Raw genomic sequence first — 138,289 nt, 5'->3', positions numbered from 1 at the left:
CGGTCCTGGGCTGTGCACCCCCCAACCCCCCATCTTTTAATCTTTTTCTAGTACTTTCGGCCAATCTCTGGGCTTCACTTTCCTAACATATGGAATTCAAGAATCTGCAAGCAATTCAACTTCTGGGAATGGATCCAAAAAAAAAAAAGCATTAGGAACTTATGCCAGTATCTAGCTGCACGAATGTTCATTACAACACTGTTATTAATAGAGAAAAAAGTTGGAATAACCTGTGTTCGGTGACAGGGGACTGGTTAAATAAACTTAGTCCTTCAGGTGATAGGAGAGGATGCAGGCATTTAAATGATGCTGAGAAACGTGTCTACAGCCACAGAAAATGTTAGGTAAAAGGGGGAAAATCACAAAAACAGTATAAACAGGATAATCCCATTTTTGATTGAAAAAGGTACATTTGTGTGTGTATAATATATATGTATATCATGTATAATTGTATATTATATTATATATAATAACCTATATACACATGTATTGACTGAGGAGGGCATTCTGATTGCATAACATGGTGGTAAGAATATAAAATGAGATACAAATTGTAAAAGAAAAATGTCTGCATTTATCGAGGGGGGCACTTTCATGACCTAACCCAGTGTTACTGCTGACTTTTCAGGTAGGTGAGATTGTGGGCATTTTGCCATTTCTTCTTTTCACTTGTCTGTGTTTTTTAATTTTTCTCTAATGAGCAGTTGGTGCTTTTTTGAAAGAAAGCAATGAAAGGAACTTAATTTTGATGAAAAGGGTGGCTGACGAAGATCACTGAAGGTCAGTCCCACTCGGGAATTCCGTAAGGAGGACACACTCCCTACACGGCAGGAGGCCCCGCCTGGGGCGAGGGCTGGGGAGGCAGCCGCCTCCGTGACTGTGGCCTGTGCGCCCCAGATCAGCGTCCTCGCCGCCCAGCTCGGGCTCCATCCTGGGCTTACTCATCCCTTGCCCTCTGGCCTTACTTTGACTCCCTCTTCAGACTTCATTTAAAAGGAATTTCTGTTTAACCACAGTGCCCACATGCAGAATCCTACTAAAACTGCTTTTGGACCAGGTCCCCGCAGAGGTGTGACTCAAATGAGTTGCATGGGCCTCAGAGGAAGCCCCCAGATCCCCAGCTGCCGGAGCAGTTGTTACTGGTGGGCCTGACGCGCAGGCAGGCAAACTCCATCACGCACGCACGCACGCACGCACATGCATGCACAAGCCCCAGCATCAGTGGGCCACACGTGTCCTCCTCTGCTTGGACTCCCGGGGCTGGCTCCCGGGGTGCCCCGTCCCTGCTCTGGCGGCTGGAAGGAAGCCCCTGCAGCACCGGGGACACGTGCGGACTTGGACCCAGTGTGACTGATGCGGGGGTGCCTGCTCCATCTCACCCGGCGCCCTGACGTTTCCACTGCGTTGGCGGTGGCCTCCTCTCTCTCCTCCTCGCGTCTGGATGCTGATGTTCCTGCCTGTGTCCTCCTCAGGCCCACCCAGGGGAAGCCCTCCCATCCCGCTCAGCCCTTTGAGAAATGCGTGTGGGCTTCCGCGTTTACACGGCAGTCCCCTGGGAATGCCCTGATGCGCTGTTGTTTTTCCTTTGATGCTTAAGGTCCCGTGAGGCCCGCTTGACCCTGTGGGCCAGTTACACTCGGCTCAGGCCTGGATGGTGCAGCAGGGCAGGGCTGGCAGGGAGTGCGGGTGGAGGCTTTTCCACGTCTGTGAAGACGATATGATGACATCATGTGTAAGTAAGACCAGGGTGGAAATGTGCCGAGGAGGCCAGACTGCGAGGCACGTGGAGAAGGGCAGCTCCCGCCGGCCTGCCCACCCGCGCTGGGAACCGCTGTCCCCAGCCCCGCCACGAGGCAGGCTCCGGCCCGCTTAGCTCTTGGCCACCCCTCGGCCTGTGACGACGAAGGGCTCCCTGGCATTTCTTAAGCGTCCCAGGGCTCCACTCGGCACCTCCAGTCTTTCCAGCAGGGTGTCTCTGCTTAACCCCGTGACAGCGCAGAGGCTCACCTCGGCCCTCCTCCCCTCACTCCCAACAGCATCTCTGCCCGGAGCGCGGTCATTCCCAGCCCGGCCCCCCTGCCGGCGGCACACGCCCTCTTGCTGACATCTGGGCCCTCCTCTCCCCGGCCCCACGTCTCTTCACTCTATCCCTGGACAGGCAGGTTGTCCCTTCCCAGCACAGGCCTGCCGCTGCTTCCGCAGCCAGCACCCCGGTCCTCTCCCTTTTAGCTCTCGCTCAGCTGTGAACACTCCCCATTTGTCAAGCAGACGGCTCCTCCCCCAGCATCAGTTCAGAGGTGAAGGTTCGCGTCGCCCTTCCCATCCCCCTCCAAGTCCGAGCCCCCCTGGGGAGCACTTGGTACAGGCTGCTTCTTTACAGGTAGCACTTTGAGTCACAACTAGGTCTCCCTCCTCTGTCTGAACACTGAGCCGGGTGAGTGTGAGCGCTGGGTCTTTTCTGTCTATGTGCCCAGCTCTGCTTATTACCTATTTCTCTAACATGCATTTGAACAGACATTGAATGACATTGAACAGACACTGGAGGCCAGACTGAGTAATGCCTCACTGCAGGCTGGACTGCCCACTGTGCCTGCCCACCAAGAGGAGAGCCAGAGCACGGCAGAGGAGAACTGGTCTGGGGTAAGTGGGCTTTGGGTGTGGTGGGGCAGGGGACACCGGTGACACTGTACGTCTGCTCAAACGGGGGAGCCCCTGGGAGTCTCCCGGGCTGCTTGATGACACCTACCCCGTCTCACACTTGCCATTCATTCAGCACCATTTATCAAGCATCTGACATATGCCAGGTCCTATCTCAAGGCTGAATGGGGAAACTGAGGCACAAATCAGCTCCCGGCCCAAGGTCCTCCGGCTAGTTAGTAGAAGAGCTGGAAAACAAACGGGACTCCCACCGCAGAGCCCTCACTCTCGGCCTCGATGCCAGAGGAGGGGCAGAACTCCTGGGTGTTTCCTGGGTTTCGTCCGGCCGGAACCTGCCGGGAATCCATCTCCGGGCAGCCAGTGTCTGCCAGTCTTCGCGGCCGCGGAGGGAGGGGCGGAGCACACTCCAGTGTCTCCTGTGGGGCCGCCGGTCCCGCTGGCAGCGGGTCCCGACCGAGTCTGGCTGACACACAGCCGGGCGCTCGTGGGGCCGGAGCCCACCTCCAGTCCTTGGGATGCACAGGCAGCAGTGGCAGGCCCGACGTTTGCAAGTGTTGCCTCCATCCAGCGCCACACCCAGACTTAGGTTTCCCAGACTCGCTAAGCGGCCACCCCCTTGGGTCTTCATCCTTCCTGCCTGCCCTTCCGGCCACCTGCAGTCTAAATTTAGACACTAGCACCGCAGAGCACCTTCCGGACGGGGTCACTCTGGCAGGCCACTGAGCTGCTGAGTCTGTCACGACCATCTCATCAGGGCCACCGGGGCTGGCAGGTTGGCGGGAGCCCCGTGATAGTCATCCTGGCAGGGCCTCCTCACCATGGCTTCTCTAGTTTTTTCTTTGATTATATAGATAACATAATTTGGAAAATGCAGAAAAGCATAAAGAAGAAAGTAACAGCTGTATTTCCTTCATTAAGGGATTTCATTGTTAATATTTTGTCCAGGTTTGCTTCTTTATATTTGAATCATATTTTTATTCTGATAATAGTAACAGCTTATTGATAAAAAAAATAGATGAATATGAGCAAGAAAGAATCCCAGCCTCCATAAGCACCACTGCTAATGTTTTGATATATTTCTTTTCTATCTTTTTAAATTCCTTTTTTGTTTACAGCATTGAAATCATACCATACAATCAGGTTTGTCTCTTGCTGTCTCCACTTAACATTTTGCAAGATAAGCAGGCTCCAGGTTTTTATTTCAAACTCTCTAAGACCATTTGCCAACACAGCATCACATTGTTTCCATAAGCTGCGACTTACTTAACCATTCCCCTGTTCTGAGGTTGCCTCTGACATTTTGCAACGATAAATTACACAACTTGATGATGTTTCTTCATGCCTGGATCTTCAGTGATGTTAGAGTTACTTCCTTAAGATTGATATCCGCAGACAGGATTATAAAATAAAAGGCTACGAGTATTTTTCGAGCACTCTCTTCATTCGTGCCAAAATGTTTTTCAAAAGACCTGGGTCATCTTACAAGATTTGCTCCCAGCAGTGAACAGGCAGAATTTGGTGTGAGTGAAGCCAAATTCGAAGAAAGAAAGAAAGTGAATTCACTGACAAATTTTAGCCTAAAGGCAAAGGTCAGAAAGTGAGAGAGCGAAGTGTCACCTCTTGCAGAGAGAACAACTTTTAAGGTAGGGTTACAGGAATGAGGGCCCATCAGGACTGTTTCCAGATCGGCTGGGGAAGTCACGCGCTTTTCCTGGGCAGCTCCCTTGCCCGCGTCTCCTGAAACGGGGCTGAGCAGTGGCGCCAGCCAGCTCCCCTGGCGACAGGTGCCCTTCCCACCGCAGCCACCGTCCAAAGGGCAGAGCGCGCCAACAGGAAGGGACTTTAAAGATTCTTTAAAGAGACTTCTTAGAGAGACTTTAAACACTCAACCCCTCACTTTGTAGAACAGACCAAGTTCTAGGAAAATGGTATGACTTGCCCAAGAAGTGATTCACAGCTGGCTTGCTGGCCAATCTTGGACAAATCCCCATGTCTCCATCCCCTTGCAATGACAAGTCGAAGCCGCTGCACTCCAGCACAGTCCTTGTAAGCACGATTCCGTGCACACGTTGCCCTCACTACATTCCCAGGGTGTGGCATAGTGGTCTACGGTTCTCGCAAGGCACACTTATAGAAATCTGGGAAAAAAAGTTTGCGTTTCCTGACCGGTACGTATTAGTGGGGTGAAGGATTCACATGTCTTTGCTAACCTTCTGGATGCTCTTAAAGAAAGTTTATTCACCTGCGGTCTGCATCCCCCTGTGCTCTAGCTCGTCTGTGCACCTTCTGCTCTTGAAGGATCGTGACTGTCGTGGAGGAAGTGGTAGCCTGTTCCTGTGAGTCTTGTGGCTTTTCTCCTTTCATGTGCATTGGGGCACCTGGGACGTGCTGAACCTCACACAGGGCCTCGCTGTTGGAAACTTCATCATTATACAAAAATCTACATAGCACTTTTTCAGTTATGTCCCACTTTCCCTCAATTATCATATCCGACTTTTTCTCATTACTCTTCTTTTTGTGTTTCGGTCGAGGTGTGGTCAGTCTACAGTGTTGATTTCTGGTGTGCAGCATGCTGATTCGTGTGAGTGTGTGTGTGTGTGTGTGTGTGTTCCTTTTCATATTCTTTTTCATGGTAAGCCGTTGCAGATTACTGAATATAGTTCTTTGTGCTATACAAAAATCCCCAAGAAACAAACAAAAACTTTAATCACTACTCAAGGCTGAATTCAAATCCCATCTTTTTCAGGAAAAAAAAAATCCTTTGCCCGCCCAGGCTGACACGTTCTTTCCTGGATTTTAGCTGTCTGTGCCGGTCGTTTGTACAGCCCCGGTTAGGTGTGATAATCTCTCTCTTTTAACTTCAGAAAAATGCTTGTATAACCCACGTGACAGTAATTGTTCTTTTAGCACCTGTTTCAAAATTTCATGATGACTGAAGAATAGCTTGGAATCCTAGGCTCTTAAGTGGCTATGCGTTTTGTCAATCACAGCACACACTTGGAAGGTACAGATATGCACATTCTGAGACACCTGAGTCAGCTTATCTGTTGATAGAAAGATTTCTGATGCTTGGGACAATTCATAGACTACAGGAGATCCGAGGCCCCAAGTTGGGAACCACTGGCTATCGCGTGTATGCACAGCGAGTCACAGGCCAAGGGGTTTGCTTGTATTGTCACTTAGCTCTTCAGTTGGACTATATCCCTCGTTTATACTGAATCCTTCCTGGGAACAAGAGCTCCCTCTTACAAGCCTTTGAACACCCACGATGCTCACTGGCCAATCAGTGAAGGATCGTTAATTGAGCAGTAATCGCGAGCAGGACGCTGCACTCGACTCTGTGGGAGACACAAAGTGTCAGACCCACTTCCTGCCCTTGAGGGCTCACAGTCTAGTTGCAGAGACACGGCAGATGTGCCCATAAACGGATTAATGAGTCGGTGAATTAAGGCTCTGAGAGTAAGGCTTGAGAAGTGGAGTAATTGGTAACTCTACAGATTACAGGGTTAATTATGAAATGAGTTGAACCGGCACTAAATGCTGTGAGTACAGAAAAGGAGGAGAGGGAGCCAGTGAGCAGGAGGGCCTCGCAGAGGGGAGGTCTGAGTGTGAACCTGAGAGATGACTAGGATGTGGCTGCTTCCTTCAGCCCCTGAAGGTGCTCAGAGAGTAACTGAGTGAATGAATGAATGAATGAATGCACACAAAAGCACTTTGGGTCATTTGATTCTAGATAAAGGCAAAGTGAAACCGTCATTCTCTTAAAGAATGCCATTCACTCCGAAACACACAGTAGTCAGCTTCTCGAAGGGAGCAGCGGACGAAGAGGAAAGCTGCTCTCCTGTCTCCGTCCGGGAGCCTCGGAGTCCCACGCTCTCGATATTGTTGCTGGGTCCCAGAGGCCACTGGTCAGCCTTTCACGGGTGACAGCGCTGAGCCCCAGAGGCAGAGCGACTCGCCCAGGACCACACAGGCTGTTAGCAGCGGAGCTGGGGCTTGACGTCTGGGAGCTGGACTTCAAGGTGCATGTGCTTCCCCTTCTATCTTGCTGCTCCTGAATTCCCTCCCTTTTACTGAACTTGTCAAAACAACTTGTCTAAAATAAGTTTGCCCGAGGCTAACCCTTCCCACCACCTCTCATTCTAATCACAGTGCTAGACTGGCCTTTCTTCTCTCGCAGGCATCCAAACATGCCCTGATTAGAAATTAGAAGCATCTCCTGGGCCCCGGCCAGCGCTTCAAAGAGACTGGGTGTTGGCGCCCACACTGCCAAAACCATCTTGTAAAAGAGAAACTGTTAATTACAAAACCCAGACCACTGCTTTGTGGATCGTGGGGATCTCGTGAGTGTGGGCGGGAGCGGGGGTAGTTCCGGGGGCCCTTCCCCACTGCCGTTTCTTTTTCACCCACAACACAGAGCTGCCTCCTCTAGGGTACCACAAACCGGTTAGGCTGGGCCCCTGCCAGGGACGTGGCCACCATCTGAGAAATATTCAGGCAGCCTGGGTGGTCTGAAAAGACAGTGGGTGGGCACTGGGACACACAGACGTGACTTTTGGGAAGCCCAGGAACCTGGAGGACAAATGCTCTTAAATCATCTCCAAATCCTCTGTCCATCTGTGGCCTGAGGTCAAGCTATTGGTTTTGCCTGTTCCATTGTGCAGTAACTAGCAGATTCTTTGCTCAGAGTTCTTGGCCTCTCCCTGCTGTGTTTCCCTGATAACTTTCCTCATCACTACCAAGACTTCTGGGCCTTCATACTTTGTCTCTCCTGATCTGCCCCAACAAAGCCTCGCTCTCAGATCCTTAGTTCATGAGTCCATTCTCTCAGCGTGTCCCTGTTGTGCTGGGTTAGGACAGCCACTGCTCAGAGGCCCGTTGGGCGATGTGACTTCCACCTCTGGTCCCGCGACTCCCTGGCTGTGTGACTGGGGCAAAGCGTTTACTTTCCTGGTCCCTCTGGGTTAATCTCCTCACCGATAGAGTGAGGGAGTCTCGTGAAATGACCTGCTCTGATTCTGTCTTTGTCATTTAGGTTAGGAGACAGAAACCACATGGTGCTTGGAACAGGGGAAGTTTAATACGAAGAATTACTGACTAATAACAGAGAACTAGCTCCTCAGAGGTAAAGCAAACTTTGAAGAATGCAGGAAGAGCAGACGGAGGGAGCAGCCCAGGCCCTCCCCCTGCCCCCAGCTGAGGCCGAGCCCCCGCTCCCAAGGCCTAGATAAAGACCTTGCAGCTGTAACCCGGTGAACGGCGCAGACGCTCACTGAGGGACCGCAGGCGGGGGCCACGGGTGGGGAGCTGCCCCCGGGAGCGTCGTGGGGCTCACCGGAGGGCCGGCGAGGGCGCCGGTGGACCCGCACAGGAGGGTGAAGGTTGTGGGGTGCCACCGAAACTTGCCTGAGGTGAGCTTGCCCGCCACCCCCCCCCACGCCTTGTCTGCTGCCACAGGAGGAGGGAGAAAGGAAAGCACAGCAGGACCAGGAAGAGAAGCCCGTCTCTCCTGCAGGGATCCGTCCAGAACCCTCTGCGGACAGAGCCTGACATCATGCCATCGGGTGGAGGGGAACGTTTACAGGGCCGGCTGGCTGGGCGGGGAGGGGTAGGTCCAGAGATGAGCGGGAGTAGATCAGTAACTGGCACATCGTCACGATATAATATATGAGTCTGTGGTCTGTTCAACTTTACCATTACGACGTAGGAGACAAGTGAGTCGGTTGTGCTGCACCTGGCCTAGACGAGCTCAGCTTAATTTTTCTGTGCCTTCCTTACCTCTGTTCCTCAATAATTAATGAACAGCTTCAGACTGAAACCAGTCCTGAGTAGGGTGACCTTGGACTTTGACGCTATGAACATGCGGCAGTCGGGCGTATGTACGCTTGAAAGTATCTGTGTTGTGTGTATGATCGGTAAGTAGTCACTGTAACACCTACGCCCAGGACAGAGGTGGATCTGAGCTCCGGGGAGTGGACACAAATGTCGAGGCTTTCAACGTCCTTCCTAATGACAGCAGGTAACTCAGAGGAGAGATGAGATCAAGACTGAAGTTAATCTCAAACCAGGTATCATGGAGAACCAGGTGAACAGCAGAAACCGGGATGAGAGCTCCTGGGAAGGAGAAGGATCCATGGGCTGAAACGGTCAAGGGCAGATTTGTGACGGCGGGCAGACCTGAGCAGGACGCCGAGCCACGGGCGGAGGTTGTCCATGAAGTGCAGAGGGAGCCGGCCAAGATGTGGCCACAGACGAGACACAGACTAACTGTCCCTTCACCCCAGGTTTGCAGCCCTCAGGTTTGACCTGAGCCAGTCCGTCGCCAAAAGATGTGTAACGCACACCGGGCAGATGCCAGGGAGGTCAGCGTGCAGGACCTCTGAGAGCCACTGGATCCCACAGGGCCTCTTTGAGGAAACACCTTCGCGCAGACCTTCCTGCAGGTAACCCGCACTGCTGGTGCCGATGGCTGAGCCCTTGCTGGCGCAGGGGGTTGCTGCCGTGACCACCAGCTTCTGCTCTGTGCACGGTTGAACTGAAATATTGAGATACCATGAAGGAAGAGCAAATAAATGTCCCAAGTAATTGTGATGGGGCGTGCAAACACAGCCCCGCTGCGGCGGGCACTCAGGGTTCTTTGCTCGCTGCTGAGTGCAGGCTGGGCAGAGGCGTGGCTCAGACGTGTCCTGAGCGTTTGACCAGCCGAGCTCTGCGTGAGGGTGAAGGTGGCTGTTGACTTCTGTCTACATCACTTGCACTTGGCGTTTGCTGACATTTGGCCTCTGTGACCCTGGAGCGCTGGCTCGTGTTTCTCCACCCATCCTCGAAAGGCCCCTTCCTTCGGCTCTGTCCCAGGCTCGGCTCGCTCTACACACTTCCTGGGCTGTCTCATCTGTTCCTCTGGCTCCAGTTCCCATTCACATACGCTGACGGCGGCTGAGGCTGGTCTTCAGCTCCGCACCCCGGGGGAGCGCCGCGCTGCTGGCTGCGGGGGCACCGTGGGCACCTCCAGCGCGTCGCAGCCCGAGCCGCGCAGCCCGTCTCTCCCGCAGGCTCACTGCCGCTCTTGCCCCCCCCCCCCCGTAAGAGGCAGTGTCCTCTCACCCAGGGGTGCACAAGAAAGGGCAGGAAGCCGTCCTGCAGTTCTCACTCTGCTCCCCACGCTGATGCGGGTCGGCTGTCCACGCCTGTCTGCTCTCTCCCCGAAGCCCCCTCGGTCTGCCTCCCAGCTTCCACCAGGGGCCGGCCCACCGCAGCCTCTGGTTTCTAACCATGCAAACGCTTTATTTATTAAGAAAAACTGTGCTGAAATGAATCCTCGGTTGAGGGGCTTCCTTCTCAGTTGGCTTTGGTTTCTTTCTGCCAGGGGTGTTCAGTAGCTTAAGGACGACTTCTAGCGCCAGTTTCCTGGCTTCACAGAGCCTCGTCCAGGCTGTGGGTACAGCTCCATGGCCCTCAGTGATGTGGTCCATGTGGCTAGACATCCTGAGTGGAGGCTCCCGCCCCCACCCCCCCAGGACCAGGCTGAGCCCGGCACACTCCCCAGCATCTCTTTGCTGGTGGGCAGATGCTTTCCAGGGTGCCCTTTCTTGACCCAGTTTAGGACGATTTTTTGGCTCCCAGCCTTTTGCTTTTTTCCAAAAATATTTGCTAGGTAGCATAGTGCTTATGGTGACTTGTCATCATTGACAAAGCTCACAAAATTGGAAACATCTGTAATTTTGTAACATCAAGTGCAGCCTCATGTTGTGGTTGGATTTCGGACTCCTTCCTCATCGCGCCTTGCCTCAGTACTCGGCACTGTAAAGGTTCTACTGTTTAAAGGTCTTGCTTTTATAAAAAGGAGTCAGACGATGATATCTTGAATCACATAAGTTGCAGTATGTGAAAACACGCTGCAATCAAACGGGAGGCAGGGCCACTGCCATCGACCACTCTGCCCTCGTCCGCTGTCCCCCAGGACCCAGCACTCGCTGGGCACGACAGACAGAACACAGAGGAAGGCCCCTGGGTCGGTCCACATTTTAAATATTGGTAAAGCTTAGTTTCTTTTTTTTTTTTTTTTAAGAAAAAAATTAAGTCAAAGTAGAACTTTTAATATTTTCTTCCCTTTCCTCAAAGGACTGTCCTGCGCAGCCTGAAGGGGTCTCAGCCCCCTTTGTAGACCACTGTTTTATAGGGAGGTGTTATGCGTTGAGCTGTGTCCTCCAAAAAGTGTGGGTCCCAGGCCTGACTCCCGGTGCCTGCCAAGGCAAGCTTGTTAGGGAACAGGGTCATTGCGGAAGTCATTCACTACGGTGAGGTCATACTGGTGTCGGGTGGGTCCTTACTCCAACGTGACCAGTGCCCTTATAAGATGCTCAGAGTAAAGATGGCGAGACACACAGGGAGATGGCCGTGTGACGCGGGAAGCAAGGACTGCAGTTGCGCCTCTGTGAGGCGAGGGAGACAAACAGCACAAGCCGGAAGAGGCAAGGGAGGAGTCTCCCTTGCAGGCTTCAGAGGCAGCAGGCCTTTGCCAACACTTGATTTTGAACTTCTGGGCTCCTGAACTGTGAGACAATAGATACATTTCTGTGGTTTTCGGCCACGAAGCTTGTGGTACTTACTACAGCAGCTGCAGGAGACTAAGACAGAGGAGGACCCAGAGAATGGTCGGAGAGCGTTCAGAGAGGTGGCAGGAGTGCCGGGAGGGCCAGGTGACCCAGAAACCCGGGCGCGTGGGAGCTCAGGAGGCGGGGTGTGGGCGGTGTCTGCTGAGCCCGAAGGAGAGGTTTTTCCTGAAGCAGCGGCTCACGTGGAAGAGCAGGTTCGCTCAATTGCTGATTCACTCGGTCGCTAACAGCTGTTAACTAGGCTCCTGTCTCATGACCTGTGCCGCATGCTGGAAACGCAGTGAAGAACCAGGTGAGACACTCTCTGCTCTCACAGAGGTTCCAGGCCTGTGCGGCACAGCAGGATAAACGTCGAGAGGAAATATGCGTAAAGTTCGTGTTCCAAGTGTTTGTCTACACGTCAGTCACTGGGCGTGTCAGAACAATGACCATGAAAGGCGTCCACATCTTCGTCCCAGAACCTGTGGAGGTGTTACCTTACGCAGCGACAGGTCGACGTGCTTACATTGGGGACCTTGAGGTGGAGACGTTATCCTGGACGTTCTGGGTGGGCTCACCCTAACCACAGGCCTCCTTAAAGTTGGAGGACCTTCCCCAGTTGATTTCAGGGTCAGAGAGAGATGTGACTAAGGAAGAAGGATCAGATCAAAGAGATGCAGTGGTGTTGGCCTTGAAGACGGAGGAAGGGGCCACGAGCCAAGGAAGGCAGGCAGCCCCTAGAAGCTGGAAAAAGCAGAGAAACAAACACTCTGCTGACACCTTGATGTGAGCCCGGTGAGACCTCTGTCAGACTTCTGACTTGTAGAGCCAAGCTGTTTGAAGCCACTGAAATGTGGTCATTTGTTACAGCAGCAATCGAGAACTGACACACTCGGTTAGCCTGCGGGCGTGTGAAGCTGAATAAAGCAAGGTCCCTGTTCTCAAAAAGCTCACGGCATACTGAGGGAGACAGACGTGCAAACCGAGCGGTTTAAGTGCTAACACCGGCGTGTGTGCGAGCAGCCATGTGTGTGTGTATCTCGTTTATCTGGACACATCCTGTTAATCTCTGCCGTCTTAGAAAAACCTCTCTTGCTCTCACTTTCTCTACCAGCTGGGGCCCCATTTTCTACTCCCCTTCGCACCACGACTCCTCGGAGGAATGGCCTATGATGGTGCTTTCCGGTTCTTCTCCTCCCATTTCCTCTGGGAGCCCTGCAGTCGGGGCTTTGTGCCCACTACCCTGGCAAGCGGGTGCCTGTGGTCCAGGTCACCAGTGACCTCCATGATGCTGTATCCGGTGGTAACTTCTGGTCCTCACGGGCACGAGTGATGAGCAGTGCTGACAGCTTCGCCTGCTCCTCCTTCAATACTTCCTCCGTTTGGTTTCCAGGCCTCCGCACTTCTGATTTTCCCTGGGTGGCGCTTCTCCACCTCCCTTGCAGGTGCCTTGTCTTCTCCCAACCTGCTAGTGCTGGAGTGCCCCAAGCTCTGTCCTTGGTCCTCTTCCCTTTACCGGTATTTCCTCCTTTGGTGACCTCATACGGTCTCACTCCGGCTGTAGGCCGGTGATCCCCCGGTTTCTCTCTCCATCCCAGACCCCTCTCCCGGACTCCAGATTGGTATATCCAGCCTCCTACTTGTCACCTCCACCTGGACATGTGATAGACATCTCATATGAGATATGTCCAGTGCTGACTTCCCCAGCCCTCCCCGCAACCTGCCCCACCCAGCCTTCCTCATCCCAGAGGCGACAACTTTTGGGTGCTCCGATTCCTAATTGGCGCTCACATTTCATATCAATTCATCAGAAGTGTTTATTGGCTCAACCTGCAAGGTGTATCAGATTCTGATCAGTTCTTGCTGCTTCTCCCCTGGTCGGCTCACCATCGCCTCTCACCTGCTTCACTGCCAAAGCCTGGCGTGGTTTCTCATGTCCCTCAGAGGAGAGCCGAGCCCTGGCAGTACCCTCCCAGGCAGGACGGAGGGGGCGCTCTCCCCCTTCCGCCCCTTGGCCCACAACCACCTGTTGCCCTTTTTCATTCTCTTCCGGCCACACGGGCATTGCCCGCTTTCCGATCTTTAACCTTCAAGAACGGTGACTAATCTCGAGCTTTCTCACCAGCGCCTGGCACTTAGTAGGTACTCAGTAAACGCTGAATGAATGAGTGAATTTTCTCAATCACAGACTCTCATGTTGTTTAACTTTTCCTGTTTTTAATAATGCAGTTTGCTGGGTTTGTTTTTTTTGAGATATTTATTTAGAATCTCAGTCTTGGACAGCATGACTAGATCTTTGTTGAAAGTGGGAAAAGAATGCAGTGCTGCTACAATACCAGGAACACTGGCGAAAAAAGCAGAAACATCTAGGGAACACGCCTGGAAGAAAATCCGACCCCACCCTGGAGTGTTGTTTCCAGCCTGGGCTCCGCGCCACGCTCGTTCAGACACGAATCAGGAATGAAACCGGGTAGACACACTTGAAAGTTCACCTAGCAGCCACCCGTGGCTTTATGAACGCCCCGCCTTCGTGAGGATTCATCTTAAGCCTGAAACTAGAAGTTCAGTGAGTCCTTTGTTGAAGATGACAGTAAGCTAAATCTCTCTGTGTGAATAGTCTTCACACAGAGAACTCCGTCAGTTACGTTATCCAACACGGCAACACCGACTTCTCGGCACTTACTGAGGACGTCATGTACCTACTGCTTAAGAACATAGGCCTGGAGTGACACAGGCGTGTCGGAACATGGACAGTAACCGCTCTGAACCTCTACGTGGGCTTGTATCTCATTCACTTAATCATTTCGATAGTTTGGTGAAAGAGGGAAACAAAATGCAGGACAGGAGCAGGGTGGTGCGTTGCACCTGCTCCTAACCCGTGTCAGAAACACGTTAGAGTCGGCATGCTTCGTGGCGAGAGTGCCTTTTTATTTCATTCGCTTGGCCCGTGGGACAGGGGCTATAATCTCAGACCACCTGAAACTCTGAGATCTCAGAACTATGCTTGCCAGACACACCCAAGGTTCACGCCGTCTGCGGCGCCAGGCCTCGTCCCAGCTGTTTGCAGGGCTGCGCCGGGGCCAGCGCCCGAGTGCTGACCAGTACGCTGGAAGGAGCTCTTGCCAGCAGGCTGGCGCTCGCGTTGGCCACGCTGCTAACTCGAACTCCACATGGGATTATTTTCACCATGGAAATCAGCAGTAACTGCAAATCAGCGTTCTTCCTACCAAAAAAAAAAAAAAAAAAAGAAAAGCCAGCTGTTAACCATTGTACCAACACTGCCACTGGGCGAGTCCGCTCTTCAGCAGGTGCTGGATGGGCGCTTTCTGGCCGTGAGGGCTCACGTGGAAGTGTGAGCGGCTTGTGTTGCTGTCAGGGATGTGCCGTGACTCACATCTGGGGACTCTCCGAGGTTGCTTTAATCAGGGTGTACTCGCCCAGTCAGCGCCCAGCCCTCCGGTGTTAGGGTTGTCAGGCTTACTTGCATTTGTTGCCTTGACGGGTGTCACTTCAGAGTTATGAGCCGCAAAGTCGATGCATCTTGAGAGTTTGCTGCTCTCAGAGCTCCATGTCTCCGGAGTGGAAGAGAGGCGCATTTTACCTCAGCCTTAAAAGGCTCTGCCTTGGTCTTAGGTGAATTCGTGAACTACGTCCTCCGTAGGTACAAGGAGCCGTTTTTCATTGCCGTGTAGGTCTAGGGATGGTTTTGAAGTTTATGGAGCATAGCGTATGATGCTTCTCCCTAGCATTACAAAATCAAAATGGAACTCCTTTGAGTCCAGAATGTGCTGGTATTTTAGTTGATTAGTTATTTTATATGTTTTGCTTGTAGCAGGACTTTCACAAAGAGCAACAAGGAAAGCGTACGCTGAGCCGTCAGAATGGATGTCTTGATGCTTGTGCTAAACCGACACCGGCGGGGTGAGGAACACACACATAGTTAATTCAGGCGGTCATGAGGATGGACCAACCTCTCTGAATAGTTCAAGTCTGCTTTTAAAATGGCCTTCGTGGCTTATACGCAGTGTGGAATAATGCCATTACCTACAAGAATTATACCTTAATTTAAAATTTTGTCTCAAATAAGCATTGTAGTTATTACTTAGAAACTTGATACAAAATTAAATTTTAATTTTTGATGGTAATTTAAACATTGGTGCAAGTAGTTTTGAAGAAGGAGCATGGAGGAAACTTTTTATGTAAACTCTTCTTTTCCAGGAAGCAAAAGTCTAATTTTGGTAATGAATTCCAAACATCTATACCTGCATTCGTACATAAATCCTATATGATGTTGTGCCAGGAACTGATAATTTTAAGATTAAGCTTTTGAAATACAAATTTACCCACACTTTTTTGGGTTCAATTTTTTTATATAAAAATTAAGACTTGCATGAAAATTTATTAATTTGTAAAGATATTTTATGAAAGAATATTACTTAAAATAGTATAATATATAATCTTGTATAATTTAAAATATAGTAATATGGTATCTAATATACATAATAAATCGTGTTTATGTAACTATTAGAACATCTGTTCTTCCAATATTTTGCTTGTCACCTGCCTCTCAGCGTCACTCAAACCACTACAGTCAACAGTAAGTTTTATTGAAGTGTCTGTAAGATCCTCGTCAAACGTGTACCATGACGTCTCAGGCACTTACCAAGCACGCTTGAATGTGGGATCTACCTTGACTTACTCTGTCTGGAATGTCCTCTCATTAGGATTTGCAGCAAAGATCAGCCTAGAGTAACTGACGGTGTTGCAGTCACATGATTTACTAGTAATTATTCCAACAAGAGTGAGTACTGATACTGCGCCAGGACTTTAAAAGGCCCCTGGAGATCTGGAAGGGAAAAATTTTAAGGAGGATACATAAAGCTATCACTTAAAATCTGTAGAGGGAGTCTTTATTTGCCATATTTTCAGTTCAAAAGCAAGACATTTTTCTATTCAACCCCGGCAGGGCTGAAGTCTTGGAAGCCCTTTAGCTCATTGTATGTGCATATCCTGGCATGCTGGCCAAGATAAGAAAGCTCCAAGGTCCGGAATCTAGGGAAGTTTACTGGAGAAGGCAGATGGTTATTGATTCCTGAGCAAAACACCGTGCATGTATCTGGGCTCCAGGATGAGGCGTCTGTTTTAGAACAGCTTCCTGCAGGCCCACTGGGGCCATCAACCTCGTAAAATGAGGCCAGTGGTATTTCTGGAGCTTCGTGTGGTCAAAACTTGATAACAGAGGTCAATTTCCACCAAAGGAAATGAGTTGGAGTTTTTGGACATTAAACCTGAATTCAAAGAAGTAGCTGTGGGTGTCTTGCCTGCTCTTGGGTGGAAGCTCAGTGGTGCTGGGGAGGTCGTTTTGCTCCTGGCCGTGCCCTTCCCTGCTGTTTCGCTCCCTCCTTCAGTATTGAAACAATGACACACTTGCTGCATCATAGGCGAATGACAGGCTGTAAATGTCCAGCAGGACAGTTAGATGGAAAGCAGCCCTCTTCAGGATGGAATTAGTAGGCTCAGCATTACGCTAGCAGAGCACAAAACACCCCTTGGCAGGGGAGATGAAAGCAGTTTCTGTAAGAGGGAACTGGCAACCCTAAAAGTTTTAGTGTTGAATAACCAAGAAGACACTCACAGGTGTCCTTGGTTCTGTGGGTCTGTGGAGCAGAAGCTGTCTATGTGCTCTTCCCTCTTTCCTCCTTCCCACTCCAGTTTTCTAGGATGTAGTCGCTGGAGAGCTTACTAGAAATGCAGATGGTTTTAAAACTAGTGCCAAAGATGAACTATTTATTTTTTTAAAGCTCTCTTATGCAACATGTTTTAGTTTTGACTGGGGCGAGAGAAAAGGGTGTGAGAACCGCCTCAGGTCCTTCATTCCTGGGGCTGCCACGTGAGTCGTGCGTGCGGTGCCTTTACTCGTGACCCCATGGCCACACATGGTTCTGCCATCTATCTGCTCTGGCATCTGAGCTGGGAAAGGATGACTGATATCCCAGGCTCCTCCATGGAATTACTGACTGCCTTTATTGGCTGGGCTCCCCGGGGCTGCCAGGAGTGGCAGGAAGCTCTGTAAATGAAGAGGGCAAGTCATTGGACATAAAATTCATGACTTAAGATTGGAAGGAGAGCTTCTTGTTTGAAAAGGGATCGTTTTATGTGTAAATTTCTGGTTCTGTGTGTTTAATTCGTCTTTGTCACGTGGTTGCCATTGTCATCACGCCGTTTTCGGTGAGCATCTCCCTCCTCTGCTGTCATATCTACCTGGCTCTTCCCCTAAGAATCCTTTGCCTCCTTGGTGTCCCTTTTCAGTGCACTCAGTGAAACCCCACCCCTGTCCTCCAATCCTCGGGTACTTTCCCATCAAGCAAACTCATTTCCTGAACTTTCCTTCCCCAAACACCACCCACATCTGCGATCCTACGATGCCGTTCAGTGGGGAGTTGTTCTCCAGCTGAACTATCTATGTTATCCTTGGTCTCCAGTCTAGAACACAAGTTTCTTGATAGCCAGGGCTGAGGGTAGAGGTGGTCAGGAGACTAACTTTTCCCCTTCTGTATTATTTGAGACATCTTTACATTGTGCATGTAAAACCTATTAACATACTTAAAAAATGCCTTTCCCTTCCAGGTTTCATATATTATAAAACATAAGCAAAACAAACCAAAAATTCATATGGATTCAGTATGGTACCAAATAAACTCCATAAATTCCATTCCATAAATTTCATAAGTGCCTTTTCCTCCAAAGGGAAGATAAAAAGAAGTAATAGTGATAATAATTTAAAAAAACAAAACCTATCTGGCTGAATGCTAATCGTAGTGACCTTACTTCATGTAGGGAGCTTCCAGATCAATATAAAAAAGACTCACTGCACATTCAGACCAGCGATGTTTACTTAGCTGCTCTCAAATGGGAATGAGCAGACATCGGCTATCAGGTTTCCAGCCTGGAAAAATCCACAAAGGCCCCTGGACACAGACACCATGGGGACACCATGCAGACAGCGCATAAAAATAGCTTGCCCAGCATTTTTGGAAACTGATGCAAGATGTACTTGTGGCTTTGCGTGCTTCCTTTGCTTTATCCAGTAACAACGGAAAAGAGGCCAATTACCAGGGCCATGAGAACTTGGATGCTCCAGGAGACACCCAGTATTCACAGCAGGGTGGGTACCAACCCTGTGTGACATGACCACACACAACAACAACTATAATTCACTCTAATAACCAAAAAGAATGCATCCATCTGTTCAGAAATATTTATTGAGCACCTAGTACATGCTAAGCATTCTGGGGAATTCAGACATGTATCGGTTATTCCCTGGTTTTAAGGAGTTTGAAGTCTAGTAGTGAAATAGAACTTGTTCAGAACGTATGTATTAGTATCATCTGAGAGGTACAATCATTCTGAGAATGGAGAGATCACTTCAGTTGAGTGATCAGAGAAGGCTCTGTTAGGGGGGAGGGCACATGGAATGGATGTACGATTAATTAAAGTATAACACACATATACATATAAAGACTACAGGCTAACTGAATTTTCACAAGCTGAGCACATTATATAACCCGCACACGCGTTAATATAATCAGTTAGAACAGTACAGTACTCCAGAAGCTCCCTTGTGCCCTCGTCCAATCACACTTGGAGGGAGCAGGATTTTGTTAAATGAATGTAGATAGAAAATTACTGGAAGAGGGATCAGCATGCATAGAGATGTGGACATTAAAAGGCAAGACCTACGTTTGAGGAATGGGCTGAAGAGTTCTTTGCTTGGAGTGTCAGCTGGAGAACAGGCTTGTGTTCATGTTGTAGAGCCTTAAATGCCAAGTAAAGGAGTTAAATTTTATTCATTCATTAGCTGCTGACAGTTTTTGAGCAAGAGAGGAATATTTTCTATGATTTTTTTCAAAATAACTTTTTATTGAAGTATAGTTGATTTACAATGTTCTGGTAGTTTTAGGTGTACAATAAAGTGACTCAGTTATATATAAATTCTTTTTCAGATTCTTTTCCATTATAGGTTATTACAAGATATTGAATATAGTTTTGTAAGAATTTTGATGACGGTTGGTAGTTTATTGGTAATGGGAGAGGTGAGACTGGAGGTCAGGTGACTAGTTGGAAAGCTTCTGTAATATCCAGGTGTGAGGTAATTTTGGCTCTGCAGGGGCAGGTAAGGACAGAGAGTAGCTAGCCATCACAGACACTATTAAAGAGCCAGCAAAACTGAATGGCTGTGGATCCTGAGGAAGGAAGAGGAGTCAAAGAAAATTTCCTTCCACAGAACTAATCGAGAGAAAATTTAGTGATTTTCTCAGGTAGTTCATTGTTACTGTTTTGTTAAGGGTTAACATGATCTTTAAACGCTGTCTCTCCAAGAGACTTTTGAAAACTTTCTTTACACTATTTAAATAAAACTTTTGAGTTATTACAAGGAAACTGCAAAGAAGCAACTGATCTTCCAGACAAAATGAATCCTTTGTTAGTCAGCAATGTGGAGTGTTTGTCTTTTCAAATGGGCGAATGCTAGAATAAACATTTTGCTGGGAAAAACTGACTCCTAGAAAGACTTGAAGATGTCACCATAATAGCTAATTATTGGGTGTTGCTCGCCTGCCTGTCTATCCGTCCTTCCCGTAAACGATTCTCATTAATACAGATTTCTGGGTAGGATGAATTAATTGCATGGTATACTTTTGCCCGTAATTTGTTTCTACAGGAAACAAAAAACCTTTTTTTGGAAGAAAGGACGTAATTTTTTTTTCTTTGACAGCGTTTTATATCACTTTGGCTATGTGGGTCGTTTTTTATTAAAGCTCCCCCTCCTCCCCAACGTCTCCTTCCCCCCAAAGCCGTGGGTTCTGAACTGAACAAATAATCACTGAGCACCTGACACGTGCTATGATGTTCTGCAGCGTCTTTCAAACTCTGTCCAACCAGCACCTTATTCCTTAGAAGCTGTGTCTTTCTGGAGCTTATGACGCACGTGGTGTCCCCGGACACTGGGATCTGCGCAGTGAAAGCTCAGCAGACAGAAGGGAAGTTGTTCTTGAAAGCCCGAGTGTGCGGGGGCCCAGGAGTCCTTTCTGGGACCAGATGGGAGGAGGGGAGAGTTTCTTGGGAAAGAACACGGGGTGGGAAGACGAGGGGAGTCGGGCGTGACTTGGTTTCAGGCACGACCCCGTGCGCTCTCCAGACCCGAGGCACCATCCCCCGGGAGAGACGCCCGTCCGCGCCGCCGCCCAGCCGGAGAGCCCAACTTTCCCTCCGCAGGGAGAGGAAGGGAGTTATTAAGTTTGAAAGGGAAGTCCCTCCCCCTTCCCGGAATCCTATTGGTCGGGGCCGGCCCCACCCTCGCCAGGACGGCGGCGGATTGGCTGCGGGAGCGGGGCCCCGCCGCCGGCCGGGAGCCAACGGCGGCCGGGCCCCAGGTGGCAGGTGGGCCGGGGCCGCCCGCGCGCCGCCTCCTCCACCTCCTTCGTCTCCGCGCGGCCGCAACCCGCAGACTTCGAGGTTCGCGCGCGGCCGGTGGAGCGGGACTGCCCGGACGCGGCCATGAAGAGCCTCAAGTCCCGCCTGAGGAGGCAGGACGCGCCCGGCCCCGCGCCGCCCGGCGCCGCCGCCGCCGCTGCCGCCAGCGCGGTGAGTCCCGCGGCCCGCGCGCAGCGGCCCCCGGCGCTGCCCTCCTCCGCCCGGCTGCCCCTGGGCGCGCCCGCCTCGCCGGCCCCGAGCCCCGGGGACCCTCCCCGCCGCCTCCGCGGCCTCCCCCAACTCCTTTCCCGTCTCCGGGTTCCCGGCTCTTGGCCGACGGCCGCGGGCTGCCCCTCCTCGAGCCGGGCGTTCTGGGTGTCCCCCCACCTCCGGCCTTCCCCCGCGACCCCGGCCCGCCCTCCCCCGCCGGCGCGGTGACCCCGCGCGCTCTGTCCCTGGCCGCCTCCGCGGGCCGGGCGGGCTCCCTCAGTCCGGGCGGGCAGGGCCGCGGGCCGGCGCCGCCCCGTCCGGACTCCGGACTCGCGGCGTTGAGTGCTGGTCGCTGTCGGTGTCACTGGGAAAGCGACTTAAGGGGAGGCAGAGGGACTGGGGTGTCGTTGTAAAGACAGTGCCTCAGAGACGTGGTGACACTGGGAAGGTGGCGACCCGGGAGTGGAGGTGACACTGGGAAGGTGGTGACGCTGGGAAGGTGGCGACCCGGGAGTGGAGGTGACACTGGGAAGCTGCTGACCTGGGAGTGGTGGTGACAGTGGGAAGCTGGTGACCCGGGAGTGGTGGTGACACTGGGAAGCTGGTGACCCGGGAGTGGTGGTGACATCGGGGAGGTGGCTGTCCTCTGCGGCCGGGCAGTCTCACCTGCGGGGCAGCCCCGTGCAGCCCGGCCTTAGTGCTCTCGGAGTCCTCAGGGCCTCTCTTGACTGTCAGGAGAACAGAAATCTGAGAAAATGTGACTGCAGATGTTGGAATTTAGGTAATTTGGCAAGTTAGAAGGATGGCCTTATCATCAACGTTCTGTATTCTTAGAATAAACATTATTTGAAAAGTCTTGAAGAGTCAGAAACGTAGAGGGGATGTAATGCACAAACTGCCAGGTTGCCCGCTTGGAGCAGTTAAAACGGACTTCAGTGATTTTGCACGGGTTTTACCGAAATGACTGTGTGGTGCTTTTTATGAGAATACTAATTCATCTGCTTTGGCTTTTGAGTGAATTCAGAATTATGCCTTTCTCTCCACCTGACTGCTTCTAGAATGATTTTTACTTGGATTTAAAGGAAATTGTGGCAAAACTAGGCTGTTCAATTCCCAATGAAAAAAAATGGGGGGATGGCTTCAGGTGGCATATTTGATGATTTGAAAACATTAAATTGTTTTATTAGCGCATAGAAGAAGCGATTACGTCCTCATTTTTTAAGATGATGGTCAGAAACGTCATTTAGTGTTACCAGAGGTCAATGTCGTTAAAGATTCAACTTCTTTGTAGTGCAGATTGTGTTTTCAGCTTTAAAGACACACTTTGCTAGGTTTATTCGCTATATTTTACCCCATTTGGTTTGCACTAAGGATTCACACCCACTTGGAGGTTTAGACACCTTAATTTTATCCTGTTTTCTCTTCTAGAAATGCAGAGTATTTAGTTGTAACTGGTATTATCAGCATGCCAATTTGCATTTTGCACATTTGGAAGGTGAGGTGCATCTCTCTGAGCTTAAATCTTTAGCAATCGCTACACTGAGAATTCTGTTATTTTTCTTAAAGTAATGACATAAAAATAAAGAAAAATCCATTAAAAAAAAAAAAGAACCTGCCCACTTAAAAAGAGTGAGCATCTCTCAGTTTTAGTTAATTATTCAAATAATTTTTGTAAAATATTTAAATGAAAATAAATGAATCTGATGACTCATAAAGCCAAGTGTAGTATTGATAGAGTATAAAAAATGCACAGGACAAACAGATTCCTTCTGCTTTTCACTCTGTAAACCATAATCCCTAATGTTAGATTTGGTCACGTGTGTACGTATTATCATGATTGAGCATCTTTTTTATTTTCTTCAAAAATATTTAAAATTTTATTTATTTGCTTTTGAGCAGATAATATAGCACATGGCTTAATATTTAAAAGGAACAGAAATATTTACAGCAAAAAGTCCCTCTCCCACCTGTCCATCAGCGACCTTGCTCCCCCAGTTCCTCAGAGGCCACTGGTGTCACCAATTGCTTGCATATCCCTCCAGAGAGAGTTTAGCATATACAGGCAAATATTAATATAAATGTTTACCCTTTGTTGAAATGGTAGCACTTGGTACTCGATGTTCCATATATTTTTTTAAACTAATATCCTAGGCCCTTTCAGAACATCCCATTCAAATCTTTTGCTATAATATACAGTGCTATGATGAATAAGCCTGTATATATTTCGTGTGTGTGTGTGTGTGTGTGCTTGTACACTTACAGGATCAATTCCTGAAAGTGGAATTGCTGGGTTAAAGGATACGTGCATTTATAATTATGAAGCTTGTTAAATTTCCTTCTGTGCATCTTGTATTCCGTGTGTGAGAAATTATTTTTTCCCATGCTTTTATTTGAAGTCTGTCCAGATGTTCAATTTTTGCCAGCCTGACAGATAAATGTGGTATCTGAGGATCGTCTGAATTTGTATTTCTTTGGTTGTGCATGAAGTTGAGCATCTTTTCATAGTCTTAAGTAGTCGGTACGTGTTCTTTTCCGTGAACAGTTTTCCCTTTCCATTTTTCTATTGCGTTGTTAATTTCTTTCCTACAAATTTGCATGTACTTTTTATCAGGGAAATTAGCCTTTTAAATATGAATATTTTTCTTAATTGGTTGTTTGTCTTATGACTTTGTTTATGGTGGCTTTTTCTATACAGAAAGTGGTTTTTACGCAATTGAATTTATCAACCTTTTATTTTGTGACTTCTTAGGTTTATGTTATGTCTTTGCCTTTCCACTCTGCAATATTAAGCAAAAAAGGAAAAAGCCTCCTGTTTTCTTCAGTTTTTTGTTTGCTTCATTTTTCACGTTTAACCCTGTGATCTATTAGAAGTTATTTTGGTGGACGTTCAGAGGTATACGTCTTGCTTTCTTTTTTCTCCCCTACTCCCCTCTCATGGATACAGAAGTTGAATCTTAAGTCATTCATTTAATCATCACGGGAATGATCCCATTTTGCACTACTTGGATTTGAAGAAACAATTTAAAAATGCGTACTTCATAAATAGTTTTCCTCATGTATTTAAACTTATTTATCTGGAGACACATTAGAAATGGACTGAAGTATGTAAATATCTTACGATATAGTATGTGAAATATAGTATATTAACTTAACACGTTAAATTATAATTATATGTAGATTATATGGAGGAAAAAAAGCATTTCAAATATTCTGAATAATACCCTGGTTGTAAATATGTCGGTGGGTTTAGAGTTCACTAAACGGAGTTGTGTTTATACACATATAAATAAATATTGTTCACAATTATAAATTGTGCATGAAATACATGTGAGAGGACTTTACTAGTGAAATCTGGAGATAACTGCATCTTTTAATCATCAAATAAGACAATTTTTGTTGTTACATTTATTTTTAGTTACTAAACTGGAGCTTCAGATTTCTGAAATGGATAATTAAATGATTGTGAATGTTATTTCAGATCTAGTTAATTATATGTGTAATTATGTGTACAATTATATGTACAATGAGAATAGGCTTGTTCCATTATTTATGTAGTTCAGATTAGGAAATTTGAGTAGTAATTAAAATTAAGGGACTGTAATGCCAGAGCTATTGCAAACCAGTGCTGCAAGCAGATGTTCTGGAAGAGGGTCTCACTGTGAGTTATACCTGTGCTAGTCACCTCTAACCTCGAAGCGTCTGCAGTGATTATTTTTGCTGCCCTTTCTTTAGGCTGCTTTTAAAATAGGGCGATAAATTTTATAAATCAGCATCCAGATATGTTCTAAAGCATCTTCTTAATGTCTCAGTACCCTGAAAAAATATTGGTATTTCTAAAAGAATTTAGAGTTACAAATATAGCAACAGAAAAAAATCTTCAAAAAACCTCTTTTGGTTCCCACCAAGAGTAGAAGTTTGAGATGTTTACAAAGCATAAAGGATTAAATATGATTATGTTTTAGCTGTGATTTTGAGAATAAGGTATTTGTGTTTTCCACTCAGGGATATGGGTATGTTTGAAAAGATGTTAATGCTATTATTATATTGATGATTTGGGAGTAACGTAAATAATCACAAATTGTTATGTTTAGCTTAAACTCATGGTACTTAATTGAGCACTGTTTACTCATTTTCATTAAAGATGCCAACCTTTAATTAAACATGCCTACCTTAATTAAAGCTTTATTCAGACAGTTTCCTAGGGTTATCCCTGTGTTGTATTTCTTGTGGTTCTTGAAGGAAGATCACATTAAAGAAGCCTTCTTTTTATACTTTTGGATTTCAACCCAGCAGCAGTTTTGCTCAGGTTATCATGCTGATTTTAATTGCTGAATTTTATCATAATAGCAAAGCAGGAGTGTTGAGATGCTTTGGTGTGTATTTTGGTAGATGACGAGTCCAAGAACTTGAGTGTTGAGTAGTTAAGTATTTTAATTACTTGTTTTAATAAGAGTGGAGTGATGATTGTGCATTTATTTACTGTGCATCATACACATTTTTCAAATTTAAAATCATTAGTTTAAAAATAATAAGGCAATTGCCTTATTTAGTTTGGGAAACATTTATGAAACATGTAAGTTAGGCTGAAGACTGAATTAATAATTAGGTCCTCTTTGAAGAAATGGAGAATACCAAGTTGGGAGCAGAAAATTTGCAGGATGAGTGTGGCATCCTTTGTCCCACTAGAAGGCAAGGAAGTTACCAAGGATTAGGACTCAGGAGGGAACCAACTTGAAGAGGCTCCCACGGGACCAATGATGGGGACAGTTTGATCATCAGTAAGAATGAAGTGGCAGTGGACTGAAATCTGCAAATCCATGAATTCATAATAATGATTACCAAGAAAAAAAGAAATGTGTCTCTTTTGTTGGATGCTAGGGAACTGATGTATTCTTTTAAGATCCAGAAAATAAGGAGAAAGAATGAAACTGTGGTGCTCAACAAGGGAAAGCTTCTTTTTTATAAAAGGTGTTTTACCCCAGCTAATGTGTGGAGAAGGGATGATTGAATAAGTGTGTCACAGTTCTACAGCTCCTCATGAATTAATGGCTATAAAATCCAGACAGTGATTTATCAGTGGCTACCAATGTCTCAGAAGGAAGGGCAGTCAGACATAATGCACTTCCTGCTGGAAATATTCATTGCTACTAATTAACAGTCACCAAAAAACCAAACCTGAGTATGATAGGCTTTTAGGTCTAACCAGCATTTTACAGAAAATACAGGGGACAGAGGAATGTGGGGATGCAATGAGCAAAATTCTAATTGTGGGAAATTTCAGAACAAACGGCCTAGTTTCTTCAAAAATACATTATAAGAGGAAAAAAGTGGACGAGAAGTCTAGAGAATAAAAGAAATTTAGGACACATATTAACTAATCGTAATGGTAGACTTCACTGATTAAATAATTGTAAAAAATAAAAGTTTATGAGAATTGAGGAGATGTAAATACCAACTGGATACATGTTGATATGATGGAATTATTATTTTAAAGGACTTAAATGTGACAATGGTTGTAATGGGGTTAAGTTTATAAAGAGGCTCTGTCTTTCAGAGAAACGTTTAAAAGTATACTATTTCTAGATGAAATGATGTGAAGTCTGGGGTTGCTCCGGAATAATCGAGGTGGATGGGAGGAACGCGTGGAGGGTAGACTTGACATAGGACTGGTTGTGAGTAATTGTTGTCATTGGTTGGGTCGTGACACTACTGTATTTACTTTTGTGATACTATTGTATTTTATGTATATTCTAAAATTTCGATGCTAAGAAAGATCCAGTCATAGCCTTCATGAGTTTTGAGAGAGTTATACATAAAATAGCAGTACCGCAGGATAGTAAGAGCCATACCGTAGGTGTGTGTATGTTGCTGTGGGATGTGTAGGGTGGGGTCAGGGAAAGGCAGGAGGGGGAAACTAGAACCTGGGCCAGGCAGACGGGTGGCCGGCCCCGCGGGCGGGAGAGCAGCGAGACCAGGGTGCGGAGCAGTGGACGCAGATGGCCCGCTGTGGGGGCTGCAGGTGGGAAGACAGGCTTTCGTGTTAGAGCTGGGATGGTGCAGAGGAAGGAAGGAGTTAGAGGGTGGCTGCTTGGGAGAGACAGTCAAAGGAAGGTTTTCCTTTTTTTTTTTTTTTTTTAACTTGAATTAAAATTTTGAATTCCTTGACAAGTTTAAACTGTTGTTTAGAGAGATCTCTGACCAGAGTCGGTAAAGTTTCATCTTCAGAAGTTACCCCGTTGATGACTTAAGTTCATCCTCCCTCTTACCCAGTCCCCTCTAGAATGAGTGAATGGCCAGCAAAATTTTGTTCTCCTCAGCCCTGTTTAGCTTATGGCTGTACCCTTAGTGAAGGAATCTAGACCCCGACACGTGCTCTCTGCCTCACCTGTCATGTGGAAGCCTTTACTGCCCTGCTGGAGACCGTGCAGACATCTGTCTGTCCCCACGTAAGGGATGTGGCGGATCACTGAAAGTTTCCACCTGCTTGCGCTTGTCTGTGCCAGAGAAGTCAAACTGATTTCTGTAGAGAATTTGCCTGAAAATAGATGTTGACATGCACTTCCTGAAATTATAAGCAGATGAAAGGCTAATATATGCATACTGCCTTTCCCTAAGTCAAAGCAATTAAAAGCTTTATGTAGCCTTTATACAGTTAGAAAGAGTAATACCTTTTCCCAGTTTAAAAATACAGCACAAAACTACTAGAATAAGCTCACCTGTCCGTAGTCACAAAACCAGTTTTGTCTGTTGGACTTTTTTTGTTTTCAGGAATCCTGAATCTTACTGATGTGGACTAATTTATTTCCCAATGGTATAGTCTGTAGTTTCCGAAATGAAGTGTAAAATATGAACCGATTCAGTTGAGTGACCAAAACCCCTGACTGAGGATGGGATTTCATGAGCTGTGTTTTTATAATCGGGTCAGACTGGCAGGTGCCCTCGAGAGAGAGATATATGACTGAACCAGTGAGGAGAAATGGCTGCCCGTTGTCTTAAAATATCTTTTTCCCCATAAAAGTCATACATACTCATAGAAAACAAAATCTAGCTGGTGATGAAGAATGACACAAGTCACTTACAATGCAGTTCACCGGGTTTTAGTGCCTCTTTGTTACTCAGTCAGCATTAATGCCGCAGTCAAGATATATATATGTGTGTGTGTGTGTGTATGTGTGTTTTAATCATTTGATTCTAATAAACTTGTACTTAAAATTGTTAAGTAACTTGAAACGATTTGAGCAGATACAAATGCCTCATTAGGAGAAATCAGTGAATAAACGCTAGTGAATTACTTAAAAAGAAATCACTTATAAGAAATCCGAGTGCTGACGGCTAGTAGCTATTGAGCGCGTCTGTCCCGGGCATTGTTCTGAGTGCTGTACGCGAGCTCGCTTAATCCCCACGACCCTACCGGGTGGGCACTGCTGTCCACCATTTTACAGGTGCAAGTTCTTTCTTTCTTCTTTGGCTGGATTTGTGTGGCGGGCACGGGGACTGTCTTACAGCAAAGTCAGCTGGCTGACCCCCTCCCAAGAGGCCCTGCCAGCCTGACCCCAGGCTTGTGTCCTCGGTTTTCCTCAACGACCTTGGGAGGAGTGGCCTGTCTATGAGCTAGGTTCTCATTGGTGCCTCTACCTCCTCTGCTTCTTATACCAAGATTCAAACTGGAGTTTTGTTCAGTAGAAATTGTCACTGGGTTCAGAGGAAAATTCTTTGCTTCTGGCACTAACCTTCATTTCTACATTCATGCTTCATCTTTTTGGTGTAACTAGAAAATTGGCCCCCAAGGTGACAATTTTGCAAAAGCATTTCTTACGTGTCTTTTTTTTTGCAACTAGGAGAAAGTTCAGCTCCCTTTTGATTTAATTAATTTTAAAATTCATCTAATTTTTTTTGTTTTAAAATAACCTTACCCTTTATTTCTTTAATGTGTTTAATTTTTTTATTTTTAACATTTTAGGATTGGAAAGGACCTTAACGTTTTCTAGCCTAGTGGCTAAATGACCTTTAAGTTTTTCAACTATAATCTACAGTTAGAAATAACATTTTCTGTTGTGACAGAGATGTGGTAGGAAGAATTCTAAAAATGGCCTTCCCTGCTTTCCCACCCTAATCCCCCAGGGCTTCGAGTTTGATGAGCTAATATGCCCATGATCATTATGTTACATGGCAAATGAGATTTTGCAGATATAATGTAAGGTATAAGATGTAATCATTGGACTTTGAACTAGACAAAAGGGAGATTATCCAGGTGGGCATAGTCTAATCACGTGAGACTTTAAAACCAGATGTTTCTCTGCCTCACAGCAGAGAGATTTGAAGGACAAGAGGGACTTGTTGCTGGCTTGAGGGTGGACTGACCGTGTGAGAAGGAATATGAAAAGCCGTGAGGAGCTGAGAGAGAGGCTCAGGGCTGAGAGCCACCAAGGAAACAGGGACCTCAGTGCTACAGCCACAGGGAGCGGAATCTGGCCAATAACCTGAATGAGCCTGGAAGCAGATTCTGCCCAGATGAGAACCCAGCCTGGCTGGCACCTTGATTTTGGCCTCGAGAGATTCTAAGCAAAAAACCCAGTCAACCCCACCTGGACTTTTTATAGAACCATGAACTCATAAATAAGTGTTGTTTTTAAGCCTCTAAGTTTGTAGCAATTTTTTATACAGCAGTAGAAAATGCAAGGCTGTTTTGCAACTATGTGAAGAAATTCTATGGAAGAAATGGAAATCTTATAATGAAAAAAGTCAGAATTAAAAGATACAGATACAACCTGATAACAGTCATATAAAAATTTATATGGAAAAAGACCAGCAGGGGATATACAAAGATGCTCATGGTTCTAGGTTAGGAAGTTTTTATTTTCCATTTCTTTGTTATGATGTTACTTTTTATAATTAAAATAAACTTATATTAATATATAATTTTTAATAAACTTACTTATGTAAAACTAAGAACTTAATTTCATTTGGGAATTTATTACTGGAAACTTGCAAATTCACAGGCCTGAAGGACTCTTGCTGGCACGTGTTACACGTGAAAAGCTTGTTGGTAGCTGGAAGCGGCAGGTAATAAACTAAAACCTCTATGTTCCCTGGCATTCCCCGCATCACTGGTTTGCTGAGGAAGCAGCTTTTGCTGTCCTGTGTTGTTGAGGGGAATACACCGGCCTGCACACTTTTGGAAAGAGATTCTGTGGGGAGGTCGAGATGTGGCCGTTGGAAGGGTAGGTTAGGGTTGCGTGTGTTTGGCCTTTAAAGTAAAGCTGTGAGAGGCCCTGTGCCAGCTATTACTTGTCTTCAAGCCACTTGAGGTGATTTAGCCTCAGTAAGGGGCTCTGTTGCAGGGTCGTGTAGGCTAAGCTGTGTTATCAGAGCTTTTCCTGTGCACAGTTGAGGAAGCGGGACAGCAGCCTTCCTAACTGCCCGGTCTGACTGCGTCCCTGCTGCTGAGCTGCTGTGATCGCGCGGGAAAGGGTGAGTCACACGGGAGGAAGGAACTGCACTCAGGACCTTGACAAACACTCTGGGTGCGGCGGTGTGCTGGGTGTACGCCTCAGACAGGTGGAGCGTCTCCTTGAATGCAGTGAGGTGCCACGTGCCACGGTTGTTGCTGTTGTTGGTTCTAACCTGCAGGCTTCCTGTGTCTGTTGCTCAGGAGTGCTGAAGGCTCTTCTTAAAGAGGACTCTCAGCGGGGAAAGGATAGTACTGCCTTGTGAAGGGGAAACCCTGGCCTGTAGTTAGTTTTTGTATGAAACTGATTTATTAAAACTAACATTGCTAACCGCAAGGTATACTGTTGATTTACAGTGTTTCTGGGTGATAACATTGATTCAGTTAAACAGCCATAAGATTGGAAAAAATGTCAAAAATGATAAATTTCCATCGAAAGTATGAGTGCACATGAAACTACGTTCAAACATAAGGGCAACTTTGTAAAGGCCAGAGTTTTGGAGTTCCTGGAATGCCCCTTTTCCCAACCTTCATAATGTCAAGGCTTAAGTGTTCCAGTTGTGTATGTGTGGGTGACTCTTTCTGCTGGGTTCCCTGGGTCCTTGTTGGGTAGCATCAGACTAGCCGGTTAGGCAGGCCCTGTGGTTCTTGGAGGAGTCACAGAGATGACGAGGAAGGTGTAAGGGCCAAGGCTTAGTACAGGACAGCCCTTGGGTGGGGATGTGGAAGTCAGAGTGCAGTTTCCTGACGTTAAGTGCAGTTCCTGCTGGACAGCAGGTGCTTGCCTCATATGTTGGCTCACTGCCCTCCCAGAGAGTGAGCCCTTCCTTAAATTTGGTGCCCCCAGCCCTTCACTCCCCCTTAGCCTGGTCCCAGCCCTGCTCATGGATGTACCATTGGGTTAGCAAGTTACCCCATTTTCTCTTCTTTTCTCTGAAGGAGAAACTATTATTTTTTGCCCTGAGAATCCAGAAAGAGGGTCTTTAAGTTGGTTCTTGTATGTAAGACTTCACTTGGCCAGTGCTATCACAGATTTGTACGTGAGTACAAGTTAGAAAATACTTAGTTGATGCATTTGAAGCTGTTTGGTTTATATGTATAATTTTAGGAACGTAGGCATTGTGAGAACAGTTTAGATCAATAAATACATATACCGTGACTGTGACTGCGAGGTTTTCCAGTATGCCCAGGGGATATTCTGATTTGTTATCTTCCTGCTTCTTTTATTAAGACTTTCTAATCCTGTAATTCACCCCCTGCTTTCTGTGGTGTGTTTCACGTCTGTGATTGGTGTTAGGGTGAGAGGTGGCCATGGGAGGTATATTACCACTGTCTTGAAATGGGAAGAGGGGAGAATTGGACATCAGCTGTAGCTTTGAGACAGCATTTTATATTTGCAGGTTGGGAGAGACCACGATTTCTTGGTATTTATTTGTTATAAAAATGTACGTAATAGGCCAATCCGGGTTTTACATATGCACCACACCAAATCCTGGAGCCAGGGCTGTTGGCTCAGTTTAACTTCTGACAATGGTCTACATTCATACTGACTTCAGAAGTATGGTAATTTATATTAGCAGGAATCTAAGTATTGTCAGTGAAGCTTTGGGCATTTTTTTATATGTAAACTGTTAAGAATTTGGTATACATCTCACCTATCTATAATTAAAGCTTGCATTTTAGAATCATTTGAATGGCCTTTTAAAGTAAAATTACTTTATATTGGTAGGTATAAGACCGAGTTGTCTTTACCTTAATTCATTCCTTTGTAGCAGCGATTCTCAACCATAAGTGATTCTTGTTTTTAGGGGACATTTGGCAACGTCTGGAGACATTTTTGGTTATTACAACTTGAGGACGTACTACTGGCGTCCAGTGGGTAGAGGCCAGGGGTGCTGCTTAACATCCTAGGATGCCCTCTCCGACAAAGACTTACCTGGCCCCGGATTTCAGTAGTGCCAAGGTTGAGAAACCATGCTCTATAGGCTTTATAACAAAGTATGGTTTCTATCCTCCTTTGTGTTTTTCATTCCCTCTGCCGTCTCCTAGTCTCAGATGAACCAGCATGGCAAGTGTTCTTGGCGTGGTATGTGGTGGACTGATCGCAGACGGCCCCGTTCGCTGCCCTTCCCTGTGCGCATCGTCTTTGCAGGGCGACTTTCCTGTTTCCCTGCTTCCTGGTTGTGAGTTGTACCTGTGCCTCGCTTTGGACAATAGAGTATATTGGAAATGATTTTGAGACCAGGTATTAAAAGGTCTTTCATACTTCTCTCTTGTGCACAAGCCCATGCTTGCCTGGCTTGCCTGCTGGTTACCAGTTGCCTCTGTTGTCCCGTTGACACCTCGTTAGTCACCAGACGTGGGCCGTGGGAAAGAGGCCATCCTGGAGCAGCCAGCCTGCAGCCAGCGTGGCCATTTGACTGCAGACACACGCATGGCCGAGATGCTCAGTCTTGCCCAGCACAGCAGAACTGCTCAGATGACCTGTAGACTCAGGAGCAATAATAAATGGCAGGTATTTTGAATAACTGGGTTTGGTTTCGTAGCAACAGAAAACTGATGCATTTATGATACAGTAAGCCTTTTGGAGGGAGTGGACATACCTGCATTCTCCTCTAGTTATTAATAATTCTAAGCAGTTGTTAAAAAGTCTTGAGATGGGATTGTATTTGTCTTCATAATTTAAAAACAGGGAAGCCATTAAGATTGGAGTGAAGAGAGCAAAGGGGAGGAAGTTTTAACAGTGATCTCTTGCGGGGTCTGGATCCTGTATGAGTAAGGATTTTGGATTGTTTGAATCCCAATCTAAGGAGTCCAGTAGACCAGTTTTTTGGTTTTTTGTTCGTTGTTTTTTTTTTTTTTTTTTTTTACAGAACATCCCACAATTTGGGTTTAATTGCCTCCTAATTATTACTTTTAGGTTAAATATTTATGGCAAGAATACTAACTACTAGGGGGTTTTAAGCAAAGGAGTGACATGATCTGACTTATGTTTTAAATATTCTGACTGCTGTGTGGAGAATAACTGCAGTGGGGGGACAAGGGGAGAAGTGAGGAGGCCAACTGCTAGATTATTGTAATAGTCCAGGATGCAGAAATTTAAAAAACTGTATAAACTCTAATAGTTCTTCTTATTGCCATTAATTAATATAAATTAATTTTATTATAGGCTATTTTAAAAAAAAGCTTTCTTTTGCATTTTCCATATACCATCACTTGAGAAATAATGAAGTGTTTAAAAAATGGTCTTTTAAAATAATATACTTACAGGTCTATTTAAAAACTCATCTTCCCCCAAAACATTAAGGATAACTCCAGGGGAGAGCAGGTCACAGAATGCGTGGGGCTGTTACATCTGTGCTGCTGGAGAAGTCTCAGCAAGTTGCCCGCTGGCAGGAGCGGCCCTCCGAGTGTGGCTGGATTTCTGTTCAAGGACTGTGGCTGGTGTGGTTCCCGATAAATCCGAGCGGCAAGCAAGTAGATTTAGCAGGTGTTTTTAAATAAAGGAAAATGCTATCCAAATTTAAAACTGAATACAACTTATTAGAAAGAATCTAACATAAGATTTAAGGTTTTGCCCTCAAGAGAAACATGGCAGAATTTTTTCTCTTTGATATATATATTTATAAGACTCTGGATGAAATATCCTGCTCCTCTTAACTTGCTCACAATAGGGGAGTGGTTCCCAAACAGGGCACTGCTGCACTCAAAGGGGACAGAAAACCTCCCAGGACCCTCGCACACTCCAAGCCCGGACAGGCACCTGTTCAGACTCGCCTGCCAGCTCAGAAGGGTAATGACTGTGCAGCGCGTCAGCTGCTCTGGGCCTCAGACCTGCTGGTCACGTTCCGCAGCCTTGAGATCCAGAAAAATAAGACGATGGATATGCGCCTCCTCACACCTCTCCCCACGCCTGAGAGCATCACTAGGTAACACGTGCAAACCAGCGAGCTGAACCTCTTAGCACACACGGTGCCGAGCCCTGCCATTAGCAAAGGCAGGGCCTCTGTCACCGTCAGCCAGGAGGTTAAAAGCATAAGCATTTATTAACTCCAGTTAGAATAATCACAATGCAAATTACTGCAATCCTGTTAAGATGGTAATAAAGATACGAAACTTTAAGCTCCGTGTTTTTCAAGTACAGAAAGTATAATTTGAAAGCATGTTGAATATGCCAGCATTTTATTAAAATCAATACAAAATATTTAAATTCCAATTGTATAGTGAAATGTAATTTTAAAATAGTTTGCTATAATAGGAATTTGACTGTAAAAACAATACTTAAAGCACAGTAATTAATATGAAAACTCCTTGCTTCATGCCAGATTCAAGCTAGACTTCATATACAGCTACTTGACTGGCATGAAATACGTGAAAAATTCAAAATTGCTTTTAAGAGTTATTAAATATTTCTAAAATGTGAAAACTGAAATTAAACTAATTAACCAATTTAGAAATCTATCAGTTAATTTTCAACCCCATCCAAGGGTATTTTCCATAAAGGTGTCTGTCATACAATATTAATATTATAATTCCCAACATTAAATTCTAAAACCAGTTTAAAATATTCAAAATAACAAAAATAGCAAAACTGAATCACTCGTTATTCATTACTTTTTAAAAAACTTTGTTTTCTCTGTTTATAGAAAATATAAGTCTTTAGACATTATCATGTAGATTGTGAAAATCTCCATATTTACATAAATGTGACACGTCAGGATGTCCAGGATATATTTATTATGTGAAAGAAGGGATGTGGAGGACAGCCTATTAATATAATCCCAATTTAGTTAGTGAAGAATTTTTTTCAATTGGAAAAATATACACCAAATTCTTTATTAAACTCTTAAAAACAGTTTGTTGAAGGGGTGTGGGAAAATGGGGCTCTCAAACATGTTCCTGAAGCACACTTTAAGGGGCCGATTTGAAAGACTTCCGGCGGCGTCAGCCTGCAGGTTGAGTGAAAACGCTCACCAGGACCCCTCGACGTAGACGGTTTGCCTGCTGCACGCTGGCTGCGCTGCCCTGCGAAGGGTCTCAGGTGGCACGGGGACGAAGGAAGATACAGCCAGTAAAGTGACCCTGCCTTCAAAGAGAAACCCCTCTTTGTTTATTTCAGGGCCTCTCTGAGGAAAATTTATGAAATTACAAAGATTTGAAGCCAGCGTCTGAGATAGCTACCCATGTCAAGTAGACATTCGAGGACAGTTTGCAGGTGCTCAGTGATTAAGATCTTAAACAGCACTGCCTGACGTATATTTGGAATTTTTAGTTTTTGAGAACATCTCAGTTATTTTCATTTTCGCCAACTTAACCTGAGCGTGACAAATGAAAAGTGTATTAGAAATTAAAATATTCCTACCATGATGAAGCATTTCAAATAATTTACGAATAGGTTGCCAATATAAATTTATCTGCTTTGTGGACAGTCAAGTTCAGAAAAAATACCTGTTTAAAATAGAACCAATCAGTTTTATAATGTTTCTTATTATTTATATACGATATGATATCAGATAATTTTGTTTTGATTATGTGCATTTTCAGTTGTTACACAATAATTGTTTATATAATACAGTGAGGAAATATTTTATAGATGTTGTGCTTTGTTAAGTAATATTTTTATGATTTTTAGAAACATAAATGTCAGTTTTCCTTTTGTAGATTACTCCCTCCCCCTTCCCCACCACCCTTCAAAAAAAGTGCCAGGGAAGAGGAGGGAGACTTTCCCTTTTTATATACCCTTCTCTAGACTGTTGGCTCTTTCTAAAAACCATCTGTGTATATTCAATCTGTAATCTAAAAAAGTACAGTTCAATCCTTAAGCAAAAGTTGTCTGTTTTCCTCACCTTCTTGTACCTCGACCACAGCCTTACGCTTAAAATGAAGGAAATTTGGAGTTTAAGGTGGAAGTAAAGAAGGATATTCATGGCGGCTGATGAGAGTGGAAAGACCCACATGGACCGGAGTCGAGCAACACGTGTGACAGAGCGATGTGTGTGGACAGGGCAGCTCCACGTGTGCTGTCTTTGGGGTTCCTGGAACGGAATCGATGCCAGGTTCACCCGTAGCTCCAGACTGTGTAGGACTCAGCTCAGCTGTGGTTTTCCGTGAGATTTCTCTTGCAGCTCGTTGTATGTCTTTCAATAAATCCTGTTTTTCTTAAGGCAACTGAATGGATATTTGTTTCTTGCAAGTAAAGAAGCTTAAATAGAACAATGCTCATTGTAGAAAATTCAGAAAATACACAAAATGTGAAGAATTCAGGGCTTCTCTAATCCCACACTCCATAGCTGTTAACCCTTTGGTTGGTTCCTTCTATTATTTTTCTGATTGTTTATTCCTTAAAATTGTGATCTTAACAATCTTGATTAATGTTTGCATGCCTTTTCAATATACTGAGCTCTGTGATCTTATTTCTAGTTTGGAGGAAAATTAAAGCCATGGGAAATGAGTATAACTGAAGAAACTATTAAGTGAATATGTACTTTTAACACCTGAATTTTGGAGAAATTTTCATTATGAAAAGAACAGCAAAGAGTATGTGTCTAAGCTACTGGGAAAATCAATACTGTTTACAGTTTTTACAGTTTCCTCTGTGCTGCTCATCATAAATGCCCTATAAAGGTTTGAAGTAAAATTTTGTTAGGGGAGACCCAATTTCCTGTTGCCAACGGAAGCCTTTTGTCCCTTGATAAATTCATGTTAGGTTTATTTAAGCAGAAACTCAATCTTGATTGGATTTGAAGATGCTGAGTTACTCTGAAAGTTCATTGAGATTAAATGTCATCCTATTCATGTATAATGGGAACTAAGTAGCTGACTAGGGGGCTGGATCCTTCCATCCAGTCTCTCCCTTTAGGGAGGCAAGTTTGTCAGAAGCTTGCTTGGTGAAGGTGGCCTCGGAACAGTGGGAATGAATGACACCATTCAGATGTCTAAAGCCAGGGCGTTTTGATGTGTCCCCGTCGTCATCCTGGATTGTGCCTGCATGGTCAATACCTGGATTTCTTTCTTTTAAAAACAAATGTATATATATTTATAAATATACTTATAAATATATATTACTTATATACTTATATATATAATATATATACTATATATATACACTATATATAATATAATATATACTTATAAATATACTTGTATAAATATATATTTATATATAATATATGTATTAGCGTATGTGTGTGTGTGTGTGTATATCTCTTACAACTTCTTTATCCGTTCTTCTGTTGATGGACACGTAGGCGGCTTCCATGTCTCGGCTATTGTTAATAGTGCTGCTGTGAACATTGGGTGCATGTGTCTTTTTGAATTAGAGTTCCCTCCAGATAAATGCCCAGGAGTGGGACTGCTGGTCATGGGGTAAGTCTGTTTTTAGTTTTTTGAGGACTCTCCATCCTGTTTTCCATAATGGCTGCACTAGCAGTGTAGGAAGGTTCCCTTTTCTCCGCACCCTGTCCAGTATTCATCGTCTGTGGACTTTGTGATGGTTGCCGTTCTGACTGGGAGGTGGTACCTCATCGCAGCTTTGATTCCGTTTCTCTGATAACTAGTGATACTGTGCAACAGCCTGAGTTTCTGAAAACCTCTCTCAGTGCACCGCTGCTCTCACTCCGGCACGTTCACAGGTACTTCGGTTGTGCCTCTACCGGTTTTTCCTATCTTTTTGGTTAAATGACAACATAGGAAATACGCTGTTGAGTCAGACCACGGCCCACCCACCTCCGCGGAGACTGTGGCAAATGACGAGGTCTGTCCCCAGAGGTCCTCCTTGAGGTTGGAAGGACCTTGAGAAGGCAGAAAGACATCCTTTTCAAGCACAGAGGAGGGATTTTCAGCAGAAGTTGTTGGCCACCTCCTTGCACAGCCAGTACCAGCGAATGTTCCCCGTGACCACGAAAAACGCCGTGCTTGTCTCAGGGAGCAGGGAAGGCTGTGGACATTCTTGGAAAAGGTTGCCAAGATTGATTTATCCACATTCACTGCTGGAGTGGCCACTTTAAGTGCTCAGTCTTTCCCATTCCTGGACTGGATGACCCCCAAGGGCTTGATTTTATTACATATACGAGATACATTTTAAAATCTAATTTTTACGTTTTCTATGCATCATAGTGCAGCTTGTGGGGAAAAGATAACAATTGCTGTTTGGAGTCATAGGATTTGCTAAAATCATCAAAGACAAAACCTATCAAATAAATCCATCAAGTGACTCTATCAAACAAGATCTGAACCTAAGAGACGTGCTGCAAGCTTTGTTGCGTCTTTTGGCCGGAGCTGTCCAGATAGCCTGTTCTCTGGTGTGAATGAACGGAGGAAAGGCCATTTGGGGCCAAAACCTGCTGTGTGCTTGGGAGTGCTTACTGTGTAAGGAAGGAGTTAGACCTGTGAAAAGTTCACATTCTTTAAGGTAATTGGAGGTTTGTGTTGGTTAAAAATAGTGAAGGGTTCATACTTCTGAAAGAAACTATGAAACACACCTCTTAGCCGGTTTTTGCTTGGCTCTACTAATTTGCTAACCTCACGTTTCCTTGAAAAGTAAAACTCTGTAGAATGGTGTAAAACACTCAGTTTCAGACAGATTTTCAGTTGAATGTCTGTTACAAAAGCACATTAAATTTAAAAATTTAATTACACACATTAAACTTTTTAAAAATATATATCAGAAGTGTTAAAGGAATGTCATGTATTTAGGTTTCTGTACTCTTAAAAATTCTCCCGTTTAAAGGGCACAGCTTTTTCTGTGAGTGTATATGTTAAAGATGTTTCTGTGTGTTACTGTCTGTCGGACTTCACGAGTACCAGCCTGCCTGAGACGCAGCACAAAGCAAAATATTTATGTTATCTTACATGTATATGGCCACTTTTTTATCTGGAGTCACGTTTAGAAAGAATTCTTTAATTTCAGTATTTGTTAATTTGCGTTTACTCAGCCACTCGGCAGGTACTTAAGCGCCCGCCCTGCCGTCCCCGGGCTGGGCTGCGAGGGCGCTGTGCGCCACCCTGCCCTCAGGGGGGCCCGTGCACAGCCCAGTGGGGAGACCGCGCTCCGGCGCTCGTGTGTCTAAGTACAAAGCCACAGCTCTGTGACCCGCTGTGTGGAGGAGAGGTGTGCCAGAGCGCGCGACAGGGAGGGCCTGACCGGGTCTGGAGAGTCAGAGAGAGTGTCTGCAGAAGTTGAGCTGAGATCTAAACAAATGAGCTAATCGTTAAGTAGCACAGAGGAAGGAAGTGCTGTTCTCAGGTGCCCTGTTGGAGGGCTTCGCTGTGAAAGGAGATTGGAGGGCTGCGGAGAGTGTCCAGCTGCAGGCGTCTAAGATGCGCGTCAGAGGCCAGCAGGGGACAGACCGCGACGAGGCTCAGTGGTCACGTTAAGGGTTTTGATCTTGAGAGCAATAAATTTGCTCTAATGAAGAAAGTTGTTAACAGAGTGTAAGTACAGCAGGTTTGCAAAACAGAGTGTAAGTACAGCAGGTTTGCATTTTAAAAGTTAATCTATTTGAATGTGATAGTTGTACGGTAAGTCTTGAACGGCTGTGCTGTCTAACCACAGCTCAGCACCTGGGTAGTGGTGGTCCTAGTAGTAACAGTAATGCTTAACTGCCATTTATTTTGCCCTTACTCTGTTAATTCTAATTCTTATAACTAATGAGGTAGTTGGTATTAGCTTCATTTTACAGATTAGGAAACTGAAAGTCAAAAGGAGCAGATAATCTGATCAAGGTTGGTAGCAAATAAGTAATCAAGCTGGGAGCTCACTGGAAACTCAGACTAGGATTTTCTGATGCCAAATCCCTGTTGACTAATAGGAATGTACTCAAAAATTGTCCATTGTACGCTTTCTGGCCAACTTGTATGCTCTTAAAGATGTTTTTAATAATTATAAATTAGTGCTTCTCTGAGTTTGAGCTTTCAAACCAAATTAATAATAATAAAAAGCTTCTCTTAGTGTCCAGCAGAGGGAGCCAGAAAGATTGGTATTTGAATACACTTTGGAATTCTCCAAGTTAGAAATACTCATTCATCAAGTCTGTTGAACTCATATTAAGAATAATTATTTAAATGAAATGTATGTATTTTGACTTAAAAGTAAGTGTGTGTCTAGGTGTTGAAAAGAAGTCTGGCAGGCCGTGTAACAAAATATGGTTATTGTTATCCCTTAATGATGGTTTTGGTGGGTTTTCTTTTCTGCTTTTTTTGAATATGTATTAGTCTTACCTAGTTTTTCTACCATGAATATATGTTACATAATAAAAAAAAACCTCTTACTTGTTTTTATATGGGTGGTGTAAGGGCTATTAAATGGTTTATAAAATGTTTGAAATGTTTGTTCTTTTAATCTAAAATGCATCACTGATCGTTTTAATCCATGATTAGTTTGCTTGGGAAAGCTTTTCATATTGACAAGGTAAATTTAGGCCATCACTTATCTGAATCTTCAAAATTCTGAATTATTATAATCTAAATTTAAGAAAATGTATTGCATAGAAATAAAAGATGTATTGTTATGTATTGTTTTAGATTCTTGGTTGTCACATTAATAAGAATATTTTAGAGAATAAAATAAAAAATTCATTATGAATAATATATTTAATAGGATTTAAACTTATTACCAAACTCATGGTATCAACTTTCTCTTACATCCGTTTTATAAAATTGGTTAATAGTGTAAACAAATTCTCCCTTTTATGGACGATTCCTAAATAATCTGTACGTTTTTTGAGTATAGAAAATGGTATAGAAAAAATTGAAGTTTAGAATTAGTCTTGAATTTGAATTTTCACTCTGTCAGTTGGTAGCTGTTTAATGCTGGCAAGTTACGGAACTTCTCTGTTTCTTTCTCTTTATATGGAAAATGAAGATGTCAACACAAGTCTTTTTTGGTTATAGTTGAGGACTATATGAAGTGTGTGTGAAGTGCTCATTAACACAATAGATGCTAATTTATCAGGCTGCAACCTTAGTTTTGTTTTTGCCACAACCTCACTTCCAGCAACTAAACTGACCTGACTCATCCTCTGTAGAACCTCTGTTTACCAGCACCCCTCGCTGCTGTAGTAATGCAGATCCCTTACTGACTGTGCTCTCTGTGACCACAGGCACCTCGCACTATATTCAGTTAACAACATAGTAGTTATGCATCACAGAATTCCTCCCGCTTTTACCTTTTGTTTCGTTTGATTTCTGTCTTCATCAGCTTTGCTGCAGAAACAAATAACCCCACATCTTGGTGGCTTATACCCACATGACGTTAAGCGTAGACTTTGAGCTGCCCGTGCAGAGTCGTTCTGCTCCATAAGTTTTCATTCTAAGACCCAGACTGAAGGAGCAACCTCTGTCTGGACCTGCTGTCTGCATGGTACTGAGAGCCAGGGGCTGGCTGAAACTTGCGATGCCTCTTAGAGTTTCTCTTCAGGTGTGGCATGCTTATGACTGCCAAAGCCTGTCCCACAGCTAGGCTCAGAGTCGGTGAGGCACGGGGACAAATACCCTTCCCGTTGGAGGTACAGGCAGGTCTTACATCACTGAGCCTCCTCCAAGGATGCACATAGCAAATCGTGAACAATAATATATTCTACCACATCTTGATCACAAATAGTGACTTTCTTCCCTTCTGCATATGAGATTTACTTACCTCTTCCTCAAGGACGTCCTTCAATCATGTTAAAGTCTTGAACCACATTAGAATTTCTACATCATTTCTGTATGTAGATTTTCTTGATTCAGAGACCAGTTATCTTCTGCCTGCATCCTTCTACCACACAGCGATGAAAACAACTAGGATATCCGCAGTGAGCCTTCCTGTTGAGACGGGGGATGGAGGTGCACAGCGACCACCAGCCCCGCAGCAGTAAGAACACTGTTGGGTAAACGGGGGTGGGGGCACACAGCGATCGCTGGTCCCCGCAGCGGTAAGAACACTGTGGGTAGACGGAATGAGCGCTCCATTTCTGAGGGCTAGGGGTGTTCCTTGATCAGGCCTTGGGTTTGCCCGTGTGTAGCTCCTAGTCCATTGTTGCCCGAAGCTGTTGGCTGTGCCCTGGGCGAGCTGTTCCCTTTAGTACATCCTCCTTTGTATTTGAGTACAGTGTTGAGGGTGTACCCTTCTGGCCGGAGAATGTGGTAAGTGTTGAGCAGCTTTCCCAGCCTGCTTCTTGCCTCTAGAAATCTGGGGACCCAAAGATGATCTAGAAGGGAACGGACCCTTCACTCAGCCTGGAGGTGGTTCTGGAAGTTGTCTTTTGTCTTTTTATCTGTTTGATTTTAGTCAGATCCGTGTGCTAATTGCCAGAGGTTTGGTTCTATGAGACGTACGTTTTCTTCTAGACAGTAATAGAGCTATCTTGAGTTTATGAGGCTTCTGAGGGACCACATCCTTAGTCTCTTCCTGTGGGGAGTTCCCCTGCAAGCCGTTTTGTTCCAGTGAAAGGGTTTACTGGGTGAAAGGAAAGCATTTGTCTCCTTTACTCACAACTCACTGAATACCTTTGTACTCCCCAGTGCGTGTGTGGTTTTCTACACCAAGCAATTCTCCAGTTCTCTGTGGGCACTGACTGGTATCCTACCACGTAACTCAGTTCTGACACTACCCAGAATTAGCTCAGACCTTTAAGGCTGCCCCTCTCCCACTTCAGACACCAATCCCAAGTCCAGTCTTTTCACCAAGTTGTCTAATTTTTTACACTAACAGATTTATTTACCGCTGCGTTATACGGTTTGCCGTTTTTCCAATCTCCAGTAACAGTTTCCCTGCTGTCTGCCGCCTGGCTTCAGTGCCTGCACCACGCGTTGTTGTTACTTGGGTGGTGGTGGTGGAGAAGGCAGCACCGTGCTCCTGGTGCCGTTTCTGCAGTGTTCTGCTGTGCTGTGGTCGTTACCTCTGAATTTCAGCGGTTTCTCAAAATAGCAAAGCTTATATTTCCTACTGACTTTGCGTTGTGGACGGTGGGTCATCTCTGTGGAGAAGACCCGTGACTCCCCTCCGGGACCAGGCTGAAGGAGCAGCTCCCATCTGAAACACGGCAGCCCCCTGGCAGCACTGACGCCAGGAGGCTGGCGCACATTCGGGCTGCTGCTTCCAGATCTTCCTTAGATGTGATGTGCGTCGTGTCTGTCCACATTCTGTCGGCCAGAACACGGCATGGGCACTCCCCAAGTCAGTAACGCGAGGACGTCTGTCCTTTCCCTGCGAGCTCAGCGCAGCCACACGTCTGCGCCTGGGTAGGTCCTTGTGTATCGTCTTGCAAGGAGGTAGGGGATTGACTGGATGATCTCAAGAGGTAACACAGTCTGCTGCAGCTTCTCACACAGTTGTGGGCAAAGCACAGGAGTCAGAGTCTCTCCTCTTTAAAGTCTGGGATTGTGTGACCTTAGTACCTTGTATCAGTCAGAGTTCTCCAGAGAAGTAGAACTAACAGGAGACAGCTATAAATCCATCTCACAGACAGTTACGTGTCTAAGAGAGAGGCGTCTATTTAAGGAATTTAGTAATTACGGGGGCTGAAAAATCTCAAATGTGTAAGGCAGGCGGGCAGGCAGGCTAGGAACTCAGGCAGGATTTGTGTGTTACGGTCGTGAGGCAGGACTGCTTCTCTGGGGATTTTCGGGTTTGCTTGGATGAGGCCCACCCACACTATCAGTGACCTCCTTTACTTAAGGTCAGCTGATTGCAGGTGTTAATACACCTACAAATACCGTCACAGCAACATTCAGACTCATGTTTGACCAAACAGCTGGGCGCCACAGCCGAGCCAAGTTGTCACGTGCAGTTCACCATCACACGCGCCCAGCGCTATTTTACAGAGAGCAGGACATGAACGAAGAGTGCTTTCTAGTAGGTCTCGTGATGAGTCAGCACACACATCAGTCAGCCTGACCGCAGCTAACAAACCAGATGCACTTTGACTGAAGAGATTTGAGCATCTAAAACGGGCTGGCAAACTCTGGTCCACGGCCTGTTTTTATAAAGAAAGCTTTATTAGAACACAGCCCTGCTTATTTTGTATATTGTCTATGGCTGTTTTCATTCTACAGTGTCAGGGGTGCATAGTTACAGCAAAGACTGCCTGGCTTGCAAATCCTAAAATATTTACCCCCTGACAACCCTTTACAGAAAATTCTTGCCGACCCTTAAAGCATACGTAGAGAACGTGCTTGTTCTTGCTGTCGTGGTCCACTCCTCATTCAGTGTTTCCGTTCAAGTATGGACGTGTACTGTTTAAATACTACAGTAGCAATGCTTTTTGTTGAAAGCCACAAGATTCATAAAAATTAATCATTTATTTTTTTTTAATTGCATGGCAGCCATTCAGGTTTTCTTTTAGATCACATGCCGAGTTCAGTTTTTGTGGATAAACTATATATGGGGTGCTGTTAGTTCTTAAATGAATTCTTGTGTGTCCTTGGGAACAAAGAGAAAGTACTCTTTCTATAAAATTTTATCAGTTTTATATTGTTACATTGCAGAATTCATTGTGTATATCTATTTCCGTTCTTTAAAGATGGTAAAAAGGTGTATTTCTGTGCCCAGCGCATCCTTTTTTCAGATAATGGCTTAAAAAAATAAACTATTATTTTTCAATTTGACTTCTCTTGTATCTATAAAACTGAATTAGACTACAAGATGTATTTGTTTCCAAACCAAACAGTAGATCGCAGCGTGAGTTAGCAGAGAGGCTAGGCCCTGGATTCAGACGCATCTGGGTTTAACGTTGCTCAGCGCTGCTGCTGGCTCCAGGGGTCGGCCTGTGGGCTGGCTCTGCTGCGCGGCTGCTCCTTCCGTCTCGTCTGGGGCTGCTCCCGGGGCTGCTGCCGTCCCCTGGTGGGGCCTGTCGGGCTGGTGGCCTGGTGCTCTGGGTCTGGCTCGAGGAGGCTCACTTGTTTCCCGTGTGTCAGGAGACTTAGAGTCAGAGTTCTACAGGGTCACTTCTGCCACATCCTGTTTGCCAAAATAAGATTCGAGCCCAGCCCAGATGTAAGGGATGAGGAATCACGGCAAAGCCCCATTGCAAGGGTGGGCTTACGGGGGGAAGGAATTACTGGTGGTCGCACGACCCAGCACTGCAGACGGCCTCGTTTCTTTATGCCTCGTTTAGAAAGTAGAAATAACAGAATGACTTAGGGAGCTCTTCTTGTAGTTAACAGTTACGTGCATGGTGCACTTAGAAGTGTTAAATAATTTTGAAAATGAACCTGTATTTTAAATGCTGTATTTTTCGTTATGTACCTAAATATCATGAGAGTGTACATTCCTTCTCATTAGTAAGACTGTGCTGTTCTGAGACACCTGCATCAGACGCTGGAGAGAAGTTTGCTGACACTCACCAGCGCTGGTCCTCTGTTCACTGGGGTGTGTCGGTGGGTGGGAGGCGTAACGGACCCTTCTTGGTTTTTATCTTTGTATTTTAAAACTTTCACTCATCGTGTTTAGGCATTTAAAGAGCTCTAATTTGAATACATTTGTCTCTAGAATTTTCTAGGGAGGATGTTTATGTTTATTTCTCCTGAATAACCAGTTGCTTGGCATTTTAAAGGGGCTCCTAATCAGAATCCTCTTGTCCGCCCTGAGCACTCCCTTCTGTACGATGCACGCTCATAGCTGGCTGTGTTTAAGATCTATGCACATGTTTACTCTAGAGTTTAACGCTGCTTCTGGTGAGGGAGGGTGAAGTAAGTAGCATTATGAAGCAAACGATACTTACTCAGGCTGGAGAGGCAGTTTCCTGTCTGTATTTTAAATAAGCTCTTTTGGGCGCCTAGACAGTTCCAACAAGGGAGCAGGTGCCTGCAGTGGGAGGGGGTGCAGTCTGGGGTTTGTACGACGGACCAGAATCGAATCAGACCGGTGCTCGGGAAATCTTAGCAGAGCAGGCCTGAGTCTCCTTGACTCCAGTTGTTTAAAGTTTCTTCGGATTTCGTAGCACCTTCAGTCCTTAAGCTGTTGGATTTTTTGTTTAGATAATAATACAATAAATAGCACTAGTGATGGTTATTGTTCCTGTCATTTTGTCCTTGACGTTCTTAGGTAGACGGGTCCTCAGCAGGGTAAAGCCCGTTGTCGTCTCGCTCAGAAGCGTTGTCACTGGGATGTGATTTCCCCTCCCCTGTTGAGTCCTGACTGCACGGTGCTTTCGGATCCCACGGGGGCGGCTTGAGAGGACAGGAGAGGTGGCGGAGCCTGGTTTAATAAGGATAAGGACACATCCGAAGGGAACGGGGTCAGAGGTCTGGGAGGAGGACGCTGCATGTGCAGCTTGTGTTTTCCTGGTTTATTTAAACATTCTCTCCTCCCTTTTCCTATTGTGTAAGCTCTGATTTGCTGTTACATAAGAGACAGCAATAAACACCCTTTGGACTGAATGGAGTGGGGAGACACGTCTGTCAGCAGCCCGGTGACCCGGGGAGCCTGGTCGTCAGGGACGCGTGTGCCCGGCCAGCTCTGCCTCCTGCCGCCTCGCTGCTCCACCCCGCAGCACGTGTCCGGCTGCGGGGACGGGGTGGCCGCGGCCCCTGCGGGCCTGGGGCCCTTTGTCTCAGGTAGTTGGGGGATTTGCCCGTGTGTACATGTTGTTAAGTTTTTGTTTAGGACTTTTTCCCTCTTGGAGAAGACTGTATTTAGTTGCCCTGTGTTCTTTTTCTTGAAGAGCCTTGTCTTGAGGATGTGATTGTGAAATTCTGGTTTGGGGGCGCTGTTTTTCTTTTATGGTTGATTTTTCAGTGTGGTTCGTTGCAAAGTTTATTTAGGTTTCTGGGTCTGAGGTAGGGGAGGTAGATTATCCTATTTATTAAGATAATTGATTAATCTTATAAACATTTCAAGGCAAATTAAAATTTAGCTGGTAATCATTCAATATAAATGCTTGGAAGTGAAAAAAAAATAGTACTTTAGGACAAATTATTTTTTTAGACTTGATTCTAAAGTGGCCAAAAGATCCTTAAGAAAAAGAGTTGCCTTAGTCCCTGAATGAGTCCCTTTCAAAAAATTCTGATGACAAGACTGGAGAAGGCCCCGTTTCAGCTCTGGCGGTGCCGGCCCCTCCTGGGCCCTCCCCGCGTCCCGTGAGCCCTCTTACTCACTAGGCTTCAGCTAAGCTGGCCTTTCAGACTAGCCAGGCTCCTGCACTGCCAGCTCTCTTTCTGGAATGTGAGTTCTCCCAGGCTGGCTCTTCCTTTTCGCTCGGATTCCATCAGCAGCATCGCCTTCTCAGAGCTTTCTGGGTCGCCTGACCTAACAGTCTATCCCTGGCATGCCATGGCGTCTCCTTCCCCTCTCACCCCACAGTTTTTGTTTCCCTTAAGTTGTTTAACCCTATCTTTACCCTTTAGAGCATCAGATTCCGTTAGAAAAGAGACTTGGCTGTGTTTATGGCCTTCATGGTGGTGATGGTTTCACTGGTACCTGCTTATTCTCAAGCTCGTTGACTGTGCACATTAAATATGTCCTGCTTTTTACATGTCAATTATATTTTACTAAAGTGGTTTAAAAAAGAGACTTAGGCTCCCTTATGCACTTCTGTATCGCCAGTGCCAGGCATGGCATGTAGTAGGTGCTTCATTAAAGGTTGCATATGCAAATGTGGTAGTTTTTATCCTTTTTTTTTTTTGACTATAAAGGACACCTAAGTTTTTGATGTTTTAGTTTTTTAAAGATACTTGCACTTTTATATCAAAGATTTATTTTCAGGTGATTTGAGAAATGGAAATAGCTTTATTAGTAGAGAGCACTGGACAATAAGTCGTAACAATTGGATTCTCTAATCATTCTGCAACCAACTGCACTTGCCTTGTGCAAAACCCTACAATCTCTTGGTGACTCAGTTTCTGCATATGTAACATGAGAAGCACTGCTAATGTTTCCTGTGGTGAGGCTGAGAGGTGGCAGGGTCACACTGTCTGGGGGTTTGTCACGAGGGACTTTGCCTTTCTCCTACAGGAACAGAAGAAACTGAGGTGGGACAGAGTGTGTGAAGGGAGTGCTGTAGTGGTGGTGGTGCAGTTAGGTTTCCATCTGAAAGTCCCTCGGCTGCAGTGTAGGGAATGCAAGGGAAGGGTCTGGGACGAACGTGGCAGACCGTGCAGGAGATGAATGCGTGCGTCCTGGTGCGGGATGGCGCTGACTCGTAGGGCAGTGCTGATGGACGTGGAGATGCGTGGGTGGATTTGAGCCATAACAGGGAGATAAAGTCGCTGGGACTTGGTGATGGAGGACCAAGGAGTCAGGTGTCAAGACTCATTTCCCGGTTTCTGTCTTGTACAACTGGATGGGTCATGGCATCGTTTGCTGTGTTAGTGAAATTTGGAATAGGATCAGATTTCAGCTTTTAGTTTGAGGCATGGGGGTACTTTTCAGACACTGAAGAAGAATTGTCAGTAAGATATATGAATACATGGGCCTGGAGCTTAGAGAAGCCTGGGTTGCAGATGTGTATGTGAGTCATTTGCGGATAGATTTTAATTAATGCATCATGTGAGGCTGTGCAGTGCTTTGTAAACCACAGAGGGCCCAGGTTGTGTTTGATTTCCTGACTTGCGGTGCTGTCTGACACCTAGTGGCTTTTCTGCTTACCCTCCGGTGGACGGTTCAGTCGTTTCTTTCTACAACACTTTTCTGGTTTTCCCTCTTTTGAGCTACTTCTGTACCTTGCGTGTAATTATTGTGGTGTCGTAGCGGTGGATTGTGACTTGTGCGTGTTTACACACATCTCTGCCTTTTTCACATTGTGAGATCCGCTGAAGAAAGTGGATTTTATTCCTGTGCATTGCCTGAGGCAGGTCTCATGCGTGTCTGTCCCCTGTGGTGTGTCCAGCACTAACACGGGACGGAACACAGAGCAAATGATCATATGTATTTGAACGTTGAGTCAAGTATTTATATCCCTTTACACACAGGTGCTCAGTAAGTTTTTACTGAACAAATGCATTATCCCATCTTCTGGCAATTTTTCAGTATTTATTTTATAAACACATAAAAGACAAAACTCTTTTGCTGCTTCCCCTTGTATTGGGGGTTTTTGATCTTGAGACCCGGGGGCCCCATATTTATAGAGAGAGGATCAATGAACCCCCTGAAAATACATCTGAATTTTTCTGATTATGTGCTTATATGTAAATTTTAAAAGAGGACCCACTGCTTTCATCATATTCTTAGAGGTTGATGACACTGAAGTGGTGGAGGTCTGTGGCTTAGGTACTTCTGTTCAGCATGACTCCTCTTGGTTCTAAGCAGCTTTCTGTGAGAGTTTTATGATCAGCCTGTGTGTCTCTTTTGGATAATGTATCAAAAACTGCAGTTAGGCTAAAACTGATCACCAAATAATTTCAGCTGTGGTCTGTTGAGTCCACCTGTTAAATATGTAAGTACTTTATATGGATTTGCATATAGTTTAAAGTCTGCTTGTTTATTTGCACCTATAAAGTTCTTCTTAGGAGACCTTCTATCCTAATATTGAATAAACAAAGCAGCTCTTGGACTCATTTTTGTTTAATCTTGATTAGACCTTTTAACAGAAAGGAAATTAGAGGTCAATATACAGAATTTTTAATGATTTTTTTTTCATGGTGGGATTATAGGTCACCTCAATTTCCATGTATAAAATTAAATGTATTACAGATTTTCTACATTGAAGATACATTACTAAATTTTTTTTTTTTAAATTTCATATCATTTCTGAAGAAGTTAAGAATTTGCAGTTGATGCTAACATGAGGGAGTCACTGTCAGAATTTTTAAATGATTTCCTTTATGGTGCTTTAGAGTTTAAAGGTATCCTCCACTTAGGTCTACCTAGCGAAATAACTGCTTTGTGTTAGAATGTTATATTTATTCTCTAGAAACAGCTGTATTTTGACTTTCACCATAGATTTGTTGGCTTGCTGCATTATGAGTTTGATAAATACCTTCTTTTCAAGCCAAAGCAGCACCCAAGTATAGAAATATATTTATTATAATATGTGGCAAACATAAATGTCCCTCAAAAACTTAGTGCTTCTTTTTAGAATGCTTTCATTTGATGGCACAGGGCTCATCTGTCAGTACGTGGCTGTGGGCTCACTGAGATGGGCTAACGTGTTAATAGTGTCACTGTCATCCAGAGAGGACTGAGTGGAAAGGATGTGCTGCGTTTCCTGCCATATGAATGAATCAGTGGAAGGCCTTGGTAATAAGCATGTAATAAAGTTTAAAACCTTATGCATCAGCCAGACGCACCGGGCCGTGTATCAGAAGAGCATGAAACATGTAGAAGCTGAGAGAATAGTTCAGCGTGATGAGCCCTGATGAACCAGTGACTCAGTTTTAACAGTTACTAACCTGTGGCCAGTCTCGCTTCATCTGCACACTTACCCTCTTGATTTTGTTTTTAAAAAGATTGTTCATTAATACGAATCATGCTAATGATATTGTGAGACATTGCACTTCTTTTATTTTATAATTTTTATTTTTAATTGTGATAAAAAGAATTTCGCCATCTTAGCCACTTCTAGGTGTGCCTTTCGGCGTGTTGAGTACAGTCACCGTGCTGTGCAGATTATCACCAGGAGTTTTTCACCCTGCAGATGTGAAGTGCTGGATCCATTAAACAGCAGCCCATTTCCCTCCTCCGCAGCCCTTGGTAGCCATCATTTTGCATTTTGTTGCTATGAATTTGACTGCTTTAGATCCCTCATATCAGTGGAATCATACAGCATTTGTCTTTTGGGGACTGGGGTGTGTCTCACTTAACATAATGTCCACGGGATCATCCAGGTGTAGCATGTGACAGAATCTCCTTCCTCTTTCTGGGGGAGTCGTATTCCGCTGTGTGTATACACCGCAGCTTGCTTATCCATTCATCCGTCAGTGGACATTTGGGTTGCTTCCACCTCTTGGCTATTGTGAATAATGCTGCAGTGAACATGGGTGTGCAAATACCTCTTTGATACCCTGCTTTCATCTAAGTCAGATATATACCTGGAAGAGGGGTTGCTGGATTGTATGGTAGGCCCAGTTTTAATTTTTCGAGAAAACTCCATCCTGTTTTCCGTAGGGGTGCACCGTCTTTCATTCCCACCAGCAGTGCACAAGGGTTCCGCTTTCCCCTCATCCTTGTCGACACTTCGTATTTTCTGCTTTTGTTGATAGGAACCATCCTAGTGAATGTGAAGCGGTATCTCATTATGATTTTGATTTGCATTTCTCTAATGATTAATGGTGCTGGGCAGCTTTTTGTATGTTCATTGGTCATTTGTATATCATCTTTGGGGAAATGTCTTTTCAGTTCCTTTGCTCATTTTTAATTAGGTTATCTATTTCTTCCTAATTGAGTGACAGTTCTTTATATACTCTGCATATTAACCCTTTATCAGATACATAATTTGGAAACATTTTCTCTTTCTTTAGGTTAGCTTTTCACTCTGTTGTTTGTTTCCTTTGATCTTCAGAAGGTTTTAAGTTTGATACAGTCCCATTTGTCTATTTTTGCTTTTACTGCCTATGCTTTTGGTGTCATAAAGCTGAGAAATCATTGTTAGATCCAAAGTCACGAACCTTTTCCTCTGTGTTTTCTTTTAAGAGTTTCATAGTTGGACGTTAAATTTAGGTCTTTAATCATTTTGAATTAATTGTTGTCTCTGTTGTAAGGAAGGGGCCCGTCTTCATTCTTTTGCACTTGGATATCCAGCTTCCTCGGCACTATTTGTTGAGGAGACTGTCATTTCCCCACTGAGTGGCTGTAGCGCTTTTGTTGAAGATTACTAGGCCATCTATGTGAGAGTTTATTTCTGGGTGCTTTGTTGTGTTCCATTGAGCTGCATGTCTGTCTTTACGCCAGTGCCGTGCTGCTTTGATCGCTGTAGCTTCAGTGTTTTGAAATCAGGAGTGTGAGACTTCCAGGTTTGTTTCTCTTTTTCAAGATTATTTGGCTATTTGGGTTCCCTTGAAATTCAGTATGAATTTTAGGATGAATTTTTCTGTTTCTGCAAAAAATGCCTCTGGAATTTTGATAGAGATTGGGTTGAATCTGCAGATTGCTGTGAGTGTAGCATTGACATTTACCAATAGTAAGTCTTCCAATCTGTGGTTTCCATTTGTATGTGTCTTTGATTTCTTTCAGCAATGTTTTACAATTTTTGGTGTACGAGTCTCTTACTTTCTTGGTTAGGTTTATTCCTAACTATTGTATTATTTTTAATGCTATTGTAAGTGGAATTGTTTTCTTAATTTCGTTTCTGGATTGTTCATTTTTATGTGTATAGAAGCACAATTGATTATTGTGTGTTGATTTTTGTGTCCTGTAACTGTGCTAAACTAATTTATTAGCTCTAACAGGTTTTTTTTCTTGTGGAATTTTTAGAGTCTTTTACATATAAGATCATGTCATCTGCAAACAGATACCTTTACTTCTTCCTTTCCGTTTTGTATGCCTTTTATTTGTTTTCTTGTCTGATTGTTCTGGCTAAGACTCTGTGTTGAGTAGAAGTGATGAGAGTGGGCATCCTTGTCTTGCTCCTGATCTTAGAGGCAGAGTTTCACCATTGGATATGAGGTTAGCTATGTGCTTTTCGTGTATGACCATTATTATGTTGAGGTAATGCCTTCTGTTTCCAGTTTATTGAGTGTTTTTATCATAAAAGATTTTAAATCTTATCTAACTTTTTTTTACATCATTTGAAATGATCATGTGATTTTTGTCCTTAATTGTGTAGTGCAGTATATTGATCGATTTTCATCCTTGCATTCCAGTAATAAACCCTATTTGGTCATGGTGTATAATCTTGTTAAGGTGCTCTGGGATTCAGTCTGCCCATCTGATTGTTTTAAAGTGAACACCAGGCACAAGCAGGAAGCTAATCCACAGGGAAACATGTGATATAATGGCAGATACTGATACGCATTACGAAGAACAGCAGAACCTGGCAGCGAGGTAAAGAGTGGCAGGGATAGGACGGGGCTGGTGCTGTTGAGATACAGAGGTTTGAGAAGCCCTCTGGGGAAGTGATAGTTAAGAAGAACCAAATGGAGGTGAGGGAAGGCCTCACAGGGGACGGCAGAGGCGGGAATTTGCTTAGAGTTCTTGGGAAGTAACTGGGAAGGAGGGAGTGAGAGTGGGAACCAGAGACCAAGTCACAGAGGCTGGGGAGGCTCAGGATATCCGCGTACAGGAGGGCATGGAAGAGCCCGAGTTAGCAGACAGCTCCATATATGGCTTTTATTACTCACTGCAGATTTCCCCCTTTCTTTTTACTTCCTTTGCCTTTGCTGTCCTATTTCTAGAAAGAATGTGCTTGCTTTGTTAACCAAAGGGCAGGGCCTGAGTTCTATTCCACGCTTCCTCTGAGGAAGGGTTAAATGGAGTGGGCGGAGTTTCTGGGCCCAGCCAGGAGTCCATTGTGATATCTAATGTGATTTGGGGGGAAAAATCATTGTTTCTAAAAATAATACATTATGGTACATGGTCTCATATATTTTAAAGTTAGAATATGTGCCCAATATTTTAAATTTAAATAGTAGGAAGTGGGTTCCTTGATGGAATTCGTAGCAGAGTGTTTAACTGGCAGCAGGATGTACTGTATAGCAGTTGCCTCCATCCTGTAAACACTTGTGTTGGGAGGTCTTGCATCCCATGAAACAATTCTCCAGAATCTTTTTTTTTTTTCCTGAGGGAATGTGAATTACTCTCATGCTGCTGTGGGAGCTAGAAGGTAAAAAAACAGCCTGGAGCTTGCAGACATTTGTCACTGTCCTTGATAACGTAAGAGTGTTTGTTCAAGCACATTAAACATCATGGAGAATATGGAGAGGTTGTCAGCTTTGTCCCCAAATGGAGTTTTACTTACAGTCAGCCTCAGTGATTAATATGTATTTGTGTCCTTTAGTATTAAATCAATTTATTTGTTTTTGTTTAAATCCCTGAATTCAGGTAACTTGATTTTCCATTGATAAAATATTTGCTTGTCGTATCAGGCAGGGTGCTAAACTTGGAAATTAAGAGTACTGAGTTAAATTTAAAGTTTGCTGAGAAGTGTTCATCACGATGCAGTCTATTTAACGTCTTGGCAGTGCCTCTGGCTCTTCTCATTTAGCATGTGAGGAGACAGGCTGGCAGCAGTTGTAAACTGAAACCTTGTTGTATGCAGAGACTGACGGGGGTACAAGGAAAACAGAGAAAATTTGGAAGTGTTACTCTGTGTGTATGTTTCCTTAAATTAAGTGTGACACATTTGCTTAAAATAGAATTTTATATTCTCTTTATCAAGGTTATTATAATTTCATGATAGACGATCCTAGGACTGAAACTGGTTTTAAACATTGCTTTGTGAAATAACCACATTTGTCTGTTAATACTGTCGCGAGGTCAGGCGAGCTGCTTTGATCTAATGAGCATGTTTGACAGCACGTTGGAGCCACCTTTCCCTAGCCGGCCTGACGTTCATTACTCAGAGGAGAGGCACGCGTTCGCAGTGTATTCTTAGCTGCTCCTCCCCACCCGTCACTCAGCTGTCAGGCCCTATGGAATCCGAAATAGACCCGGCGGGGGGCGCGGCCCCGCGCTGCTGAGGGCGGCCGGGGGGCCGGGGGGCCGGGAGGCCGGCGGCGGGCGGCCGGCCGGGCGCAGACGCGGGGCTGCGTCGCGGGCTTGCGGGGCAGGGCGCGGGGAGCCGTTCGGGCTTCCGGCGGGGTCCCCGAGGAGGGACGGCTCTGAGAGGCGGCTAGCTTGTAGAGTAACGGATAGGAGGAGCTCCGGCCCTGGTTCGGGGCTGCTCGCACTCCGGCCGCGCAGCGAGGAGGGTCAGTTGCGAGCGTTATGCGGGCGCAGAAGGGTCCCGAAGACGAAGGAAACCCGGTTGGCGCCGAGAGCCAAGAGTAGGCCGGCATGGGGCCGGGGGCGCGGGCAGCGCCGCCCCGGGGGCGCGCTGTGTGAGCCCCGGGCCCGAGCCCGAAGCCGCCTGCTGTCCGCGCCCAGAGGCCAAGCCCTGCCCATGATGAGCTGCTGGTTGTCGTGCGCTCCTCGGAACAGAGTAGGTGCCCTGCGGCCGCGGCGCGGGGGTCTCGCCGGCTCTGAGCTGTGTGCCTTTAGGGTGACTGCCGCTCTGCTGATGCTGGTGTCTTTGCCGTGTCCCGGCCTCTCTGCTTTACACGATTAGCGCATTGGGGTTAGTGTTGGAAAACAAAAGTTCTTGTTTCTTCTTCTGGGTTTAAAACGCACATAATAGAATCTTAGTAATTGAGCAGTGTTTCTGTTAACTGACAGTGGACCAAAATGGAAAACGGTGCTTGGTGGAGTAGAACTGAAAATCACAGGACAATATGAGACTTTAATCTCACTTAATTATCTTTTGAAGAGCCTAACTTTGGGGTTTTACAATTGTTTTAGTGTTTTAAATAGCTCCTTTCTCCACCAGTGAGTTTACTTGGAAGTAGAGCTGAGATTGTTCTGACTACAAGGGTAAACCAATCAATTTAGAGCAAATATTTGTGTGCTAAACATGACTTAATCCCTTAGGCATTTGAAAACACAAAGCCTAGTCTCCCAGCACTCCCTGGCTTAGAGACAGTGAACTAATTGTTCTGCTTTAAAGCTGAAGAAAGAGGATGCCTCAAATGCGTTTTAGACTTAGAGCCAATAAGCTGGGCTAGTCACTACTCATAGTTGGTAGTTTAAACTTTTAAAGTTAGGAGGAAGTGGGTTCATTTCCAAATTTGAGTAGAGACAACAATCCTGAAGACAGGGTAGGTACTTGAACCAGATTCCATTGAAATGTGACACTCAGGGGTGGGTTAAAATTTTAATGCATTTATCTTTTTCCATATTCAGTTTTCATGTTTTTCGCTTCAGGTATTTAATGAATACATTATTTATTTAGGTAGAAAATTGTCTGCTCTTTCTTTTTTTTGGCTTGCAGGAGATAGTAAATATAAAATAATCACACTGACCAAACGTTTAGACTAACAAACATTGACCCAGGTGATTCGTCTCTCCTGCTGGAGATTTGTTACAGTATTTGTGGACGTAGGAATTGCTTTGTAAGTTAAGTGAAAAATACGTACATCTTTTTAGTTCTAGAAATAATACTGTTCTCATCGCAGAATTCAGCAATAAATTTACTGTGTGGTGTTTTAAAAGGCTAAAACCTTATGTTGTTTAAATAATGGATATTTTAGTTCTGGCTTCTACATTTCTACTTACTAAGAGAAGGTTGAATTTACTGGCTTCAGGGTGTCTTGAATATTTTTTCTCCAATCAAAGCTAAAGAGAACCTTGATACAATTAGAATATATATCACTTGATACACCCTCCTATTTTAAAAAATTGCTTTGAATATAAGGAAGAAAGAAAATGAAAGTCACCTGTAATCCTATAGTTTTCGGATTTTGAAGTAGTTAATACTTCAGTCTTTTTGTTTGTTTGTTTTCTTCAGTAGGAGTTTCTTGTTATTTTAAACCATAAGCATAATGGATTGCTTTTTCTGTTGAGCGTATGTGTATGTAATTTGCCTCTGTAGTTATATTTCCAACAGTACCTTTTAAACAAGTGGTAGAGGTTCTTAAAACGTATACAGAATTCCTTTGCATCTAAAGGTCTTGGGAGATAGATAACCAGAGCCAGACCTGAAAACGTGAGTTAGGGAACAGGAGAACAGCACACTGATTGCAGAGGTCATGATCGGGCCGCTCAAGTCATTTAATGTCCCTTGAGCCTTGACTTTCCTCATCTGTTAAATGGGGATGATCATTCTAGTTTATTAGGGTTGTTTGAGTAATTTATGCCTGACACAGGGTAGGTGTTCAACACTTACTAATTTCCATTCTTTGCTCTGAAGGCAAAGAAAACAGGGGAGAACGTGAGAAACATCCTTTTTCTCTAAAGTGTAATTTAAATTACTTCTTACGTATCATGTGTTTTGGAAAGATTCTTTTTGTGAAGTTAGCACAGCAGGAGGAAGGAATTTGGGATGTTGCTGGAGCCTGAGTGATGAGTTATGCAGTGCAGCTTTCCCTTCCGTCTCCCTTTTCCTTCTTTAGAAAGTCTTACTAATACAGTGTGCATAGTATGCCATGCTTACTTGTTTTCCTTTTTGTAGCAGGCGGCAGATTGGAACAAGTATGATGACCGATTGATGAAAGCAGCAGAAAGAGGAGATGTAGAAAAGGTGTCCTCAATCCTGGCTAAAAAGGGCGTCAGTCCGGGCAAACTAGACGTGGAAGGCAGGTCTGCGTAAGTATTACTGCTGGTAGTTCCCTGCAGGGAGTTTGGGTCGACCCTTGGGGTACAAGTGAACTTTGTGAATTGTGGTTGTCAACGTTCAATTTAAAAAGTCTTTATCAAAACCCACACGATAAAATCTTTCAAACATGGCCTTCAGACATTTTGGACTATTAATTGTTCTCAGTCTGAAAGATTTCCAAGTGCGAGAGAGACTATTGAAATACTACCCAGGGGCCTAGCTGTTTGGGCCCGTGGCGATCTGTCCACGGTTATCTGGTGCATTTAATCTGGCACACTTTTCGTTTATCAGCTGTTTTACGCTCCTTTCACGTTTGGTCCTCCCAGTGGCTGTTTAACGGAAGCAGGGGAAAGTTCACAGAGGTGCAACAACGTGGTGCTGCCCCATTAAAAGCCACGGAGCTGGAATGTGAACCCAAGCTTTCCGTCTTGGAAGAGTTCTGTAAATTACACTGCCTTTTCCTCTTGACCCCCAGTCCACTTTTAGAATTGGGTAATTAATTTCAGTGAGAACATCTGAGGCATTAGGGAGGCAGAATGACCAGTGTGGCTGGGGAGACATGGGTGGGGACCCTGCCCTCTGGCCACTGTGTTCCTGGGGAGGACGCCTGGCCTGTCCGTGTTCTTGTGAACCGGGTGTCCTTCCTCCCACGCCTCCCCAGTCTTCGTTTTCCTTCCTGTTGAGGATGGGGAGCCGCTGGGTTAGAGGGTGCATCTAGATGCTGTTACGGCTCTCTGCGAGCACAGCAGGGAAAGCCTTACCTGGGAAGCCTTCCCAAGTCAGGGGAGAGAAGTCTCATTTCCTAAAATTCCTCAGTTTTACACTTATGTGAATTTTTTTTTTTTAGAATATTATAACTGGAAACTGGATACTAAATATAGAAATGAATGTTAGGAAGTGAACAGTTAACATTCGATGCAGGTCACTGCCTTCGAACGCTTAGATGTTTAAGGGCAGCGAAAGCAGCCCGGCGTGACCTGAAGCCCTGGTGTCCACGAGAGCGGTAAAGCTGGCGGCGCCCCGGTTCTTAGCACTCTTTCAGGTCTGTCAGGCGGGCGGTTTGACAGCCCCAGGGACGTTGGCTGTTTTGAGTCTTGCTTCTATTTTTACTAAATTTCAAGCTGTTTGTAGGACTTATAGTAGAAGTAGTGAAACGTAACTGTTTTTCTTATTTCTTTTTCCCTAAACACCAAGATATTAAAAGGTGAAGGATCTTCTCTGGGATGAGAATCTTCAGTGAAACCTTATTTCTTCAGTTCTGGCCATCGTGCTTTGTGTGTTTTGAATGAACGTTTGCTTGAGTTTTTGTTGAGATTTTTCTGATCTAAGATTCAGTTTTGAGTGAGATTGTGTTAATGGTCAGAGTTAGGAAAATCTGGTGTAATCTGAGGAACTGTGAACTGCCTGAGCAGCGTGAGCCTTTGAGGTTCTCTCTGGAGGACGCAGAGTTCCTTGTGGGAGTCGTAGGGACGTTTTCCTTTTGTTACTTGAGTTACTTATGTTACTCACACAAGCTGTATTTCTTCACTAAAGCATTTTATATTTAGTCAAATATAGGACATATCACAAGTATGTTCTCTGTAATTATAAAAATAGTTTTATTTTGAATGACTTTTTTTAGTTTTTAATTTTGAAATGTAAGACAGAAGTAACCCGTGCTTCTTGAACCCTTACCTAGCTTCAAAAACGAAGTGTTTGAGGCCCGGCCGTGGTCCCTGCAAGGACCCGTTTTCTTCCTGCTGGCCTCTCCTGGGGTGTGGCCCTTTGCCGCTGCAAAGTGGGGCAGAGTCGCTGCCTCTTGGAGAGCCAGGGGCCCACTGCCTGCCTGCCCCTCCCCTCGGGCGCAGGAGCACCGTCAGCCTCGTCACTGCCTTCTCTAGGGTCGTAGCTCACTGACACCTTTCTGTTTGTTTAGCTTTCATGTTGTGGCCTCAAAGGGAAATCTCGAGTGTCTGAATGCCATCCTCATTCATGGAGTTGACATCACAACCAGCGACACCGCAGGTATGCTCGCCTCCGCATCAGCACAGAGCAGAGGGGGCAGGCGTGGTCCCCGGCTGGTGCTCTTAATCAGACCTGATTGGTGAGGGGGAGTCCTTTGTGAGCACCATTGTAGGGGAGACGGCAAGCACAGGGTTGCAGGAGAAAAGACGCCTGAACCGGTGGGCAGTGGGGCCCTGAAGTCCAGGCTGGTCTCCACGGTGTTTCCAAACCCGAGAAGCTCAGATGTTGGAGAACCTTCAGGGGCCATTTGCACCCTACACTCTTCAGTGTATGCGTCCTCGCTGTCACGAGGTCACTCAGCCTTTGCTTGGACGTGTTTTGTGATGGGGAGCTCACTGCCTCGTACCAACAACAGTATCCCCCACAGTGACCCGAACGAGAACCACTGCCCCTTGTGGAACACGCGTGTCGCTGCTCTGCCGAGCGCTGTACCCGTCCTGACTCACTGCATCCTCCCGCCCAGCCATGAGGCTGCTGGGCGCTGAGCTGCTCAGTACCTTGCCCGGGTCCTTCGGTGCCCGAGTCGCAGTCAGTCAGTGTGCCCGGGGGAGACCTGTTCTGTGACTGGCTAGCAGTACTGATAAAAAACGACTTCTGACACAGTTTGAGTCTGTCTCTGACGACCAGACCTTCTGCTTAGGCTTAGTCATCCCCACCCCTGCCTTCTAATGTCTTGCAGCACAAGCTTGCACCTCACAAGGCCGACTTTTCAGTATTTGAAGACAGCCTTTGCGCTTCTTCCGGGAACGCGCCAGTTTCCTGTCCCTCTGGGTGGTCCTCAGTTCTCTGGGGCTCTCGGCAGCTCATCTCTCTGCATTTCTCCTTTCTTCATCAGTCAAGTGTGGGAGCTGAGCTAGAGCAGAGGATTTCCTTAACGACTTTAATGGTTTATTCTGTGACTTCACGTATGGACAAATAAATACATTACTGGTTAATCAGCATTGTGTTTAGAAGTGGAAGGGCAGGAGAGGGAGGCAGATGACAAAAGAGTTAGTGAGGGAAATCTTTACCTAAAGGTGTGTCAGATTCTTGACTGAAGACCAGACTCAATTTATCTGCCACCTTTGAATGAACAAAAAGCTGTTTATTACATATATATATATATGTGTGTGTGTGTGTGTTTTCCATTGATGTAGAATAATATTTATTTTTAGAAATTTTGGACTAACCATGCCCTTTCGGAACTCATAAGACTTATTTATTGTGCTGATTCCAGTTCAAACAAGTGTCTTCCTCATTTTTGTCTGTTTTCTTCTGCGCTGGACAGCCTTGCCTAGTGGCCAATCTGAGTGACTGTTGACCCCCCTCCTTTAGTGCATCTGAAGCTCAGACGCTTCCCCAGCTCAGCAGGCATCACTTCGTACCCTGCGCTCCCACACACCTGCTTCACATCTTGTCTTTTGTTTTGCTGTTTAGTCATATTTTTATTTGATTTGTTTAATTATGTTAGTTGTTTGAGTCCCTTTCCTAAGGACAAGGACCATGTCTCATTCGCTGTTACATTGTCTGTTATAATCCAGATGTGAGTATCTGATAAAAATTTGATTAACAAATCTTTACATATTTTATCTTAACTTCTTTCCTTGCTAGCAATACCAAAGTGAATTGAAAACAGCCAAATTTCAAACTAATGCAGTTTTGAGATATTCGTGACCCAGGTCTTGCCAAGTATGCACCTTCGGTGTAATTCACGGGGACATGCTTTAGATGTGACGTTTCCATGATTTCATGCTGCTCTGTCTCAGATGGCTGGGTTTGGTGTGTCCTTAGCCCTCGCCTGACATTTTTCTGTGACCAAGTTTCTGCGGCACTTTGGTGAACACCAGGGACTGTCACCACTGTGTCCCCACCACCCACTCAGTGGTCCCTCTCACTTCCACGTTAGTGCCCGTCATTCTAGTCACTTTTCACGATGTGAAGTGTTTCTAGGACGTTTGCCCATGAGCGGCAGCAGAGTGAAATTTGAAATCATTACGTCTGACTTGTTTGTGATTAGAGGACGTTCAGGGAGGGCTGAGCATGCTGTGTCTGTATCTGTTCGAAGGTCTGGAGTCACTGCTTTTTGTTCTAGAGCCTGTTTGCTGCACAGAAGTGATTAGCCTCAGGAAAACTGATTCACATATCTAAACACATGTAAAACCGAATGAGGGTTGAAAGTCAATTTATTTCTTCATCCAGGATGAACAGAACATCAGTTACTTCTTTTCTAGCAGAAGGGTCTAATTGTGGAGTCCAATTACATTTTAAGAAGTTTATGAAGTTAGAGGGAAATTGAGAGCATTAAAGACTAGAAGCTGGAATAGTCTGGAGAAACCCTAATATTTTTCACCACCCAGGGGACGTGTATGCATGCAGAAGTGCGATTAGGAGCCATAGCGTTTGGAGCAGAACGTTCTGTGCACGTCACCTTTGTCGCTGTTCAGAGTTAACCTTTTGGATTATCTGGTAACCTGTTCTCTGCCGTCCTCGGCATTTCCTTTAAATTTGCACATTTTATTTAGTACACGTATTTGAACAAGTCGTCTGGTTTTCAGAGACAGAATCTCTTAGTAAACTTTGAATTTTAGTTGAAGCATAAAAATCACTTGGAGAATACCCTTTCTTTGACTCACCCCTCTGACCTTTCTCCGTCTTAGTAGCCACACTGCCTATTTGGAAATGTTATGTGAAATCTAGCTGTCTTTCTCTCCCTCCCACCCCCATTCCTTTCTTTTCTTTCTCTTCCCCTCCCTCCTTTCATATGCTGGTGTTTAATTACTTATTCTGTCTCAGACACTGTTCCAGGTGTTGGAGACTCAGTGGTAAATAAGAGAATTCTTGCTCTTTTGTGAGCTTGTACGTTTAATTTTTCTTTCCACCCTCATTGTTTTGGTGTGTGTATTATCTCCAATAAAAATCTGAAACTAGGTGAACTATCTTAGAAACTTAGAGCATGCCTACAAATGAAGTGTTCTGTCAACTCATTTTGGAAAAATGAGTCGTACTTTCGTGGGAAGTTCAGTTGTGAAGAAAACGCCCCTCATCCCACGGTGAAAATGGTTTCTTTTACAGGGAGGAACGCTCTCCACCTGGCTGCAAAGTACGGGCACGCGTTGTGTCTGCAGAAACTTCTGCAGGTAACGAAAGTGGTTAATACCGCAGCTTTGTTATTTTGACTGAAAATAAGAGATGTGTTTTCAATGTGTTTTTGGAACTGGAGATGAACGACAATAGTAGACTCGCTTTGATTGTCAGCTTAGATGATACTTTTTCCATCACTTCTGAAAGAATGTGAACAATAAAGAGCAAAAACTCTGAGGGAAGTGAATTGCATAACTCAGTGTATTAAAAATAAACAGCAAGCACTTGACCTTCCTGTTGACCCTGGCTGGAGATTGGAACTTTCTGCTGTCTGGTGTATGACTTGAGATGAAGTGATGCAGCATAGGATCTGTATATTTCTATATAAACATCAGTAATTTAGGGTACATAATCCCAGCATTAGTCAAACTTGTAATCAGGCAAACAGAATTCTATGAGCTAGTGGGCTAAATTAAGTTTTCCAGAACTGCAGAGGACTGCAGTGTGTGTGTGTGTGTGTGTGTGTGTGTGTGTGCGCGCGTGCGCATCCATCTGGGGAGAAGGGCAAAACTAACTTTCCTGTCCCTTCCAAACACTTTGTTTCTGTTGATGTGCCTTCTGTCTGCCACAGTCGAGTTCTTTCCTAATACTAAGAAAGTGGTAGAAGCTGCCATCTGCTGTATTATTAAGTCCCTATTACTACTTGGCCCTTTAATCTTAAATGTTTTCCAGTAACTATGTCTGAACAGACCTAACAGATACCATACAATTACATTGTATTCTCAAATATTTACAGAAGCAAATTAAAATGTTCTTCTAAAAGTCAGCCTGGAAATAATGTTGTTTATGTAACTATTTGGATTAGAATCTTGGGAGTCATTCTTCTCTTAAATTGAAAAATACAAATAAAAGTGAATTAAAAACCTAAAAAAAAGTTTTCAGTTAAAGGACCTGTCACACACTTCATTGAGCATGTTTGCCACCGAGTTTCACAATAGAGCTCGTTTGTTTTTTTCTGATGCAATTGTTCAAACTTGAACTCTTGCTGGAAAAAAAAAAAACCCAAACAATAACATAGTTCCTCTACCCCGCACTATTGTAGTGTGCCATGTGTCTTCCTGTTTGGTGGAATACTGTTAAATTTACAGGATAGCGTTGTTATGTTTGTTGCGTGTCAAAATATTCATGACTTGTCTAGTAGTCTTTAGTGTCTTTGATAAATGGAATATTTTAAGATTAAATAATAGCTGTTCATTAGAGTCTCAGTATTTAATTTGAAAATGAACCTTTCCTACATCACTAAATTCCCACGTTTTAACAGTACAATTGCCCCACCGAACGCGTTGACCTGCAAGGAAGAACCGCACTTCATGACGCAGGTGAGCCAAGGGTTCACTTGGGCATAGACGAGCCTCTGTTAAAATGGCTAGGCATTTAAATTATGTCAGAGTTTTAACATGCATAGATTTGTATAATTCATGGAGAGACAAAATGTTTTGAACTCTTTGTTTACTCAGATTTGAAATTTGTTAGATTGTACAGCTTAGAAAGATTCATTCAGCCATTATTTCAGGCCAGTTTGCTAGATACTGAAAATCCAGAGGTGCGAAAGCCGTGATCCTGCTCTCAGGGAGCTGTGAGTGCCATGTGTTTGGGAACTGCTGGGAGAGACGGGAAGGAGAAAGACTTTTCCTTGAAAACTGTATTGACCTCTTTAACACGTCTGAGCCTCGTTTTCCCAGATGCAGGATGGAGTTAACGCTGTGGCGGGGGTGGTGGTAACTAATCACGGACAGCTCCTGGCGTGTAGTGGCTTCTTAACTCAAGGTGGCAAGGCTTTTTTGATCTAGAGGCATCAGTGCGGAATTGCATATCACTGTGGTGTGCTCTGTTTTAAAAGAGATTTGTACTAGTATTTTTGTGGACTTTATTAATCATACTGTCCATCAGAATGTATCTGCATTATTCTTTAGGTGTCTCAAAGAAAACGCTTAGAAAAAAATTAGATAGTTAAGGATTTTTGCAACATAAGATAGTCTGGCCCCTGGCCAGACTCTTCTAAGGCTCAAATTCCTAGTTAACTAGAAATTCAAAGAAAAGGAAAAAACATTACCCTTTCCTTTCCTGTATGTAGACTATCTGTCGTAGTGTTAGAGGGGTCTCTGTTAGAAATGTGTTGCACTTCACATTTCCTTCAGACTTTTATTCCTTGATTTTCTTCCAATTTCATGTACTTTTATAGTAGTTTAGTCACTCACACAATGTGTTTTTCCTTGTATTTTTGTATAGAGTGGTATTATTTGCAAAGCATTTTTACATACATTATCATTTGAGCCTCACAGTGATCCCTGTGACTTTCCTATAGTTTTACTTTTATTTTATATTTTAATGATAATTTTGTATTGCTACTTAAATAATTAGAAACATATTAATTACATGATTAAAAAATAAAAACATAAACCCAGATTCATATATAATACACGTATCAAGCTTGTATAGTTAAGGAATCATCGAAACAAAGTTTCAAATTAAATTTAAAATCGTAAAAAATACAGTTCATTTCTGTAGCACTAATTTATTGTGCTTGATGGACGTTTAAAAATGATTTTGCTGCTTGATGAAGCATGAATACAGGTCATGATATTTCTGTTGTACCACCATTTCGTAGTTGTCTTTTTAATTAATCCAACCTTATTAGTAATTGCTTTAAAATTATTTAAAATTTTTATGATGGAAAATTTAAAGCAAAATTAGCGTATTATATTAAAACACCTTGTGCCGTTCACCCAGAGTGTCAACATATGATAAGCTGTGGTTCGTCTGTGCCTCCCCCCCTTCTCCTCTGCTGGCATATTTTAAACCTGATCCAGGACATCATCTAATTTTGTCCATGAACAGTTCAGTTTGTATCTCTGAAAGATAATGATTCTATTTTGTAACCTAAGTGCAATCCGTTATTACATCTAATGCATTTGAAAATGTTTACCTAGTCAGTGTTCAGCTTTCTCCAGTTATTTTTCCTTTTATTTTTTATGCTTATTGAGATACAATTATTATACAAAAATTATTAGACAAAAAAATTATACAAAAATTATTATACAAAAAATATATATATGTAATTATTGTTTAATATAATATAAATGTCTTGCACACAATTAACGATATGGTATTATGTACTTTAAAATATATTAAGAGTATATATTATATATGTACTTTAAAATATATTAAGTATATATATATACTTACTTTGGTAAGTATTCTTACCAAAAAAAACACAAGAAACAAAAAACAAATCCCAAACAAAACACACATACACACAAAAAAGCACAAGGAAATTTGTGCAAGTGATGTGTGTATTTAGAACCTTGATTGTGGTGATGGCATTACAGTGTCTGCATATGTCAGTTTCATCAAAATGCTACATCGAGTATGTGTAATTTTCTGTATAGTATAGGTTTTATCCCTGTTTTTAAAACTGGTACAGCCTAACCCATTGAAATCTTAGATCTGTTTAGTAGGTGTGCAGGGGAGGTTAAAGTGAAGACCGAGTTGATGTGATAAAGAGCTCAAGTGTCAGCTGCTTGTTGTTGACTGGTATAGGCTGGCATGCGGCTTGGGGTCATTCGTGAGCTGGACTCTTCCCATCTCACAGGACGCCTTGTAAACCAGCACAAATGGCAGATCTGTTAAATGCTTTCCCACAGCATGAGAAGCATCACAAGGTTTCTAGCCTGGAATGTGCTTACTCATCACCAGCCACTAAACCAGTGCCGTGTAATTTAGGTGTCTGTTACAGTGGCACCCGGCTCCTCTGATGGCAGCTTTTGTCTTGTTTAAGGATAAGGCCAAAATAAAATGACACTGGCTTTAAAAAAAAAAACACCCACACCCAGAATGTATTTCTTTCATGTCATAGTCCTGACGATCCAGTTGCCTTGTGCCTCCACTCTGTACGGTGACTCAGGGACCCAGACTTTTTCCATCTTGCAGTCCTTTCATTGCCTGGGTGTCCTCATCTCTAAGGCTAAAGCAGACAGCAGGCACCTGTTCTGTTGCTAACAGGAAGGGGAAAGATTACGGAGGAAGGTATAACCACCTTTTAAAGCTCCAGGCTCAGAAGGTAGCACGCATCCCTCCTTCAGATTCCACTGGCGTGATCTAGCTCATGTGGCCACGCCTGCAAGCAGAGGTGGCTGGGACTGTGGCCTCTGCGAGCCGCCCTGTGCCCAGGGCCGTTTCGTTGCCACGGGAGGAAGGGTGAACCCTTGGCACTGTCCATCATAGCACCTTTAGTGCTGACTTTGCTTGTTCAACTTGCATGACTCTGGAATTTGTTATGCTTTACATTTTTTATTCTTATTTTTAATTGGGCCTGAATTGTTGTTAATTTTATAATTCCTAAACTAATGTATTCAGTTTCAGTTTATCTTTTTTTATGATTGTTTATGTATTTTATATAAAAGACTTGCTGGATTAAAGACATTAGAACTGAAAAATTTACATAATTTTTTAATATGTGTTTGGTTTTATTGTATTGAATTTCGTAAAAAAAGAACACTGACTTAGTACTTTTTGTGCAGATAATCTATCAACTCATAAAACTCATATAATTTATCAACTCATAAAACTTAGAAAAAAATTCATGGGGTGTATAAACACAATCCTATTTTATGATTTTAACAATTTTTCCTGATACAAATATGAATCTAGGAGGTCAGAGAAGAAGCATTATGTAATTTTATAATGTTATTTTTAGCAAAATGACCGTGCTTTTTGTGTCATTTAAGGAAGACCCTGCAGTCTCTGCTTTGAAAAGTAAATACGAATTGTATGAGTCATACTCTATTTACTGTGGCTCTTTTGTTAAAAAAATTTTGATTCTTTAAAAAAAACTGAGCTAACACGTCAAGGATCCAGTCAGTCATAGCCATATCTAAAAATATACTATAAATAGGAAATTTAAGTTTCATTTCCATTACCATGTTTACCCTTAGAACAGCAGTATATTCTTGTCTTCTGCAAGGATGACAGTATTCCTTGGTCCTAATAAATCATATAAAATTTACAAAATATTCTTGTCTAATCCATTTCCAGATAGAAAGTCGATCCTTATGATGCTAAGCTGAGAGTGAAGAATGTGAAGCTTGGTACTTAGGGCCTGGAGAATTCAGGTCTTAATGGATCTAGCGAGACCCCACGTGTTGCCAGCAGGTGCTCACTGTTTGTCGCTCTCCTTTGTCCCTCCAAGCTATGGCGGACTGCCCTTCCAGCATACAGCTGCTGTGCGACCACGGGGCCTCGGTGCATGCCAAAGACGTGGTACGTCAGCTCGTGTCTGCTCTTATTTCCACCGGGTTTCTGACTGTCATGTTTGGGAGCTTTGCTGTCCTAACGCCGTCTTACTGTTCTTGTTGCTTAGGATGGGCGGACACCACTTGTTCTGGCTACTCAGATGTGCAGGCCAACCATATGTCAGCTGCTGATCGACAGAGGGGCGGATGTGAATTCCAGGGACAAACAGAACAGGTAATTCTTTCCTCGCAGCCTCCCAGACACCTGCGGGATGCACGGTGACCCTGAAGCTCTGCTGCTGTGACCTGGCCTTTCCGTCCCCCGTGGCTCCCCCTCCCTTGGCATTATTACCCACTTCTTACTTCTCTTCAGCGTCTGCTGAAGAAGGAAGGAGAGGGAGGCAGGGGGACGATGCCAGGGTCCCCTTGGGATACAGACAGTGGTTAGGGCCTGTGCTCAGATCAGAGAACTGCAGGGCGAGGAATTATGTCCTAATTGTTTTAAGCTTTACAGAAAAATCTCTAATGAAATGGTCTCAAATAAGGGAGAAGGATGAAAACTCAGGTCCACAGCCTGCTTCTCCATTAGTGAATCTTTTGAGAGTAAAGCAGTCCTTGGGTGCCCGGAGCTTGATGTGTTTCAGTGTAGACTTTCTCAGAGTGTTTCCTCTCCTTTCTGTCCGGGCGCTGTGCCAGCTCCTTCCCTGGAACTGAGTTCATTTCTGGACCCCAGTACAGATTCCTTTCATTTATTTCTGCGTCTGTACTTGACATCACTTTAGTTGACATGCCGTCTCTCTCTGTGACTCCCTGTCTTCTTCCCTGGGTCTGGTGTATCACCGCTGTTCGCAGGCTGACAGCAGAGCATCTGAAATACATCCCTGCCACCAGTGGAAGCATCACAATAATTTATGACAGGTTTCTGAGATTTTACAGATGATTGCTGGTAAATTGTTGGTTTCTTTTGACTTAATTTTATTCCCCTAAACATGTATTCTATTGTGCATAGTTCACTGGAAGCAGATAAGTATAATAAAATAGTCTTTGGATGTCAGATTTTATAGCTGTAATTGTTCCTGTTGTTCAGGCATCTCAAAGGAGGAAATTCTTAAGCAGTTAAATCATTCACATGATTTTTAAGAAAGTAGCTTTTTAAATACTATTTTGTTTTTGTGGTACCATAATCTGACTCCAAGCATAATTAAATTTTAAGATCAGAGAGGGATGATCTTTTTGATCCACGAATATAATGCGTTATTTTTGAATAGATCTTATATTTTTCCAAGGATGTTTGTCTCTGTTTTTTTCATTGGAACTTCCAAAAATACCAGTGAGGTAGGGCAGTGTGTATTATATTTAGACTGCATAGCAGATGATTTTAAAAATAAATTAAAATCTCAGTTCTGATACTCTGCACTCAAGTGTTTTTTTTCTTCCTGTCTTATCTGTGTATTTTCCCCCTAATAACACACCCTTGTTAATGCCTGTTACATATAAAATTGCACCCCAGCAACTGCTGGGGAGTGTAAGAGAGAACGAGAACAGACATAAAGGAAAGGCAAAAACCAGGCCCATGATGAAATCCAGCACTCCCAGTGGAAGACAAAGTTACATGCAGGATAAGTCACTTCATTTCATTTCATTTCATTTCATTTCATTTCAGTAAAACCAGAGCGTGTCTGGGGCCCTTCTACATATCAGTGATGTGCTTAATTGTTGCACTATTGCAGTTTGCCAATATGCCATTAAATCTTTAAGTGCTGAAGATTCTGTCATGGCAGAATAGACCAATGGTCCAGGATAATGGGGCTAATCAAAGAAGGTTTATTTGAGAAGGCAAATTTCAAAACTAAGTGTGAAAATGTGAAGGAGATGTGAAGGAGAAGAAAGGTTCTTCTAAAGACAGGAATCAGGAGCAGGCGACTGATCCCTGCTTCGGGGTAGAAGGGACCCATTGCGGAGGTTTGCACGGTGCGGTTCAGTTCACCAAGTGATTTAAATAGTCTGGGTTCATTGTTGTAGGTTTTGCACAGATAGGGTGACAGTATTGGTTGTGAAAGATTTTTGCGGCAGTTTACTTGTAGGACACAGAGCGCCTGGAACAAAGGAGGTTAATCTGGGGGTAGACGTCACAGGTGCATGCAAGGTGGTATCAGCCGTTGGCCCTGCACACTGAGACACAGCAGGTGTTTTTACAGATGCAGCGAAGTCAGAATGTGAGATAAAAGTGTGAAGCAAATCTGTGTCTGTAATGACTACGGCTCTGTAAAGTAATATCTTCTTTAAGATGGGGGCCTCCGAAAGGGATTTTTGAAATCTTTTCTTGGATCCTTCTCAAGGTCTTTTATTCTTCTGTCGTCCCTTCTAGGACCGCTCTCATGCTAGGTTGCGAGTATGGTTGCAAAGATGCAGTCGAAGTCTTACTTAAAAATGGTGCTGATGTAACCTTGCTGGATGCCCTTGGCCACGACAGTTCTTACTACGCAAGAATTGGGGACAACCTGGACATCCTAACCTTACTGAAGACTGCATCGGAAAATACCAGCAGAGGTACCAGGAGTTTTCCGTCCCTAGGAGAGTCTCACTAGGCTGATGAAGAGCAGCTTTTAGAGATTTTGATGGTAGCACCCCAGTTCGTGAGGGGCAGAATGCTCCGCACTGGTAAACAGTGTTGGCTGTCCCCCTCTGTGCCCCAGCTGTGTGGGTTTACAGTGTCATTGCTGGCTTTGTTACATTTATTGTCCAATTTATCGAGTCAGACCTACTCTACCATGGAGTAATTTAAGCACTGAAAAGAAACAGCCAGTTCAAGTATTTTACCACTGTGTGTTTTTTGTTGATGAGAAGGGGTGAAGCTCTTAAGCTCTTTTATACTTACAGAGTTTTAAAAAAGAATTATTGTTCAAATGTGTATATAAAATACTCAATCAACATGTATTGAATACCTGTACTAAGTATTTTTCTGTGCTTATTGAAGAGACATTGGGAAGTACAGAGAAACACAACAAATAAAATTAGCCACTCATCCTACCACTGAGGGGCCTCCATTACCGAGGAAAGCCCTTCCAGTCTTTTCTGTGCATAAAATTGAGGTCACATGCAGTGAGCTGTAGATTTCTTTTTGTATAATACAATTTGAAAGTTTTTCCCTCATGAATAAATATTTTTCTCTACAGTATGATTTTTTATTAATGCATAAAATCCCACCTATTTAAGTTTAATTCAATTAAGCAAGTCTCTATAGGGGTCTTTCAAGTTGTTGTTACTAATATAAATAACCATTTAGTGACTGTTTTTATGCATAAAACTTCAGCGTATTTTTATTACACCCTTAGGATGATTTCCTAGAAATTGAATCAGGAGGTTTCAGGTTATGCACGTCTCTTCCAGTTTTGGTTTATATCGACAAGCTGCCTTCTAATTTAGGAATGCTTTAAATTTTGCATTTCTCACCTGCTTCCCCTCCCTTGCGTTGAGTATTGTCTACCTGGACGTTGTAGCAAAAAAAAAAAAAAAAAAGCCAATTTGTTGCAAAAGTGATGTTTCACTGTTGTTTAAAACCTGTAAGGTCATCCGCTTTAAAAGAAACTTTGAAATTTATTTCTTTAACATTGACTCAGTTGTATAATGAGGGAATGTGTATCTGCCCAAGTTAACCTGCTGTTTCTCTGTTCCTCTTTCTCCTCTCTCTCTCTCTTTAAATCTTCAGGGAGAGAACTTTGGAAGAAAGGACCATCTTTACAACAGGTTAAAAAAATTATTTATATTGTGTAATCTAAGTAAAGTGCTTCGTAAGCCTGGTTGATGGCCGTACGTAGCTGTTTTGAGTTTAAACGCATGCTGCTCTCTCTCCTCAGTCAGTCACACGCAGGTAGAGACCAGGTGTGAGACCCTGAGCTTTATCCTGACACTGCCGCTCAGCTGGACGGTGGGGCTCACTGGCAGTGAAATGTGCCCAGTGGGACATAGGTAGCCTCCTGATCGCTGGCCGTGAACAGCCAGCCCGCTCAAGAGTGAGCTGTGGCGCCTTGTTGAGATTCTGAGGTGGTGAATTCCTGGCAGATGGTGTCCTGGTAGACCGTGGACAGTTTTCTCCTGTTCTCCCAAAGTAACAGGGCCAGATTCTCCTGCTGTGGGAAACACCTTTCAATGCAATAAGAAATGGAGAAAACAGAATTCAAAACTGATTATGTATGTGATTTCAATGCCACTGTTAACATTTTGATTTTTTTTCTTTTTTTGCTGTATGTATTTAATTTAATGAGGACTTTACTTTTTTAAAAGTTAGTACATGAAATAATTCATACCTCGCACTAACTTGATTATCACATCACCATTTAACCCTGGTTTTGTGTCTCAGGCTCAGTAGCTCTCTTGGAGTTAGAGTGGCAGGGCTGCTGTACGCACACACTGCCTCTCCAGAGCGGGTGTAGGCAGCTCCCCTCTCCGCCGGCTGTGCCCTCCAGGCTTCCAGCTTTTCTCTAGTGAGGGGGCCTGAGTCCTTCCCAGCCCTGAGGAGGAGGTGATCAGGTGCCTCCTGAGCGACTTGCCATCTTTCCGCGTCATTTCTCTGCCTTGCACCTGAGCCCGGAAGCTGTGCGAAAGCGTGCTCCCCTCCAGCCCGTCAGAGCTGAGGACACGTAGTCCACGCGTGGGTCACGCCTGCTGTCACTCCCTCTGCCACGTGCAGCAGCCGTTTGAGCCTCCTCTCCCAGTCCTCAGGTAGCCTGAGCAGGGGTGGAGGAAAATGAGATGTGCGCTCTTCTAGCTATGCCAGACAGCGCACGCAGGGTCAGAGGAAAGTGATTTCTGAAATGTGCAGGTGTTTAAAATCAAGGGTTAGTGAATGTTAATATGGGAATGCTATTCTGCCCAGTGCTCTAGGAGTTATCTGAGTGAGTTCATGGAGTTAATGTTCTGCTAGGAACAGTAAAACTCATTTGTCTCTGTTATTTACTGAATACGTTTTAAGATATCTGCTATAGACAGGATTTGTTCGTGTACTCAGGGCCATATAATCCTTGTTATCAAGAAGCTACGGTTTAGTTAAAGAAAATGTGTTCAGTTATTTGCTTAACAGGTATCTGCAGAGGCATCTTACTGCGCTAAGTGTTGGGGTATCCGTGCTCAGAGCCCCTGCCCTCATGGAGCTCCCAGCCTAGTGAGAGATGAACAGTAAGCAGACAGGTGTTTAGTATCAAATGTCACAGCAGGTGCTTTGGGGACCAGCGGAACAGGAGGTGGGGGAATGATGAGGGAGAGGGCGGGAAGCTATTTTAGGTTGTGGGGTCAGGAAGGAACAGTCAACAGAGGTCTGAAGGAAGTGAGGAGGGAGCCCCGGGCTCTGGGCAGAGGGAAGGGCAGGTACCAAGCCTTTGATGAGGGAGCATGCTTCACGTGTCTGTGGGCAGTAGAGGGCCGGAGTGGCAGGCGTGATGTGCCGTGATGGAGCCAGAGAAGAGGAGAGGTGACCAGGGACCCAGAGAGAAGGGGGGGCTGGAAGTGGTGTGATAACACCGGTCAGACTCCCCTGGAGGACAGTCCTCAGGTGGAAGGAGCACGGCTAGAAATGTAGTTTGGGCCAAATGTGGACACAGAGCATTGTCTTAGTGAGAACTCGTCCCTCTAATTCTAAATCCGAGCCCATTAGCAGGATGGTTTAAACACTTGGTTAAACAAAACTTGGCAAATAATATGAAACATAATAAAATTATCTTGGAGAATTAAAGCATTCACTTTTTTTGGTTTGGTTTTTTTTAGCTTTCAAAAGGGAAGAAAGAAATAACTTTCTAAATTGTTGTATAAATTTAAAGGTCAACTTTGGCAAGAAAAGGTTATTTTCTCCCTCATTTAATGATTGTGTTGTGTTTTTATTAAAGCAAATCTGTGAGCTGGAATAAAGTTTCAAAGCAGTAAGTGCACAAAATCAGAACACGTACCCGCCTGAGTCATCCCGAGGCTCTTGTGTGGCTGTGGGCGGAGGACTGTCTGTCTCTCTCTTATCACACCCCTTGGTGTTTTACTTCATCCGTGTCAAAGAAGAGAATCATTTCCATATTTGCTTTCAGCCTTAATGTAACTCCCCCTCCTTTGTTTAAGCACTAAATTCTTTCTTTGGGAATGGTTGCTGACGCTTTATAGTGCACCTTGAGTTTTGCCTCTAGTACACATTCTCCTTTTTAAAGTTTGGTGACTTTGGTTAAAATAAATCCGTAACAGTAAGGATTTTAAATTTCGTTACTTTTTAGTGTTTTAAAATAGATTATACTCGATTTATGTAAAGCCTGTGTCCTTAAAGCTGCTTCCCATTTGGAAACACTGCCACCTTGTGTTACGTGCAGCAACGTTTAACTTGGATAAGCTGACAGTCGCTAAGTGGGTGTGTTGCCTATTGAGGAAAATGGACTTCTGTTTATTCTCATACTTGCTAACCTGTGTTTTCTTATGTTTTACCAAAGCGAAATTTGACGCAGATGGTAGATGAAGTAAACGTCAGGTCAAATCAGAGGGAGCACCAAAACCTCCAGGTAAAAAGGAAAAAGAGGTTACTGTCTTCCTCTGCACAGAGTTCCAGCGCTGTCTTCGTGGGGCTCGGGGAGGAAAGGGAGCCGACACGCGGGGAAGTGGGTCGGGGCAGGAGGGGCAGCGGGAGGGCTGGTGGCTCTGCCAGGCTCTGCCTTCTGGCCCAGCCGCTTCTGAAAGGCTTAACCTTCGGTGTGAACGTTTGGGTCAGTTTATCTTACAAGAAGTGTTTTTCTAGTATATACTAGGAAGTAAATAATTTAATAACTTTATATAACTTTTTGTTGATTTAAATATATGTTTTGGACCATAAATCATAAATTTGTATTCATTTTAGAAATTAAATGATGAAAATGATGGTTACCAATGTAAATAAAAAAAAATCTGAATGTTTTTGTGAAGTATTTTTTATTTTTATTAAGAAAAATAATTTTGTTAACGACCTTTTATGTTCATCAGAGTATTCAAAAAAATAAGTATTATTTCGATTTTGTTGGAAGAAGAGCCATAGTTGAATGGTTTATTTTCATTAAAATATAAATTGAATAGCCATTTCTATATGATAAAACAAAAGCATTTTATTTGCGTTTTCATAGTTTCCTATGCAGCGTTAAGAGCGTAAACTGTGGCCTTAAGTTGGAGCCTTAAAATCAGCCCTGGAGCGCTGGTTACCAGCGCGAGGACAGTCTCACAGACTTGAGGAGTTTTAGGCAAAGGTTCAAGTCGCCGTGCTGTGTGGCTCCCTTCTGCCCAGAAGGCGGCGCTTTTCCTTCCTGTTTGTTAGGGCCGTGGTGGTTCGCTGTCCTGCGTGCAGTTGCACTTACTAGGCGTCACAGGGCTGCCCTTCTCTACGTTATTTCTCATGTACAGATTTTACATTATTTGGGTGCCATTGAAAGTATTGTATCTTTATACTTAAAGCTGTTGTATGTGTGTGTTTATCTGCTTATGAGAGTGAGCTGCTTTTAAAAAGTTTCTTCCGTAAGAGTTACTCTTTAAAAAATAGTTGGTCTGGCACCTGTCACCTTTACTATTTAAGGATCTGGAGACTGAAAATGAAGATCTGAAAGAGAGGCTGAGAAAAATTCAGCAAGAGCAGAGAATATTGTTGGATAAAGTCAACGGGTTACAGCTGCAGCTGAATGAGGTGAGTAACCCGCAGGGCATAGAAAACAAGACGGTCTGACTGCCGGTCACCACCACCAATAACAGACTGCTCGTGGTCGCCCGTCCCTGCGGGTCGTGGTGCTGGGCGCTGAGGGGGAACGTCAGGACGTTGCCCTTGGGGAAGGTTGTAGCTCACGAGGACCTTCACGTGAAACTTCTAATGTCAAATCTGAGGACAGAGCGATGTCCAAGCACTGAGCTATGGCTGGGGCTGTCGGGCTGGAAGGAGAGAGTGGGCAGAAGCCAGAAGGGGGGGGGCAGGTCCTAGCTGCAGCTGATTGACGGCTTCTCCGGAGAATCACAAGTGCTTCTGGACCTGGTCAGCGAGGAGGAGGAGTGACGATGCAGACGACAGGAACGGGGTACGAGAAACTCTTGTCACCTCCTCGTCCCTGGTCTTAAAGACGTGTCCAGCCTTTTTGAAAGACACTTGCCAAACTCATGCCTTTTAAAATAAACTTTTAAGAGTGAAAATACATTTTTTTCTCTTTTTGTTTTTAAATTTAGGAAGTCATGGTTGCTGATGATCTGGAAAGTGAGGTAGGCTGATAAATTTTACTTTAAAGCTGTAAAACGTTACGTAAATGGAAGACGGTGCTGCAGGAGAGCGCTCAGTCCTGAACTGGGATGGGGGCAGGGCTCTGTCTGGTTTTGGTTGTTGCTCAGAGGGGGAAACAAAGCCTGCGCGTGACTGGGAAGGTGTCTTGTGAGGACGATGTCTCATTTTCTGTGAAAGTTCATGAGAAGATGTGAAATTCAAAACATTATAAAGAAAACGTCTGAAAATAATAAGATTTAAAACAAACCACAGAGATTTGTACTTTTCATAATATTGTTTATATATAGTATATTTTATTAGTATATTTATATAAATTTTCAGCTCTACTAGTTGTTAAAAATCCATCAGGTTAGAGAATTCATTAACTGCAGTCCTCACAGTAATTCTAATTCACATTTTCTAAACCACATTTTTAACCCGATTTCAAGCCCAGGGTGATTTTGCTCTGTATTTATTCCTTTCCATTTCAGAAAGAAAAGCTGAAGTCCCTTTTGACAGCTAAAGAAAAGCAACACGAAGAAAGCCTACGAACGATTGAGGCTCTGAGAAGCAGATTTAAGCATTTTGAGGTACAGAAGGCTTGATTAGTTCCTGTAGCTCCTCGCGGGCAGTGGCAAAGGGCGTGATGCCCGACCTGCGTTTGCGCTGTCACTCCTCTTCACGGCGTGCCCTCGGGCCGCTCAGTTAGGGTCTCTGAGCGCGCTGCCGCTTTGGCAGAGTTGGGGTGATTGTCCCTTCCTCCGGCGTTGGTATAAAGGATAAATGAAGTCGCCGACATTGACTAAGCTGACATTTGGTTCAGTTCCAGTTTCTCTTCCCCAACTTTCCTCTTCGTCCATCTTTACCTTTTCAAAGCAACATACTTTTTTACTTGTAAAGTTACAGTGACTGTGATGGCGATGATAAAAAGCGTCATGTAAATGAGTAGGGGTGTTTCCAGGATCATCTCAGAAGGGATCTTGTGCATACACAGATTTGTTTGGTGAGAGCAATGTGTTAATAACTCTCAGATCATATACTTGCCTTTTGTTGGTTCAGTTTGCTGTTAGTTTTTTGACGACCATGAATTTTTAAAAACTTTTCATCAAAATGCAATATACATTGAAAAGACACCTGTTAAAGTGTGTAAGCTGAAGAATTTTCACAAGCGGAACACCCCTCGATCAGGGAGCAGCACGCCCCTGGTGCCCAGAGGCTTCCTCAGCGGCTGCCTGCGGGGGGTGGCCGCACTCCTGGCTCTGAGCTGCGCGGCTTAAAGCCGTAACGTGTATTTTATGAGTGTTGTTCATTGCTGGGGCGGGGGGGATCACTGAAGAGAGTGGCTGATTCAGTGTGAGTCTTTTATCATTTGGGGGGAATATAACTCCAGAGTATATAACAAAAGTGAAATTTTTCTTTATAAATAAAAAAAATGGGCACAGCTGTGAAGAAGTAGGTGAAGGCGTGGATGAGTCCCACAGACATAAAGTTGCCTGAGAGATCAGACACAGCACACACTGCTTGATCCCAGTTTTCTGATGGGCAGGATGAGGCAAAACGAATCTGTGCTGAGAGAGGTCAGAGTGGAGGCCGCCCTTTGGTGAGGGGTTCCTGCCTAGACCGGGGCATGGAGACGCTTCTGGGGGTGCGAGGCATGCTCTGCATCTTGGTCTGAGCTGTGATTACACAAAGTATACAAGTGCAGAAATTCATTGCACTGCACACGTGTGCTTTATTGCAAGTGAGTTATGCCTTGGTACGTTTTTAAAAATAAAACAAAAAGATACGTTTATATTAAATGACAGAATTCTGAGATTATTTAGAAACACAGTTTTATAAGCTAAAGAATGACCTAGTGTAGTGGCTTCTATCTTTTTTCATATTTGAAGACCTTTTAAAGGTAATAGTGAAACTGGTAGTAGCTAACACCTTCATAGCCCCAGCCACCTGCGAGAAGCTGCTCTGTGCACTTTACATGCGTTTAGTAAACACATCAACTTGCTGTGGTACGTTTTACTGTTGTCTCCCCTTTGTAAGTGAGGAGACTGAGGCACAGAGCGGTTCGCTCATCAGGGGTTTCTAAATAACAGGAAGTGTCAGAGCCAGAACCTGAACTCGTAACTACCATACGAGCTTTCCACTCAGAACAGCTTGAGAGAACACGGAAGTTTATCTGGGCCCTTTGGGGCGCACTTGTTTTTTCTTTTGAGCAGTAAAGTTTTTCCTTGAAACGCTTGGCTGCTTTTACTAAAATGCTTAGTGAAGTGCTTTATTCCCAGCCGACGTCTCTAATTGCCGCTAGAGCTCTGCCTTTTTGTGAGTTCGCGTAGGATGACACTCACGAGGAACAAGGAATGTTGAAAATGTGGTTTTAATGACTCAATCATTTAGAGCTGAACTAGGCACAGGATTTAGCAAAAGGAAACAGTATTCACCTAAAATGTTTTACTTTATACTTCTGCTTTCAGAGCGATCATTTAGGATCAGGAAGTCACTTCAGTAGCCGTAAGTATGAAAGTATAAATATCGTTACCGTTCACCCAGTTCAAGCAGAGAAGACTGCTTCTGCCTCTTTATTTTGTCCAAGTGTCCGTGATACGCTGTTGGAAGACTCCATCCGGCTGCTGTGTGCTGTCCTCCAGCCTGGAGCCAGGAGGGGCCAAAGAGCCTGCTGTAGCCTCTGACCAACAGCCTGGTCCTCCCTGAGGCTCTGATTTTCCTTGGGCCCTAGACTTTTAAACTGTGTCTTGCGTGAATTGCCAGGTTTGTCTTGTCGGTGGCAGACGTTTGTCTTGCGATATTTGGGGCTTCTTCCTGTGGGAAGAGGCGCCAGCGTAGCTTTCTGACTTGAAGAAGCCTTTGGCTGTGGTCTCAGTGCAGGCAAGCCTTTAAAATTAGCTAGAAGTTTCATAAGCAGTTGCTTATTTATTACTTATTTTAAGACTGTGTATAATTAATCTTCACTTTTGCTTATTCTCCAGTTTTAAATAGTTTCTCTAGAAAATCTAAGTTTTTGCTTCCTTTGAATATTAAATTATCCATCAGCTAAGTATAGTAGTAATTATCCTATAAATTGCAAAGAACACTTTTTATTTTGACTGCAATGTACATATTTTATAACAATTATTTAGCATGTTTAGACTAACAGTTTTGCATAATTCTAAAAACCAGCTTAGTATCTATTCAGAAGAATATAGGTGCTTTCCTTATGTATATGGAGATAATAAGGAAAAGTATGGATACTTTAGAACAAAATAATTTTATGTTGTAACTCATGTTTCTCTTTTATTTGAATAATAAAGGAGATCGTAACACCCAGTTAATACCTAGCTCTCTTTGGTGTGATATTTAAGACATCATTTATTTGGATTTATTTAGGAAAAGAAGATATGCTTCTTAAACAAGGTCAAATGTACATGACAGACTCACAGGTAATGTACTTTAATTAATTTTAAAAATACATAAAAATATTTGTACCTTTTTAAAAAGAGGAAATAGCATTGTCTGTTTCTCAAGTAAATATACACTGAGTAAGGTTCTCATTTTCAGAGGAAGGTTGGTCTGTGGTCCTGAGTTTCAGGAAAGCAGGTGCTGCTCTGTGTAGTGCCCTCTAGAGTATTTTTGGTGACAGTGACTGGAGAGATCTGAATTGGGAGTTCATTGGCTTTGATAGTATGTCTGTATTCTTTGACGTTAGTCAGTCAGCTCTTTGTATTTGCTCATTTAAGGGGGAGAATAGGTGTGAATAATTCTAAAGACGTTTGTTCTGACCCTGAAGTGCATTGTTCCTTACATTCAAATGTATCTTCTGTATCTTGGTAATTCACCTCGAGATGAAGAAAGCCTCCCGTGGGGGGTGCGGTCTGATTTTCTTGTCTGTCTGCTCCTCACTTTCAGTCCCCAGCAGCTATGACAGGCTTGTGCTCCTAGTGCCTTCTGTGGCCTGCAGAGCTGGTCGACGTTTGGGCTTTTGAAGGGTTTCTAACATACCTACATCTGGGGCGGAGTTGCGTCAGCCTCCATGATGTCTGAGGTCACTCTAAGCTGGAAACATCTGAGAGTCTAAGTTGAGAGAACGGATGCCAATCAACCAAATAATATTTAAGAAGATTAGATAAACATTTGGTTATAGTAAAATGCAAATGGAAATTGTGAAGCTGTGTGGTAGTTTGTTATAGTCTTAGTCTAAAGATAGTCGGTAAGTTGAAAGATAATCAGAAGCGGACTGAGGCTGAGAAGTACCTGTGCTGTTACTTACCTTCTTGACCCCTGGGAGGGCGTGTGGAGGTACCTGACAACGGGGAGGCCTGCCTGTTAACGTCGTGGGAGGCACCCGTAGCACAGGGCTTTCCCCAACGAATTACTACTTTTAAAGAAAAGAGCGCTTACTGTAACAGGTGTATGGGGAAAAATAGAAACAGTTAAATTTAATCTTTGATGCTGTATGTTCTAATGTTTATTAACCCTTTCAATGAGAAGTTAAATGATACTTCTTTTGTCAGCATTTAGTAGAGGGAACGCGATGTCAATCAAATTTTGTAGTAAGATGTATGCGAAATTCTAATTTATCCTTTTGTGTGAGAGAAGACGACGTGGTTCTACTTTGTGAGTTGATTAACGTTCTCTTGATGATTGTTATACTAGCTAACTTTATTTTGGTGCTATTTTTGTAATTTAAATAACATTACACTGGAGTTAACAAAGAGGGTCCTCAGAAGTCAATGTATGTTGTTAGGAAATAATGTATCATTCTATGAAATTTTTCGTAGATTTAAAATTGCAAAACCCTTGTTTTTACTCAAGGATTCTGATGACTTTCTTCAGAATTTGAAGTTCTAAGCACAGTATGTGCCGTGAAGCATGGAAGTGGTAAATGTGTTTTGATAAAGGCGCCATTCATGTGTGGACAGGTACTACGAATGGGAAAGGAAAGAGGAAATCCTCCTCAGAGCCCACGACCATTTTCCTTCTTCGTTCTTCCAGAAGTACACTAAAGGGAGCAGGCTTTCAAATGTCCCTGCTTGAGAGCTGACTAAAGAAGTCGCACCCAGAGCTGCTTCCTCACCTCAGAGACCAGTGCTGTGTCTTTCTGGTAGACTAGTCTGAGCGCCCTGTGGCTGCTGACCTGAGGAGGTTGGTAGGTAAGCGTCTTCTTCAGGCTTCGGGGGCTAATGTTTTACTGTTTTTTTTTTTGCAGTGTGCCTCCCCAGGCGTGCCAGTCCACATGCAGAGCAGGTCTATGTTAAGACCCCTGGAGCTCTCCTTGCCCAATCAAACCTCATACTCGGAAAGTGAAATTTTAAAAAAAGAGTTGGAAGCAATGAGAACTTTCTGTGATTCAGCCAAACAGGACCGACTCAAGCTTCAAAACGAACTGGCTCACAAGGTGGCGGAGTGCAAAGCCTTGGCGCTGGAGTGTGAGAGGGTCAAGGAGGATTCAGATGAGCAGATAAAGCAGCTGGAAGACGCCTTGAAAGACGTGCAGAGGAGAATGTATGAGTCGGAAGGCAAAGTGAAGCAAATGCAGACGCATTTTCTTGCCCTGAAGGAGCACCTCACAAGTGAAGCAGCGGCCGGGAACCATAGGCTCACGGAGGAGCTGAAGGACCAGCTGAAGGACATGAAAGCGAAATACGAAGGCGCGACTGCAGAGGTGGGCAGATTGAGAGAGCAGGTCAGACAGAGTGAGGCGCTCGTCGAGGGCTTTAGGAGGGACGAAGGCAGGCTGGCGGGCGAGAGCAGGCGGCTGCAGGAGGAGGTGAGCAGGTGCCACGCAGAGCGGGAGCAGCGCGGGAGGGAGGCTGCTGAGCTGGAGGGCCGGCTCAGGGAGCTGTCGGCCCAGCTGGCCCTGGCCATCCCTGCCGAGAAGTTTGAAAGCATGAAGAGCCTGTTGTCGAGTGAAGTGAGCGAGAAGGCGAAAAAACTAGCGGAGGTGGAAAGAGAGTACGAAAGATCACTCAGCGAAATCCGACAGTTAAAGAGAGAGCTTGAGAGCTTACGGGCCAGACTGGCCCAGCACGTCCAGGCCGAGGAGCATGGGCCGCTTAGGAGCAGGCTGGAGCCGAAGTCAGCAGAACTTGGGAAGAAGGTCACTGAGTTAACATCGAAAAATCAGACGTTACAGAAGGAAATCGAAAAGCTTTGTCTGGATAATAAGCTCCTCACCCAGCAGGTGCACAGCCTGACAGCGGAAGTGAAAGATCATTACGTTCCTTTGAAAGTAAGTGAAGAGATGAAAAAGTCACATGATGCACTTGTTGGTGATTTGAATAAAAAGCTTTCAGATGTGACACAGAAATACACAGAAAAGAAGTTGGAAATGGAGAAACTGCTGATGGAAAACGCCAGTTTAAGTAAGAATGTTAGCCGCCTGGAAACTGTGTTTGTGCCTCCTGAGAAACACGAAAAAGAGATCGTGGCTCTGAAATCCACTATTGTTGAACTTAAGAAACAGCTGTCTGAACTTAATAAAAAATGTGGTGAAGACAAAGAGAAAATACATTTGCTCATTTCCGAGAACACTAACTTGAAACAGACCGTGAGCCGTCAGCACGTGCCAGTGGAAACCCATGAAGAGGTTAAAACCGCGCTGACTAGCACGTTGGACAAAACCAACCGAGAATTAGCAGACGCAAAGAAGAAATGTGAAGATATAAATCAGGGATTTGTGAAAATAAAAGAGGAGAACAAAGAATTAAAAAGAAACCTGGAGAACACTCAGAACCAAATAAAAGCGGAGTACATCAGCCTGAAGGAGCACGAGGAACAGATGAGCGCCATGAGGAAGAGCATGCAGAAGGCGCAGGACCGCGGCGCCGAAGCGCTGGCCAGCTACCAGCGGGGCCAGGAGGAGATCGCCACGCTGCACGCCGAGATTGCGGCCCAGAGACGGGAGCTCGACACCATCCAGGAGTGCATTAAGCTGAAATACACCCCAATCACCAGCCTTGAAGAGTGTGAGAGAAAGTTCAAAGCCACAGAGAAAGAACTAAAAGAACAGCTGTCGGCGCAGACGCAGAAGTGGAACGCCAGCGAGGCAGAGGCCACGCAGCGCAAGCGGGAGAACGAGCAGCTGAAGACCGAGCTCCGCGCTTTGCAGAAGGACGTGCGGGATAGGAGCGCTGCCGCCGAGAAGGCCCAGCAGGCGGAGAGGGTGCTGAGCAGGCGAACAGAGGAGCTGAACAGGCAGGTGAGCGACCTGCTGCAGAAGTACACAGAGGCAAAGAGCGAGAAGGAGAAGCTGGCGGAGGAGAACGCCAAGCAGACTTCGGAGATCCTCGCTGCACAAACTCGTCTGCAGAAACAGCACGTCCCGCTGGAACAGGTTGAGGCCCTGAAGAAATCTCTTAACGGCACCATCGAGGCGCTCCGGGAGGAGCTGAGGGCTAAGCAGAGGTGCTACGAGACGGAGCAGCAGGCAGTCGCCCAGCTGCAGCAGATGCTGGAGAATCAAAAGAATGCCTCTGTGCCCCTGGCAGAGCACCTGCAGATGAAGGAGGCATTTGAGAAGGAAGCTGGGGTCATCAAAGCCAGCTTGAGGGAGAAGGAAGAAGAAAGCCGGAACAAAACTGAAGAGGTCTCCAAACTCCAGGCTGAGATTCAGAGCACTAAGCGAGCACTGAGAACACTGGAGACGAGAGAGGTGGTTGATCTGTCTAAATACAAAGCAACGAAAAGTGATTTGGAGACGCAGGTTTCCAGCTTAAATGAGAAACTGGCCAACCTGAATCGGAGGTACGAGGAGGCATGTGAGGAGGCTCTGCGTGCCAAAAAGAAGGAACGGTCTGCAAAGAGTGACAAGGAGTTGCTCCATTTCAGCATCGAGCAAGAAATCAAGGACCAGCAGGAGCGGTGCGACAAGTCCTTAACAACCATCACAGAGCTGCAGAGCAGAATACAGGAGTCCGCCAAGCAGATCGAGGCCAAAGATAACAAGGTAATCCTGACACCGTTGGTGAGCGTGGCTTTGCACTGGAAGCCCCAGTGCAGAGCTGCCAGGGGACAGGAGGCTCTTTACCCACAAGACGGGTTTACGAAGGCACAAACAAAGTGACCATTAAATGCCACCTTTTCAGCGTGACTCTGGGTGTGCAAAAAAAAAAAAATTGGAGTTGGAAAAAAAGTACAGTTACACAAACAGAAATCAAAAGCAGTTTTCCTTTTGTTTCCTCAGCTGGTACAGCCAAGAACTGAGGAAAGACGGGGAGACTCAATGGGGCGCTTGCCTCAAAAACGATTGGTCAGAACCCACGGGTTTTAGGGGGCCTGAAGGATGGTGAGGGAGGGCAGCGAAGTGCTGTTTCTGGGCTGCAAGAAACTCAGGTCGCTGTGGGTCCCCCAGACTCGCTCTTGGCGCCCGCCCCTCCCAGTGCACCGAGCCCTCCAGCCCGCATCTCCCTATAGCCCAGCACTCCCTCGCCTGGAATGCCCGGCCCCCCTCCTTTCCACCTCCTTAAGTCCCCCACATTCCTTAGTGCGCGCCTGCACTTACCCTCCTTCCTGAAGCCCTCACTGGCCAATCTAGCCTGCAGGAGACTGTTCCTCTCCCCAAATACAGGTTGTGTTTTGGTTTTCCATCCATTTACAACATCTGTAATAACTTATCTTTCCTTCTTATCTTTCATTCTCATGGCACCGTTTACCAAATAGGTTCTCAACAATGCTTTTGAAACTGGTAGTTGAACAAAGTATGTTCCATGAGGATGAGAAATCAGGCAGGTGGAGAGCAGTTTTACCCACTCAACAAGTGACTGTCAAATGCCTTCTGCCTGCCAGGTGCTGGCTTAGTGCTGGGGACACAGTGATAAGCAAAGGCAGACGCGCCCCAGCCCCCCTCAGCGGAGCACACAGGTGCTCACCTCCGCCGTGTCTGCTTGTGGGACCCAGAATGGGAAGCTCTCAGCTCATTTGAAAGTCAGTTATGAGTAAAATGAAATGTCATTCTAACAGCAGGTTTTCTTGTATCTGCTTATGGTTGTTGCCATGTGTTGAGCACTTGCTACGTACCAGACATGCGTTCGTGACTACATTTGATTCTCTTAGCCATGAAAGATCGGCCCCTTTCACTGATAAGGAAACTAAGGCTCAAAAGAGTGGGGGAGCGAGCTCGCACAGCTGGTGAGCCCCAGGTCTGGCTGACTTTAAATCCTGTGTTTTTTCCACTGCTCTGAACAGTCTCCCCATTTTTTTCTCTTTAATACAAAGTAATCTAGAATTGTACATTCTTGGAAGGAACAAGGTATGCAAGCTAACTCTAGATGTACATGAGCCACGTGCGTTTACTTTTCAGCCTCTGGTGGGGAGAGTCCCCCGCCTTCCTGCGCTTCGGGCTCCCTGTCAGGTGGCCGGCGTGTCTTCACAGGTGCTCGCATCTGACCTAAAACTAGTTGGACCGAGCTCGCATCCAGATCTCAGGGTACACATCATGTTTATTCTTAACTTGGTAACGCTTTTGTAAGGAACTTAACTGAGAGGAAATTACACCTTTTTTATACTGTTGGTAACAATCTCCACAGTATTCACTCCTCAATTTTCTGGTATATTGAGATAAATTCTGCATCTCAAGGAATGAGTTCTGTGTAAAGATGCTCATTATAAGTGACTAGGTGACTAATACATGTTTCTCCCCCAACTGTTTTCTTTTTTTGTAAGATAACTGAACTGCTTAATGACGTGGAAAGACTGAAGCAGGCGCTCGGCGGCCTCCCCCAGCTCACCTGCGCGGACGGGAGCCCCAGTAAGAGGCAGAGTCAGCTGGTCGACTCTCTGCAGCACCAGGTCAAGTGCCTGCAGCAGCAGCTGGCGGTGAGTACCGGGCCGCCGGCTCCCTGCCGGCTCCCTGCCGGCTCGTGCAGGGCGCGTCTGCTTGCTGGTGCAAGCTTACTTAGGAACCAAGCTGCTTTCTGGCTGTGTTCAGATCCAAAAGTGCAACCACTTTTGCTCAAAGTTACTTACACTAGTCACTTACACACTTACTACATGCCGGGCACTACACTAAACATTTTACCTGCTTTAAACTTTATCTTCCTCACAGTTGTACAAGGTTTTATTGCTCCTGTTTAATCCTTAAGGAAACAAAGATGAAAGCACACCTGGGGTCATACAGCTGGGACTTAGTCCTGGGTCTTGCTGACTCCTAGTCTGACACCTTTCTGGCAGCGGCACCCTCTCTAGGATGTTGGTCCGCAAAACTAAAGGAAGTTTTTTTTTTATAATCTTTTATCCTTAAGAATAAAGACAGGCATTCCCATGGTTTTATACCTTACGTCCTTATGCACTAAAGGAAAGCGCCTGGATGCGTATATATTCTTATGGATACCTACAGGGACACGTGTCTTCCTTATGCACTAAAAGGAAGCCTCTGGATTTGGAAGCTGAAGGTAGGAGGCTCCTGCCACTTGAAAGAGGGTGACCTGGTACGCTCCCTTCCTAACAGAGAGAGAAAGGCTAAGTACAGTAAAGCCCAGTCAGGTGTGAATTACTGCGTAACATTTTCCTATTCTACAGGAATTTGTTATGAGTTCTTGTTAATACAAGAAAGTCATTTTTTTTTAGGTGTTCATTTTGTAACACCGCTGGCCTGCAGGTTAACGATGACACATTGCTGATCTGGGTCTTATCAAAAGGGTATGGCAGTTGCGTCAGGATTTGGAAACATCTGTTTGTTATTTATTACGTTCACGGTGCTGTGCTAAGTCCTGTCGGGGATAGAGAGAGAGCACAGTTCCTGTCCCCAAGGAGTTCTGGGTAGCTCGAGAGCCAAACTGTAGATCCACAGGAAGTAAAATAACGAAAGAGAAAAAATACCAAATACAGAATTTAGAACACAGTCCCACATTCGAAGTGACTGGATTCCCAGGAAAGGAGGAGGACTGGTGTGGGGGGGGCCAGTTTCAAAGAGGAGGGCGCGCCGGGCGCGGACCTGCAGGGAGGTGGTGTTCCGGCAGGTGAAGGGGAGCGGGCGCTCTCCCAGGCGAGGAAGCGGCGTGAACAGGGCGTGGAGGGGAAGCAGGCAGCGCGTGGTCCTGGGCCGACGAGCCTGGATTCTCTCTCACATCTGATGCGGTGTCACCCAAGGGTTTTGAGTCAAAAGTGCTACGAGGAAAGAGCTGTCTCGGCCTCGGAGCACGAGAGGGAATAAAGCCAGAGATGGGATGGGGCGGGGAGCTTCTGCAAGGATCCGAAGCACGCGTTGGTGCCTGGAAAATTGCACGGCATCATATATGAGCTACAGCAACACTTTTATGTCACCTGGGATACGTGGCGCTGGTTTCGCCATGAGTGTTTCCACACGTTCATTAGAAAGGTTGGTCCAGCGGTAGGCTGTGGAAGTTTGCGTCTGGGGTCCAGGTGGGTTGCTGTGAGAAGGGGCAGGAGCACTTCAGTAACACTGCTGTTGAGAAGCATCCGGCCCGAGGACAGAGTGGTCACAAGCCTCCACAGGTTTGGAATGAGGAAGCTGGTATCCTGATCTGTCCACCTCCCCACGTTTCTAGGATGCCGCCAGACAGCACCAAGAAGTGGTCGCCATTTATCGGACTCACCTTCTCAGTGCTGCGCAGGTAAGGACGAGCTGCTCCTTGGGAAAGGATCCCGTCCTAGAGAAAATAGTTTTTTTCTTTTCCAGTAAATTTATGTGAAAGTCATTGACATTTAAAGTAGTTGTACCCCATATGCTTATTTTAAAATAATTGTTTCTTTTAATCATGGCTTGCATATCTCCCAGAGAAATGTACGAAGCTGTGTGGCAACACAGCATGTTAAGTTTAGTGTTGTCCCATCTGCTTGTCACTCACGCTCTGGACGGTTTGGCAACATGTGACGGCGGCGCACGCTCACGGCATTGCTGGCTGGAGGCAGCGCCCCGACGTCCACTCGCGGCTGTCAGCCGAAAGGGGAGGGTGGGAAGGACTTCACTGTTTCCTGGGAGCTCAGGAGTGTTTCTTTGAAATGTAGAGAAGAGAAAAGAAACCCAAAAATGACAAGTAAAGTGTGCACGGAACTGTCATAATTTAAAGAAAAGCTGGTTCTGTGAAGAATATCAGCAGTATTTACTGGTTGGTTTCTGCTTGGAGGAGGTCCTGGGGATTGAACCCAGGGCCTCTTGGGTGCTGCGCATGCGCTGTGCCCTCCCTCCGTTGAGCCTTCACCGTGGTGAGGCGTGAGACTGTGAGTCTCCTTCCTTAGGGACGTGATGGGAAAGCTACTTAAAAGTCACACTAAGAAAAATGATTCACGTAAGAGGATGTGGTACTTAATGCTCTGTAGAAACCCTGTGATTTCGGCATCTCCAAAATTCTCAGAATGGATTTTTTGGGAAGACAGTAGAGACAACATTACAATAGCAGGTGAGATATAATAAGAATTGTTTAGGATTTGAAGTGTCCACAGTGGGGGGAAAAGAAAAGTTGTTGAGAGAAAGCTTCAGAGAAGGTCATAAAAAAATAGGTAAATAATAAAAAAGAAATTTCATGACATCAAACTCTTGAAATGAAAAAGCCTACCTTAAATAGATAAACAGGTTCATACAGCACAGCGCAGGGGACTATATTCAATGTCTGTAGTCACTTCCGGTGGAAAAGCGTATGAGAACACACATCTGTACGCTTGTGTGTGAATGAAGTATTGTGCTGTGCAGTAGACACTGGCACAGCGATGTGAACTGACACTTCAGTTAAAAAAAAAAAAGCCTACCTTTTCTATAGGAGATGAAGGGGGAACGGGTGAAAAAGAATGAATGGCCTGGTGAAGTAGCTTTGGCTTCTTCCTCTGGGTAGATGGAAGGTGGGCTGGGACTCGGAGGTGTGCTATTATTGCAGCTGTCAGAGAAGACTGTTGACGGGGTTTGGGAGGGAAGGCTGCAGGGAAGCGCAGAAGGTCTGTGTCCGGCAGGGCGAGGCGCTCGCTTGGGTCTGGTGCTGGCCAGGGAGGAAGAGCACATTCTTGCCGGAAGACGCAAACTAACGAGCTCCAACTTTGTATAATGTATGCTTCTGAAATTCGAATTTTTTTTCAGCTGACTCCTAATGAAACATAACAAAAGCAGTTGGCATCTGAAATAATCTTGCCTTCTGGCATCATAAAGTTAACTAAGAAATTCAGTTTAGTCAACTATGGCTAATGTTTGGAATTTAAACATCCTGCTGTTATAGAAACAGATTTTAGAAGCAAAACTTTTGATATTAATAGGAAGTGTTATGCTGAAACCTATTCAAGGGCTCAAGCAAAGAAAAAAGGAGGGGGGGTGTGAGCTCACCAGATTGACTTGCATTTAATCAACCTCTTGCCATCTTTTTAAGTTTAAAGTGTCTCTTTCTAAATATAAGTGGATAATGTTCGTGTAAAGAGATCTCAACCTACCCAGTAGTGGGGGAAATACAAGTAAACAAGGAGGTGCCATTTTTCACTTCTGGGATCGACAAACTTTAGACAAGATGATCATCTGTGCACTGCCCGGGGCGCTGTCGGACAGGGACGTTCATTCCCCGTCAGTGAGAGTGCACATTGTTATTACCTTTATGGAGAGAAGTCGTGTAGCTCTTAGCAAAATTAAACATCGAGCCTGTTTTGTTGACCTAGCAGCTTCTTCTCTAGGAACCTGCCCCCAAAGACCGGAACCCCTGTAAACGCCCATCCTTGGGAGAATGAGTAGAGACATTGTGATACATCCACACAGTGGGATGTTGTACCATAAAACAAGCAAGGAGATCACTTGGGAAAGACTTCTGTGACAGGAGAAAAGGCAGACTGCAAAATATGTGATCCTGTTTACGTAAAAAATATGAATATGGGGATTTTGTCATTAATTTCTTGTCTAATTAAAAAAAATTTAGCAAGAGCCAAAAAAAAGAAATTTCCTTGTCGCTGGCTTTGGTCATCTATAACTCACACCCCCCATCACCCAAGCCATCACTCAGAGAGAGAGAAGTCTGTCCGTCTGCTCTCTGACGGTGAACGTTAAGAGCAACTGATGGGCACTGCTTTCAAGTTGCGTTCTTTACTCACGTGAGAGGCTCCACTCCCTTCTCCGGCAGGCCCTCTAGGGGATCACCAGGACGCTGAGGATTCGGCGTCTGGCCCTGTCAGAAAGTCTTTGTCTTTGAACTTCTTGTGTAAACGAGGATGACGTAAACGATGTCCCCCCTTCTCCTCTCTCCCGAGGGCCACATGGACGAAGACGTGCAGGCGGCCTTGCTGCAGATCATACAGATGCGGCAGGGGCTCGTGTGCTAGCGGCGGCGCGGCGGCCGGGGGTGGCCCTCCCTGCGGTGCTGAGCGTCCTGTGTGCAACGCCCCGGCCTCTCTGGGCCCCACTGTGCTAGTGTAATTAAAATAAAGTCTATTTTGATCCATCAGTAGGTTTTTTTATTAGATGAATATGTTACCGAGTGTTTCAGTATCAGTTCAAGTCTTGTATTCTCTACATACTAACTTCAATTAGGCCAAGAAGGTAACTCTTTGCCTTGCTCTGGCTTGCTGTTTTTACACCCTTGAGTCCCCAGTAAAACACGAGCCATCTCAGTGGGTCCATGTGAAGAGGGGTTAAGCTGAAATAATTATTTGAAGATTTCTCTCAGAGAAATTAATTGGGTAGGTGGCCACTTTCAAGCGGATCAAAAGATTTTTCGCGTCTTCAGTCAAGCTGCGAGGCCTGGTGTGGTTTCAGGGAACATGCGACAACCTGGCTGGCCGGGGGCGCTTCGCTGAAGTGACTTAATGTGTGCCTTTGACTTCTGGAGGTACAGGGTTTTTTTCTTCTTACACTAGTAACTTTTATGCCTTTTAAAATAAATTTCTTTTCACAAACGGTCTGCAGTGCTAAATTACATTTAGATTAAGAACAGGCAATGGTGGGCTGTATGCGGAATTTATAATAGCCTCATAATCTACACAACTGTATCTCAATTTTCACTTTTAGAGAACTATGGTGAATGGTATGCTGGATTTTCCAGAGTGTCAACAATTTTAGACTTTCTTTAGTAATTACTTTGACATTTGCTCCTGTGGTAACCAGCCACTCGTTATATGTGCATCCTCCAAATGTGTGTGCCAGCTTACAGGAAAAACGCATTAATGAGATTAACGATGTGCGATGCAGCTTTCTGACACAATCAGCATTAGAGGGTTGGTTTTAGATGACAGAGCTGTCAGTGCGGTAACGTGGCAAACTGTGAGGATACAGAGAGCAAGACAGCAACAGCATCGGGCACACTTACAGTGAATGTTACAACCGACCATTGTTATTAACTGCACCTCATTGAGGAGAGTTTGTGTGTTTTGTTTTATTAATATTTTATGATTCAGATTGAAAATTACTGATTTGATTATTAGCAAATAAACTAAGCAAATGAGTCATTTCAGCCAAGCTTTTTAACTGGAAAGTGTGCCTGAGCAGTCATCTTTGAGCATCCTGAGCAGGAGTTTTGATCCTATTTATGTCTGAGAACAAGGACAAAGGACCATCAAAATAGCTTCTCTCACCAAAGAATAAGCCACCGTATGTGTTCAGTATGGAAACAGCAGTGGAGTCAGCAGGCTTCATGTTTGTTCCTCTGGGTGGGCGCCCGCAGCTCACAGAAGCAGGATGTGGAGTCTTTAACTTTCATATGGAACGTTGTCCTCGAGCACGAGTCCTGTGCCATGCGTTTCAGGTCACCCATCGAAGCTGCAGAGGAAGTTCTCAGCTGATTGCTCACATCTCAGCATTGTGACTTCCTTACCAGGGGTGGGAAGGGAACCCCTCTGTGTGTTCATGTGTTTTATTTTTTCTTCAACCATGAATAAAATGCTTTCTGTGGAATATTGCTTTAAACATCCTAGTAAGAGATTTACAAGGGAAACCAGTCCATCTGCTACTTTTGGAGAATTGGGGGAGAGAAGGATGGGTTGCCAAGTACAGACGGTGACCCTCATTTTCAGGTAGCTGTGTGGAGGGCAAACTCAAGTGACCTTGAATTACTCCCGGTGTCTCGCACACTCACCTGTGCCTGCAGAGGCACAGGTTGCATGTACAGCACTGGGCAGCGAGCAGCTGGAGCGTCCCCGATGGATGCTGCTGTCTCTCTCCTCATGTTAGAAGACTGTGAGGCTGGACTGAAGGCTGTTGTCTGAGATGCGAGTGCTCTTGGAACGAATCACCAATTCCTCTTGAAGCGCAGTCTTTGTTGAAAGCTTTGACTGCTGTTCCTTGTTTCGTTGTTTTTTCTTATCACTCCTGCTCCCTCATCAGAAAAGCTCGTTCCCTTTGACAGAGGGTCAGTGTTGTAAAGGGCTGCTAAAGTGTAGCCAAGTGTCAGTGCAACGAACAGCTTCAAGTTTCGTATCACAGTGGCGCTAATCATTGGCCACACACGCACTGCTCTGAAATTCCAGGTGAATTTAGCTTAATCCTTCTTATGGCTTGGCTTTTATTTAAACCTTTCTTCTTGACCCTAACCAATGTTATACAGTTTAAAATTTTGTGTTATTCTAAATGCATTGGATGACTGCTGCTTTAAAAATCTTGCAGCTTTAGAACATGAGTCCCCCCCCCCCCCAGCCCCATGTTACCAGCTTTCCTCTAACAAGGACCTAAAGACTGTTCTCACGCAGCAGCTTCTTACCTGCCTGAAGGCTTCGTGTTCTCAGTTCGCTTGTTTCGGAGAAGCAGAGGGAAGAGTTTCAGATGAGTTTTGGGGCCATGATGATGAGACGCGTCGGGCGTGCGCACACTGCTGCCCAGTGGGGAAGAGCAGGGCTTACGGGTCTGTCTGGACATCGGCTTCACCATGATGCGAAAAAGAACTACTTCTTGCTGCCTCTTTTATTTTCTTCGTCACTGGATTCTGCAACCTTGTGGTGATGTGTTTTCATCTTGCGTGTTCTGTGCATCAAAGTGATGGCAGTACCTCTGGCACCAAAATAAGGGCTGAAAGAGGATTGCCTGTGACGATCGTGTTGCATGTGTCTGGCGGGGCAGAGAACCTGGGCCTTACTCTTGGCTGCTAAATGCTGTGAACCGTTTTCAGAGAGGGGAAAAACAATTAGGAACAATTTTCAGAAAAAGACCAAACTGGCACCACAAAACACACCGTGCACAAAACACAAAGCGGAGTAAGCATTTCGTCTCCTATTCCGTTCGGTGGTGCCGCAGCCAAGCTGGGGCCAAGGCTCCGCTGCTGGGAATTCAGGTCTTCCGTGGGTTTTGGTCTTGTCTGTCTGGGACAAGACCGTCTGGATTAGCCTCTCCGGGTGAGTGGTAACTTGCTTCTTCCCGTGGCATGTGCGGACCTTTGGCTCACAGGAGTCGTGAATGCAGAGATTGTTTTTAAAAGAGAAGCTGCAGCAGAGACGGCATTCCAGGAGGACGCGCTGGGCAGGGAGAGCGCTGTGTTTGGCGTAATTGGGCAGTGACATCACTCATGCACCAGAGGGCATTTTCATTATTTTTGCCGCATGAACAAACATGCGTGATGAATGAATTCAACCAAAACGGGAAGGTTACAAAAATGTCGTATGTAAATGAAAAAGAGCCAAGACCTTCAAGGGTTGCTTCTCCAGATACACGAGAGTGTGTGTGTGCACGCACATGCACGTGTATATAGTGAAGTAACAGAAGAGACATCAGTGAAAATGATGCCCCTTATATTTGCCATCAAATTGCACTTAGGAGGCACAATTTTTATTTTATATTTTAAGCAGGTTTTCGGTTTTTTTTTTTTCAAGATAGCAGTCCTGGGAATCTTCTGAATTCAGGGAAGAGTTTAGAGAGGTTATTGCCTTCTTAATAATTCAGAGCTTCTGTTGCTCTGCCAAGTCAGAAGATTAACATTTAATAGAAAAACATTACGTGTCTATAACTCAGTCACGGCTATTAGATCAGATGGATTTTACATTGAGTGAAAAAGATGTCGAGCATTTAAGAGCCATTAAACTAGAGGACTCTTTTACTGGGTTTTAAGCCCTCGGAACCCGGGTCCCGCTGCGAAGAGCGTTTATTTTACATACACAGAGCGCGTTGAGGCTGGGGAAAGGGCACACGCTTTGAAAGAAAACAGGCCATGGAGAAGTGTGATTGTCCACACCGAACAGCTGCCTCGCGGACTCAGTCCTGCTTTACAGCAATTAGCTTTGCGCTGCGTTGAGTAGCTCTCCTGCAGGCTGGAAGGCTGTGGCGCAGCCACCCTAACCGCGGTGCTTGCAGGAGAGCCAAGCGGCCGGCTGTCCTCTGCTGGCACCTCACTTCCAGGAGCCACGTTTTAATACTTCCCCGCTCCCTCTCTACTGTAAGGAATTGAAGTTTGAAAATGCTTTCTCCAGTGATCCTGAAGGACTGTGGGGAAAGAAAAAAAAAAAAAAAAAGACCCAGAGAGAAGCTACTTCTGGTAGGTGTCTACTTTTTTCTAGCGATGCCCACATTATCAAGGAAGGACTGGAATTCGACCCTCGAGAAGAACCGCTCACCTATGGGGAGAAGTTCTGCACCATCCCTTTTATTAAGTGCGTGTAACACGCTTGGCGATGTCGCAGTTAGAACAGGATGAGCGATGTATGTCTTAAATAATACAGACTTTGCTTGCTGTCTGCACCGTACCTCCTGCCCTGTTCCCACCTCCAAAGTGGAGCATTTTATGCAGGACTATGAAGAGCCAGTGGACTCAGGAAGGGTGTCGGAATAGAGTTTATGGTCTGTGACTTTTTCCCCTAGGATGTCCAAGCAAGTTCTGTGATTCTCTTTCTTGCTATTCTAGGCTTTTTTTAATTGCCTCTGACTAAAGTGGCACCTTATGGGCTGCTTCAGAAATTCTCTTTAGGATTTAAAAATGAAGCCGTTTCATATTCAGAGTCTTCCTGCTAAAAATCTGTTGAGGCGAAATACAAATGACTGCTCCTTAGGTTTTTTTTCCCCTCCTTGTTGTTGCTACAAAGATTGTCTCATAGGAGTTGCACGTTGCCACTTATGCACAATTAAAAACTCTTCTTTGAACAAACGGAGAGAGATGAACCATCACGGGGCCGCCCGCACGAGCCCGAAGGATTGACGCGTATCCGCCTCAATTAAACAAAGGAGCTGCTCTTGTGAGCTTGAAGGCTTTTTTTCTTTTTTGAGTGAATTTTTCCAGTTGGCCTTAATCCCTAAGCCGTGTAGCTCCTTTAAAGCCGAGCTATGTTCATTCACACCAATTGACACTTTTAAGAAATCCCCCCAGTGCTATTCATCTAAGTCTAAATATATCTGTTAGAGTCGAATGCATTTAAGAGGATTTGCAATCTGTGATTATCCAAAGTGCAATTCGTTGTCAATATTTTTGGTGTGCCATGGCCAATCTTGTTACTGTACTGTGCACAGCCACTTAACGGTGGCAAAGCCCGAATGCATCAGCTGGGTGAGGCTTGTCTCCAGCGCCGGGCGCCCGTCTGGCACAACCTGTGTGGTTGTGAACATCAGAAAGAATCCCTTAATAAGCTCTGGCGCTCCTTCCAGCCCCTTTTGGGCCATCTCGCCCTCCGTGCTCTCTGTGCAGAGCAGTTACCAGGACGACAGAGAATTTGAGGAGGATTTAATTGTGAGCTGATGTCTAGCCAGAATAAAGAGCTAGTGCCTTGAGTTTACATTCTAGGTTCCCAAGCAAATGTCAGCATGCATATTTATTATTTTTGCCCTACCTCATTACAAAAAGGATTTTAAAGCGGCTTGCACTTTCCCCTTAATATGGGAGAGGAGAAGGGGGCTCGTAGATCCTAAAAGGGTAGGAAAAACAGGCAGCAGTTTGGGATCCAGAAAGCGTGCCGTGAACACAGTATCCTGCTTGATTTTCTGGGACCGGCCTCACCTGACTCGGCTTCCTGGCAGCCGGTGCAGGGAGGTGAGCGTCACGCACGCGAGGCCCAGCTCCTCTGGGAAGAGCAGTTACTCCCGGTTCTGAAGCCGGCCAGCCTGCGCCCCCCACCACCCCCACCCCGTGGGTCCAGCACATCATTTCTGACTGGAGTAAGCACTCCCTTCGGGGCACGTGCCGCGAGACCAGCAGTGCAGCTCCCTCAGTCTTCCATCGGACTTGATGGTAAGAAATGTAAACTATTTTTTCAACAGCTTTTAAATTTTGGAATAATTAGCCTGTGCAGTGACTGAATCAGAGTAATAATAGTCCACATTTTGGGTCTGTCTGAGTCCAGGAGGAAGCATTCATTTTTGTCTTTCACCTTATTCTTTTTTAAAAATTGAAGCATAGTTGACTTACAGTACTGTCAGCTTGGCGCACGGCACAGTGACTCGGGGATTTTGCAGGTCGCATTGCAGTGCAGGCCACTGGGTATTGCTAGGTGTGATGCTGAGCACACCTCCTTAACGCTACGCGGGAAGCCCTTGCTGCTTGTCTGTTTTGCACATGGCAGTTCGCACCTGTTAGTCCCACAACCCTAGTTTGCTCCTCCCCTTTGGTAACCGCAGGTTTGTTTTTTGTGTCTGTGGGTCTGTTTCTGTTTTGTATGTAGGTTCATTTGTGCCATGTGTAGTATTCAGGTGGTACCATACAGCATTTGTCTTTCTTTGACCTATTTCGCTGAACATAATATTCTCCGGGTTCATCCTCATTGCTGCCAGTGGCAACATTTCATTATTCTCTATGGCCAAGGGAGGTATAGCTTCAGTTAAGCAGTATCCATGTTACTGTCTGGTTTGTCTAATTAATTCAATTATATATTTTTTCTTCAATGCAAATAATCTTTGTTTTTTCCACTCAAGAATGTATTAAATTCCTATGTGGGGCCATTTTTAAAATCTTCATTCTAGTCATTTGGCCAAAATCTATATATTCTCTCAAGTTCCAAATCTTTATGCAATTACTCTTGAAAAAAATGAAAGGTAACGTTCGGTAAAAAGGCAGGGACTTGGGGGACCTGTTAGCTGGGAATTGCCTTTACGGAAAGCCCTGTTCTTTAGCGTGGGAATGAAATGCTCCGGTGAATGCAGGACTCTGGCGAAGCGGCCAGTGTGTTGAAACAACGTGACTGCCTTTGAGAATTCACAGGGCCCGTCAGGACCTCCCGGCGTCTCGGGGCGATCAGCAGCACCGCGCACACGCGTTGTCACTGTGCTCTAGACACCCGATGTGCTCGTGACCAGAGCCCGAGCAGAATCCTGGGTAAAACAGGGTTGACTGTGTTTGCTTTTGGAATGCTGAGACTGACGTGAGTGTCAGGGTCCTTGGGGACAGATGGCCAGTCCAGCAGTGTGCTCTGTGAATCACTTTGTGAGCTGGAGCTGTCATAGAACGGCAATAAGACAACGGTAAACCGCTGGTCAGTCACGCATGGAGCCACTTCCCAGGGGAGGGAAAATGTTCTTTCTATCCTGCGAGGCTCCAGACAACTTTCTGGCAGGAATGCAAGAGAACCCCCTTGGACTCTTACAGCACACCACAAAGCCCCACGGCTTATGCTCAGGTCTTAGGGGAAGAACCTGCAAAATGCCCCACGTTGGTGAGATCGGTCGCACTGGAGGATAGCCAGTGAAAACCCACCCATGGACTGATGAGCGAGCGAGCCAGGGAGTCTGTACTGCAGTGCTTCCCCACTGCCCCCAGAGGGCGCTCGTCCACCCCCGGGAGACCGGCCAGTGTCGCTGCCCACGTCGCCCTCGGCTTGCCTCGTCTTTCTTTCCTTGCCCGTCTTGCTCCGCCACTTGACATGATCTCAGCCTCCACCTCTTTCTCTTATAAGTCACCTAATTCTTTAAAGCTAGTCCTGCCTCCACGAGGCCTTCCAGGAATTCCCTTTTGGAAGAGTTTTTCCTTTTATTCTGAACTCAAAGACGTTCCTAGAACATCCCTCGAGCACCTGCCGTGTGTCAGACAGGCGGCGTCCTAGCTGCTGGGGTGTGTATTGGTTTCCTCGGGCTGCTGTAACCAATTGCCACGCATGCAGTGGCTTAAACAACAGAAGTTTACCCTCTCACAGGTTTGGAGGCCAGAAGTTCAAGATCAGTTTATTGCTGTTTACCTCCTAAACCACATTATAAGCTACTGGACAGTAGAGCTGCTCAGAAGACTTTGAATCTCTCCAGCAGTGGCTGCCCCAGCCCAGAGTTCTCCACTTGAACAAGCGAATGTACAAATTAAACAGCCAATTTAAATGATCTAGAGAAAAAGAGATGAGCGAACAAACCAATATACTTCAAAAATAAATTCAGCTTTGCTTACTACATAACCCATTTATGTAACATCTTCAAAATGACAGAATTACAGCGATGGGGACAAGTTAGTGGTGGCCGGGGTCAGGGCCAGTGGAGGGAGGGGAGTGGGCGTGGCCACAGGGGCAGCACGAGGCGGGCCTGGCGCTGGAAGAGCTCGGTAGCTTGAAGGCAGTGGGGGTTCCAGAGTCACAGGCTTGTGCCAGCCCGGCCTAGGACTCGCGCTCACATTGTGCCTGAGTCCAGGTCCTGGGTTTGATGCCTTACATACGTGTAAAGTGTAACCACTGGGGAAAACCAGGCAAATGAAAAGCAGGGCCCCTCTAAAATCTTCGGAACGTTCAGTGACGCTGTAATTGTGTAAGATTTAAAAACTATACAAATAAATTCATAAAAATTCATAGATTTTTCATAAATTCATAAAATTGTAAAAATAAGTTGTTCCTCCGAAAAAATGCGCCATGGCTTACAGAAATACATATATGGCAAGGTAAACGTGATTACATTAGGGGATTGAGGGCTAAGAACAAGGCGGGGGCAACGTCCTCACATCATGGCCAGGGCTGTAAAGCCGGCTCTGAGCTTCCAGCCCGAAGAAACACATGGCTGTGTCAGTGTTCTCTGTGTTCCCCCTGAGCCACTTCTCTAACCCAGGGGACAGTGAGCACCTCCACACTCTGCACGGGTCAGTGGGCGTTTCCTGTCCTGTGTGCTGCAGTGAGAACACTGAGCCGCCGCCCGGAGCAGTCCTTTCCCTTCTGCATCTGGACCGGGGTGCGTGACGGGCAGCAGGAGAGGCCAGGGCTCCGCGGGGGGACAGCTAGCACGGCAGAACTTCCCTAGTGCAAGGCTGCTGAGATCCTGCTAAAAGGACGCCGTGCAGGAGAGGAGATGGGTGTCCTGGGGAAAAAGTTAACTTTGAGTCAAGTGAGGGGTGTCGTCGAGACATCAGCAGGCTCAGGTGGAAGCTGGGACTGGCCTTTCTGTAGACAGTCTTCCCATCTTACTAGACACCCTGTGTGTGTGTATAATGACCGTGCGTATTACCTTCGGCCCCTCCCAGGAGGTATTTAGTGGTGAGAATTTGTGACGTTGTGAAATGTACAGATGTCAGCAAGATGTTGCTCTGGCTCCTGTGACCACAGATAAATAACTTAACCTCTGGATCTAGACCTGGATGGAAAAGAGCTGCTCTGATGATTACAGAAGCACCTCTTGGCACAGAGGTTTGTGAGGTTCCACTCCTGGAATGACCCTCGGTTTGTCTTGGCACTGGGACCAATTACATTCTTAGTGTTTTCTCTGAATTAAGGATTTGGGGGTTGCTTTTTCTGACACTAAATCTGTTTGACCCTGAGCTTTCATGCATGTCCACAAACCCCTCACCCCTGGCGTTAAGGAGTCAGTGCTTGCTTACGTGTTTTAACCAAGAGAGAAAATAGTACAGAGCAGAATCGAGCCCCCGTGGATAGAAGAGCCCCTGTCTGGCCTCTGCAGTGGCGGCCGGAACACAGTCGCTCAAAGGGGCTCATCGACTCACTTCAGCCCACCCTGTGCCCAGGACTCTGCTAGTGGGTGGCCCTGCTTCCTGGGTCATCAGCCCACAGGTTAGAATGGCAAAAGGATTCTAGTTACAAGAACAGTTGTCTGATGTAAGAAGAAAAGTAATTTATTGAAAGAAAGTAGGAAGCTCATGGAATCACTGGAAAGATGGAAAGACAAAATTTGAAGGCTCTACAGCCAAACCATGTTGCAGTGGGTTCGGGGGAGATGCCACTTACCCCGCTCAGGGCCAGACCCCGCCAGCCTGCAGCCTGGCTGCCCCGACCTGCGCTGACTGTGGCGGAGGCTGGGAACGTGAGGTGGGGGTGCCACCAGCACCACCTCATCCTGAGACCCATGTGGGGAGCTTCCTAGTTACAGAGCTGCTTTCCAGTTCTGGGAAGCCGGAGGTCAACGAAGTACCAGAGACCCACTGACTTCCCTCCGGTGCCCAGTGCTGTGAAAGCCTGTGCAGGGTTATAAGTAAGTTCCCCACAAATTCAAGCCTTGCACAGTGTGGGACGTGTAATTGTGAAACGAATTAAGTAACCGGGGGAGACCGCAGAGCTGGTGGATGGCAGCTCTGAGAGCCCCGCTGCCTGACCCCGCTGAGCCAGAGTCCAGCCGCCGCACGGCGCCGTCCGGGGCAGCTGTCCGCTCCAGCTTTAGTATCAAGAGAACGGTTCTGGATTCCGCAGCAGGAGGAGATTCCAGAGCAGCGACAGCGGTTCTGAGACTCTCCTATCTAGCTGGTTCCGTGAACTGTCCTGGTCTGGGGAGGACATCGGTGGCAGAGGCGTATGTCCTCCGTCTCTGCGGAGCTGCCTGCTGTTCTGCTCAGCCTCGCCCTGCTTCCACGCTCCCCACTCCTGCCGCAGGGGCAGAAGATGACAAGCTCCGCCTGCCCCCACATGAGAGCAGGGTGCTCGGCAGAGAACCGAGGCAATTGCCAGCTTGCTTCGCCAGGCCTGCACTGAGGTGGCATGTGATTGCGGGATGTCACCGTGTCACACTATTCCTTCTTTCCACACGTCTGCTTCAAAAACAAAGCACAACACAATAAAACTTCCTCCATCCCAACCCTCATCCAATAAAACACGCATCCGTCCATTTCTGAAAGACAGCCAGTCCAGTGTCTCACGAGAACCGCAGCCAAGTCCACATCTGGGGACTCTGGGATGTCTTCCTCTTCTGGTTCTGTCACATTCTGTCTCGTGATTTTGTGATCCGACCTAGAAACTAGACTGTAAGGGTGACTGCCCCGAGAGTCAGGGGTGACCACAGGGAAGACGAGAAAAAGGGCTGAAGCCTCATAATCGTGTAAATGGAACGGAAGAAAACACTGGTGGATGCTCAAGGCTTAGCTTTTGCGACTAGACCCACAGCCAGAGTTGGTGTTTGTGGCTTGGCCCCTCACAGTATTTAAGATTCCCTGACCTTCAGCCAGAACCTCAACTAGATGGTTTAACCAGGGAAGCTGACCCAAACCTTTGGTCTGAGGGATCAGAGCCACTGGTGCCACTTGTTCCGTGGACCTGCTTCCCAGCGGTGTGCTGACTCGTGGGTGCAGATTAGTACATTTCCAGCAACGTTTGGGGCCATTTGTTAAAAACAGTCGTCATGAAAATTAAATTATATAAACTCACAATTAAATAAGTTGTCTTTAAGACAATGTGATAAATACCCCAAGCTCAGTAGTTCCTAATTATTCTACTGGTGTCGCGCCGTTTGAGATCATCCATGTCTTTTACACGTTTGGTAGAAAAACCATGCGATGATGTGTTACTGTTCGTCCAGTCCCAACGGCACGCACACAGTGCGGTGATGCCATGTCGATAGCTTGGAACTGGCCACAGTAGGAGTTTCTGCTCTGAGGGAGTTGGCAAGCGCTGCAATTCAGTGTCACCATTGTGGCGTTCATTCATTTTTACCGCTGATCATCGCAGCGTCGGGAGAAGTCCCAGAGGAGCTTCTAGGTCCTGTCTGCACCTTCTCCTCCTGAATCCTGCAGTCGCTGTGCCACAGCCTCACAGTAGCATGAGGACATAAAGCGGCCAAGGTTTTGAAACGGCCAAGCATTTGGAACTTTTGTCTCCTATGGAAGCATTCTTTTCTCAAGACTAAAATCTGTAAACCGAAGAGCCCTGAGCTGTAGGGATGGGAAGCAGAAACCTTGTGAGTGGGTCCCTAGGAATGGAAGTGATGGGCAAGCAGGCCCGCGTGTGCTGGCTGGTTCCTGGCCGTGCGCCCTGGTCGCTGGTTCAGGGCGCGCATCACACGCTGCAGCTCAGCGCTCAAACCGCAGAGGCGCTGCCTCTCTGGTGGTGCCGTACTTACGTTTTCCACGGGTGATTACACCCTCTGCGAAGCCAGCTGCCTCTGGGTGACCTGGTACACGGTAAAAACTGTGAATGAGGTCTATCAACAATTTCCTAATTTTGCAGAAAAATGAGTTCCTTAGAGGCACGATGGCCTTGACACCGAGTCTGTGTGGAAGGTGCTGCTGGCAGAAGCCTGATGAGCGTGGAAAGCAAATCCCAGTGTGTTTCAGCGAAGACAAAGCACCGCCCTGTCCACATGGGGCTGTGTGAGCCTCAGGCCGGTCACCGCTGGCAGGTTGAGCCCCTGAGACCAAGAACTTGGGGGCCAGAGCTCTTCAGTCGTCCTTTCAGCTGGTCATCGCCCGTGGCAGGAACCGCCCACCTCGTGGTCCCTGAATTCTCGGGCTTTTCGTACTGGTCTCTGAGCTCCGCGTGGCCTTCGGGTGGAAATCCAGGTTCCTTAGCGTGGTTGTTCGCACTTGGAGCCCCGTCAGCCTCCCCCGTGTCACGTGTCACCCCGCCCTGTTTGCAGCAGTCAGCCCCCCACACCAAGCTGCGCGCCTTACTGAGTGCCTTCTTCCCCGCCCCCCGTGCCCCCCGCCCCCCGCGCCCCCCGCGCCCCCCGCGCCCCGCGCGCCCCCCTCGCCCCCCTCGCCCCCCGTGCCCTCGCGCCCCCCCGCTCCCCCCCGCCCCCCCGCCCCCCTCGCCCCCGCGCCCCCCGCGCCCCCCCTGCGCCCCCCGCGCCCCCCGCGCCCCCCGCGCCCCCGCGCGCCCCCCGCGCCCCCCGCGCCCCCCCTGCCCCCGCGCCCCCGCGCCCCCCGCGCCCCCCGTGCCCCCCGCGCCCCCCGCGCCCTGTGCCTCCCCTGCTTTTGAACTTGCTTTCTTGTCTGGCAGACACGTCCTTTCATGGGGCCCCTACCTTGGCCCTTTACAACTTTGCTCTCTTGCTCCCTGCTCCCAAGGGAGATGGGTCCTGTCCCTCACGCCGTCGTGGGCCACCGTGCAGACCGTTCTGTGTCACAGCCCACAGGCAGGAGACGGGTGCTGAGCGAACAGCAGGCAGCGTCTGTTGGAGCTGCTGTGGCTTACTGGGGTGCAGACAGCGCGGCGACGGCAGTGGAGCACCACAGGCCGATAGGAAGGGAGGGGGCTGTGGGCTCTGCCTGCCCAGGTTGGGGCGAGCGGAGGATGCTGTGCCCACCACACGATGCGGCGCCCACCGCCCACCCCACACTGCTTGATGCGGTGCCCACCGCAGGACACTGTGTCCACCGCAGGATTGTCCTGGTTCATGAGACCAGACGCTGCCTCCCCATGCCAAGGCCCAGCAGCAGTGAAAAGCCGGCCTCAGGGAGCGCCCACGCACCTCACCTGGCCTTTGAAGGCCTCTCAGTGACGCCTGGGAACGAGCGTGATGGAGGTTCTCAGGTAATCGCGGAGCGCACAGCTCGCACAGCTGGGGTGGGCGCTGAAGCGTGCGTGAGGAGTCTGTGTGGGCAGCGATAAAATCTTGGAGGCACGAGGGGTCCTGTCTTTCCTTGAACATTCCCAGTCCATTTCATGGGAGGACAACTCCCGCTACGACGCTTTTTCCTCATTTTATTCTGAAACCTGCCTTCCTGTGACTTCTCCCGATTGGTCCTGAGCCTAGAAACGCACGTAAAGGTGACGGGAAACGGCGTCACCTTTGTTAAAGTTTTCTGACAGCTGCATCCCACTACTGGTTCTTACGGGCTTGTTACTGAGCAAAGCCTCTAGGATGGTTTTCAGATGCAGTTAAACAGGCGTCTCACAGAGTTACCATGCAGGTAACCGAGAACACTTAAGTGCGAGACTTTACAGTTAAACCTGTTAAACGTTGTCGTGTTGATGCAGGCCTGTCCTTTCCCAACGTGCCCAGCTCTGCAGGAGTTAAGCCGGGATGCTGGTGATGCTGCGAGTGGGCAGGAGGTGGCAGGAGAGAGCCAGGAACTACCGCAGGGCCGTCCTAGCTGCTCTGGTGGGGAGAAAACGGGACCGAGGTCAGAGCTGGCCCTTGGGGGAGGAGCAGGGGGAGGGGTGCGGTCGAACATCACCCCGGAGCAGGGGAACCAGGAGAGTCTGCAGATACTGAGTGTCGAAGCCAGTCCCCAGGCCCAGAAACAACCTAAAGGGGCAGCGAGAGGGGAATGGGGAAGAAACCAGGCAACTTGCGTGTGATGGGACATGGCGCCCTGACGGAAGAGGGCGCTTCCTAAGAGCTTTAGTGACAGGAGGCTGTTTCTCACTTGGAACTTAAGTCCTCCTGTTGATCCCAGTTAAGCAGCAAGGCTGTGAGGTGTATGCGTTTGCGTACTGTGGACACGTACGAATGAAGGAATGTCCTGAACACTCAGTTCTGTACTGAGAGAGAGAAATCCATCAAAAAGTTAACACGGCCTTGAGTTTCCAAATCTGCCTCGGAGAGCACGTGCTGCTTTCATAATGAGAAACCACCGTCAGTGTTACCAGAGTTCCCAGTTTCCGAGAACTGGGACCCAGTGGTGCAGTGAGAGGATGCTGGCTTCATACTTAGAATCCGAACCAGCGCCTTCTCGGGCTGTTACCCGTCCTCCAGGTGGTCTGTGCTCTCATTTGTCCGTCAGCTGTCTGTCACACAGCTAGCGTGGGCCAGGCACTCTGCTGGCGTGGACGGACACAGAGGTGGAGAAGCCCGATTGTGGTGGTCGCTGCCACTCTGATGCTTGCACAACACCCAGTCAGGGTGAAGGAGCAGACTTTCCTGGGAGGCGCCCACAAAGTAAAGATCAGCAAGCAGAGATGTGAGGCCCTGTCTTTTCCACATCCTGTGGGGAGGCACGCTGGGCTTGCTGTCCGATGGAGGGACACACGTGCCAAGCTGAGCAGCGTCCCTGGCCCCTGACCACTGGATGTCAGCAGCGCCACACACCCTGGTTGCGACAACCTGATACGGTCTCCAGCCCCTGCACGTGTCCTGGGGAGAGAACTGCTGGTTCAGAGCCTTCCCTGTGACAAGCACCGTGCTTACGACCGTCACTATGCTTCATGGGAAACGCCCTGGGACCAGGGAGACTGCTGGCTGGCTGGGCAGCCCAAGCCCAGCCTCCGCAGGTGTGCCGGCCCCACGCCCCCGCCCGGCCCCGAGCCCGCCGGCCCCGCACCCGCCAGGACGTCAGCTGTGTGCTGGTTTCCTCTGCACCTTCTGTGATCTAAAAGCTTTGCCTTGAAGGGAAAGAGGAGTAAGACGGGTGTTTCACGGTTCTGCTTTCCCCTGTCACCTGTGAACGGGCCACTCAGCCACACACAGCTGCTTGCCCCTCCCTCCCCCACCTCCTCCGTCTGGAAGTACTCAGCCCGCGCCCCTTGTGCCCTCCTGGGGCCATCAGGAAGCAGAAGCTTCTCCCAACGTGGCCTCACGGCTGCGAGGCCTCTGTCCTCTGCCTGCCACGTGGCTTCTTCTGCTCCTCATCCTTTTAAACACCTGCCCCGGAGGGCGTCCTGGGAAGCCGTCGTGCTCTGTCCCTGCTCTGAGGAGTGAATTATTGGTCTCTTCTCAGCATTTGTAAAACCTCCCGTCCTTCCTGAGACATCTTCCTGTTTCTAGGGTTTCAGCTCTACTTGTCCTGAAATCTACTTCCTTTAGGACGTCCATAAGTGACGTTCATCTTAACATTAAATATTTACATACTGGTAGATGCAGATTCCAACACAGACTGTCTGGCTCCAGGTCCGGAGCAGGAGCCCTCTCTGCTAGCACTGCTAGTCTCCAGCTCTGCTTTCCCAGTTATCTCGCTGTCTTAGTGATCTCGGCCCCTCCAGACTCAGACCCTGGGAGAAGGACTTGCGTGTGAGTCACTTCTGGAGAAGTGATCTAGGAGACGTGGGTGAGGGAGCGGAGAAGTGAGGCAAGAAAGGCAGGAAGCTCACGGGATGTGTGTCAGGCAAGGAAAGCTTAATCCCTGAGGGAGCCTGGGAGGCCCAGGAGACGGGGGCGGGGGAGGAGGGCTGAGGCTGACTCGCCAGATCCGCACCCTGGGTGTTTGCGGGCGCTTCCGGAAGCAGTAGCCGTGCGTGGGCTCGTGCCCAGGCTCAGAGGCTCCCGGGAGCCAGGAGCGCGTGTTGGTGCAGGCACCCACCTCGTCTGCAGCCGTGCTCTGAGTTGGCGGTATGTCTTCAGTTTCCTTTCTCACCTGTTTCCGCAGCCAGTCCTCCTCGGTGGGCCCGAATTAAATCCACGCAAGCAGTCGCTCTCCTTCCTCCTGAGAGGTTGTCAACAGGGACCGGACCCCGCATTTAGCAGAGCGGAGCTCCCTGCAGGGAGAGCCTGGCCCGCCCGCACCTGCTGCTGGGTAAAGGTGGCGAGGTTGTCCGCGGAGCATTGCCGTCTCTTCGCTCTGGCCCAGGCCGAGGTGAGGAGAGGCGTGTGCAGCCAACGGGGGCCCTGCTTCTCCCAGCTCCGCACCTCCTAGGCATCAGATCGGGCTCCGTCGCCCTGCGTGGCAGCGCGCTGCGGGAAACACGCCCCTCCCGGTGGGCGGCCTGGGTCACCTGAGCTCACCCTGCACCGAGGGGGCGCCCATGGTGCCCCACCCTCACCTGGGACCCTGCCTGCACGCCCGGCGCTGCTGCCCAGCCCGCGGTGACCACGAGGCCCCCCGTGGACACCTGCTAGTTTTGTCTGCCAAGCACCTTTTCTCTGGAGAGCTAAGTGTCGCTCCCCTTTCCACCTGTGCCCTGTAGGCAGGTAAGGAAAGGCTCCGCCCGCCCCAAGCCAGGGTGGTCACATGACCCAGCTCAGCCCATCAGAGTGTCCCAGCCCCAGGAATTCATCACCCGTGTGAACACCCAGGCCGGGCCACTCAGAGCTCTTTACTGGATGGACCTGCAGAAGTTAGGAGAGAGAAGTGCCTTCCGCCGCGGGGCTGCCGGGAGCTAACTAGAGGTGGCTGTGACGGACGAATGTGGCTGCCGGCCGCTCCCCACGCCTCGGCCCCCGTTTTCTCACCTTTGAGACAGAGCCACGGCTGAGGGTGAGCACGGTGGAGTGTGTGGAGTGACCTATAGTCTGGACGTCCATCCCCGCAGCGGCAGGCAGTAAACTAGGGTGGACGCGGCGTTGGAAGCACTTAAAAGCAACGGGCCAGATGTTCACTTAGAAACACGGGTGGATCTTAAAGCCATCACCCTGAGGGCTCGCAAAATAAAACTAAATATGGGTGGAGGTAGTTGGACAAGGTAGTCTGCCAGCCCCCTTCCAGTCCTGGGTCTGCGCAGGGCGGTGTGGGTCGCAGAGGAGAGAGATGGGGACTTCGTGGTCTGGGCACCAGGGCCCCATCCCTCTTTGGTTGTGGGGGACTCCCCGAGGCATTAGCTCTGGCTCTTCCACGTGGCCCTGCCTGGGCCTCATGCGGAGTCTCAGGTGTTCACAGGACTCAGGACTTGGTTTCAAATCCCAGATTTGCCACTTACTAAAGGCAGGGACCTTGGTTTGCCACTTAAGTTCTCCGAGCCTCCATTACCCAACCTGATAAACAAGGGTTGTAATCCTGTAGAGCGCGCTGGACGGGGCGAGGGCTCCAGAAATGACGGGCAAGTCTCTCACACTGCGGTGGCAGCATCTCCCTGGGGCGAGAGGAAGTCAGGCTGTACGGTTTACCCCACGGTGGGAAATGCTGAGGGCTTTGCCCACGTGGAAAAGCCCAGCAGGGAGCAGAGATGTGGACAGTGTCCTAAGGGGACCGATGCCCTCCATAGCTCGGCCGCCGTTGCTGGGCGTCCTCTGGGCTCCCATCGCCCTGGATCAACCGTGCATCTGCGGTGGGGCCCTGAGTCCAGTCTGTCCGGCTGGAGGAGGCTGTGCGGAGAACTGAGGCCCCAGCGGACGGCCAGCACCATGGCCCCAGACACGTGAGCAGGGTCATCTTGGATCCTCCAGCCGCAGCCGGGCCACCCCAGCCAACACAACAAGAGGCAAAGGGGAACGTTCACCCCGAGCCACCCAAAAGTCTGACCCACAGAATTGTGAGAAGTGAAGTGATCGTGGTGTGAGCCCCTCCGTTTTGGGGTGGCTGATGGTTCAGCTGCAGGTAAGTCACACAGCACGGCTGCGCCAGCAGGCAGGTCCAGGCTCGTGATCGAGCAGGGTGGGTCCGGGCACCGGGCAGCCTCGGAGGGGCTGGCCCTCCCGCCACTCCCACAGGGTTAAACGAGCTTTTGTCCCCCAGGAATGAGGTTTGTCTTCCCGGAGCCCGTGACTGCTCATCTCATCTCCGCTCCCGGCGCAGGGAAGTGCCAGTGCTACCACCGCTCTGTCCGTGGAGAGAAGCTCTCGCTGCCACAGGGCGCACGAGGCCCAGCTCTGCGGGAACATGCGTCGCCCTGTGCTGCTCCAGGCAGGGCCCCAGCGTACAGCTCCCTTCTTCAGAGTTGGCTCAGAGCGCATCCATCTTCACGAGCTCGTTGCTCATCTGGTTATTCTCATGCCGTCCCAGTGGGGGTAAAAGCCATCAATACATCACACCTCTGCTGCCGAGTGCACTGAGTGACCGGGGGGGGAGGCCGTCCCAGCCGCTGTGACCGTGATGCTGGGGCCACCTGTGCAGGGCGCTCCTCCGGGGCTGAAGAGCTCACGCTCTGCTGTCTCCCGGAACGTGGACCACCCCCCCACCACTGCCCTTGGTGTCTTCAGTGTGATTAAAACCCACGAGCACAGGAGGCCCGAGCTCACCTCTGCATTAGCTGTGTGACTTGGGGCTGGCTGCTTGGCCTCTCTGAAGCTTTGGGCTCCTCATCTGTGACATGCCCAGAAATCCTTGTTGTGAGGACAAAATCAGAAAACGAATGTGAGATTTGCACACTGACAAGGGCCATACACACACGGGTGGCATCCTCACGGCCATTGTTTCAGAGTGACCATGACAGGTAGAGGGCACCGTGGGAGAGACGTGCTGGGGGGGACATTGATTTCTCAGCTTTCGTTCCCCATGATCACAGTGGCCCCGTAGTGTTTGCCCCATCGGTTTCATGGGCCGTGTGAGAGGCTCATCAGACAACAGTTGGGGGAGCCCCTCCGCACAGGGTTGAGTTGCGGGAGAGGAAGGTGCGTTCCTGAGTCGTTCCTCCTCTAAGTTCTGTTGTTGTCTGCTGTGCTTCTGCCAGGCTTTCTGTTTCTCAGGTTTTCAGCAATATTGAGACTCTTCCCCAAGACTTTCTAAAATAATCAAGAAAACTTGAGCCAGTTGGTTTTTTTGGAAGGAAAAAGCAGCTGCCATTACTGAGTCCTCACTGCGTTTCAAGCTTTCCGATGTGTTACCTCACTTAAGGGCCCTCTAAGACAGACGCTATTTGTCTGTCTGCATGGGGGAGGGAGCCGGGGCTCAGAGAGGCCATGCGTCTGCTCAGAGCCACAGAACTCGAATCTGACGTGGTGCAGAGGACAGGAGCTCCGAGAGGTTGATTCAGAACTCACCTTTCCGCGTACGCGCCCGACCACAACCGCAGTGAGTGAGAAAGCAGCAATGATCAGACATCTAGAGAAACACCCATGTGTTCGAAATTAGACGACGCAGTGGTATATAATCGTGGGCCAGAGAAGAAACCCCAAGGAAATTAAAAAATGTTCCCAGTTGCATGAGAATGAGAATACAATAACTAAGCGTGTGGATTTTGCTGACCTGCTGTTAGAGGGAAGCGTAAGCATTTAAACGCTTGTGTTAGAAGAGGTGAAGAGACCAAAACAAACGCCCGAAGTCACCCTTTAAACAGCTGGGAAAATGAGAAAAGCGGAGCACAGTAAACCCAAAGCAAGTGGAACCTTAAAGACAAAAGCACAAACTAATACAGGAAAAATCAAGTAATACAAAAAAATCAACAGATTCAAAATTATTCCCTTGAAAAGATGAACAAAGTTGGTAAACCCCTAGCTAGGCTGACCAGGAAAATATAGAGGAGAAAACAGGCTGATGTCAAGAGCAAATGAAGTATTAACCGCAGACATGGAGGGGTTAGTAGCAAGTGTTACGAACAGCTGTACACCAGCACACTCGGCGCCGTAGGCGGAGGGGACGTGTGGCTTGAAAAATATAATCCACAAGAAGTGTCACAAAATGAAACAAAAACTCAGAATGGCCCGAAATCTATTAGATAAGTTTAGTTTGTTGTTAAAAAAAAAAAAAAAGAAGAAACCAAAAACTTCCCATAAAGAAAATTCCAGGCTCTACTGGCTTTATTGGTAAATTCTATAAAAAATTCAAGGATGAAATAAAATAATACCAATCATATATGAAATCGCTTAGAAAGTAGAGACTGTGAGACCACAATTTAACTAAATTTCTAAAGTCAGCATACCCTAATGCCAAAAATCTACGCAAGACATTCCAAAAATAAAATGAAATTACAGATCAATATTCCTTATGAACATAGATGCAAAAGTTCTTAATAAAATGTTAGCAAATCGAATCCAGCAATTTGTAAAAAGGATAATACACCACGGCCACGTGGAATTTATCCCAGAAATGCAAGGTTGGTTTAACTTCTGAGAATCAATGTTAATTCAATCACTACAATCCATCGTATTAACAGAATGCAGGAGAACAATGTGATAATTTTAATAGGTGTAGAAAATGCATTTGGAAAACCTTTAATGTTCTTTCATAGTAAGATCTCTCAGCAGATAGGAAGGAAGGGAAATTTCTCAAACTGTCTAGGGCGTCCTTGAAAACCTACAGCTGGTATCGTTCTTGTGCTAAAACAGTGACTGCCTTCCTCCCTGAGGCTGGGGACTGGTTAAGGATGCAGCTCTCGCTTCTGCCGTTCAACACTGTGCTGGAGAGAGACCTGAAACAGTGCAGCAAGGCAGGGAAAGAAGGGCACACCAGACTGAGAAACAAGAGGCAAACTGTCTGTATTTGCAACTGCTAGAGTTTTTATGTAGAAAATTCCAAGGAATGTACAAAAGAGCTACTCAAACTAAAAAGTGAATTTAGGAGAGCTATTGGATACAAATATAATATACAAAAATCCATTGCTTCTTTTGTACTAGCAGCAAACCCTGGAAAATAAAATGCAAAGATTCATTTATTACAACGTCAAAAATATGACACACGGGATTAACTATAAGAAAAGAGATGTGTACTGAAAATTTAAAAACACTGCTGAGAGGAAGTAAATATGTAATCAAATGGATGCGAGCATCGTGTTTATGGGTCACAAGGCTCAGCACCATTAAGATGTCTGCTTTCTTCAAATTGGGAAACTGAATCTGTAGATCAATCTAAATCCAAATGGGATTTTTAAAACCGTAAATTGACAAACTTATTTTTTAAATTTGGAAGTGTAAGGAACCATGACTAGCAGGTGCAATCTTGAAAAAGAAGGAAAAAATTGGAGAACGTCTGACCTGAAAACTTTCTACAAAGCTATAGTAAACCAGACGGTGTGGTACGCAGACGTACAGACCGGTGGAAGAGGAGAGCCCAGAAATGGGCCCACACAGTTACTTTCCGACAGAGCGGCTGAGGTAATTCAGTAAAGAACGGGTAGTCTTTTCAACAACTGATGTATGCATATGTCAGTGCTCACCAAGCTACACTTAAAACGAGTTCTTATATTAAAAAATGTAAAAATTTCTCACCAATCAGTGAGAAAACATAAAACAACATCGAATGGACAATGAGCAGGAGGCTAGGACACACACTTAGAAACTGGCTAGTAAATATATGTGGACGTGCCAAGTTCATTATCAGGGAAATGTAACTTTAACCCCGGCAAGCTTCCCCTTTGCACCCACCAGGATGGCTAAGATGAGAAGATGCTACTAATGGTGATGCTGGTGGGAATTTAGCTGGTAAAACCCCTTTGAAAAACAATGTGATTTTATTTACTACACCTGAAGTCACACATACTCAACGACACAGCAATTCTGCCTCCAGGAAAGTACGCAACAAAAATGCATTCCCACGCGCACTGAGGGACATACACGAGAACGTTTAAGCAGCATGCTTCATCCTGGTCCAAACGGACAACTCAAGTGCTCATCACCCACAGAATGAGTAAACTAGTGTGTGCTGTTCATACAAAGAAATTCTTGTGGAAAGAAAAGGAGTAAGCTACAGCTTCACACAGCAATGCGGGTGAGTCCTGCAGACATAGTGTTGAGGAAATAAAGCTGGATACAAAATAAAACCGAGTAATTCCACTCATACATTGTTAAAACAAAATAGAAACAAGCAAAACTCAACCGCAGTGTTCGGGGATGCGTGCCTAGCGGATAGTAACACCAACTTAAAAAAGCAAGAACGTGACTGCCACGGAAGTCTGCGCGTCAGGCAGTGTGTCGTCGGGGAAGTGGCGCCCCGTGAGCGCTGTGAGGGCGGGGCTCGCCGGAGCAGCCAGGCCCCACGTGCCGTCGCGGGGGAGGCCGGGGATGGAGATGCTGACAGGTCCCGGAGGGCACGTCTGGGGTGCACGGCCCGTGCAGCTCTGCATACGGTTGGGTTTGACTCTCTGCCGGGACCAGCTCACCTGAGCTGAAGGAGAGAGGAGCTGCTGACCAGCCCCTGAGGCCCTGGGTGGCACAGGGCGGATTCAGAGCTCTCCAGGGGTCCAGACAGCAGGCCCGGCAGCCTGGAGCCAAGGGAGGAGGGGGGAAGTCTGAAGAGGCCAGGGCCCTGCGTGGCTGCCCGGTCTGAGAGCCTGCAGCCGAGCACAGCCGTGAGCCGGGGTCGCTGCTGGTTCAGCAGGCGGGAGAGCGAGGACAAGCCGGGGTCCGCAGGGACCTCTGCACCTGACTGCCACCGCGTCCGTCCCTGACGGCCTTCAGAGGGTGACGGCTGCTGGTTCATTCTCCTTTTCAAATCTGCCCGAGAAAAACTGAGGATTAGGAGAGGGGGACAACTCGAGCTGGTTCACTCTACGGGCAGCGTGGGGACCCTGGGAAGCCTGCTTTCAGTTTAGCCCCGGGATCGGGGGGGGGGGGCAGTGACCTCTGCAGGGCAGGTGGGTGTTCACGACACAGAGGGGCGCTCGCAGACCTTGGGGGGCCGGGGTGGCGACATTTCTTGCCCTGGGTCATGGCCACCTGGACGCTCTCTCTGCAGCTGCACGGCTTTGTTTAGCGAATTGAATGTAACATTACAAAATCGAAATCTAAAAACAAACAAAAGCAACTGTGCCCCGTCTCTCCCACTCCAGCAACCCGGCCATTCTGTGCTGAGTCTTTCTGGAGAGAAGAGGATAGCCAAAAAAAAAAAAAAAAAAAAAAAAGAAAAAAGAAAGAAGAAAAAAAAAGGCAAAGAAAAAAATGGATCTCCCCTGACTTTTTGCATTTCAAAACTTAAGCCCTTCAGGTAACGGGAAATTGCACAACCGCTACACTGTGTAGACAAATGTCAACAGTGGACTTGGATTAAAGGAAAACCCAGACACAGACATCACTTGGGTAAATCACACAAGGTTTACTCGTCTAGAGTAAACAGAAGGAGGCCGTGCAGGCCTTCATCGAGGGAGGGGCTTCCAGGTTTAGAACGTGTGCAGGTCTGCCCGGGGCGGGACTGCGGGCGGGTCTGTGCCGGCACCACCTCACCCGAGCCAGGCGCTCTCACCGGCACAGGCGGCACTATGTGCGTGGTGGCCCAAAGGGCACATAGCAGCGTCCAGGCCACTGAGGCACAAACACCGACCTCCTTTGCCATCCTGCACCTCCCCACGCAGCCGCAGCCCCGCCTCCACGCCCAGGTGTCTCTGGGAATTGTGCCAACAGCCCCAAGGACCAGGAAGAGGATGCAGGACAGACGTACTTGCAGCAAAATTATTTGGAAGAAAACATCGTGGTGAAGAGCAAGCCGTCTGCGGTCCCTGTCCTCCAACCTCCAGAGAAGAATTCTGCCCCCGGGCTGGGGTTACGCAGAGCTGAGAGATGCTGTGGTGTGGAAAGCCATCAGCTCCTGCCCTGCACAGCTCTCCTGTACCCTGCTTCACAGCAGGGAGGCCGGGACTTTGCAACTCAGTTTCCCCGTGGCCAGCAGCTCGCTGACAGGTCCTGCCAACAAGGAGCCCTGAAAGGAGACCGGAAGGCAGGAGGAGGGGGAAGAGCCGTATTTCTGAGTGCTTGCTGGTCCTGTCCTTATTACCCCGGCAGCAGAGCTGGGTCCAGTTCCCAGGGTTTCTTAACGCTCCGCAATCAGCCCGTCACACCCCAGCAGAGGAACCTAGAGAGACCTTCCCTCTGAGCTCCTGGGGGGCCGCGGCATTAGCTCGTGCCCCTCCTCGGAGACCCGGGGCCCAGCCCTCCAAGACCCCTCCTCCGGCGTCCTGAGGCACCAGCACCAGCAGGCTGGATGCGCCTTCTGAGAGCTCTGAGTCCCAGCTCTGAGATCCCTCCTCCAGGTCCTGGGAGCTGGCACCCAGCTCCTTCCCTTTGCTCCCCCAGTCCTTGGAGCGGGAGCTGGCCCCTTAGAGTACATGTTTGCTTGACATCGTGTCCCCTTTCTGCCTCTTCAGTCCTTTGATGCCCGCCCGGCCAGCTCCCTGTGTTACATCCTCTCGTTGGCCACTAACAGGTATGGGTTTCTCTTTGGGTTGACAAGGATGTTCCGGATTAGATAGCGGTGGTGGGTGCATAGCCTTGTGAGTATACTGAAAACCTCTGAATGGTGCACTTTAAAAGGGGGGATTTTATATGTGAATTATACTTCATTAAAAATATAAACCCTTTGTGTTGAATGGCCTGCCAGGATCCTGACTGATAGACACAGCGTTAACCCAGGAGAGTGTGGTGGCTAATTTATGTGTCAGCTTGGCTGGACCTCAGTACACAGACACGGGGTCAAACATCATTCTGAGTGCTTTTGGAAGGTGTTTTGGATGAGATTAACATTTAAGCTGGTGGACTTCGAGGAAAGCAGCTTGCCCTCCATCGTGGGGGTAGGCGTATCCAGTTAGGTGAAGGTCTGCATAGAATAAAAAGGCCAGTCTTCCCCAAGCAAGACAGAATTCTCCAGCAAGCTGCCCTGGGACTTCCCCCGCCCCGTCTCTTCCTGGTTCTGCCGCAGACAGCCTTCAGACTTCAACTGGAACACCTGCTCTCCTGGGTCTCCAGACTGCCAGCCCACCCTGCAGATTCTGGACTTGCCAGCCTCCAAAATTACGTGAGCCAATTCCTTATAATGAATCTCTGTGTGTGTGTGTGTGTACACATATACATACGCATACACACACGCACATCTTGCTGGTTCCGTTTCTCTGGAGAATCGTAACGCAAAGGTAGCTGTTGGTGGTCCCAGGGAGAGGAGAATGAACCTTGCTGAGACCCTAAGAGATAGATGTGTGGGGTCTGAGAGTCCAGGGCACCTGTGCCCAGCTTTCCTGGCAGAGTTATGAGAGGTGGCGAGGCCCCGGGAGCTGATGGTTGTGTGGAGCACCCAGTAGATGGGGTCTCGCATTTCTCAGTCCCCTTCATGTGACAACAGGATGACCGCCAGGAGCCCGAGAAAGGAACAGGAGTAGAGAGGGACTTCTGGAGACCACAGGCTCTGGGGACGGCAGATGCTGAATAACGTTGCCTGACTCAGCGACACTGAGCATGTAGTAGGTCTCCCGCCTCTTTGAAGCCTTGGTCTCTGTGAGTCCTTTGCAACTCAGATATCGCCCCAGGGAAAGGGGGAAGGGCCCCCTCCAAAATTAACTGAAATTAAGTTTCTGCTACCCCAGCAGAACAGGGGTGCCAAAAAGACATTCGGTTCAGCTTTGAGATATTAGAAAAAATGTCCTTCCTTGTACATCCAAACTTGTGAACTGGGATTCACAACCGCCTCACAAATATTTGCTTTTATGTGTCTATTTTTGAGGTAGATTTCGGTGTTTTTGTGGTATGATGTGGAATGAGTTTTCAGGGACAGAGCCTTCATTGGTAACTTGGCTGCTTAGTGTCAGGGCAGCTGTGTATCAAGGCTGTTACGGTGGCTGGCTGCAGGCCGAATGTTTGAGGAACTTGAAAAATAGAATCTAAAATTGATGGAGGAGAATGAAAGTCCCCAGATGGCTGTCAGGTTTGAGAAGTAGGAGAAAAAAGAGAGAACTCGATTTATCAGGTAGAAAGATATGAAAACATAAGGCAAAGAGACTCGTGGAAAGAGGAGGGACCCTGGACACAGACTGCTGGCCGCGGGAGCCTGGCGCATAACGGGCAGCCCCTGACAGCTGGGGGAGAAAGACTGTTTTCAGACGGCATTGGAGAAACTTCCTCACTCTACGGGGGGAGAGAAAAAAGCTGAATTCCTACTTCTTGCCGCAAAGGTAAACCCCACTTAGATTTCAGACCTGCATTTGAAAGGTGAAATTTATATAAAGATAACAGGAGAAATAGTCGAAACATATCTTTGCAACTTGAGCATAGCCGACAACTTCTTAAATGAGACCCTCAAAACCTCTCTTCTTAGGGAGAAAAATGAAAGCATTTGATGATATCAATGTTAAAGATTTTGTTAAATGGTCTTCATAGGTGGCATCACTGAATACGTGGCCGAGGGGGAGGTGTTTTTATGTCAAAAATCGCTGCGACAAACGCAGACAGTTCATCGTGAACCCTAAATTCGACGTCAGTGTTATACAAATGTTAAATTTGTTGAGTGGAGGAATTTTATTATGGTTTATGTAGGGGAATGTCCTTGTTCTCAGGCGATTTACACTGAAATATTTAGTGAAGTGTCTGAAGGTCAGCAACTTATTTTCAAGTGTTTCAGCAGAACGTCTTTGTATATCTGTATCCAGACTTGCGTCGCAGGAGAGAGAAATACAGCAGGTGGGAAACGATGTCAGAACTGGAAAATCCGTTATGGTCCTCACGTAACTTTTTCGTTCGTCTGAAGTATTTAAGAATAGAAAGTTAAAGAAGACAGCAATGAAGTAACACTCGGAACGTACGAAGCACTCTCGGGATCAGCAGTAGAAAGGTGAAGGACAGCACAGAGAAACGAGCGAAGGACGCAGCAGCGTCTCACAGAGGGGCCTGTGCTAGCAGGGACCTGGAGAAGCGCTCAACCCCACTGGTTATCGCGGGAAGGGAAAATAAAGCCCAAATGAGATGCGTCAGGTCGACAAAGATGAGGAAGCGGGGTTATGCCGAATGCTGGGGAAGCCACGGGGCACCAGGAGCCGTGACTGAGCTAGTCCAGTGGTCTCAAAGGGCGTCGGGCAGCGCAGAGCCAGCGTGGGCCCGCCGGCACCAGGACCGGCCCCTGCTCTGGAGCGCCGGAGGACCTCGCTGGGACACACGCCCTGAGACGGTCACCCTAGCGTCGCTTGTCTTAGGGAGGCTGTGAAGCCGCCTTGGGCCGATCCCCAGGGGAGTGGATCAGGCAAATGAGGTAGATACTGCCCCTCCCCACGCCTGATCAGAACTAGAAGCCAGAGCTTCTGCGAGACCCCCGGGGGTGGGGGGGGGAGGGGCAGAAACAGGAGAACAGGGGGGACCTCGGGAGGGATTCGGGACCGGATTAGTTCGAGTTGAGGAAAACAAGTACAGTTACATTTATTGCATGTTTAAACGTGTCAGTGGGTTTCCTCCCGCTACACTGTCGTTGGCATTACTCGTCTCCCTCAGGAGCAGATGGAAAGGTCGTGCTGAACCCGGAAGGCCTGACTGGGTCCTGGAGGAGCGTTAGGTGAGGACAGTCTGACGAGGGGTATTTTTCATGGCGGGAAGCGCACGACACAGCACGCGTGGGATTTTATGCCTAAGAAAGGGCCTCAGAAACCCTGCAGCTTCTTTCTCTTACGAGGAAAGCGTGACTGTGCCCTAGAAGTAAATACCCACTGTTCAGATGGGCGCCAGCAAGGTCTGAGCAGGGCGAGCGAAGGGCTTTTCAGGGCAGAAAAAGAAATCTGTGCTCATTCACTGTGCAGGAAAAAAAATGCCTCAAGCTTTTAAAGGTTAATGTCTCAGTTCCCGTTGCAGGTGCCGATCTCACCCTGCAGCCCTCAGGGAATGTGGATTCCGATGCCTTTGTCTCTTTTGATGTAAAGAGAGGGGCTGATGTTGAGTTGCTGGGACCCAGGATGGGGCATGGAGTTCTCTCCGCCTGTGCTTGTTGGACCCACGCGGGTACAAAACCTCGGGAGGAGAACGCTTCTGAGCCGCGAGCACCTGCTGCTCTGCGCCACCTGCCCCAGCCCAGCCGGGGCTCCCAGCCCGAGGCAGGCCTGGGTGGGAAGGGAAATGGGCCCGGGCTGAGCCAGTGCCGTGCGTCAGGGCCCCCGGCCGGGCACCCCACACGGTCTGGTTCATGTTTCTCATGCTTCCCCTCACGAAGCAGACATCGCGCCCACCCAGCTTAGGGATGAGAACTCAGAGGTCCAGGGGGATTGAGAGCGGCCGCCCAAGGTCGCCCAGCTGGCCTGCGAGCGTGCCGGGCCCCGGCCCCACGTGGGGTTTGTGCTGCACTGGCTGCCACACTCAGACAGAGACTGAGCGGTCCTTTGAAGCTTTGTACCAGGTCTCAGCAGGGCTCCAGCCTGTTTGTCTGAGCTTATCTTAAAGTGTCCCCCACGCTTCTCAAGATGCTTTGGCATCTGACACAGTCAGCCAGGGGGACGATGACTGTTCCAAACTGAGTCTGCGGATTTCAGGTCACTCGGATCTCCACTCCACCCGCAGACGTTGTTAATACCCCGGCTTCAGGTTCAAATGCCATGTTCACTGAAAAATAGGAAAAACAAACAAACAAACAAACAAACAAGACAAAAAACCCAGTCCTTTGTGCACTGGGGCCCTTCCTGCCCAGAGATGGAGCTGGCGGAGGCGCGGCCTGGCCTGCAAGCCTTGACTAGGGCACGATTCTGAGTCTGTTTGCCTCTAACCTTTCAAAATTCCTGCTCTGCAGGCAGGAAGAGGCGTCAGCTAGAGATCAAGGTTGATGAAAAGCTGAATATTCAAACTGACATTCATGAGAATGGTGAGGGAGGGTGCCTTAATGGCATAACAAATGATTCTCCTGAAAGAAAATGTCAGGCAGCCTTTTTTTTTTCTTGGACTTTCTTTCTTCATCACCGCTTCGCCCACCTCTCCCCATCCACCGCCCACACTTAAATTTTGGCTTATTTAAACTTCAGGAGAGTTGCCAGCTGGGCAGGAAGAAGTGAAATTAGGACGGTTCCAAAGCCTTGGTTTTCAGACACTGATAAGTTAGGTGAATGATAAGGCATTGGTGAGACCCTGCAGAGGGGCCAGTTGTAAAGGGGTCCTTCCCACCTGAGGCAGCACGGTTTTGGTGGGGTTCGGGATGGTGGCAGGGAGCCTCTCCGTCTGGGTGAGCTCTGCCTTCTGGCACATCTTGGGATGGAGAGGTGAGTCTCATCCTGAAGCGGATTCAGTGGAATCAAGTCCAGCAGAATTGTTCTGCCTCCAGGTGGCACACATGCTTGTCAGAAACAGATCAGCTCTGCTAGGACATCGCCGAAAACCCTGACTGTCCTGTTAGGAGATGACAAGCCTGCACGCAGTTGGTCTGTGGCTCATTTGGCTTTAGCTGGTGTTGGATTTTGTGTGACTGTGGGGCCAGGCTGGGAAGGCTTTTTGCTCCAAAGAGGGGAAATGACTCATGTACTATGGACTTGTGATTTACAGGGGAGTGGCAAGGTCTCAGACAGAAGGTTCTAAATTTTAATGTTTCAAATTGAGACTAAATTTTTACAGCTGGTTCTATTTACCTGTCTCTGTTTGTTCTGTCAGCTTTGTCTTCTCTCTTTCTTTCTACCTACCTACCTACCTACGCCTGAATGTGTGTGTCCCCACTGCATTCCGATCTCGAGACGCTAAGCTCCAAAGGTGGTGATGTTAGGCGGTGTTGCAGTCACGAGGCAGGAGCCCTCATGGATGGGGTTAGTGCTCCGTGAAAGCGGCCCCAGAGGCCCCGTGCCCCCCTTCACTTTGCGCAGTGAGATGGTGCTGGCTGGGGACCAGGAAGAGCGCCCTCTCCAGACCGTGCTGGTGCCTTGACCTGGGGCTCGGCAGCGTTCTGAACTATGAGAACAGAGTTCTGTTGTTTATAAGTGGTGTTTTATTACAGCAGCCTGAGCAGACCAAGACCCTATCTTCTTTTCCTCCTTCCCTATCCAGCTGTCATCTCTCTACCTGATCATTCAACAAATACCCAGGCGCCTTCCAGTCTGAAATGCTCAGCCTGCTCAAATGATCCACCTCCTACCCACGGACCGGCGCTCGGGCCGAGGCCCCCGCCTTCAGGAGTCCAGCACCGGTGCCCTCTCCCGCCTCTGCACCAGTCATTTGCCGTGTGTCACGTATTTGGGTGTCGGTGTTCTAGCCTCTTTGCCCGTGCCCTGTCTTTCTGGCTAGGCTCTCTGCCCCTCGAGGGCAGGGCAGTCGCCACGACCTGGTACTCGCGCCCAGCAGCCAGCACTCTTACACGGCCGTTACTGGGCCGCGGGAGAGGCGCAGTCCCCTAGGTCTCATTACAGCTCGCTGGTCCGCGCGGGCTGCGGCCAGAGCCCACTTGGCAGAGGCGGCTCGGAGTCAAATGACTCACCTGGGGTCTCACGTTAAGTGTCAGACCTGAGGTTCCAGCTCTCAAGCCCACTTCCTGCCTTACCTTTGGATCCTCTGGGTCCTCCAGGTTGGGTCCGCAGCAGATGATCCAGAAGGACTTGTGAGGGTGACGAGTGAGAGTGTGGGGTGGCAGGAAGGACACTGGTCTAGATGGCAGGAGACCCAGGCCATGCTCTGGGCAGCTCGGGCGGGCCGTGCCAGTCTCTGGGTTGGGGGGCCCTTGGCAGAAGGGGTTGTTAGGTTGGATGGTTTCTGAAGACTGCAGATTCCTACTCTGGACTCCGAGCAGCAGCTCCTCGGAGAAAAGAACCTCCTCCCTCTCACTGTGTCCCCAGTGCTTGCAGAAGTACTAGGTACACAGTAGGTGCTCAGTAAATGTCTGTTGACAAGTGAATCCCTCAGCCCTTCCCCTCATCTTGGTAGGTGGCTGTGATGGAGTGAGAACTCAGCCCTCTCCAGGTTGCAGTTAAAGGGAAACCCGGTCAGAGGGGTAGGGGGGTGGTCTGGCGCTGAATGAGCTGGGTCTACATAGCGGCTCAAGGTCCAGGAGAGGGCGGAGAGCCTGGGAAGTGTGGCACCACCAGCCAGACCTTCCTTCCCTTCCCGGAGGAGCTGTCACTGAGCACAGTGAAGAAGGACCTTCTGTGATCCTCCGTGTCTCCATTTCTGGTCACTGCACAAAACACCCCTTACTGGGCTGATGGCGACCAGCTCTGGCTCAGCCTGTCGTGCTGTTCATCTAAGCTATCAGGCAGGACAGTGTGGCAGGTATCTGGCTTTCATTTTGAGGCTGAGTCCAAAAGCTCCAAATATATGTGACCCTGAGATTATAAAAGAACATCAAAGGTTTCCTGGCAGGCAGGGCTGAAGTCTGCCGCCTTAAGTCCCTGCATCCGAGTGACCGCTGAGGCACAAGGAGGAGGGAGCGTCCTGTAATCTGGCCTGCAGTCTGCGCCCACCTCCCAGGCCTTGCTCTGGGACTTGGACACCTCCGTCGGGAGCCTGCCAGCCCCCAGGGCACCTGGAGGTCCTGCCCCTCTGGGAGGCCAGCAGACCGTCCCAGTGGCTCATGGCTCTGCTGAGGGACGGGCATCAGCCCGAAGGCTGGGCAGGGCTCCTAGGGCTGCTCCCCACCGTGAGCGTCACGGGGGAGGGTCCCCACCAGAGAGATCACAGGGGCCTGGCCAAGCTCCCTGGGAAGCCCTGGAACGCCCACCCAGAGGCTCCTCTCTCCTGCCTCTGTCTCTTCCCCTTTCACTGCTCCCCCCTCTTCTTTCTCTTCTTCGGCCTTGGACTGTGATTTTCTTTGAAGGAAGAAATTATTTTGCCCCAGGAAACTCATTTATAGCAAAATAAGTGAAAGGTCTGGGCATCTGGCCCCACGTGGGGCTCGTTTTCGGGTTATTGCCTTAGCGTGCCTTCATCTGGCTCGCCAGAGCTTGGAAACTCTCCCCGCCAGCATCACACCTGGTTTCAGCTGGAAGGGGAAGGACTTCAGCTTTTCATCTTCTGGGCCTCTTTGTTATTATTGGAGCCAAGGTTTGGCCTGGGATCAGATGGGAGCGGGCGGGGGCGGGGGCTGGGAACTGGATCTGGAAAATGTCCCAGAGGCCAGGGAAGAGAAAGCTTCCCAGAGCCTCGGAGTGGCTGCCCCTCCCGGCTGCTGCGGCGGGGGGTGGGGGGCAGGGACCTGCAGCCAGACGCCCCGGCAGGGATGGAGCCTCTGGCTTTAGGGTCCTTGCTGATTTTCAGTGCACGAGAAAAGGCCTTCCTAGGCCTCTTGAGGTGAGGAATTTTGAGTGATTTGGCTTAAGTGAGAAGTGCATGAAGATGTAAACAAGCGAAAGGGTTAAGCTGGGAGAGAACCAGATACTAAATTTCCTGAGTAGGGAGATTGCTTTTTGGGACAGTTTATAGGTTAGCGGTTAATACTTCCTTAAAAGCTGGCTTATTTCTATCCCTTATTTATTATTTTTTTAATGCTTCTTTGAGAAGAACCGAATTATCCTTTAGCACGCCTAAGAGGATTTTGTCTGCCGGCTGTCTCAGGATCTTCACGGCATGCCTATCTGGTGAAAACCATTTCCTGTAAAAATACCAAGGGAGGGCATTTCGATGGGATTTTAAGCTTATTTAAAATTAATTGCAGATTCATTTCGCTGCACATTCGTGGAGGGTTCTTCTTTTTTCATCATTAACGTGGAGAAGCGGGGGGAGCTCTGCCCCTGCCCGAGAGAGGAGGCAGTGGCTGCTGCGGGAGTCTCCTGGGAGCGGCAGACGCCTGCCTCGGGCGTGAGCCTCGGGCCAGCCGGCTCCGGCCTGGCTCTGGTGAGCCCGCGCCCACGGCTGGGCCCAGCGTCCTGCTTCCTGCCCCGCCCGCCCGCCCTCCTGCCTGGGCAGTGGACACAGATGGCGCACATAGGGTCCTGAGGAACTCAGAGGTGGCCGAAAGCAGAGACTGGGAGGCAGAGAGTGGCGTGGGGGTGGGAAACGGGCTCTTCCTGGGTTGTCTCAAGGAACAGCCACGCAGGGCCCCTTGCCTCTGTGCTGAGTGCGCCGGGGAACGTGGAAGGAAGCCTGCCAGCAGGAACACGTTGTGTTCGGTAGTCACTCGGAAGGTCTTGGTGAGGAGACAGTTGTAACCAGGTTCAGTCCCCACGAAGTGCTGGGGCCCCAAACACGTAGTCACTGGAATCTGATCCTGGTGAGTCTACGGGTCCTGCGGGTGGAAAAAGGCTTTGGGGGGCATCCAGTCTACCCGCTTCTTTCACACTGGGACCCTGGATGGGGTGAGGGGCTTTCGCAAGGTCATGGAGCTGGCCGGGGAGGTGCTGGGATCAGGGCCCCGGTTCTCGGTTCCTAGTCAGGTGGGCCCCGCCCCCGCTATCGGAAGACAGCCTCTTGGACCGGAGAGCAGAGTGTGGGGCCCGCCTGGTGCTGGGGGACCCTGGGGAAGGCTGAGGAGAAGGCACGGCCCCTTCCCATGGGAACCCGGGGCACTGGGTGGTGGCCAAGACCGGCCAGGTGAGACAACTGTGCTTATTTTTTACACAACTGATAATTTGAATTTCCCTGCCTTTCCATTACTGGCTTAGGGACTAGTGTTCTTATTATTAGGCTGCAGAATAAACGGGCACTTATCACTGGCCAAGACGACCCTGTGGTCTTTCCTCATGAGCGTGTCATTCAGATCTCTCAGGTCTGAGGCCGGTGCTGCCACGACCAGCACTTTGCAGAGGAGACCGAGGGCGTCATATGGAGGGTCCGCCCTGCTCCCGCCCCGTGGGTCCTGCCCTCCGGAAGCCCCCACCCCCCTGGATGACCACGGCGGCATTGCCTCTCCGCTGGTACCGGGGTCAGCCCAGACCCCATGACCAGGGGCCCTGGACGAGCCCGTGTGCTTTCCCCCCACCGGGCACACTTACCTCGGAACTGGCTGCAGGACTCTTTTGGTGGGAGCAGGAAATGGTTTGTGATACATACTTGGAACTGTAGTCCGGGGTCCTGTCTCAGGGACCCCTGGCCTTCTCTTCCGTCCATGGGCCCCGGTCTGGGGACGGACTTAGGTCTGGGAACCGCAGGCAGAACCGTCGCGCCCTAGTGCGGCTGCTTCTCTCCCAGCTCTCAGTGTCCCGTTTCCTGTTTCTTCTTGTTGTTGCTGTTGCACATGTCGGGTAACACCCAGTCAGCGTCCGTCCTGCCCCTCGTGCAGCAGGACCAGCTAGCAGCCACCAAGCCCCCGGCCGGGGCGGCCTGACTGCCTGGCCACTCCAGCCTGGCCACCTGTGAGAGTGATTGCGGCCACCTCCACTGCTGGCTGAATGCCCTCCCAGCGCCAGCCTTTCTGGAATCCCGTCACCTCCACCAGGATCCCGGGGACTCCAGGTCCACCGCAGCGTCTGCGCCTTTCAGCTCTGTCCTGCGGGGAGTAGCCGCCGCCTCGCTGAGCTGGGAGCCGCTGGTGGCCCCTTCCAGTGCCATCTTTGTTGCCTCACAGTGAGGGTAGGTTCTGGTTGCTTCGAGGAGACGAAGTGAGCTGCGTGCTTTTCCGTAATACATCCAGTCTAGCAGTCCCACCTTTCTGCGAACTCTACCCTTTCCTCAGTATCCCACGAAACATCCCGGCCTCTCCACCTCCAGGCCACGGGCCATCGCTGAGTCTAGCCTTGAATCCGGCCGCAGCAGCTTCTTAGGGTCCTTGCGAGGCACCAGCCCTGAGCTATGACATGTCCCCATGTCAATAAACAGAAAGACAGTCAACCTTGCCCCTAGCCAATGGGATGAGCCCACTATTCAAGCTCCCCACCCCCCAACACGTGGCCCCACGGTTCCCGCAGGCGTCCAGCAGCCAGGCGCTGCCATCCCTCTGATGCGGAAGCAGCGTCCTCCCCGAAGAGGGACATGCTTCTCTTCCTGGGCTGTGCTGAACCCTGGCCCTGGTTATGGGCCTAAGGCAACAAGCAATGATTCGGGGAGATGCTGAGAAGACCAGGAACCACCTCGGGAGGTGGCTGTCTCGGGTGAGGCTTCGCCGTGGTCTGCAGACCAGGGGAGGCCACTCTTCTCTGGCAGAGAGAAGGGAGCGCCTCCTGCCCTGAGGACCCAAGCTCCTCGGGCCAGCGCCCCCAGCGGCGTCGCGCCGCATCTCGGGGACGCACTCTCACCATGAAGGCTCTCCCCTTGACACGGGGACGTGTCCTCTTGCAGCATCTCCACCTTCACCATTAGGGCCGAGGCCTGAGTTTTAGCCCAGGCGGCCTTGTGGGTGACAGAGACGAGGGTCTCCGCAGAGGCCCCCCGGCTTTCACAGGGGGCCCGGAGCTGACTGCCCCCTGACCTGGGCCTGTCACGTCCATTCCTTTCCTTCTCTCTTGAAAGACGGGCTTTCATTTTTACAGAATGTTGGAGTTATAGCAAAACTGAACAGAAAGTGCAGATGGACCCCACACACCCTCCACGCCCTCCCCCAGCACACACACAGCCTCCCCCACAGTCAACACCCTACACCAGAGGGGCGCATTTGTACACCACAAAATAAGGGAGCAAAAATGAATTATAATATGCCAACAACAATAAATTGAAAGTAGCTAAAAATGTCTTGGTAAAAGACAAAGACTTTTAGAGTTATTTCTTAAATAAGCAATATTCAGTTTATACCCTACCTGTAGGAGACATGCCTGAAACATAGGACACAGAAAAGCTGGAAGTAAAAACGTGAAAAATGCATGCCCGGCAAATGCTAATCCAAAGAAAAGAAATGCTGTGGTGACGTCACCATCAGACAAAACAGTATTGAAGGAAAACAGTGCAGCCACAGAAGCAGAGGGTCACATGATAGAACCTTCCTCACCGGAAAGATGGAACAATTGTAAGCGACATGAACCTCAAAAAAAGCCTTAAAATAGGAAAAGGAAAAAATTGACAGAACTGTCAGGATAAATCAACAAATTTATGATCAAAGTATGTTGTTAACATTCCCCTCTTACTAACTGATTTTTCTAGGCGCTAAAAAGTTAACAAAGGTACAGAATATCTGAGCAACGCGAAGACCGACCTAACAGAGATGTCCTGGCTTTCGCGCGCTGATGGAGAGCGCACGTTCTTTACAAAAGCTGATCATGAGAAAGGCCACGAAGGAGACCTCAGGATGGTTGTCCTCACACCGACTGGCGTCATCCAGCCACGGTGCAGCTAAGTAGGAAACCGACAGCGGCGACGACAAGGAGCCGCCGCCGCGCCGCCCGCGGCTGTGGAAGCTGGAGAAAGGACTGCTTCCCAGTGACTCGTGGGCTAAAGGGAGCGTCACAGACCTCAGAAAATACTTAGAATTGAGCCCTGATGAAAATAGTGCTCATCAAATCAAACGTGAAAACACAGCCAAGGCAGTGTGGGCAGCACAGCTCACAGCCTGAGAAGTGAAGACCCTAAACATTCATGAGCTGAGCGTCCCACTTAAGATGCTAGAGAAAGTGCAGGAAGTGAAGGAAAGCGATGACAAAGAAAAGCGAAGAAAGAGGAAAGAAACATGTAGTAGAGGCAGTGGAAACACCCCCCAAATTAGTGTTCTGAAAGGACTCATAAGGTAAGTATTCGTCAAGAGTGATCAAGAAAAAAGGCCCAGTCTAAGGAGAGGGAAAATGCCCCTGTTTACAAAGGGGTCTCCTGGCGTTCTTTTCAAAGACGAGATTTAAAATTCCTTCTGATTTCAGCTGAAGCTCTTTACTGGAAGCCTGAGCCCAGAGACTGCACGTGACCTGTGCAGGGACAGAAAGTCAGTGGGTCTGTCTGTCATCTGCCTTGAGCTTGCCTGACCTCAGCACCAGTCTTGTCCTTTATGTGGCCCGACATTTCTCACAGGAGAACACTCCCTTTGAGCTAGAAGCCACGGCACCTCTTAGAAGAGGTGGGTGGGTGCTGCGGGCTTGTACCCCAGGGCTCCCTTCGACCGGCTCGACCCACCACGAGCCCCTGCGTCGTGGGAAACAAGATGGAACGATAAATGCAGTGGGGCTGAAAAGTCCGTGCCCTTAACCTCCAGTCAGAGAGTCCATCTTGGAGGGGAATGACCGCCCGCGAGCACTGGGGCAGAAGGTGAGGGTGCTTATGCGAGTCCAAGCCACAGAAGTGATGGTCAAGTTGCTGTGAGTGAGAACTCGGTTTCTGCTTGTGTGAGGGCTGGGGACAGAAGATCAGAGGAGAGGGAGAGAGGGGAAGGGAGGCAACAGGGTGTGGGGCTGGGGACCGCATGAGTGGATGTGGTCAGCATGCATCCCCCAGGGGTGGAGTGGCTGACAGGCTTCTAAGAATGAGGCTTGCTACTGCAGTCTGAATAAACATGGGCTGCTGCAAGGTAGCAGGGCAGTGTCTCTACGGAACACACTTCCATTTAACCTGCTTCCCACTGTGAACCTGTAGAAATGGAAGGCTGGTGACTCGTCACGTCAGGCTCTGGAATGAAAAAGAAAAATGAGTAAGAACGGAGTTTCAGTGGTGGCCGTGCGAGTGTGAGCCCATCCTGTGGAGTGAGGACGTGGTGGGCGCCGCAGTTACACTGCATTCAGCTCTGAGTGAAAGACGGCTTCAAACAAGGAGTTGGTGCAGTGTCTCCGGGTTATCACAGGGGACCCAGGTTCTCTCTCACTGCTCTGCGTGTGTGGCTTCTGTCCTCATGGTTGCCTGGTGGCTGCTCTCTGGCAGACATCTTGCCCGAGTTCCAGGGAAGGAAAGGAGGCCAGATGCGTGAATCTGTCCTCTTCCGAAAGCCTTCCCAGAAGCCCCACCAGTGCCTTTTGCCGGGGGGTCACACGGCCGTGCCTAGCTGCAAGAGTGCCTGGGAAGGAGGCTGTTTCGGCTGGGGTATTGCCCCCTGAACAAAGCCAGGGTTCTGTCATTGAGGAGGACGTGGGGAATGGCTGTTGGGTAGGCAACTAGCCGTGTCCGCCACGAAGCTTATCTGCACCAGCGCTCGGTGGGCTGGGAGATCCCAGGAGCCATCTGGGTTATTTGGAGATGAGTAAGACGGTCCTTGAGGAGTTCACGATTTGAAGGGTGAGACAGGCACCTAATTGGAGTAACCAGAATACTGAGTTACATTTTAATATAACGTGGTCAGGGGAGGCAATAGAAGTAAGCATGAGGGGGGCTCTGGACACAGAGGCAAGACGGCTTGGCTGGGAGGGGGGAGACTCCCCTGAGCAGAAGATAGTTACGTGGGGGAGGGTACAGCTGGGCGGCGGAGCACGTGCTTAGCATGCACGCGGTCCTGGGTTCAATCCCCAGCACCTCCATTAAAATAACTAACTAAATAATAAACCTAGTTACCCCCCAGCACCCCAACCCCCCCTAGAAAGAAGTTAGTTAGGTGGTAGTGTGTCTGTGGCTGTGGTGAGGGAGGGGCCCTCCTTGGCAAAGGGGGTCCCTGTAAGTGAAGAGCAGGGGTGCGGAGTCCGTGTGGTGGGGGTGGAATCACAGGCAGGCTCGGATACGAGGACCCTCAAGTCTAAGGTAGGAAGGGACACAAGTGGTCTGGAGACAGGAAGATGGTCAGGGCTCTCTGCCCGGGTGTGCATCTTGGTCTGTGTCCTAGAGACTCGGGGAAGCCACTGGAGAGCGCTGAGCACCGGAGTGACCGTCGTTTTGGATGCTCATTCCGGCAGCTGCATTGAGGGGGGCGCTCTCAGATGTCCGGGCAGGGTCCATGCTGCCCGTCCCCAGGGCTGTCATCCCGATGTGGTGCCCTGTACTCACGCAACAGAGCGGAGGGGCAGGGAGGGGGGACTGGGAGGGGGAGGGCGAGGCCAGATGACCTCCTGCCACTGTGCACCGGTTTTGGAAAGAGAACTTTAAATCAAGAAACTTCTGATAAAAACAACCTCTCCTTTTTCAAAGTTGAGGCAATCGCCCTGAGAGGGGCGAGTGTGTTACCCAGACTCACCACTGCTGCTGAACCAACGGGAGTCCAGTCTTCTGCCTCCCCCGTCAGTTCTCATTCAGATCTCAGACCGTGCTTCTCTGTCCCTCGTGTTGGCTTGACTGTCACCTTGGAAGGGAGAGGAGTCCTGGCCTTGAGGAGATGACCCACGGGATTGCGGCAAGGGTGAGGGTGCTTTGAGGCGTAGAGGCAGCTAGACTCGGCCGCACGGGTAGGGGTCAGGGGGGGGGGTGTCGCGGGAGGCGGACGAGGCGGCTCCGGAGCGGGAGAGGCTGGGGGAGACTGGGGGAGAGTGGGGGAGAGTGGGGGAGACTGCAGGGGACTGGGGGAGGGAGGCGAGGCGCTGCCGGGACGCCACCTCAACTGCTGGTGGCTCTTGGGGCAGCCGGGGGGGTGACGGCCCTCCACCTGTTGACCGCGTGGTGCTCACACGTGACCCAGGTCCAGGGGGTCGGGCTGGCTGGCTGCGAACCCAGAGCCTATGGACGCCGCGCTCGCGGGCCGCGCTCAGCCTGTGGGCCGGGGACCGCGACCGGTCGGCAGGTGGCGCCGCGCGCCCGACGCTGGGCGCTCGGGCTGCGGGGTCGGCGCCGGGCGGGACCCGGAGGGAGAAGAGGCGTCTCCAGCCCGCGAAGGAGCTCCGGGATCTGGGGAGCGGCGAGGCCCGGGAGCGCGTGCGTTCACGGCCAGAGGCCCGGGCGTCTCTGCAGGAAGCGGGGGCCACCGGGGCACCCTCCCCAGGGCTGTGACGGGGGCCCGCGGGGCTCTGCCAGGGCTGGCTGCCCATGCGGGGACTATGGAGGGAGCACGGTGTTTTCTGTTTGTTTCCGTCAGCTTCCTGAAGCTACTGCCCCCGGGCTGGATGGCGCAGGAGCTTCCCGGAGCCTCCTGGGCTCTGCGCCATACCCCGAAGGCCTGATGGTTGCGCGCCGGTCCCTCACTTGCCCTTCAGGTATTTACGGGTCGTCTGCCGCGTGCTTGGAGCCCGACTCATCGCGGAGTCTGCAGCTCTGTGCTCTTGGGCTCCATCCAGCTCTTCCGGTTCCGGATGTCACTCCCTAGGCCAGGCGGTTTTCACCTCTCCCTGGGAGCTATAGCCACATCAAGCTGTGTCCCTGTAAACCTTTCTCCTCTCTCCAGCTGGACTGAGCTTTCCAAATCAAATCTGATCACACCCCTCCTTGGCTGAAAACTCTCCGTGCCTTCCCATTGCTCTAGGGTCAAGTCAGACGCCTTGATATGGCCCACAGGACCGACGGGTGTGACCCCAGCTGACACCTCCAGCATCCAGACTCCAGCCACACCAGACACCCAGGTCCCCACTCCCCACGCTCTGATCTCCGGGCCTGCACGTGCCTTTCCCTCCGCCTGCAACGCTCTCTGCTACCTGGGCTTTTTTCTGGCCAATTTCTACCTAAGCTTCAGGCCTTAACTTAGGCAGCCCTTCTTCCTGGCAGAAGCATCCCGGAACCTCACCCTCCCACCTCCGCACCCAGTCGTCTCTCAGGCCACTTCTCAGAGTCTGTGTAACTGCACGTTGGACTTGTCTCTCCCCCACCAGACCCTGATGTCATGAATACAATGTCTTGAATAATAAGGGCAACCCCTCAACGGAGGGAGCTCTTTCTTACCTTGACGCGTGCCAGGCACCGTGCCAGCACTTTTTACACCTCCCCGTGTCTAAGTCTCACCTCCCTTTGAGGCGGGAGCCATCATGATCTCCATTTTAGAGGCAAAATTGAGCCTTAAGTCAAAAAGTGTGCCCCGGTCAGGTAGTTAGCAGGTGGGGAGCCAGGAGTCCAACCCCAGCCATCTGACTTCAGGGCCCCCTCCGCCCCTCGCTGGGCAGGTCAGGGCTGTGTCTGTCTGCTTCACGATTATGCATCCTAGCTCCTAACCCAACACCCGCCATCCAGGAGGAACTCAGTGACTATTTGTTGGATGAATAAATAAATGAAGAGATGCTCGGCAGCAAATGTAACCCCTGCTTGGATTAGCTCCTTTAAAGGCAGTGAGAGCAAGGCACGCCGTTACCGATCCACACCAGAAACCACCGCATGCAGAAGCGAGCCACGCTGAAGGCTCTCCGGCCAGGCGGCACCGCCCGGGCTGCCTGCGGGGCTGGGCGGCGCTGCCTGGCCAGTGCGATTAGGTAAGACGGGGCTGGACACACAGAGAAGGTCCTGGAGTGCGGGCAGGGGCTGGGGACCTCCAGGACCAGGTCGGGAAAGAGCCATTTGGGGAGTTTCAAGTGAGCAGAGACCTGGTAAGTGCTGAAAACAGCCCTTTCTGTGGGGGCTTGACAGCGGGGAGAATCAGTCCACAGGGCTTGAAATTACTCTGTTCTGTCCAAAGTGGGGTGTCTGCTGGGGATTTAGGTCAGTGGTTCTCAACCAAGATTATTTTGCTTCTCAGGGGACACTGGGCAATATCCAATCTGCTTGTCACAGCCGGGGGTGGGCAGTGCTCCTGGCATCTGGCGGGTAGAGACCAGGACCACTGCTAAACAGCCTGCAGTATACCGGACAGCAGTCCCCACCCCAACAAAGAATCACCGGCTCCCACCGAAGAGGGATTCATGCAAAGGCTGAAAAACCCTGGTGTAAACAATGGACTGGGTGAACCCTTGAGGAAGCGACGTTTGTGGACGTACCCTCTCTGCCGCCTTGAGCCCCCTTCAACAACGTAGGCTGTGACAGAGGAGGGGCTGGAGGTGAGAGATGCCTTTTCCCCCACCCTTCCCCTGACCTGGAAAACGTGACCTGGGACTCGGCCCCTCTCTGTGGTTCCTCCCCTTCTCCTCATTCCTTGCAGCTCTGTTACCGCTTCAGGATCAAAAGTGTGAAACATTTGGTGCCCAGATTTGAGCAAAGTGAAGCGAGTGGCTCTCAGATGTGAGTGTGCTCGGCTCACCTCCTCCAGGGACTCTGACGGAAGTACCTTTGGGGGTCACTGCCAGAAGGGCACAGGGTGAGCCTGGAATGGGGCGGCGTTGGGGACCGTCACTGTGGCCACCCAGGCAGAGGTGTCACTTGCTCTCCCATGCCCCCCTCCCGGGAGCCTGACCCCCTCTCTGTGGCCCGTGTGCGTTCACTCTAGAACTGTGCCCTGAGCCCTCCCTATGTTCCGGAGACGTTGTCAGGGACTGTTCGGTTAGGGGGGTGCCTCAGCCTTCAAGGAGTGTGTAATCTTTTAGGAGAGAATGGGGTTCTCTATACCTGACTGTGTTATTTCAGGCCCTGCAAAAAGCGGACCTCGGGACAGGATTAGATGTGCAGTTCACTGGGGGAAACACCTGCGACGATGAGGGACGCCGGGCAGGCTGGGGTCCGACACCTGGGAAAGGAGAGCGGGAAGGAGCAGGAATGGGCCAGGGAGTCAGTCCGCAGTGCAGCTCTAGGAGGGCGGCAGCAGGCTGTCTGCTGGCTGGGGAGCCTGCACCCTGCGTGAATGCTACCAGCACCTCCGTGCCCAGCCACTGGTGCCTCCTGACCCCCGACCCTTGGCATTACTTCTGTGGCTTTTTCAGGCAGCCTCTGCAGGAACCCTGGACCAGTCCTCCTTCTCAGAAAGCAAGGACATGACTGAAGCCCAGGCTCCTGCCTCGGAGCTGCCCAGGCCCCGAGCCTGGCTCCACCCTCCACCCCCCTCCATCCTCTCCTCCCCGCGGGCGGCCCCCCAACCACGGGGATGGGGCCTGTTGCCTGCTGAGCCAGGCTGCCTCCTCACCCCACGTCTGCACGTCTGCGCGAGCCCTCCTCTGCCCAGAGTGCCTTTTCTTTTCCTTTAGTCAAACCGAAGTCTGCCCGTCGCCTGGCCTGAGCCGACTCCCACTCTTTCCAGGATTTCTTCAGGCCCCACTGATGTCCCCGGTCCTGGAATTTCTGTTCCGTGCAGGAGCGTGGCCATAACTTAGGGCCTCATCGCTTTCCAGTTCCAGTTGTGATTTAGCTTCGAAAACTAGCTTCCAGGGCAGGGCAGGACATGGCCACTCAGTTCTCTGTCCACCATCTCTTCTTTCCTCCTCTTCCTTCCTTCCTTCCTTCCTTCCTTCCTTCCTTCCTTCCTTCCTTCCTTCCTTCCTTCCTTCCTTCCATCGATCATGTTTGCCAGTAGAAACGGACAGGACTTTCTTCCAAGCTGGTCACCCTCAAGGTCCCGGCTGGGCCCCGAGCTGGCAAAGCTGGAGTGTTCTTTGGTCTCCAGCTGGCCTGACCTTGCCCGACCTTGCCCTTACTCCTCGCTCCGTGGGTCCCGGTGGCGTCCACTGCCCCTTTCTCTGACCTCCCCAAATTAATCACTATTCTCAGTGCCTGGATTCACACTGAGGAACCAGTGACTGCTTCCAAATGTGATTTCTCCCTCGGGAAGGTTTTGACCGGGTCCCAAAGTGCTGAAAGGATCAAATTCTAATGAATCTGATGCATGAACGAGACACTGTGCTATCCAGCATGGTAGCCAGTAGCCACCTGTGTCTGTTTAAATCAAGTACAATTAAAATGCAGCCCCTCAGCTACAGTGGCCGCGTTTCACTCGTGGCTGACGATGACCCTGCTGGCCTGCGCGGATACACTTCCGTCACCACAGCAGGTTCCCTTGGACGATGCGGAGAGAGGGAGGCATTTTTCTGAAAGCAGGTGTATCAGGAGCTTTCTTCAGTCCTGAACCACCCCAGTTAGAGGTCCTTGCCTCGCTGAGAGCCCCATGTTAAAGGCTGCCTCGCTGAGCTGAAGGAGGCGCCCAGGCCCCTCTGAGCCATTCCCAGCCACCAGAGAGGCCCCGCAGTCAGCACAGGCCTTGAGGTCATGGGGGCAGTGGTGCTGGGGGGAAAGAGAAGGCCTCTGGTCACCTTCCAGGCCTGGGCCCCTGCCCTCTGCTCTTGCATGCACCTCTGGATGGCCAGGATCGCCCACTCACAGCTTCTCTCCACGGCCTGCAGGAAGGGGAGGCCTGTTCCGCAGCGGCCCGGGTGCAGAACTCCTAACGCAGCATCGACGTTCTGCAGCGACTGGTATCGGTTATTACGCAGAAAGCCCAGGGAGAGTCTGAGGAGCGGTGGGGGGTGGGGGGGGGCAGAGAGCGCGGGGGAGGGGGAGGAGGGGCTGGCGGGGGCGGGGTCCTCGCCCTTCCTCGCAGAGACCACCACCTCAGGGTTGAGGGGTGAATGGAGCCTGTCCCTCGGGCCCACCAGTATGAGGTGACGCTCCTCCTTTAGAGGGATCCAGGCAAGCCTGCGTGTGTCGGCAGCGGGACACCGGGATGCCGAGGGCAGAGCGGCAAGGCCCGGGAGGAGCCGGGCGCAGGGCAGGGCGGGCGCAGCTTTGATGTAAAGGGCCAGCTGTTTCAGGCTTCGTGGGCCTTTCGGTTTCGGTCGCAGCTCCTCAGCTCTGCCGTAGCAGGGAAGTGGCTGGAGCTGAGGCATAAACAGATGGGCGGGAGGTGTTACAATAACACGCTGTCTGTGGGGACGGGTGGCAGGCGGGGCTCGCCTGCTCCTGACCTAGGACCTCGATCCTCCAAGTGTGTGTCTGGGACCAGCAGTGTCACCATCGCTTGGGGTCTTGTGAGTAACGCAGAACCTCAGGCCCCACCCCAGATCTGCAGAAACAGATCTGCATTCTAATAAATCCCCTGTGCCTGTGGAAGTTTGAGAAAAGAGCTCAAAGGTTTTTTGTAGGGGGGGATCCGGTCAGAATCAGGAACAATGGGTAGAAATGGCAGGAAGCAGAATTTCACCTCGACATCAAGACGAACGTTCAACCAGAGCTGTCCTCAGAGGCAGCGAGCACCCCGTCCCCGAGATGTGCAGCTGGGGGCCAGAGAGCCGCTTGCCGGCAGGATGAAGGGCATCAAGGCTAAGAGTCCCTGCCGGGAGGCAAGCTGCCTGGGTTTGGACACTGGTTCTGGGCAGAAGGGTGCTTCCCCATCCTTGTTTCAGGTGCCCTGTCCATCAGATGGGTAATCAAAGACCTCACAGGGCTGTGCCGAGCGAGGCCTGCTTACCACCCACCCCTGCTAAGTGCTGCGGGAGGGGACAGAATCTGTAACAGATAGCCATGGTTTGGGCTGGATTCAGGACCAACCTTTGTCTCTAAGTTCTGAGACTGGAGGTGAGGAAGAGGGAGGGTCTGGGCAGTAACAAGCCGAGCCAGCGTTTTTTGGGTATTCGGGATGAGCCAGGCGTTACGCAAGCCCCAAATCATTCGTGGCTGTCAGGTTACTTTCAGAGGCTTGTGACTGTAAGAGCAGATAGGTTACAATCTGTTGTTGCCCAAACACGCTGCGTGTTTCAGCTTCAGGAAGTCGAATCGAGCCTAGAGGTGGAGTGCCGGGTTTTGTCGCCGACAGATTTCCACTATGTCGAGGGCACAGCAACCCCAGAGCGGGTCCCAGAGCCGCCTCTTCTGGCCACGTCGCGGCTCAGGGCTCAAGACGCGGGGCCAGAGCTCTTGACTGCAGAGAAGGAAGGAGCCCGTTGGCTCCCGGTCCTCTTCGTGTGGAGGCGCCCAGTGAGGTAGCGCCACTCCCGCCCTTGTTGTTCCGTGTTTATGGTCATGTTCCATGACCCCCAACACAGGTGCTAGTGACAGACCTTGGTTTGGGTTCTTGCTCTGTCGCTTCATAGCTGTGTGATCAAGGGCGAGCCTCGTGACCTCTCTGAGCCTTGGTTCTTTCCCGTGTAAAAGGGACCGATGATGCTGCTGCTTCCCAGGGCTGCGGCGAGGGTGCAGTGAGAACGCGGGCGACCCTCAGGGGCGGTGCTGCTGGCACCTGTAAGCCTCCTGAAGGCCCTTCCTCCCCCGCGGCACTGGCCGCGTAGTAAGGGGTTCATACGGACTCACCGAATGTGAGAGGAACAAAGGCGCTTCTCTCCACAGCCTGGGAAGAAACTGCTCTGGGGGGGGGAGGAGGGGGCGGGCATGCGGTGGGGAGGGCTGATGCCCCCTCCCTGCCCTGCCCCCTCCCCCGAAGGTGCCCCCCCACCTCCCACCATCATCTCATCTCCAGCGATCTCTGTGTGCTGAAGTTCCCATCAGCCCGTGGCCGACTACCCACCTTTCTTCCTGGTAACAGCTTTGCCTTGCCTTTGTGGAAGCCCACACAGAGTTCTTGTCTTCCCAAAGAAACATTTCAAAAGACAAGGTCCTGAATTTTTTGTGGTGTTCTGTGTGTGTTTTAGTCCAGAAGGTGGGCCGGAAGGAAAGGAAGGACTGCCCCGCACACCCAAGGGCCGAGCCTGGGGAGTCCTTTCTCACCGCCCCCCTAGCTCCGTCTCATCTCCTCCCCCACCGGAGAATTTTTGGTGCTTTTTAGTTAATTAATTTAAAGTGACGATAGTCCCAGATGAAGCTGTAAATTAGTTTCAAATGGCGCAGCCGGGCCACCCACTACTGGAAGATCACATTGCAGCGACAACATTAAAACTTGAACAACCCTCAGCAAGGCAGGAGGAGGGGAACCCTAAAACCTCAAGTGAAAACACATTTCCAGCGCGAGTCCTTGCCGCAGCCCTAAGAAAGTGGAAACAGATGGATGGCGGCTTTGATAATGAGAGAGGCAATCAACTTGAGATTAAAAAAAAAGCCCACCCTGAGCCCGATCCAAAAAGGATGAGTCTGACGGTAAAGTCCCAGACACACAACGTTCCACTTAAGCGGCTGTTGACATATCAGCCGGGAACAGAGCGGGTTCCGAGCGAGGTCAGCCCGCCTCTCCCCAGCGCTCGGCATCGGTCCCTCGCCTCGAAGCCAGAGCGCTCAGCTCCCTAATTGAAAACACTGCGGTATCTTTGGATGTCGGTGACGGTCAGGTTTCCCCTGGAAATCACTAAGTGTTCTCGGGAGGCTTGGCCGCTGCCTGCTGCCAGGTTCCAGAGAGCACAAAAGACGTTTCTGTTTTTAATTTAACTTCATTATTATTATTTTTTTTTTGGTTGGTGTGTGTGTGATTCGGGGGAGGAGGGACAAGATACCAGGCACAAAGAGGAGCTGTTCAGAATCAAGAGAAAAGCTGCTGAAGTCACGAGATCAGGACTCACGCCTTGACTTGGAAGCCTGCCCGCCGTGAAACTGGGAACAGATTCTGATGCTCCTTCTGCCTCCACCTCCTTGTCTGTAGAACGGGGGTGAAAAAGCCTCGCCGGGCAGGTTCTCAGGGGTGGAGCTGGGCAGGGTGTGGGGAAGGTGTTAGGGTCTTAGGGCTGCATTTCCATTTCTGCCACTTGCCACGCCTGGGTTTTGGAGCGGGTCCCTTCCGTGGGCTGCCCGGCGGCCGAGGCCGGGAGGAAGAGCGCGTGGAAGGTGTGTGCTGGCTGGACTGCCAGCCCTTTGTCCACACCTGGCACGTGCTGGGCGCCCGATGAATCGCTGTCAAGCGAGGGGATGAGCACGTGAAGGGGCTTGGGCAAGGAAAGGGCTAATACTGCTGGGGGTGGTGTGGTTAAATTGATTTCTCAGTGATGGCAGCACATTCCTCTGGGGACTCTGTTGGAGGAGACAGGCCACGTGAGTTTCTGAGGTCCAGCAGGTTGTCTGAGATCCCAGAGAGAAGAGAGACTTAAATGGAAAGGAATCCTACTTTGGTCCAGAGAACACTTGCACGTTTCGCCAGTTCAGTCGTTTTTGGAAAATACAGAGATTTGGTTCTGATTCAAGTTTCTGCTGAGGCTGTTTTCAAAGGCTGTTTTGGGCAATGTCTATGACCATCATGGGGGCAGGGCCTCGGCCTGGCTTACTCACTGAGGATTCTAAGCGTCTAACAGGTGCCTGACACACAGGAGATGCGCAATAAATAAGCAGTAAGGAAACACAAGACCCCCTCTCTCTGTTCTCGCTCCATGCCCCCCACCCCCGCCCCGAAGCCAAGAGGCACGCTGAGCCTTGACAGCCTCTGTGCAAAGGGGGCCTTCTCAGATGGAGAGCTGCTCCCGCGGCATTGCCCGGGGGGCGGTGATCACGGGGCGGGTGGGTTCTGGGTGCCTGGGGCAGAGCCCCGCCCTTCCTCACACTCTCCCCGGCTGTTGGCATCTCTGAGATGAGCTCTTGGGCCGACTGCCTCCTCTGGGCCCCGCTCCCCATCCCGGGTGCTTCTTGTTTGAGGGGACGG

General features: G+C 48.0%; 2 protein-coding genes and 2 long non-coding RNA genes across 21 annotated transcripts in view; all 4 read left to right on the top strand.

Annotated features, from left to right (window-relative positions):
• Positions 1-20,625: 20,625 nt before the first annotated feature.
• UACA (uveal autoantigen with coiled-coil domains and ankyrin repeats) lies at positions 20,626-90,520 on the top strand. 16 transcript variants are annotated; one of them, XM_032469055.1, is made up of 20 exons: positions 20,626-20,894; positions 57,441-57,571; positions 59,497-59,585; positions 61,922-62,030; positions 62,637-62,701; positions 67,894-67,964; positions 68,065-68,171; positions 70,305-70,486; positions 71,646-71,683; positions 74,395-74,463; positions 75,498-75,605; positions 76,133-76,165; positions 76,655-76,753; positions 78,632-78,668; positions 79,542-79,594; positions 81,361-84,099; positions 85,453-85,578; positions 85,815-85,967; positions 87,659-87,724; positions 90,324-90,520. In XM_032469055.1, exons 1-20 carry the CDS (start codon positions 20,808-20,810, stop codon positions 90,393-90,395), a joined length of 4,434 nt encoding a protein of 1,477 aa, XP_032324946.1. In that variant the 5' UTR covers positions 20,626-20,807; the 3' UTR covers positions 90,396-90,520. The 16 variants fall into 16 exon arrangements, with proteins under 16 accessions (XP_032324946.1, XP_032324948.1, XP_032324945.1 ...); XM_032469057.1 differs by lacking the exon at positions 61,922-62,030 and adding an exon at positions 63,967-64,024 and having other exon boundaries at positions 57,438-57,571; XM_032469054.1 differs by having other exon boundaries at positions 57,438-57,571.
• On the top strand, positions 20,916-36,549 carry LOC116660235. Of its 2 annotated transcripts, none has more exons than XR_004315651.1 (2): positions 20,916-32,896; positions 33,689-36,549. It is a non-coding gene; the product is annotated as an uncharacterized LOC116660235 (long non-coding RNA). The 2 variants fall into 2 exon arrangements; XR_004315650.1 differs by having other exon boundaries at positions 33,652-36,549.
• A 12,509-nt stretch (positions 90,521-103,029) lies between the features above and the next one.
• On the top strand, positions 103,030-120,424 carry LOC116660178. 2 transcript variants are annotated; one of them, XM_032468899.1, is made up of 3 exons: positions 103,030-103,622; positions 106,397-106,603; positions 120,307-120,424. In XM_032468899.1, the coding sequence occupies exons 1-3, from the start codon at positions 103,101-103,103 to the stop codon at positions 120,358-120,360; spliced, it is 783 nt and encodes a 260-aa protein (XP_032324790.1). In that variant the 5' UTR covers positions 103,030-103,100; the 3' UTR covers positions 120,361-120,424. The 2 variants fall into 2 exon arrangements, 1 of the variants encoding a protein (XP_032324790.1); XR_004315536.1 differs by lacking the exon at positions 120,307-120,424 and adding an exon at positions 106,935-119,995 and having other exon boundaries at positions 103,030-106,603.
• Positions 120,425-131,322: 10,898 nt separating this feature from the next.
• Positions 131,323-138,289, top strand: part of LOC116660179 — a 16,084-nt gene continuing 9,117 nt past the window's right edge. Inside the window, exons 1-2 of the long non-coding RNA XR_004315537.1 lie at positions 131,323-131,450; positions 131,600-131,897. This is a non-coding gene — a long non-coding RNA (uncharacterized LOC116660179). The remainder of the gene's footprint in view (positions 131,451-131,599; positions 131,898-138,289) is intronic.

This window comes from Camelus ferus, chromosome 27, assembly GCF_009834535.1.
Source record: "Camelus ferus isolate YT-003-E chromosome 27, BCGSAC_Cfer_1.0, whole genome shotgun sequence".
Lineage (NCBI taxonomy): Eukaryota > Metazoa > Chordata > Mammalia > Artiodactyla > Camelidae > Camelus > Camelus ferus.
The sequence above is the reverse complement of the archived record's forward strand: the minus strand, read 5'-3'. Positions and strand labels throughout refer to the sequence as shown.

Coding starts and splice junctions, on each gene's coding strand:
- LOC116660178 (XM_032468899.1), top strand. CDS start 103,101: ATGGGGCCCCTACCTTGGCCCTTTACAACTTTGCTCTCTTGCTCCCTG. Junction 103,623..106,396: donor AGCGTGATGGAGGTTCTCAG/GTAATCGCGGAG, acceptor CTGTTTCCGCAG/CCAGTCCTCCTCGGTGGGCC. Junction 106,604..120,306: donor TCGCTCTGGCCCAGGCCGAG/GTGAGGAGAGGC, acceptor TTCCCTATCCAG/CTGTCATCTCTCTACCTGAT.
- UACA (XM_032469054.1), top strand. CDS start 20,808: ATGAAGAGCCTCAAGTCCCGCCTGAGGAGGCAGGACGCGCCCGGCCCC. Junction 67,965..68,064: donor CGGTGCATGCCAAAGACGTG/GTACGTCAGCTC, acceptor CTTGTTGCTTAG/GATGGGCGGACACCACTTGT. Junction 68,172..70,304: donor TCCAGGGACAAACAGAACAG/GTAATTCTTTCC, acceptor CGTCCCTTCTAG/GACCGCTCTCATGCTAGGTT.